The following is a 141,086-nucleotide window of genomic DNA, read 5'->3' as shown; positions in this document are numbered from 1 at the left end:
TCCATGCTGATATCCTTTCAGTATTATTTCCCCTGCTGAGCTTCTACAAATGTGATCCTTAATGATTTTTTCCAGAGTTTTCCAGAGTATTAGCGCCAAGAATATTGCAGTCAAATCCCTATCACCTCTGTGAACATCTTAAGACATAAGATGTGTGGGCTGTTGTACCACTAAACTTCTCTTTGTCCACATGCATTGAGTATTAATTTGCTTAAGAAGTTTATTTGTATGTGCCAAAGTGGAGGTTAACATAATAAAATCACAAAGAAGTAAAGCTGGAAGGGACATTTGGAAGTCATCTAGTCCCTGCTTGAGGCAGGGTCATCCCTATCCAAACCATCCCATACAAATCCTTGCCTGAAACTACACAGTTAATATTATCACACAACCACAAGGCACAGCACCCTAACCTGCCACAGGTAAAACAGGGAGACAATGGCAGCCAGCATCCTGCTGCTGCAAGTGTTGTTAGAACACATACAAGAGATCCAAGGAAGAGGGCCATGCCCCCCAGTACAGGGGAAGGTGAAAATCCCCACAGTCCATACCAATCTGACCATAATTTGTTTTGGCATTTTGCACTTTCAGGGTCTGAACTCTCATGCCCTTATTTTAACAGCCCAGGAAAATGTTCTGACTATTTATAGGGGGAAGAACATGTTCTCTTAAGCTACTGTACCTAAGACATTTCTGAGTCAGGGGTACTGGTTTTTCCCACACAGGGTCTCTCTAGCAGTAGACTGTTCTTTCTTTACCTTATTTCTGTGCTCACAGGGCTGGAATATTTTTTCCCCTCTTTATCTGAACTTCCCTCTTTCAGGACAACATTCGAGACATCACTGACTCACTGATTGAAGAGGCAAAAAAAGCAGAAGCAAATGTCAACATTCAACTCCCTAAGGGAAAGATTGTCAACCTTGTCAATGACATTTTTGGGGCTGGTAAGATAATTCTCATTCAGATTTCAATGCCAAAGCCAGAGCTGACTCTGTTTTTGGATTACAGTTTTTAGTGCCCTGGCCACATCCCACCTTGCATCAGATGCCAGATTGTCCCATTAGAACATAAGAAACACCATATTGGCTCAGACCATCTAACCCTGTATCCTGTCTGTGACACTGGCAGTAGTGCATGCTTTAGAGGGAGACCACATGAACAGGGTATATCTAGAGGGATCTAGCTCCTATCATACTTTTCCTAGCCTCCACCATCATTGGTTGAGATCCCTGGATTACATCCTTTCTGCTTGATCAAAGCAGCTTGCAGACACTAGCTATAAATTTGACCATTCTAATGCTTTTCATAGTGTCATGGTTGGTAGGGTCGGAAGGGACCTAAGTAGATCATCAAGTCCGACCCCCTGTCATGGGCAGGAAAGAATGCTGGGGTCAATTAGACCCCTGTCTAATTTACATCAGTGTTCAAAACCAATGTGAATTCCATTAATTTAAATGTAGTATGCATCCAGGCTCACATGGACTAATCACCAGGTTCTCTGAATGAGAGTGGAGTAGCTCTGAACAACTATAACAAGGAGTTTCTTATTATAGCTTTCTGCGTGTGCAAGGTGAAATCTAACATGATCCAGGGAAATCTGATAAAATTCAGAGATAGGGATACCATTGACCTATGTTCACATATCTGTTTTTCCTCCATGCCTGCCTAGGGTTTGACACTGTGACAACTGCTTTGTCTTGGAGTCTTATGTATCTTGTGAGTTATCCCGACATTCAGAAAAGGATTCAAGAAGAACTAGGTGAGCTCATGTCTTTAATCAGAGTTGAAATGCCTCTCTTCAGATGGCCACATTCCAACCTCTTTTTCCTCTTCTTTACAACTTTAGACCAGAACATTGGCAGAGAGAGAAGACCCAGGCTTGCAGATAGATCCATGCTTCCATACACGGAAGCTTTTATTTTAGAGATGTTCAGACATTCCTCCTTCCTGCCCTTCACAATCCCACACTGGTATGTAACTAGGAATACAATTAATTTGGGGGGAACAGCTCTCATGGAGCAGATCCTTGGCCTGCAAATAGTTCCATTGACTTGCTTCATTACTTTGTGAGGGACACAAAATCAGGATTTAGAAAGTACAGCTCTCACTAGAATGGTTCCTCATGGGCCATATCCTGACTTATATGTGCCAGGAGCTCATTTAGGATCTTAGGAAAGTAGGGTTGGAAGAGATCTCATGAGGTCAGCTAGTCCAGCCCGCTGCTCAAGGCAGGATCATCCCTGACTAAACCATCCCAGCCAAGTGCCCATCCAACCTGCTCTTGAAAATGTCCAGGGATGGAGATTCCATAATTTCTCCGGTGCTTGACCATCCTCACAGTCAGAAAATTTCTCCTACTCTCCAACTTAAATTTCCTCTGCTGAAGCTTGAAGCCATTGCTCCTAGTTCTGTTCCCTACAGCCACAGAGAAAAGTCCATCTCCATCTTCTTTGTAATAGCTCTTCAGGTATTTGAAGACTGTTATCAAATCCCCCTTCAGTCTTCTCTTCTCCAGACTAAATAACCCTAGTTCATCCAGCCTTTCCTCAAAAGTCATACTTCCCAGGTCTTTAATAATTTTTGTTACCCTGAGCTGGACCCTTTCCAGTCTGTCCACATGCTTTTTGAAGTGTGGGGCCCAAAACCGAACACAATACTTTAATTGAGGCCTCACCAGTGCTGGATAGAGTGGAAGAATCATTTCCCTTGATTTGCAAGTGACACTTCTGTTAATACAATCCAGTATGCTGTTGGCCTTTATTGCAACAAGAGCACACTGTTGGCTTATATTCAGCTTATGCTCTACTGTAACCCCCAGGTCTTTGTCTGCAATACTGAAGCCTTGAGAATGAAGAGGAGCCTTGTAGCTTTCCAGATTTAACCTTACTCTCTTCTCACAGCACAACCAGAGACACCATATTGAATGGGTACTACATCCCAAAGGATTTATGTGTGTTTATCAACCAATGGCAAGTCAATCATGATGAGTAAGTGCATTCAGAGTCTCTGTTATGTCGCAGTGTGCGACCTACCCCAATCAACGCAGAGGCTCCTTGTTTTTCAGATAGAACATATCGTTTCCACAGACTTTCAGTAGGACTGGTTGGTACTTGATTGTGAGGGTGCTGTGTTTGTGATAACTTCTCTGTGTTATGCTAGGTTCTTTTGAAACCAAACGGAAATAACAGTTTCTGCCCTAATGAGCTTAATTTGTTTCTGGAGACTAGCCTAGATGAGGTAGCTCTGGCTGTATGGGACCTGCATTTTCCCTGCTTCCCCCATTCTCTAATGGTCTGTGGGAACTCATTGAAGGGGAGGACATAGAGATGGACAGTCAGGGAGGGAGTGAGCCTATAAACTATTGGGACTGGGCTGGCAGGGAGTATCAGGTGGGATGGGCTGCTGGGGGATAGAGTCCATGCAGAGGTCTTGGTTTCTATCAAACCTCCTCCAAGACCTACTAGGTTGCAGGGAGCAAATCTCACTGCAGTTGAAATGATCAGGGGGGTATTTTTGTGAGATAGGAAAAGAACCTGGGTCCTACTGCAGGCAGCTCCATGGAGATCTCTCCTCAGTTTGTGCTCAGCAGGGGTTCAAGAGGAAAGTGGACTGCTAGGCTGCCTATTAAATACATCTGCAGCTTGTGTTAGATGCAATGGAGAACAGGGTGGGGGTTGAGAGGGAGCCAATGAAGGGATATAGAGGAATGGATGATATGAGGAAGGTTGTTTTTCCAGCACCCTCTTGAATAGGTATGAATGTGACAAGATTACATTTATCAAGGCTACATACAAGGATGCGGATAGATCAACCACTGACATCGTTAGAGTTTAATTGGGCGTTGTGGCTTCCGATATATTATTTTAAGTTGAAAAAGCATCCCTGAGTAAAGGCACATGGGTGTTGCGTCTAAAGGCAAGGCTTCCCAGTTTCAGCTCTCAGCCTACCCCCTAATGTTCATCCAAATTCATCTGACTGTTCCCCAGCCTCCTCTCTCCAGCCAGTGATAGATGTTCTGCTCTTTCCATTCCAGGAAGATTTGGAAAGACCCATCTACCTTCAACCCAGAACGTTTCCTCAATGCTGAAGGGACTGAAGTAAACAAGACAAATGGTGAGAAGGTGCTGGTCTTTGGTTTGGGAAAGAGGAAGTGCATTGGTGAGTCCATTGCCAGATGGGAGATCTTCCTCTTCTTGACCACCCTGCTGCAGCAGTTGGAGTTCAACGTATGTGATGGAAAGAAGGTGGATATGACCCCTCATTATGGACTGACAATGAAGCATACGAGATGTGAGCACTTCCAGGTCAAGCAGCGCTTCCCAATGAAGAGCTCCCAGTGACCTACAGGAACATTAATCTTTAGGAGATTGAATAGGAGAAACTCAGTCCATTTGATTTTTGGCTCATGAGGTCTATATCCTAACTGAGCCCCAGAAAGCCTTTGAATTGATTTATTGGCCCCCTACCAACTGTCCATTATCTAATTTCAGTTCACTGGCCTAGAGACTCACAACAGGCTTTCCAGGACAATCCTAGATCATCCATGGCTATTAGAGAGTGGGTGTGATGGGTGGGATTGTCCACTGGCTTTCTTCTTGAATGCTACTAGGGTATATTCTTTTCATGTGTCCTCAGGAGAGACAGAAGAAGGCTGAAAGTTTGAAGCTATTGGAGCTACCCATATAATTAGAAATCAATCATGTACTTAAAATCTGTATTGACTTGATGCCCAAGTCAGTCGCATTGTTAGAGCTTACGGCTGAGATGGGGGGCAGGAGGGGTGTGTGGAGAGGGGAGGTCAAAATCATTGTTCCAATATATTCTTTTGTTTGTTTATGCCTTTATCCCTGTCTGTATCTCAACATGTGGTTACTGGTTCTTATGATTCCTCTTGTTTTTATAATAAATCTTTTTGTCATTACTTATAATTTATTATCAGTGGGACGAGCAGTGTCAGAGCATTTGGCCAAACAAGTAGGCCTATTCTGTAGACAAGGGGATCTGTAATTTTTGAGTGTGGGACAGAACAAAGAATATGATTCTTCTGGCAGTCAAAACCTCTGCTAAGAGCTGGCAAGACCTGGGCGAGACAGGTACAGCTGAGGCACCATAGGCCAAGGAGTTGGCCCCTAGCACATCTCACTTTGTTCTCAGTGGTCAAGCAGTAGGCAGCAGAAAAAGGTTGGGGGATTAAGGCTAGCTGGGCCCTGATGGCGAGAGAACACCTGGGAATGTGTCTCAAAGGCACAGCTGAATAAATCCAGGTCAGAGCATGTCACGGTAAGCTGTTGCCTATGAAAGCATATGCACTGCTGAATAAGAGAGTCTATGATGTGCATAGGCCACCCTGCCTTCTATATTGCAGATGAAGGTTGGGATTTTCAAGGGAGTGTATTTTCAAGTTGGGCACACCACTCCCACCTGAAAAGAGATAATAGATTTTTTGTTGTTGTTTTTTAAAATGGTTAAGTTCCTTAGCGCTTTGACTGCAGTCACACAGCAGTTAGCTTGCCTGGAGAAAAACACAAATCTTAAAGAGCCCTAACAACTGTGGCTGTCTTAATAATGAATCATGGGCCATAAAACTGGCCAGAAACACAACACCATAGTTTGAGCTTCCATCCAAGAGAAGAATCGTAAGGGATGTAAGAAAATAGAGAGGAAGTGAGAATTTGGTACGATCACACTAATGATTAAGCAAGGCAATGCAGAAGAGCCCCAAGGGGAGAAGATTAACTGGAGTGATTAACACTTCCAGCTGGGACGGAACACAACAGACAGGGTAACTAGATGCAGCTTTGGATGTTTGCAAGTGAGTGTTGTCCACAGCCATCTCTCACAAATGTTAAAAGGGTTACATGATCACACATCCTACCCTGCTTTCCCTCCCCCAAACCCTTTCTCCCATGTGAATTTAAAGAGGGCTTTGAAAGAAAAGATGAATCAATGCTGTCCATCTGGAAAAAGGAAGTCAGTAAGCATCCATCTGATCCTGGAAGGTTACACACAGGCTGGTATGCTTAAGGAAAAGCAGTTTCCAGAGTCAAGAGCACAGTAGGAAGCAATGTGTCTAGCACTCACACCCAGCTGGCTCTGACTGCCCAGCCCAAGCAACCACTTACAGCTGGGCTTATCACATTTGATCCAAGTCCAGTGCAAGGCTCCAACAAATGCCTGTGGATCTGTAGCAAGATGCTGTCAAGCTCCGTCTGCACCCTACAAACAAGAAAATAAAGTGACACCTAGCTCCCAGGTAAAGCATTTGGTCACCCATTGATCTACAAGCACTTCACAAAGGAAGTAACCATTGTTATTCCCATTTCACAGGTGGGAGAACTGAGGCCCAAAGAGACAAAGTGACTTATCCAAGGTCAATTGGGGCTCTGTAGCAGAGCTGGGAATACAATGCAGGTTACCAAGTCCTAATCAAGTGTCCAACTCAACAGACCCCATTGTTCAAGTGGATGTTACAGAAGAGACCAAAGTATGGGTTTGCCTTCTTTCTAGCTACTGTCAATGGGATGCTCCTTAGCATGGACAGCATCCTTGCAGAGTGTCTCCTAGACACTTCTTTTAATCCCAGCCATATGTACTAGCCTTCCCCTAGCCCCTTTCACTCCTGCAGTTAAAGGAGCTGGCCCCAACTCCATCTTTCCCTCCCATATGCCCTGTCTTGTAACCTGTAGCATTTCTTCATACTTACAGTAAGAAAGCAACAAGTTTTAGGTTAGTTGGAGTTAACAAAATACACATTCAGTTCTTTGTTCTGCCAGGACATTCATATACGCTAGAATCTTCTTCATGGATCATGTTTTTCTCCCAGACTTCATTCCTGAGCCAGGTCTGATTTCACTTACACCAATCTACATGAAGTAACACCAGTCAGCTGTGCTGTGGGAAGGGGAAATTGGGTCTTTTACTTGTTTGTGTTATAGCAGCAGGGTTTTCCAGATGTATGTATGTGTAAAATGGGACATACCCATCTTAGGTATCAGTCTAAACTTTTAGCATCTTGGTGTGAAACTCAACTAATTTCTCAAGTTCCTCTCCTCTCTAATTACTAGGGAGCTGCATTATTTCCCTGCAAGTACCTGACTTGGCTTTCCTCTATGTAATTACACTATCCTGAACACCTGTAGGAAAGGCAAAACAGGAGTGAACTCTGAAGGCTGATAGTTTCAGCGGTGTATTACAGTAGGATCCAGAACTATTCCATTGTCATCTGTCTGGCCTAGGTGCTGTACAAGCCCACAACAAAAAAGATGGCCAGCTTTTTACAGTTATTTAAGTGCCTGGGATTTTTAAAGAGCACTGCTGTGCCTAATACACATTGTAAACTTCTGGGTCCTTTGTTAATGTTTGACTGAGCACCTACTGTAAGGAGCAGGTTGTAGGCAGTCTTTCTTAATGATTAGGCCACTGTGGGGAGAGCAGGGTGGAGTCTGAATCACAGGCCAACCCAGGGGTCAGGCAACAGGGACCAAGTTACCAGATCCAAGGGGGAAATCCAGAGGCAGAGTCCAAAATACAGGTCAAGTTCAGATTGTGAAGTCAGAAACCCAATTCCCAAAGCCAAGTAGAGCATTCAAAAGCCGAAGTCCAGAGGCAGAGCTGAGCAAGGTTAAATGCCAGAAAACCAGAGACCAAAGGCTTCAGGGAGGCTTACTGCAGTCATGTTGCTACTTCTATAGCCTAACGATGAGTCTTGGGTTATTAGATAATAGTGCTCCTTCCATTTCTGCTCTACGTATCCATAGCCCTTTACATTATGATGAGTATCATTATCCACTGACCATCTCTGGGCTGGATTTTCATGTGCTTTGGGTTTTCCAGCAAAACTGTTGGATGACTTGCAATCTGCTGCCACTTAAATGGAGAGGCTGCTCTCCCCAGAAGCCAGTCAGGATGCCCTTAAATGTAGCCAGCAGCAAGTTCATTAGCTGGGGGAGAGCTGCCACTTAGTTTCTGGCAGGTTTGGCCTGCTGGGCATTTAGTCCCATCTGGGCTGTCTGTTAGGGTCTCTGACACCTACCTTCATTCTGAGGTGCCAAAATACCTTCAGAGATGTGGCCCAGAGACCATGAATCATGGGCCATAAAACTGGCCATAAAACTGGCCCATGATTCATTGCCCATGATTCAGAGACTATGTCCTAGAGAGGCCCCAGTCTAACTAGACAAACTGGGACGTGAAAGTGGCCCAGAAAAGGAAAGAAACTTGTCCAAGCCAGTCAGAGGTCTGTGGCAGAGCTAAGAGTGAAATGCAAGTCTCCTGAGACCTAGCCTGGTGCCTCATGCTCTCTCCCATGCCACATTCTCTTGCTAGCTTCGTATTTCTATTCCTAGAGACAAATCTTTGAGGGCAAGCATTTTATTCCTGGATGACATTTATCATAGCCATTTGATATTAGCTTAAGTTGCCAGAAAACTGCCACGTAGCTTTGTTTTTGCAACACAAGGCACTCTGCTGTATAGCAGGTCTTTTCTTCTCCAACCTTGATAGCTTATCCCTATACAATATTTTTGATTGGCTACCTCTGTTCTATTTAGGAAATAAAAATAATCAGAAGGCAGTCATTTATTTTTCACAGCACATGGAAGACAAAATGATTTCAAGACTGTCACAGAATGCTTTCCAGGAAAATTATCCCTATGCTGGTTAAACCTGTCAGAGCCCATTAACTGAATGCCTATGGCACAGTGGAAAATTCCGCCACAGTGAAAATCCCACCAAGTCCAACGGCTGCATCGTTCAAACGAGTGCCACCCATTGGCCAGTTACAAATTATTCCCACTTGGCAACTAGCAATTGGCTTGCTATCCATATAAAAGTAAAAGCAGTTTCCGCCCAAGTTGGAGAACTCCACACGCATCCAGGAGTAAACTTGGCGGACTGATCACCCACCAACAACTCCCCGTCACTGACCTTCCCAATGTATCCCCTCCCTGTGCACTTGATAAGCCGTTTAAGGAATGTCTCATCTCGTCTCAGAGAATTCTCGCTATGTTTGTAACCACAACTTAAGTCAACTTTCTTCCTGCGCTGCACACATCGGCAGCGTAAGTAAACGATCTATTTGTTACCAATACGCATCCGTGCCTAATTCCACTCCACTCGTCAAAGTACCCACCTGACGTTCCAGGTTCCCGGCCAGAGCCCGGCAGCCGGTCGACCACCACATGGCGTCACGAACAGGATTTGAGGAAGACGCGATGGATTTGGAACTAGTTAAAAACTGCCCATGGCGCAGTGGGGAGTGCCTGACATCCGACTCGGATGATCTATGGGCACACATTGCCTATCATCAGGCAGGCGGGAAGAGTTCAAATTTGATCGCCGGTTACTTCTCCCTCAGAGGAGAAGAGGGAGTCGGAAAGGAGTGGGCCCCAACTTTTTTGGGTGTGTTATGAGCAGAAAAGGGGTCGTGTACAGACCACGGGACGAGGTAGAAACACTGTCCCTGGCGCAGGTAAAAGCGAAGGGCGCGGATAACCCGACCCCCGCCCAAGAGTTTGCCTGCTGCATTCGACATGTACAAGAGGGCGGGGAAGGGACACCCCCCGACAAGTTCAGCTCTCCGTCCCTGACACCCCAGTAGCGCAGCCATGAACTGCTCACCCAGCTCCGTGAAAATTTAGAGACGAAGGGCCGCACCGCAACTAGGTGGGCAGGCCCCAAATGGGACAAGGGAAAAATGATTAATGTACTGTTCCGCACAGTTTCGCTCCTGTTACGCGAGAATGCGAACCTAGAAACCCAGCTAACCACAGTCAGCAAAGCTGCCGAGGAAATGGCGGCACAGCAAAATCCTATACCACCGCCATCGCCCGAAAATGGCGCCGAGAAAAAGGGGACGTGCCCGGAGAGTCCGGAAAAGAAGGCGGAAGAGGGCGGCGCTGCGCATGAGCAGGTGAGAATCCACCCAGCGACCCCGCCCCCTGAGGTGGCGCTGCCCCCAACGGCCCCACCTCCCTATTACGGGGAGGAGGCAACAAACGGAAAGTTATACCCAGCCCTCCCACCAGGTACACCAACACCCCTGACAGCCACTCACCCCATAGCAATAGTTAAACAAGTAACCAACCCACAGGGTGCAACCACCACCACCACCACCTATCGCACCCGCACTCGGACTGAGCTGCAAGAGCTGTGCAAGGAATCGAAAGTAAAACCCGCCGAGACATTAGTCATCTGGCTGGGTCGCCTTGTAGTAGAGTACGGATCGGAGCTGTTAGACTCGGAGGAGGCCAGCTTCTTAACTCGTCAGGCCTTGTGGAGTGGAGGACATGCTACCAACCTAGAACTGGTAGTAGGTAACAACATCTGGAACATCCCCCTCCCATCCCTTGTTGCGGGACAAATTAAGAATAAGTCTCATGCGTGGCACGACGGAAGGCCGAGAAGGGCCACTGCGGAGCAACTCCTACTGGCCATAATAGGAGTGTCCTACTGTTCCTGGAATCCACAGGTACATCAGTTGGGGTTAACGCAAGCCCAGCAAAGAGGGAACTGGCCCCACCGGTTCCTACGAAATCCCGGAACAGTCCCAGCTACCCTTGACGCCATAGAAGCCTGCATAGAGGTTTATGGAGGGGAGAACGTTATCACCCTTCGGTTCCTCCTCAACCCACTAACCACTCAGCCAGCTGGGAATATCTTAAGCCAACTCCCATGGCTGCAAGCCCTCATGAAGTCAGCAACCGCAAACCCAGCCGGCGCCCCGAGCCACCTTACTGCATACTCGGTCAAGTACCAAGGGCCAAGGCACCACCAACCCAACCACCCTCGACCGGAGTCAAGGCTGCCACCTCAAAGGATGCCGGAAGAGAGAGCCATGTTTGGATTTCTCCTGAACCACTCAAAGCTTACCAAACAACAGCTATGCATCCTAGGGGATGCAGGACAACGATGGCTGGCACACGAACTGGGTTTTAGGTATACTGAGAAGCAAAAAAACGAGTAGTTGCCGCCGGACAGGCCGGCGGCAGTGCCCTTAACCCTGGCCCCACAGACCCTCGCCCCTACACCAGACTCATCATTTACGCCCCCACCGATCCAACAACGCAACGCGAAGTTTCCTTCCTCCTCGATACAGGGGCCCAACTTAATGTTATAACCCCATCAACACCTCATATGAAAACCACAAAAACCATCATAGTACAAGGGCTAAATTCCATGGCGACTACTGCAAAGATAAAGTTCTGGGTGGTCGGCCATTGTAAAGCGCTCAGAGCAGTGATAGGGGGCATCAACATCCTGGGAATTCCCGGCATCAAGACGCTTCAACTGAAGGAACAAATATTGCAAGCCCTCCCACTATCCATAACCGAACCCAACCGCCACTGACCTACGCTCCTGCAACACATCCTCATGGCGCTACAAACCAATCCCGACCAAGGATCCCCTGAAGGGGGCATTAACGGATCTCCTCCGACGACTCGAACAACAGGGGTGCATCCAACCAGTTACAGCCAGCACTCGCCTTTTGCCAGGATAGGGAATAGCAAAACCAGGAAAGCCCAACGAAGTCCGACTGGTAGTAGACTATCGCGAGGCCAACAAGCGATGCCAACCACTCATGCAACCTAATCCCTCTACGTTACCTCAGTGCCTATATGAAATGGCACAATTTCAAAAGGAATCATGGGTTGGAACAACCCTGGATCTTAAGGACATGTTTTTCTCTCCATCCCAATCAATGATGTCGAAGGGATACTAAACATGTGTGTCAATGGCACCATGTACAAATGGACAGTCTGCCCACAGGGGTACCGCAATGTACCCGCGCTAGCTACAGGTGCCATGAATGACACGCTAATCAAGTTTTGCACTTCCCATATTCTACCCAGCCAAAGCGAACTGAAAGTTTGGAGCTACATCGACGATCTCACCATCATGGGATGCAACCAACAAGTGGTAACCCAAGTCACTAACAACCTGATCTCCCACCTTAGCAGAAAGGGGTGGACGGTCAGTCTAAAAAAGTCTAAACTACAGCCCACAGCTGATATCACATTTCTGGGTACCAAATTCGTCAGGGAAACGAGGTTCGGCATGACCCATGGGAGCCCAGAACCCAGCCCATTAGAGGGACCATTACCAACAGACAAAAAACGGCTCCAACAATTGCTCGGATATCTAAACTGGTACCGACATCATATTACCCCAACCCACTTGCCAGTACTCGCAAAGCTTCAATGCCAAATCCGCAATAAGTCCCGAAGATTCATGCCATGGACTGAAAGGGACGGAAGAGACCTTCACAAGCTTCTCACGGCTATTAAGACGACGCCACTCCACGCATTTGACTTTACTGACTCGATGATAGTAACTCTAGGATACACGACCAGCCACGTATGGGCCACAGCCCATAATTCTCGAGATGAGCTAACTTATATCTCCTACCGAACCCTCCAAGCAGCCCAGCACCGATATGGAAACATCGGAAAAATTCTAATGGCAGGACAACTAGTAGAGTTGTTATCTCACGGACACGGGATACTCTGGGCGCTCAGCGCCACCCTCCTGCCCTTGCTGAGCGCTGAAAGGCCAGACCCGCAGTTCCAAGGAGAACCATCCACCTGGAACACGTTAGTGCTCAACCATCACTACCATTGGCATTGCTGGAAACGTGAAGACCTGCCACCCAGCCCTGACGCCGCAGGAAATGCCTCCCCTGTCCGCTATGGAATGACAGCCCCAGCCTGGATGGCATCTGATGGCAAAACCCGAGGCGAGGGAGGCTACGGATTCTACTGTAAACCCTGCCATGACGCAAAACTTTATGTGGGACACAGCTCGGCTCAAAAGAACGAACTATTAGGGTTCAAAGAAATAATACAACATTGCCTCCAGCACCACGATGGAACGCTTCCCACTCCTGTAATTGCAATTGATTCCCAATACATTTACAAAATTGTTACTGGTACGGGAGCGCCAACGCAAAACTTAGACATCTGGCAAGACATCTTTGATATGTTGTCCACCTTCACTATTCTCCCTCTAATTAAACACACTAAATCGCATAAGCCCGAAACCGACCCAGTACACGAAGTTGTCGACAAACTCTTAGAAGACCCCCTTCGCACAGACGTTGTCTTAGCGGTCAAAGAAGTTAACCAAGAGGCCAAGGTAGATCCGTTTCTGGCCTGGCTACACGACCATTGGGGGCACCCGGGGCCAAGAGCTTGTCACACCCGCTGGTGATCAACCCTGAGCAGCCGTACTCCCTACGGGTCGAGAACTGACTGGGAATGAGTAGCCCATGCATGCGAGCCCTGCGCTAAAGAAAAGTGCCACCAAACGAAATACCATATTGGAGCATTAGACCCACTTCAATTTGCGCCAGGAAAAGTCTGGCAAGTGGACTTGCCGGGACCCCTGCCTGGAGCGAAACCCCCAAATAAAGGACTCGTTATTATTGACCTCGGTACTCGACAACTCCAAGTCATCCCGCTACGGAAAAGCCATGCCACAGCTGTCATATCGGTACTAACTGCAGCATTTGCCAGTTGGCAACCCCCCAACATAATTCAATCAGACGGAGGCCCACCGTTCAATTCTATAGCGCTCGACAAATTTGCTCACCTCCATAATGTCACCTGGCACCTCCACCTCCCATACCATCCCCAATCCAATGGGGTGGTAGAAAGACACATCGGCCTTTATAAAGAGCGATTGCGCTTGAAGGGAGGCGGGACCTACAAGAACTGGACGAAACTAAACCACGACGTCCTCATCTTGCTCAATGCCGACAAGACCCTATGGGATAAGTCTACCCCCCGACACCCAGAACCGTGGAAACAGAAGTTTGCACCGGACGAACTTGTCTGGATCACCATCCCACACCCACACCAATCGCATCCACGAGTATACAAAGGAAGAATCATCCATCCAGAACCGTATCCGAACACCTATACCGTGTGCTTTGAGGAAGACGGAAAGCTGCAACAAATCCTTGCCCACCATAACTGGCTATCCCGCCGCTCACACCTCCACACAGACACTGTAACATAAGCAAATTTTCTGCTCAAAAATTTTTCTTCACAGGTCCGAGACCCAAGACACGACGGCAACAGACCCAGAGAGAGAGAGAAAGCGCCACTGCAGACACCGAAGCCCGACGTGTGACGTCACCATGACACCTGGCAACACCTTGATACATGGACTTTTTGTAACTAACCTGATCCCATTAGCTCTTCTGTTAGATGTAGGAGACCCCTCACACCCTAACACTGTTTTGACTCTCTTGTCGTATTGGGCCGACGCTATAGGCGACCACACAAGTCGGAACGGCCTTACTGCTTGCTTACGCCCTCCCCTCTCTGCCACTGATCCCATTCTAACCCCTTACTTTACCCCCTTAAACATCACCGCCTGGTTCGAAACTAGATCCAGAGAGCCGTGCACCTTTATCAATATAACTTCGCCCTTGCAACAGGGAGGTTCATACATCCTCAAATATGGTTGGCCGGAAAATTTCACCTTCTCTCACCTTAAGACAACTGAAGGGAACTGCACGGGAGGCCAAAGCCCTCATCCATGCTCAGCTATCCCATGGGGAATCGACCCCCAGGGCATAGATTGGTCCAGACCAGATAGCTCTCTAACCTGGAACCTGCGGACCGTAAAACCCTCAAGGCACCTCGCACTCCCACCTTGCACCGATTGTAAGCCATCCAACCTCTCCAAACTCACCAAGAACTTTACCCTTTCCCCCCTTATTGAACCCACACCTCTAACCACCTGGAACACATCCCTGGCTGTTAACGTATCCAACAACCAATCTTGGTATTCGTTCTATTACCCCATTTTGCGTGCAGCTATAATAAGTAGTGCCTGCTATGGTGTTAATTTTGTAGTACGACAATCTGGTCCGCCCCCGCGAGCTGCACAAGCCTTTCAATTTTCAGGTGATTGCACACAATTATATACCCCCGCTCCCTTAGGAATGTTATGGGCTTGTTCAGACGGCCGTTTATATACGACCCTCCCAGCCACGCTTTCGGGAGTACAATGCTTTCTAGCCACCGTGTCCCTTTGTCCCCCTTTATATGCTAAAACCTCTAGGCCTCCTAGTCCAACATTGCTCCGCCATCACAAGTGGGAGCCGATCTGGAGTTCCCTCCCTTCGGAGGAAAGAGTTAACCAATTCTTTAAATGGGGACTAGAAGGCTCCTTTTCCTGGGGAATATTATCGATAGGCAAAGCCCGAGTAGCTATCGCACAACTCGCAGAACAAGTAGAATTACTTGCCAACCATACCTCTGAAAGCTTAAATTTACTCGATCAGCAGCTACAAGCGATGGCTCGTATGACGATGCAAAATCACCTTGCCTTAGACGCAATGCTCCTCCAGCAGGGAGGCCTATGCCAGTATCTCAACCTATCCCGCGATTTCTGTTGTATTGGTATTCCAAATGTCTCAATCCCCTTAAATAACCAAATCGAGGTAATTCGAAAGATCACCACCGATACGAGCAAAATCTCAGGTATCGGAGAAGGGTGGCTATCTGGCCTCTTCAATTGGTTTGGTTGGGACACATCCTCATGGCTTGTATACCTCTTAACGCCCCTTATTACCTTGTTACTCCCCCTTGTTAGTATTTGCATTTGCGTTTGTGTTGGTTGTTGTTTTATGCAATTTATTAAGAACAAACATTTCGCTATCTGCTTTTGTATATACCCGCTTACCATATGAACCCCCCGAACGAGACGACGACGACCTAAACAGCCTGCAAGTGCTCTAGTTCCAACTGTGCCATCGGCAAGGGGGCATGTCAGAGCCCATTAACTGAATGCCTATGGCACAGTGGAAAATTCTGCCACAGTGAAAATCCCACCAAGTCCAACGGCTGCATCGTTCAAACGAGCACCACCCATTGGCCGGTTACAAATTATTCCCACTTGGCAACTAACAATTGGCTTGCTATCCATATAAAAGTAAAAGCAGTTTCTGCCCAAGTTGGAGAACTCCACACGCATCCAGGAGTAAACTTGGCGGACTGATCACCCACCAACAACTCCCCGTCACCGACCTTCCCAACGTATCCCCTCCCTGTGCACTTGATAAGCCGTTTAAGGAACGTCTCATCTCATCTCAGAGAATTCTCGCTACGTTTGTAACTGCAACTTAAGTCAACTTTCTTCCTGCGCTGCACACATTGGCAGTGTAAGTACATGATCTATTTGTTACCAATACGCATCCGTGCCTAATTCCACTCCACTCGTCAAAGTACCCACCTGATGTTCTGGGTTCCTGGCCAGAGCCCGGCAGCCGGTCAGCCACCACAAAACCCTGTGTTTTCAGGCCTAGTGCCAGGAATCTGAGCTATCAAACAATTGAGAACAGTGATTCTCAACATTTTAGACTCAAGGCACCCTTGTTAGGCTCAAGGCACTCCTTGTTAGACTGAAGGCACCCCTCAGAAAATGCCAACACTTAGTTTTCACTCATTTTTTGACTACAGAAAAACAATACAGCCATTTTTCTATTGCAATGAACTCAGAAAGTCCACAACAAGGCAGCTTTTTTTTAATACTATGTATTCTTATTTGAAATCATAATTGGGTTTATCTTGTCAATCATGTTTACACAGGGCTAATGTTGTGTGGAAGTATGTGACACACTGAAGGGATCCTGGTTGAGAACCATTGATTTAGAAAAAAAGAAACATACCCTGTGGGAATTGTCATTTGACCACTAGAGGGAGCCAACGTGGTCTCATGAATTTATTGAGACAGTGAGAAATGTACAATTTATTGAGAATGTACAAAGATTAACTATTACAGACCATGTTGTGCATTTCCAGGGTTGAGCTGGGTTTAGATGCATGGTCAATGCCAGGAAGGTTAATATCTTAAACCAAAACATCCTGAAGAAGAAAACTCATCTTCCTGATACTGTCCTTCTTCATTAAGGCCCAGTTCAGCAAAGCATTAAATCACATTGCATTCAGTAAGCCTCCACATTAAGGTTTTCCTGGTATCTATCCTTGGAAGGTGGGGGTGCCGTTTAGATAGTTGTTGTGTCTGTCTGCTTTGTCTGATCATATGCGTAAGATGAGAAGAGAACAAAGTTGTGTGAACAGGGCATTCCTAGACTTGATCCTACTATGGCCAGTTCTTATTGAGCAAGTTTTATTCAAGAGACACTTCTGTACCTATCCTTTCAGCCTTAATACTGGTTCTGTTCCCTGAGAGGGGAAACAGAGAGGTTAAGACCTAGATTCACCAAGTTATTTAGATGCCTTGCTCCTATTCAGGTATCTAACTCCCCTAGACTCCAATGGAGTTAGATGCCTAAATCCCTCTGTGGTAGTGACTTTACGTGACTTGCCTAAGGTCATGCAGGAAGTTGGTTTCAGAGCAGGGTTTAAAATCGAATCTCTCAAGTCATAAGAATCATAAGAATGATCTGTTTGGGATTTTTTTCCCTCCAGGTCTCAGCTTCACCAGCAGATTGTACAGTGACCAGCAAACTTGAGAATTTATGAGATCATGAGTGAGGAGAGCAACAGAGGTGAACAGCAGAGAAGCAAAGAGATATTCATAACAGTATTTAAAATTACCCACAGCAGATCCTCAGCCGGGGTTGATTTTTGTAGCTCATTTGACTTCCATTAAGTGGCCACAATACACACACAACATCCAGTCTTTTGCTTGCTATTTCTAGCCACAGTGGAGCTGGCTGATGGTTCAGGTTTAGACATCTCAACTATAGTGTTGATCAAAATTCTCAATCTCAACCCAAAAAAAAGCAGGGGGAAAGCAAAAGGAAGGTTTGCAGATGTGGCTGCCAGCCAGCTCTAGTGTATCTCTAATTCAGACTTTTGAGTCATGAGACCGACTAGGAAAAATAATTCTCTTCCCTTCTACTGCCATGCCAAAATCCCTTCAAGGCCACTAAGAGCAACATCCGCCATGGCAGTAATAATTACCCTATTTGTATAATATCAGGTTGTACCCATATAAATACCCTTTTTGTACAAATGAAGGCAAAAGGACATTTAACAAAGGCTGTATGTGATATGTGGAGGAGACAGTCTGCACTAACAGACCTATACCTAACTGCCTATATGTGATCTTGATGTCTCCCATCCATCCCCAGCTTCCCAGTATCAGCTTGAGAGGGTATGCATGGGGCTGCACAGCAGCTACTGCTTGTTCAGAAACCAGGCTCATGGTCCAGCCCAACAGCTTATGTTTCTACTCTTGCAAAGATTGTTTCAGGTCCCATTGCTTCCTCAATGTGTTGTCCACGGACAATAACACCTTTGGTTCCTCACTCAGTGCATTGTGCAAAGTACAGCAGACAGATTTCATCAGCACCACATGAGTCAGTGAGCTGTCACTGCAGAGGACTAGGTATCTGTATTCTGCTCTCAGCCTTCCAGGTGCTCATGCTACCTCCAGCCAGCATTTCCCAGGTCTATAGCTGACTTGTTTGCCTCCAGGCATAAAACTACCATTACCTAAATGTCCACACTGGGTCACCTAGAGTAGCAGTAGCCTCTGTAGTGGGTACTGAGCACATGGAAATCCCATCATTATCCCATCAGTGGATAATGATGCTCCTTATAATATAAAGTCATAGGATATGTAAAGCAGGAGGGGAGGGAGCCACACACCCATGCCCCCATAGCAAACTACTGAGTACTTCTAGTCTAAATGGACACCAAACATATTGGGAGCATTGACAAACCTGCTGGTAACTGCACTGAGATAAGCTCTATGTAGTTAGATGGGTCCTAGATGCAGTAATGGTTCAAGATAGAGCTAAAGAGGGTGATGCAGCATTTGCTGGGATGAGCTGGCTGGGATGTCTCACTTGGGAGGAAAATGAAGGGCTTAGGAGTGAGAGCCTAAAAAAGAGTCTTCCCAAGAGGAGAGGAGATGAGGGAAGGGTAGGTAGACAATGGGCTAAGCTAAGAATCCTTGGAGGAGTGGACATTTTGCTGGATCAGGACCCCATTTAGCTTTGATCATAATATTATTTGTGGTGGCCTTGAAGTACCAGTCATGGGACCACTTCTCTGCTGTCCATTGTATTAGTATGCTGAGTGCTCAGATACTTAGTAACGCACATGGATGAGTCTGCTCCCACCATAACAGGTGAACTGTCCATTCCCCACTGTTTGATGCCAACTCTGTAGCAGAGCTGTGGTCAGGGTCAGTCACCAATCACACCACTCCTGGCATCAGAGCCTGCCTCCTGTCTGAAAGGTGTTGCTAGGGGGTGCCAACTGAGGACAGGGTGGCCCAAGCAGTGAGCTACAGAGGGAGCAGCTAGAGCTGTCAACTGCGCTCATGGATGGAGAGGTGGATTTATGCTGGCTCCCATGCAATCTGTGCCCTTGGAGACTGACATCTTGTCTCTGGGTCACTGTCTGGTCTCCTTGTCCCAGTGAGGCATATTGTTCCCTTGCACATCAACGCAGTTCAACCAACTCCACCAGTGGGCAGAGAACAATACCTGAATGAGTAGAACCAGGATGCGTGAACTGTGGTTTACTGCAACACACACTGTAGCAGAGACTAACTGCCCATGACTCATTTCCACAGCCATAACTGCGTGCCTTTGCAAATGGAGCTACCCAGGGCTGCTAACACACCCTACCTAAAATCGCTCAACAAGTATTACATGGGACACTCCTGTGAACAAAGAGAAGCAGCAGGACAGGGGGAGGAGTGTGGGAGCTGACTGTTGAGAAACTTAGGGAGATTCCATTCTCAGATGGAAGAATTTGCTCCCACCAGTGTCAGGTAAAGCTGGCCTGAATCAATAGAAGGAACTTCACTGGGATCTGCAAAATCAAAGCTCAAACATCCCTTGCATTGCTTTGTCTACGGTAACCTAGGGTAGATGGCAGCCAGGTGGTTAAGGTGCCTTGTGCAGCTCTGCACGAGAGTCCCAGCCATTTCTTCCTTCAGCGGAGCTGCTCCAATGACAGAACCATGCTGGGGTGGCTTTAACAAGGATGCTTATATACATGCTTCCAAAGGGAAGAACCAAAAAAACCAAAAAGAAGAGCTTGGGTTCTTTTTAGCTGGTGCCACCAGGTTCAATGTCACCATAGAATAGCACCAGATCACAGCTGAGCCTGCAAGAGTTTGGGTTCAGAGCAGGGGTCTATGTGGCTTCACTCAGGCCAGTTGGAACCTGGTTTTGAGCATTCATTGGTGCAACCTCACCCATCACATAGAAAACAAAATGCCAAAGCCCGGATCACTAAAGGCAATTTTCCACCTAGCTCAGGGAAGTGAGCAGCTATGGACCAATAAGGATCTGTGCATAAGGAACAAAGGAGAAGGCCCCCTCAGAAGGAGAATTTCCTCTAGCTGCAGTTCTCAGTGGGTGCGTCTACACGAGACACTTAATGTGCAGTAGCCTAATAACACTGCACAGTAGCGTGCCAGGCAAAAACTGTGCTAATACACTACTGCACAGTAGTATTAGGCTACTGCGCAGTAAGTATCACTAAAAATCCATGCGCTGGCATTATCTCGCAGTAAATGTAGTTACTGCACATTTAGTTAGTACTTCATTAAGCAAGTACTGAACTAGACATGCAGTAACTACTGTGCATTAATGAACATGTAGATGCACCCAGTGAGATTTTTGAATGAGCTGCAATGCAGAAGCCTTTATTGGCCTAGGGCAAAAAAGACGGAGAGGTGTTGGGCATTGTTCACCAGAGCCCTTGCGTGACTTGGTCTACCTACCTTGAATAAGATGCCTCCACTGAACCCGGTGGCTGTTTGCTGATAAGAGAGACTGAGCCGCTCTCTCTCATGCCTCTGGCTCATGATAAGATAAAGCAGCAGCTGTGCTCTGTGGTGGGAAGGAGCATTTTATTGCTGCAGGCGAGATAAGCAACATGTGCTAATAGTACGGCTCCTGCTTGACATTGTCCTTCGTTAAGGGGCATGCTCTTTGGGATGCATGCTTCTCTGATACTGGTGTGAGTCCTCCAGGAGATCCAAACAGCTGTTTCTCATGCCCAGCGCACATGTGGCAGGGGCCAGAAAGATGACTCAAGAAGGCTCTGGGCAGAGGAAACCTAAGATGAAGGTTTAGTGCTAGGAGAATCAAGGGGCAGAGGGTAAAGGGTCCAAAAATGGGTTCCAGGCAGCTTTAAGGAGCTTCCTACCCATAATTTCCCCCTCAAAATGTACCTGGTACCCAATAGCAGGCTTGGGAGGGTAACACCCAGTTTTAAAGGGACACATCCCCCACTTGTTTAAATTACAGTGGCTCCATTGACTTCAATAGACATGCATCTATGACTGACAGGCACTTAACTTCTTCTTGCATAGTCCCCTGAGGCTCACACTGGTCCTTTCCTAGACATGGCTCTGAAGGAATTAGTCCAGCTGAGAATCTGGCTCCTTCTTCTTTAAGGGGCCACATTCCCTGCTGGAAGAAAAGTATAAGAGATATGCACAGGGAGGCTGAAACCTCCGGAGGAACAGACAAGCCAAAGAGGAGAGAGATCAGAGGAAGTAATGAAAGCAGAAGCTGTGATGATGAAAAAGACAAGGGCCCAGGAGAGAGAAGGAAAAGGCAGGTGGATGAAAAGACGTAAAAGGGGGAATAGGACGTGGAAGACAGAAGGAGACAGATGTGAGCAGCAGGATGTTTGCCAGGCTAATCCCCATATGGTCCAAGGTGGGGATGTGGTCTCAACTCGGAGGGATTCAATGACTGGCAGTCTCAGATCGGGCAAGAACCCACATGCCTATTCTGTGCCAGGGGAACAGGAAGGGAAATTACTTTATGGTGATCACACAGTGAGGGCCCTGGATGGGCACACAGGGCAACCAGGCAAAGTGCTTGACGGCATAACTACCACAAGCCCTGGCCTCTTAAACAGTCGGTATAACGAGCTCTCGGTGTTTATGAAATTGATAGGAGCTAGAGATCTAAAGGCCCTGTAAAGATTTGGGCTGTGTGTAGGTGCCTGAATAGGAACTGAGCAGACTTGAAAGGCTGGTCGTCACATTGGGTATAAATTTCCTTCAGCGTCTTGTCCTCTGACAGCACAGTGATTTATAACAGTACAAAGGAAAGTGCTTCCAACCGTATATAACACACCCAGATTTCTGGGGGGGGGGGGGGGGTAGGAAAGTGCAAGGCTCCCGGTAAGAAATCAAGCATTACCTTTAATCATGCCTTGCCCTAGCAATGAGTAGCATTAACTTCCTTGAACTTCATTTCTTTACAGTTGACTGCCATTGTGAATCTTCTTTAAAAACTCCTTGCCACGTGGGCACAGAAACCCGTGGCTTCCAGATCTGGGCTCATCCCCTGGGCTCCTCCTGCCTCTTAGAAGGTGCATGTAAAAAAGGGATGGTCTGGAGAGCAGGAAGGACTGCAAGAGTCGTCATGATGGGAGCAAAGCTTGGACAGGAATTAATTAAGGAGGGGGTAGCAGGTGGACAATGTTTGACCTATGTTTGTTTGGTCCCAAGGTGAATCAATCCATCTTACTTCAATCCCTTTCTCCCTTCTCCTTCAGACACTTCCATTGACACCCCTTTACCCAGGCCCCTCTGAGAGCTGTGACTTGTGCTTGGCTCTTTTGACCTGAGTTAAACCTGGTTCTTCCAAACCGCTCCCACCCTGCTGATCCATTTCATCCACCTGTCACATCCTGTCAGACATGTATATTGTGAACTAAGCAGAAGGATCTGTTTCCTGTGCTCTTTGTCTGTACTGTACCTAACAAACCATGTCCCTGAAACCGGATTGGATTTCCTGGGTGCTACTTTAATTAATTCTGGGACACTCAAGCCTGCTGGGGGTGGAGGGGACACACAGGATAGCTTTGATGACTCAATAAACGGAGTTAGAATGCGAATATCCCCTCCCTGCCCCCTTGTCTGTCGTTGCTCTGATGTTGCATCTTAGCCCTTTGCCTTCTCCAGCATGGGGACCTGGAAAAAACAAACCCATTAATTATTCTCAGGAAAGCCTTAGTCGCTGTTACTAGATAAGCAATGCCCTCCCCCTTTCTTTTTCTTTTGCTAACTATCTTCCTTAATTAAAGCCTTCAGTCCACAATCCCCATGTAGACTGCCAGCTCTATGATGTCCTTACTGGAGCTGGCATTATGATAAACAAAGAGGGGCTTTATCTTCTCAAGGCTTATTAGCTTTATTGCTGGCTGATAATAAGCCATCATCATTCAGTTCAAAAGAAATCTTTTTAGGTTCTCCTAACAGGGCAACAATGCTCATTGGTTCCTGAGTCCACAGTGTTTATGTCCCAGAAGCTCCCCTACCCCACTTCCTATCCCATGTAATAGCATTATGCTTTCCATTTGACACAATGTGCAGTTAATTTGTAGAGCTCACAAGCCCAGACATTTCTTCAGTTAATACAAACACCCTGAGTGACACTAGGTAGGAAAAAATGAAGTGAATGATTTAAAAGGGATCTGAAGGCATCATACTTCAGTGAATGAGACAACTGTTATATGGCAGAGGTCAGGAAGGAACATCCCCTGTAGGCAGGTTTCTGGCAGTGTTTCGGGCCTCTAACAGGTCTGGTTGTTTCCTATAAGGACTCCAGGGAGGAGGATGAAACTTCTGAGTGAGTATAATGAAGATCTAGCCAGGCACAGGACAGGGGGTGGTCTGATGGGCTATGGCAATTCCTGTGTTGACAGGTTCTGTTGATGGGAACCTTGGCACAGAGAGGTCATGCAACTTACCCAACATCACCCAGTACAAATATATTTACAAATGGTTCCTTGCAATGCATAGATGGTGAAGAGTCCTGGACTCACAGCCTTGGAGGACAAAGGACCGTTATCCAAGGTACTTCAGAGGCTTGAAACCCCACCTGGGTAGCTTGAGAAGTTGGACTCCATTGTTTTAGGGATTGTGCATCTCTCTGGTAACAGACAGCTGCTGCCCCAACCACCTTACCACCTGAGTAGACAAGACAGACTAAGAAGGAGGAAGCAACCTTGATGTGCATTTTCCAAAGGGGCAGAAGGCACAGAGAAACTAGGATCCAAATCCTCAATCATAGGTGTTTATGTCCCTTTGACATTACTGAGAATGATCCTTAATGCCTTTGAAGAACTGGGCCTGAATGGCAGTCTTCAGCTTATCCAGGAGACCTATGGAAGAGATGGGAACTGAACCTAGATTTCCTGGGGTTGCTTCTCTATTGCCCTACACCTCCAGCAGGGATTTAAACCAAAGCAAGGAGAATCAGACTGGTGCCATTTGGAAGCTCCCAGGGGCTGGACCATATTATTATTCCTTGTTCATATTATAGCTCCTGGCACAGCAGGGTCCCAGCCCATGACAGGGGTCAGTGCCAGATTATGACATGCAGAGGTCCTAAACTATGTCCCATTTACGAGGCCCCATACGATAAAGATAATCCACAAAATCCATGAAAATGGATTTTCATGAAATTTTAAGATGAATTATTGTTATTTCTGCATAAATTTATTAACTCAATATGAATAATAACTGTGGAGCCATATATATGTATATTTTTGTCATATTAGAACAAAAATGTCCAGTTTTTTTTCTTCTTTAGAGGCCTCTCATACTGTGAGGCCCTAAGCTGTAGTTTAGGTAGCTTAAGCCTAAATCCAGCACTGACAGGTGTAAATGCACTACCTGCAAAGCAGTGGAGAGCCCATCCCAGGGGATCCTAGTCCAGTACTGTTAGCAGATGCACAACACCGCCCCTGACAGCGCTGGTTGTAAGAGGCCGGTGCTGTGCAGAGGCTCTGGGGTAGGCTGAAAGGCCATGCTTTCCTCAGGTCTTGTCCTCCCACGTGGCTTGGGACTGTGCCTCGGAAACGTGTGATTGCTGCTGTTTATTCACCCCTCCTACCTGCAGAGAGCTGTGCGTGGCAAAACGATCCTCCCAGGGCGTTGCAGGGAGATCAGCTTTCTTAATTGCTCCCCACCCTTTTTTCCCTGCTTTGATTTCTAGCCAGCACCTGGAGAGGAAGTGCTGAGCCAGGCGGCTGGAGGGGAGCACTGGGCACGACACCTTTGTCTCCCAGGCACGCAATGTCATTCACATGCTGCTGCTTTACGTGCTGGAATGGATCCCTCCTCCACTGAGCGGTGGAAACAACACCTGGCCTGACTGCTCTCCTGGCTCTAGGGAGGGGGTGTGTGTGCATGAGTGAGAGCCAGAGAAGCTTCACTAATTCTTGCAGGTTCCTATCCACTTTGCTCCTACAGCAGTGGTACCCGAATAAGGAGTCACGGTCCCAAGCAGGGTCATAGCACTTACAGGTGGGGCTGTGCCTTGAATGTAAGGTCCAAAAGCCAACTAGGAGTGGGGCCACAAGGCCAGGAGTGGGGTCACATAATGGAAGCTGCTGTTCTACGGGCTCCTGTCTACCAGCCTGGAAGGGAAGTGGAAGGAACGGAGCAGAGATTGAAAGGCTTTTGGAGCAGAGTTTTTGCTGTAGGTTTGTAACAGATCCTAACACAGTGGGATGCAGGTCAGAAAATGGTGACTCTAGGCACTATCAGGGTACAAACCATACCATGTGAGCTGTCTCATACCCCTACCCGCTGCAGTCATGCTGAGGCAGTGGGTAGAGACCTCAGAGATGTGGGCTTCCTCATTGTCCCTTGTATGACTTTGGGCAAAACACATCCCCTCTCTGTGTGTCTGTTGCCCCACCTCTAAAATGGGGATAATGCTGCTTTCTCTGTGTGGACTATTTAGATTCTAAACTCTTTGGGGCTGGGACTGTCATTTGCAATGGGAATGTAAAGCACCTAGCACAATGAGGCCTGATCTCAGATGGGGTCTCTGGGCATGAGTGTACTACTGCTGTAAGGAGAGGGTGTCCAAAGCCCACATCCAGCCTGTGGGATGCCACAGAGATGACAGATCTCAAGCACCCACACTGCAGTGTAGGTGCCCATGACTCTGTCCTCAGAATCCTTCTTTACCTGTGCAAAATCCCTGCATGCCAACTGGCACCTGGCAGTACCATGAGGGAAAGCTCCTCCCTGATTCCTTCAGTTGATTGAGGCCATCTGAATGGAGAGAGTCTTTGTAGATGGAACTCAGGATCATGTAACCACAGCAGTAGTATAACTCAGTTGGGGCTGGAGCCGCAGCCCCAGGTGCCACCTTTATGGTGGAGGGGAGGGGTGCAAAAACAGCCATTGCTGCAGCGGTGACTGATCCCACTGCTGTCATCAGCAGGGCAGGAGCTGGAGCTGCTCCAGACACCATGCAGCTGCCCCGACACAGACCTGCACTGCTGTGCCTCTGACCACAGGGCCTGTTCTCTGACCCATCTAACTGTTGAGCATCTTTCAGATCTTCCCCAGTTCTTTGCCTCGATAATATCCTACAGCAGGGAGTTCCACAAATCAATTTCAATAGCTCCACTGCCTTTACCGGGCCCATTAAAAATGGGGTTTTTAACCAAGAATCAAAATGAAGTACTGCTCATCACCCTTCTGGTAACTACCTTGGCAAAGGTGTATTGGGTGTTTTCCTGCATAGATTCTCCAGGCATTTTCCTGCATAGATTCTCCAGTGGGAGTTTGAGATCTGTTGGCTCTGTGACATCCCACAGGCTGGCTGTGGACTTTGGACACCTTCTCTTGTTAGCAGTATTACAGTCGTGCCCAGAGACCCCATCTGAGATCAGGCCTTATCATGCTAGGTGCTTTACATTCCCAGTTGGAATAGCTAGGGGCATCTTCAGATCTTGGTCAATTGAGAATCTAGAATTTGAATGCAGAAGGATATGAAGATCATGTGTAGCAAGTGGTCTAAAGATCCTTGGTGGTGTCCTCAAAGAGCTGTCAGAGATGGACAAATGGACCAGCCGGCACCCAGAACATTGGTCTGAAGCTGCACACAAACCAAGGGCTTCTTGGTGCTTCTTATGAATTGTGTTACCTCCTTCATGCTCACAGAGCACATTCAGCTGTTGGCGGACTAGAAATGGAGATAGGTAAGAAAACTGTAAGAAAAGTCTGGGCTGAGCTGGGAAGTAGGTGTCAGAACTTCTGAGACACTCATCTTACTGCTCCCACTGATGGGCTGTGACCTTGGTTCAGTTACAGAGGTCCAGATCTTTGAAGGTTTTGGGGCTGGTTTGCAGAAGTAAGGGGTAGCCCAAATTCCGGTTGAATTCCTTGGTGACTGTGTGTGATTAGGCCTTCTGACCCCTCACTTCTGTGACTGTCTGCTTCCCTCTCCCTGATGATTATAATGCTGATCTAGTGCTCAAAGCAGCTGAGGGAGCTTAGAGTCTTAGGCTCATAGGCTGAAATGTGAGGAGGGCCCATGAGACCATCCAGCCAGACCAGGCAACCTCCCCCAGCCACTCCTGCATTCAGCCCATTGCTTCAGTTTCACCTGGAGCATCCTTTCAGACAGGCATCAAGTCTTGAAAGATTTGAAGTGATGGGGTCATAATATCTCTAAGGGCAGTCATACTCATGATTAAATGATCTTTGGTGTTAAAAAAACATGGTCTTTCTAATCTCAGCCTCAGCTCTTAATGATTGGATTTTATTTTGTTTTTTCCTGCTAAAATCAGGAGCCATCTCCTGTCAGGAGTAATTTCCCCATGGAGATCCATGGAGATGACCTCATTATAGCTTGTAAAGCTTCCTGAAGATGAAAGCTAGTGCTAAGTAGGAAGAGAGGGACAAACCTGATCGATTTTTTAAGGAAGTATTGGAGATGGAGTCCAAATCACAATGGGGATCTGAACCCTTCTGAGATATGCCCACCCCTAAGCAGTCGCTCCTTTTGGGCAGGTGAGGGGGAATCCAGCTGACCCCTCTTATCCCTGGCAATCCAGTGTGACTCAGCATCTCATACTTCAGATCTTCTTCCCAACCCAAAATGCTTGGCGTGAGAACATGAAAGCCCGTGATAGCTCCATCTCTGTGTAACAAGCAGGGGTGAGCTGCCAGCATTTAACTCCTTCCAAAGCTCTCTTCAGCTTTCCTGTCCCTTGAGGCTTTTCAGTCTCCACTAATTAAACATATTGTCTTGCCACTTCCATTTGCCTAGTACACGTGTGTATGGAGGAAGGTCTCTAGGCAGTGAACTCAAATAGCAGAGCAAGCCTAGTCAAATAAAGCACAGTGCATGGCATTTGTTCTTCTCCGAAGAGATTTCATTGAGATAGACCCAAACCAAACCCTGTGAGTGCCTGAGGTCAGGAGCTAGATTCAAATGCCCCTAAATGTAAGAAGAGACTGAACTGGCTAGCACAAGCCCATTTCTAATTTCCTGGCCAGGTGGGATACCTCCGGCCGCTGCAGAGTTGTACTTTATAGGGACTGTCCACATTTCCAAGAATGATGGGATCCCCTGACTATGGTATATCTCCTTCTCTGAGCAAACCATGCCTGCCTTTGGTTTCTACTGCCTTTATAGTTACTGTATGAGAAGCAGGGATTTTTAGTCATATCTTCTGTTGGACCAAAGGTATAGTTGGGACAGCCATTGGACAAGCTTGTGGGCTTCGTGTTCCCCTTCTTAGGTCTAAGAAAGAGGCAGAGGCAGGCTCAACTAAATACCAGAGGAAAGCCAAATACTAGAGGAGGCCACACAAACACCAACAAACTCTCCCTATGCCTGAAGAAGGGCGTTTGCGCCCGTAAGCTTGCAAAGAACAAGTTTTCCAACTATTCAGTTGGTCTAATAAAAGATATCACATCTACCCCAAGAACCTTGTCTGCCTATGTCCTTAGATCAACAGGGCTACAATCAACAACCCTCCAGAAAAGCCTCAATGCCAATACAAACAGTCTGCTTGGAGGGACAGGGGAGGGCAGTGAACTAGGGGCGAAGAGGTGTTACAGGGAGCAGTTGTGAAACAAAAGAAATACAGGAGAATAGGCAAGATAGTTAGTGGCAGAGTGCAGCCACTCAAGGGATTGTTCTCAGGCCTGTTTTCTGCAGGTGTTTTGTAAATCTCCTCTGAGAGCCAGGACTGTGAGTTCAGAGTGTGAACCGCTGTTTTGTGAAAACATGCACCTACTAGTGGTCATGTCTCTGTCCTTTATAATTTTCCCATTCAAATTCATTCTGGTGCATAGTTTTTGTCTAGTTTCACCCACACAGTTCCCATGAGGGCATCTGGCATGCTGCATGAGATATACCACATGTCAATAAAGAGATCACATGGAAAGGAGCTGAGGGATCCTCTTCAGTACTCCCAAGCCTGATACATGAATGTTACCATTGTGGTGAGGACGAGCTATGTGCCAATTAATTGTCCTTTATCTAATGAGCGGGTGTTTGGTTCCATTCAGAATCAGAACTACAGGTTTGAGATTCTCCGTGAAAGGATATGGAGCCCCCAGCTCAGGAACAGTCAACCTGATGGGCTCCCAAACAGCTTTGGGCTGTGGAGGTCTGGGAGCTCCTGTCTCCAAGATACTCAGTGTGGTAACTCTCTAATGCTGTCTCAAAGCAGACAATCTGGGAATGCCTCCAAGGAACTGGATTTCCTACATTCAGGCCCTCAAGTCTGTCCTTGGGCCATGAAGCAAGCTACCACAGAGCTGGGGGAGTGAGCTGGAAGGAAATCAGGCCTGCCTGGGCCCATGAACTCATCATTAAAGTTGAGTTGTCTTTGGCTATACATAGAAAGAATGGTTGTATCACAGTCGGATGATGACACAGGTATAAGCTGTTATAACTGCTTATACCAGTGTAACTGTTAACCTCACCATGATCCTGTGTTTTAACTCAACAGTTTTTTGACCAGCTCTTGTTTTCAACTTGATCTCAACATCAAAGCGATCCGGGTTGGTGTGGCTAGGAAGCTGATCTTTTAGAGGGTCATCCAACCTGTAGCTTCCCAGCCCATCAAGGGCCATCTGCCACAACTTACCACCCATGCTAGACTCAGGCTACTTAGAGCAGCCCAACTTCCCACCAACTGGAGATGACTTCCCCAGGACCATCTGCTTGCTAGTATTGGTTACTAAGATTCATAGATTCATAAATGTTAGGGTCGGAAGGGACCTCAATAGATCATTGAGTCCGACCCCCTGCATAGGCAGGAAAGTGCTGGGTCTAGATGACCGCAGCTAGATGGTTATCTAACCTCCTCTTGAAGACCCCCAGGGTAGGGGAGAGCACCACCTCCCTTGGGAGCCCATTCCAGACCTTGGCCACTCGAACTGTGAAGAAGTTCTTCCTAATGTCCAATCTAAATCTGCTCTCTGCTGGCTTGTGGCCATTATTTCTTGTAACCCCCGGGGGTGCCTTGGTGAATAAAAACTCACCAATTCCCTTCTGTGCCCCCATGATGAACTTATAGGCAGCCACAAGGTCGCCTCTCAACCTTCTCTTGCAGAGGCTGAAAAGGTCCAGTTTCTCTAGTCTCTCCTCGTAGGGCTTGGTCTGCAGGCCCTTAACCATATGAGTGGCCCTTCTCTGGACCCTCTCCAGGTTATCCGCATCCCTCTTGAAGTGTGGCGCCCAGAATTGCACGCAGTACTCCAACTGTGGTCTGACCAGTGCCCGATAGAGGGGAAGTATCACCTCCTTGGACCTATTTGTCATGCATCTGCTGATGCACGATAAAGTGCCATTGGCTTTTCTGATGGCTTCGTCACACTGCCGACTCATGTTCATCTTGGAGTCCACTAGGACTCCAAGATCCCTTTCCACTTCCGTGCCACCCAGCAGTCATTCCCTAGGCTGTAGGTGTGCTGGACATTTTTCCTCCCTAGGTGCAGCACTTTGCATTTCTCCTTGTTGAACTGCATCCTGTTGTTTTCTGCCCACTTGTCCAACCTGTCCAGATCTGCTTGCAGCTGTTCCCTGCCCTCCGGCATGTCCACTTCTCCCCATAGCTTTGTGTCATCTGCAAACTTGGACAGAGTACACTTCACTCCCTTGTCCAAGTCGCTGATGAAGTCATTAAAGAGTATCGGTCCAAGGACCGAGCCCTGCGGGACCCCACTGCCCACACCCTTCCAGGTCGAAGCCGACCCATCCACCACGACTCTCTGGGTGTGACCCTCCAGCCAATTCACCACCCACCAGACTGTGTAGTCATCCAAGTCACAGCCTCTTAACTTGTTCACCAGTATGGGGTGGGATACCATATCGAAGGCCTTCCTGAAGTCTAAGTATACGACATCCACCCCTACTTCTGTGTCCAGGCTTTTCATAACCTGGTCATAAAAAGAGACTAGATTGGCCAGGCACGATCTGCCTGCTACGAATCCATGCTGGTTTCCGCTCAGCATAATTTGTCCCGCTGGGCTCTCGCAAATGTGAGCCTTGATAATTTTTTCAAAGACTTTGCCAAGGATGGAGGTGAGACTGACTGGCCTATAGTTACCCGGATCCTCCTTCCTCCCCTGTAAGGAACAGAAGGAAGTGATCATTGGTTACCTTAACCATATGAGTGTCTGAAGAGTCATGGGAGAGGCAAAAATTCTTGTGGGTAATATCTTTTATTGGACTAGCTGCAAGGTTGGAATAGACATAGGCAAGCTTTCAGGTATCACAGTACCTGAAAGCCTGTGGGAGAGAAACCAGAAAAGTGATGATGAGTGATGGAGAATTTCTCCTATGACAGTACCTCATCTTCTTTCAGGAGGAAGATTCCTAATGTGTTTGAGTTCAGTGCTCTCTTACCTTCCTTTTCTAACAAAAGGGAGCGCTTGTATTTCCAGAGTGCTGGAAACATCTGAGTCTTTCTGAGATGCTTGAAGTGAAGATGTTTTTCAGAGATGGGCTTGAATCATAAACCTCCATCAGCACTGAGCTGCATCCTTAGCTGGAGTGAAGGGGTTAAGGCTGTACTTAATTACAACAGCTGAGGAATTGGCTGGTGGAGGGTGTGTGGAGAGCTGCCAGGGGGGGGACTGGAATTTACACCCATTTCCATATCCAACCATTGGCCTTGATTGTTATTTAGGTTTATTTATAAGTTAGACCAGGACCCTGAAACTGTTGCCTGAACTTCAAGGGGTTGGGCATCTGGATATGGATCCAAACCTGGTTTCTCGCACAGACACTTTCTCCTGGTTGGGATCAGCGGCTGCCAGCCTGTCTAGATGAAGCATTGCTAATGGGGTCTGAGGTGCCATCGGCGGACACCCGCCTTATTCCCCTTGTTTGCCTCTAATTGCTGCCTTGTGTCTCCCCTTAATGGCCCTTTCTTACTGGTCCAAGGCCACCCCCCACCACCCAGGTCTTGCCTTCTCTCCCTTCTCTATCTGGAGAGGAGGCAGTGCTTTGCTTGGCTGCACCAAGTAATCAGAGGTACAATTAAGTACCATGTTAATTAGAGAGGGAAGGAAAGCGTGCGAGGACGGAGTCTGTCCTGAGGTGGAGAAGGGAAGATAGAGAGATAAAAGAGCTTTCTGCACGCAAAGCTCTGGCTGTAAAGAGCTCCCGGCTCAATGAGCTGCTTCAAACCAGTCTTTCCTCCTGCTTGCTCTGCAGGGCTGGCCCTTTTTCTCCCTCTGTACATGGTATCAATTGCCCTGGAGGAGTGGATAGCAGGGGCCCCCTCGCTGCAGAGCTGGGTGCACTTCTCCAAGGCCTGCAAGCTCCCCATAAGGGAGGGAGGAGATGCTTAGGGGGGTTCTACACAGCAAAGCAGGGGGTGATTGTAGCAGAGGCAAGTCTTCCTGTGCCACTTGATTTTGCTTGCCTGGCAATGAAGACTGGGTGCAGAGACCATTTCCTGGAGGAAGGGGCAAAATCTTTTGGGGGGGCCCACCTACAGTGCACACAGGGAGGGTACCTGGCTCCTGGGCATTTGCTAGGGGCATGGCCTGTGGGGGGAGAGGTAGGAAAAGTCTTGTGGTGGCCTCCCCTATTGCTGGGGCTCCCTTTTGGGTGGTGCCCTGCACTAGGGGACTGTGCTAAAAGAAGGGGTGCCTTGCCAATGGTGGGGGGGGGCGGGTTGCCCTGTGGGTGTGGGCACCCTGCCATGAGGGACATGCTTGGCTGGTTCATTGGGGCAAGGGTGCTGCCTGTTGTGGGGGCAGACTATGTCATAAGGGGAGTGTAATAGGGGATGGCACCCTGCTACATGGGGGTGCCCCACTGTGGGGAGATGTCTCCCTGGGGGTCCGCTTACTGTGGGGTAGGCAGTGCCCTGTGGGGGTCCAGGCCATTAGAAACCCTAGAGAAGTGACCATCCACAGCAACTGCCCCCTCTTGCCCTTCCTTCATCTCTTCCCCTGAGTGAGGACAAAAGGGCATTGGTTAGCAGCCAGCGTATGCACCCAGGGTCCCTGGAGCATCTGTGCTGTTCTGCACTTTGGGATTAAGCTGGTTCAGGTTTGCTAGCCCCATGGTAGCACCCTCCCTTAGCTGCAGTCAAGGTGCAGGGTACAGCCTGGGGGACACGAGGGTGAGAGATGGAAGGGAGAGGAGCAAGACCAAGAAGCTGATGGGGTCCAGTGACAGTGGGGTAAGGCACCTTATGACTTCCTGCACAGGCCACTGACCCCCATTTGCTTGCAAGGAAAGGGCAGAGCTCGCTTGGATGCTGGCAGCACAGCTGTTTGCAACTGTCTGGGTAGGGCCATGCCAATGCCAAAGGGAGGCTGGAGCCAGATGGAGGGATCAGGCGCCCTCTCCTGGCTCAGCTGCCAATAGCATGCCACTTCCTTGCCTAGTGGTCAGGAAGGAATCTAGGAAGGGCTTTGGGAAGCCCCTTCCTTCTCTGGACTCCTACCTCCCTCTGCTTACAAGTCAGTCTGGGTTTAGGGGCCTCATCCAGCGCTTTGCGGAAGCTGAGTACTCCAGTGGACTGAAGAGAGGCTTGGGAACCAGGAACTGCAGTCTCACCTCTGCTCTGTTACTGATTTACCGTGTGCTCTTGAGTACATCACTTGGCCACTCTGTGCCTTGATTTTTCCCCTCTGTAAAATGGGGGCAATGATAGTGCTGTGTTGCTCACCTGGGTGTTGGGGGGGCTCAGTCAATGAATGGAGCCATGCTGAAATTCTCAGATGACAGGCAGCCTGCCTACTGCTATACAGTGCACTAGTCCAGCCTCGGCACTGCTCCCCCAGCAAAATAGTGCCGTTCCAGTACAGTAAACCCACATCTCACCTGCAAAATCAGCTCTATGTGTAAGGCACAGTGTACCTGTTACAACTGTCTACAACAGAGACTTCTGCATGTCCAGCTGGGTCAGTTCAGGATCACGCCGCTTCCTCTCCCCCCCAACAAACATAGCTAGGCCAGCAGAAGCCAGAGGGTAGATGTAGCCTGTGTGTTTCTACAGTGCCTGACACAATAAAGTATTCTGCTTATTTGGAGGAATTAGATACTACTGGGTCCATCTACATGAGACTCTAACTGTGCAGTAGCCTAATAACACTGCACAGTAGCATGATGGGCAAAACCCATGCTTATACACTACTGCACAGTAGTATTAGGTAACTGTGCAGTTAGTGTCACTAAAAAGCCATGCGCTGGTGCTACTGTGCAGTAGTACCAGTTACTGCACGTTGATTTGGTACTTGGTTACAGTAACTACAGCACATTAATGAACGTGTAGATGCACCCACTGAGAATAACAGTGAGAGCTGGGCTTTTGCAATGAATGGCTCACCACGCTCCTTGGTCTCTACAGGAATATTCACTGACGATGATCAACCAGCCTGGTACTGGCAACAGAGCCTTAGCAGAGCATCTCCAAGACACCCTCTAGCACTCTGAATGCTGCAGGGTTTTTGTATAGCAGCAAAATGAAGGCACTAGGGGTTTCCTCTTTGTTTCACGGGAGCCCGCTCAAGAGTTCAGTTCCCATACAAACTACAGCTGTTCACGTCTTCAAAGCCTCCATGCTAATAATCTAGGGTTGGTTTCAAACCAGCAGGTACCCCCTGCTGGGGATCTGGGTGTCTGGAAGGCCAGAATTCCCCCTCCTAACACGTAGCACAGCGGTAGGTTTAGCAACACTCAGATGGTGATCAATGAGCTGGAGGTTATTCGAGCCGAGCGTGCAATGGAATCGCTGCTGTGCTCATATTCCAGTGACATTTTCCTCAGGTCTGGCCACATGAACAAACTATACCAAGTTAAAAAGTGGGGAATTGGACTAACTGTATATCAGCAACTTTGTGGTAACTTTCAGTCCCATTATGAAGTTAATGAAAGCTGAAGTGGGGCTGCTTTCTCCAGAATGAAACAAGGATAAATTGCCACAGTTTAGCTATCATTTGCCATGGGATAGGAGTGGGTATGCAGACAACTATTGTGGAGAAACTAATGTCTGGTATATTCCCCACCTCACATAAAAAACTCTTTAGTCCATATACTTTGTCTACCTGGCTAACCCTCGAGAAAATGAGCCTGTTAATTTTCCTGTGTTCATACCTTCTCTACTGGTATGGGGAGCCCGAGGACCAAATTCAGAAGTGAGTACAAGGAAATGCAAACCCAGATTCATATTCATGAGACTGGTAAGGATTTTGGGGGGGCAATATCTTTTGTTGGACCAACTGCATAGCTGGGGTCAAGTCAGACAAGCTTTCAAATGCCAAGCATTCATCTTCAGGTCTGAGGAGGAAAACAAGCACCACTGCAGACCTGAAGAAGAATGCCTTGCATTCAAAAACTGGTCTAGCTTTAGTCCAACTATTCAGTTGGTCCAATAAAAGGTATCACCCCAAAAATCCTTGCCTCTCTCATCATTCCTGGACTATCATGGCTACAACATCACTCTAAGACTACCAACCTACATTCATGTCATTGACAAGAAGAAGGGTCTAGATTCATGCAATCTACAAGTTGAAGACTCCACAACAAGCTTTGGGTGACGTCAGCTAAGATACCCACCTGCATTTGGCTTCTAGATGACTATCCTCAGGCGTGTGCTTGGCAAGATCTCCTCTTGTGATTCTGAGTGCGGCATGGGTGGTGATCTTCCCCTGACTGCTCGCTGTACCCTGTCTGCCTAAGGGAAGGCTAAACCATGGTTTTGGGTGGGTCATTGGCTAGAGGGGGGATCACGCTTCAGCTCTGTGGATCAAAACCTATGTGCTCCCAATGACCCAGCTCTGTTTGCCATGATGGTAGTGGCCTCCCATGCCACTAGGAGTGGGTATGTGGAACACAGTCAGCTTTGAAGTCACTGAGGTAATTTTCCTTTGGATGGGCCCAGCCTACTGCACACACTGAAATCACCACTGATCCTGGCCTGTGACGGATGGAAGGGAGAGGACTGTCTTGCCTCTCTGGGCTTTACTCCTTCCTTCCCGCTTATCTGTTAGCACTCGATGGGTGGATTACAACAACCAATTTCCCCTCATAATGTGAACCCTAGGCACCTGCCTCCCTTTCCCCACTTCCAGTTCTTCTGGGAAGTCTGGGCAGACTGAAGAAGCCAATGGCCAAATTAAATTAAATACTTTACTTCCAGTTGAATTCCAATGGGGGAAGGTCTGGGAACATGCTTCTTCTATTCACCCGAAGGCAGCCTGCCAGCGTGATCTGGGCTGCTGATGAGAAGCCCAGCCAGGGTTTCCATGGATCTGGACATTATCCTGCTGGTCCCACTTACTCTTAGGGAGGTAGAAACATCCTTATAAAAATGCAGCCTCTCCCATCATCCTGCTTGTAAAAAATTAACATCCGACTGTTGTAATAAATAGACTCTGGAAGGCAACTGTAAGGGCAGATCAGAGCAGTTTCCTCAGGCCAGACATCTGCCGTGTCCAGCATCCATGGAGTGTCATGGTCCTCTGAAGTATGAGTGTGGTTGCAGGGCAGCAAATGCTGGCACGGAGGTCATGTGGTTGAGCGTGCAGATCTAGGTCCCAGCGACTCCTCCTGCCCAGACCCCAAATCACGCACATCTGGGTCTTTGCTCCTGGCCGGCGGCAGCTCAAACTCCATCCTCCGCCGCTGGCTGAAAACCTTCTCCTGCAGCTCAATGATGTCATTCCGGATGTCAGCCATCATGAGGAGGAGGAAGTCAAAGGAGCCGGGAGGGCCCTGTGGGCAGACAAGGAACATAGGTATTTTGTGTGACTAGGTCTCTATTGTCCTACTGTTTTGGGATGATGGAGCCAGGCTAGGTTGGGCTCCAGTGCTGGCCAAACATAAAGGCCAGATCTCAATTCACCAAGCTGTGAATGGTGGTGGGTCACAGGAGCTCAGTGCTAGTGTGGCAGAGTGGGTGTTCAGGGCTGGGGAGAGTGTGGCAGAAAGGGACCATGCTTGCATGGAGGAGCGGCTGACATCTTCCACCACTGCAGGGAGGACCAGGGAGGCAGGACTCTGCTTATCTGATGGCTGCCACATACGGGTTCCTCCCTCCACACAGCTGGGAGGGTTTTGTTCAGAAAGGATTGTGTGGGGAGCACTGCACCACTGTCTTTATGCACATGGATGGATGCAAACTGGTCAGACTCTAGTGGTGGGTCCTTGATAATTGTGAGAACAACAGTCTTCCATCTAAGAGGACTTTATTTCAGACACTGAATTCAATAGAGCTTCACTGACTGACACACCAGGGAGTCTGGCTATGAGTATGACAATTATTCCTTCCACTGGGCTTCCCAGTGTGTCCCCTCTTCTACTTCCTGCCTATTCGACTAAAAGGAATCAGGGCATAAACCTGATGGACATAACTCCATGGCATGCGTGACAACAGCCCACCCAGCCAGCTTCACACTGACCTACTCAGCAGCAGACCCACAGGGATGGACGCTGCATTGCCTTGCATCTTGTAACATTTCATCAAAGAGAGCTAAAGGGTGACCCAGTCAGACCAGTAGAGTTTCCCACTCACTTGGCCTAAGGAGCAAGGCATGGACCCACCTGACCTTACACTGACTAAGACACAGCACTGCAAGTGAGTTTTCCATCCAGCTTGCTCTTACCGGTGGCCCTTGGGGACCAGGGTATCCTCGTTCACCCTGAAAGAGAAATCATACGTCAGAGCCTGGAGAAGTAGTGATGTGTTTCCTGTTGCACAGCAGCTCACATGACTTGAATCACTGTAGAAACCTCCTGTCTGATAGCAGTGCTGGGGGTTGGGGCTTGGAGGGGGAGGTGTCACACAATATAGGATCCTAGGAAAGTAAGGCTGGAAGGGACCATGCAGTGTCATCTAGTCCAGCCCTCTGCTCAAGGCAGGATCACCTCTGACTAAACCATCCCAGCCAAGTGCCCATCCAACCTGCTCTTGAAAATTTTCAGGGATGGATATTCTGTAACTTCTCTAGGCAGTCTGTTCCCATGCTCAACCACTCTCACAGTCAGAAAGTTCCTCTTAATCTCCAACTTAAATTTCCTCTGCTGCAGCTTGAGGCCATTGCTCCTAGTCCTGTCCCCTACAGCCACAGAGAAAAACCCATCTCCACCCTCTTTGTAATAGACCTTCAGGTATTTGAAGACTGTTATCAAATCCCCCCTCAGTCTTCTCGTCTCCGTACTCAATTACCCTAATTCATCCAGCCTTTCCTCATAAGCCAGGCTTCCCAGACCTCTACTAATTCTTGTTGCTCTGAACTGGACTCTTTCCAATTTTACACATCCTTCTTGAAGTGTGGGGCCCAAAACGGGACATGGTACTTCAGGTGAGGTCTCCCTAGTGCTGAACAAAGTGGAAGAATCAGACCCTTTAATTTGTAAGTCATGCTCCTGTTCATAAAACCCAGAACACTGTTGGTTCATGCTGTTAGATGACTTCTCTTCTCCAGATGAGGAAGTTAACTTTCTCCTGGATTGTGCTGCAGGGCAAGAATCCACCCCTGAAGCTAGCTCACGAGGACAACAGCTTTGTACTCATTGTATACCATTTCCCATTCAGAGCTATCTTAGCAATGGTGGATGTCACCCAGATGCAGACTCTCACAGCAAAGGGCTTTAACAAACTTGGCCAGTTCAGAGATGGCTCATGCAGCACTGATATGCAGCTGCTTCTGGGGTGGGATGCATCAGTCACTGGGTAGTGCACTTGCTCTTGTGGAGAGTTTTACTGCTGAAGAGGTGGCTGTGGCTAGGAAGAGAGTCTGTATTAGCTATTCATGAGCCATGGCTGCTACCATCCACATTAACACTGGATGTACCTGTTGGCTCCTACCCATGAGTCACCCCAGCAGAGAATTAATTTTTCTAGTGCAGACAGATTGGAATGGGTCTATGCTGGTGATGAGCCATGACCAAAGAGGAAAGGCACTGGACAATCATGTTTGCTTTCACCATTTAAGGAAATGAGTCACTCGCACAGGAGCTCAGACTTGGCATTAGGCATCAGAGCCTTACGAAAGGCTGGGTTCCCAGCTGGCAGTACCACAGCAGGAAGCAGCTTTTTAATTTGAGCATGTACAGTGGCTAGCACAATGGACCCCACTGGTGTCTTCTAGGGCATTACAAACACAAATAGCTCTGTGAAGCACTGTACCTTCAGGCCATTCCTTCCAGGTGCCCCAGGAGCGCCCTAGGAGAAACAACATCAAGGAACTTAGCAGAGGCATGAACACCATCATCCCCACTCTGCAGCAAGTATGTGCTGGAGTTCATCATGTCTGGGACAGGCCTGTTCACTATGGACCTGGTGGCTTGGCTAGGAAGAAGCCCACTGAGTGGATCTGGGTGACACAGTGGAAAATGGTGGTGGCAATGGATCTGTGCTGGAGAGGAGCTAGCCCCTGAACCTGACTAGGCAGGAGAGCAGCAGAATGGTGCCAGGGTGCCTGTCAACCAGGTCCCAGTGGGTGAATGAGTGAGGGCAGAGGTCATGTGGAAGTGGAGGAGAGTCCATCAGCCATAGTTAAGCAGGGGTCACATGGAGGTTGGGGTCCGCCAGCCATGTTTGGGAGAGTATGGGAGTCAGGGGCCCACAAGCCAGATCTTGGCAGAGGCTGGGTTTACAGAGTAGTGGTGGGAGGGTCTGGCAGGATTCCTGTGTGGAGAGGGAGCTACTGTCTGGGGCCAAGCTGGATGGGGATGGTGGACTGAACTCCTGAGCCATGGAGATAGGCCCAGGACACATGATGCAGTAAATGGTGACAGAGTTTAGCTACTCACCACTGGTCCCCTGCGTCCAATTTTGATATGGGCAAAGTCAGGATATGGTCCCATCGGCCCAAGGTCTCCTCTGGGCCCCTGCACTCCCGGAGGCCCCGGGGGGCCCACTGGGCCTGGACTCCCTCTCTCCCCTGCTGTGCCCGGCTCACCTGACCACAGAGAAGGGCCGTTTGATTTAGGGGAGGGAGCGGGATGCAATTATTCCTTTGGTGGTGGGGGGGCATACATTTCTACCTAAGATTTGCTTTGCATGGGTCTCCACTCTCCTTCACAGGGCACCATCCATTCTGCCCTAGGCCCTAATAAGTGTCCCAGGGGGTTCCCTGCCCTGAGCAGAACAAAAACCCAAGCAGAGAATTCAGTCAGAGACAGGACTTCTAGTAACTGCCCTGCGTATCCACGACTCTTCCCCTAGACAGTTACTGCATTGCTCGTACCCAGCTCCACTATTTCCCTCTGGTAACTAGGATCTTCACTAGGTCTGGACAGTGGGAGAATGGTACCGCCTCATAAGAGCCCAGTGCAGGTTCAGATCCACGCCAATACACAAGGGCAAACCAGCAGCTGTCTTATCCTGCATCTCATAGCCTACATCAAACCCCTGAGATGTACCTGGGGGTCCAGGTGGGCCCGGCAGCCCTGGGGCGGGAGGGCAGTGCAAGGGGGCTGCTGGTTTCCGGTTACCCCGCACTGAGGGCTTCCCGCTGCTGTGATCCAGGCCAGCAACTAGCAGCTGGAGGAATTAGGGATGGTAGGGAGGAAAAGAAACACAGATAAAAAGGGTTGGTTAAGCCACTTCTGCAGGCTCGGGGGCCCCTGGGATCAATGTCAATGGTGTGACTTCAACCAGTGGTTAGGAGTGAGATGGAACCAGCTGCCAGGGGCACACAGATGTGGCTATTAATTTTGAGAAGGAAGACACAGCACATGAATGAGGTGGTAGCAGCTACCCCTCTCCTTTGGGAGGTCTCTGGGGTAAAAGATCTGCTCCCAGTCTACTAGGACTGGCTGGGGAGGTGGCCCCTTCCCCTGCATGCTCCATCTCTAATGGGATTGGCTAGGAGATGGCCCTGCCTTCTGCATGCACTTCCTTTGATGGCACCTACCCAACACTGGTGCAAATGGTTGCAACAACATCAACTCTGCATGGGCCTGAACCCGGCCCTTGGATGAGTTTCCTCCCAGCTGTCACTCTGCCCATATGGGCCGTACGACCTGTGGACCCCCTTTTCTGGAGCACCTGTTCCTTTTGATCTAGGACATCAAGGAAGCCATATCACAGGTCTCCTAGGGCTGGACCCACATACCCCTACAAGGCATGCACTGCTCTGCCTGTCTGAGCCCAGCTTGGAAGGAGAAGCCCAGATGCCCATCATTGTCCCACCTTCTGTTTCAGCTGGGAGACTGCCTGTTTCATGCTGCTGAATTCCTCGCAGGTTATGGAGCATGACCTGGCACCCATCAAGATCTCTGATTGGGCTGCTGGAGTCACTGGAAGAGCACAACACATGGGCAGTGGCAGCAGTGGGGAGAGACATGGTGCTGGGTTCAGGATGGGGCTAAGCGAAGGGAGCTCCAGCAGGGTAGATGAAGCTTTGTCTGCCCAAGCCAGGGCTGGGCTTGGGCAGCGGATGCCACACAACACCTCCAAAGGACTCACCATTCCCAGATTTCAAGCAGGTTCTCCCATTGGATGCGAGGTGATAGCCCCGCTGGCAATGGCAGCGATAGCTCCCCGGCATGTTGGTGCAGAGCTGGTCGCACATGGCCCTGGTGTCCTCTGAGCACTCGTCGATGTCTGGGGTTGACAGAGAGACATCAGCCTCAGCACAGACATGGGAATACACATGGTGGGGAGGCCTCTGGGGCAGCAGCCTTACCAGGAGTCAGGGATATTCATAGTCTCCTACAGGCCAGGACATGAGGGAGACATGCACAGTGATCCCCCTGGGAACGGTGGCTCTCTAGGAGGCTCTAGATTGCCATGGGGGTGGCTCTCCTGCAAAGATCACCCAAGTGTCACCCAAAGTCCCCAGGGCTTTGCAAGAGGCAGAACACTGTCCTAGAGAGGGGCCTGTCCGATCCAGGCCTGCACCAGGGGAGTCACTCACCCAGGCAGTACGGGTGGAGGTGGTTCTTGTGGCGCTCCCTGTCAAACCGGTAGCCAGGAAAGCAGGTGCACAGGATGCGGCCAAAGTTATCCGTGCACTGCTGCTCACAAGGGAACTCTGCACACACGTCCACACCTGAGAAGAGGCAGATGGAGTCTCACACTGTTGTGCTGGCCTTTCCCAGACCTTCAGGCTTTGGGTCCAGTAAGGTGGAGAAAGCCATGGCCAGTGCAGCCCACAGGTGATTGGGCTGGTCTCCTCTTCCCATCCCAACAGCTGGTCTACATCTGGGATCCTACACGCGCCCCCCCACTACGAGCCAGGTCCTCATCTAGCATTAATCCACATGACTGCTGACCTCATTGGATATCAGATCAGCTACCAATCTGGTTCCTTCTGTCCAACGATGGTTAGGCATGTGCATGAAAGGGAGACTGATGAGTAGGTACCTCCATGTAACTCAGATCCTTACTTCAATCATCCCTTCTACCCAACTCCCCCAACCCAGCTCCTTCTTCCAGGCCTTTCCCAGTAGTCCCAAGTGACCCAGCCCCTGCACACATCTCAGTGACCCCCACCCCTATTCTGCCTGCCCCAGAACTGCCTCAGTAATGGAACCACCAGTTTGGTAGCAGCTCCCAAGGTTCATAAATAAAAAGCAGTTTCCAAAGCTACCCTTGCTGGAGTAGGGTGAGAAGCAGAAGAGTTGCCCACCTTTAGGTTAGTCTGGAGCAGCACCCCAGATCTACCTGTCCCTGAACTCTGGGGAAGACCCAGGTCAGGACTCTATAGCTTAAACCCATCTCCAAATCAAATGCGATAGGCAGTTGCCCATCCAGCACAGACTGTGGTAGAGTGAGCCAAAGTCATGCCTGTTGAGACACAGGCTGGCAGGCCCAGAAGTCAAGATGTGTCCAACTCTCATTGCATAGTATGAGCCCCTCTGTTGTGAGCCAACATCCCAAGGCTCTGGCAGGAGGAGTGGACAAGCTTGTTGACATCCAACCCATGTGGCACTATCTGCCAAACTCACAGCACAGGTATATGGTGTTACACCAGGCCGGGTCTGACTGAGTAATCCCCTCAGCTGGGTAGCAAAATCAGTGACATGAGTGGCTTCAGGGGGCAAGTGGGGACACAGCAAGTAACATGTCCCAGAGCCTTCCTTTTCATACTTACTTTCATGGATGCACTGGCCCATCACAAACCTGTAGCCCTTGCAGCACTGCCTCCTGGGGTGAGAAAAAGCCATGTCAGCAACCACCTTCTCCCATGCAATTAGCTCCTGCCACAAATAATCAAGGGACAATACAGGGTCTGACTCCCCAGGGCATCACTCCAGTGCTAGTGGAGGGATGCTGGCCCACCCAATAGTGATGGTACCTGCTTGCCCAAGTCCTGAAGGCCTATCCAATCAGAACACCCAGCAGACCACACTCTGCAAGGCTCTGAGCACTGATCACTGGGGAGTTTGGCCTAGAAGGATTTAAGGACTTAAGACTCATCCTGATCTTATAATTTCCCTGTGCAAAGCAAAACTCTTGGGTGCTTTCTTTGGACTGTCCATTATTGATCCCATAGTGGCTGAGATCCAGGATGCACTGTGCCGGGCATTGGCAGAGACATCCCCGGCCCTGAGGAGTTTGGATGCTAAATAGGCAAGACTGGAGAAGAGGAGACAGAGGCACATGGACTTGTCCAAGGTGGTACAGCAAGGCAGAAGCAGAGCTGGCGATAGAACCCATGTCTCATTCTAGATCAATGGTCTTTACAAGGGGTAGGTAACCTATGTGCCACAATGTGGTACGTGAAGGCATTTTGCTTGATACGTACGCCTCAGGGTGGATAGCAGGGAAGGGGTCAAGGCTATGCTGCCCTACCAAAGATTGGGCCCCTCATGGCTCCCCCACTGTCTGCCCCTGGCATACCAACATCATACAACTCAAGGTTGCAGGTGTTTTTGGCACTGTGCCCAAAAACATTGCCAACCCCTGGTCTATACACCTGGCAATGCTGTCTCTGCAACAGCTCCAGTCATGGATCACTTTGTCAATTGTGCCTCTACCTCTCCTCAGTCTCAGGCTCCAGGGCCAACCAGCCAAGTAGCTCTGATGAAGCCTGTGGTGCATATGTGCCTTCTTCTCAAGCACCCACTTTGCCCACTCCCCTCTCTCTTCCAGCCCAGCAGAGCTGGAAGCCCCTTCTTGTGCCCAGAGAAGACTGTGATGGCAAATTCTGCCACCAGAGAGCAGCACCACCACTGTTTCTCCTCTGCCTGCTCCAGCTGTTGGAAGCTGCTTGAAAAGAAACCCAGGGTGGGGTTTGCAGTCAGAGGCAGGGGGTGGAACATGCTGGAGGAGGCCCTGGGGAGGGGAGGCAAACAGGTGCTCATGCCCTTTCATGTGAGTGACCCACATAACCCCTGGCAATTGTGCTACAAACAGGAAATTGAGGCAGCTGGAAGCTGCCTCTCAGCAACCCTCTCTGGGCAGAGGCTCACTGAGCTATCCTAAATAAAAGCAGGGGGTGGGAGGATCTCCCCACTCTGCTTCTTAGCCCTGCTCCAAAACGGACTCCACTGCCCCTTATTTTTTGCACCTCTTGGCCAGTCCATTGTTCATCCCAGGCTCTTGCTGCCCTGAGGGTCTGATCCTCTGAGCCAAGCCCCCAGGCCCAGAGCAGTGAAGTAATCCCATGCAGGAATCCAGTAGCTGGGCAGTGGATAAAAACCCAGGAGTCCTGGCTCTCCTATGCATGCACTCATGGTCAATCACTGCACTTATTGCTGCCCATTCAAAAACAGGGCTCACTGTGATCACTTACACACTTGCCATGTAGGAAGATCCCTTCACCTGCAGACTAATCCCCACACACCTGTAGCCTGACTGATTAGTCTGTCTCTGATTCTCTTTGGCCCAAACCACACAGGACTTGGGCCAAAGATCTTGATCTTTTTATGGGAAAATGATCTTTTTAAAGGAAACAGCAGCAGCCTGCTCAACACCACCAGTGACTGGTACTTTGCAGTCTGTCCCTCCTGTGATAAGCAATCAGCCTTACCACCATAAGCCAGCCACAGATCTTGTTCTCCCGATACCTGTCCTGCATGGTAAGTCTCAGAGGTGATAGGCTGTTGTAGCACAGCAGCACTTAGTGTGGCAGGGTGTCTGAGTGGAGCAGGGCATTGCAGGGGACTGAAATGGGGCATCTTCTGGCCTGCCCTCTCCCAGTAGCACTTGGCAAGGAGCATCAGCTACGGCCTGGGGACTGGCTGGCTAAGCAGCAGCTCTTCAGAAAAGGACCCAGGATACAGCATACAATAAGATGGATGTGAGTCAGCAGGGTGCCCTTACTGCCAAGAAGGCTAACGGCATATTGGGCTGCATTAGTAAGAGCACTGACAAAAGATCGAGGGCAGTAACTATTCCACTCTATTCTGCACTGGTGAGGCCACATCTGGAGTACTGTATCCAGTCCCCACCTCTCCCCCCATACAAAGGATGTGTACAATTTGGAGAGAGTCCAGCAGAGAGCAATGAAAATGGTTCAGGGGTTGGAGCCCATGACTTCTGTGGAGAACAGGGCTTATTTAGTCTGCAGAAGAAGAGACTGAGGGGAGATTTGATAGCAGCCTTTAACTTCCTAAAAGGGTGGGGGGGTTCCAAAGAGGATGGAGCTGGACTGTTCTCAGTGGTGGCAGATGACAGAACAAGGAGCAGCGGGCTCAAGTTGCAGCAAGGGAGGTTTATCATAGAATCATAGAAGTAGGGTCGGAAGGGACCTTGTAGATCTTCAAGTCCGACCCCCTGCCTGGGCAGGAGGAAAACTAGGCTCAAGTGACCCCAGCCAGGTAGGTATCGAGCCGCTTCTTAAAGACCCCCAGGGAAGGAGCCAGCACCACTTCCCTTGGAAGTTGGTTCCAGATCCTAGCCACCCTAACTGTGAAGTAGTTCCTATGGATGTCTAATCTGAACCTACTCTCCAACAACTTGTGGCCATTATTCCTTGTTATCCTGGGGGGCGCTAGGGGAAACAAGGTCTCCCCCAAACCCTTCTGGTCCCCCCTAGTGAGTTTATAGACAGTCACAAGGTCCCCCCTCAGCCTTCTCTTGTGAAGGCTGAGCAGGTTCAGGTCCTGTAGCCTCTTATTGTAGGGTGTGCCCTGCTGTCCCCGGATCATACGGGTGGCCCTCCTCTGGACCCTCTCAATGTTGTCCACATCCCTCTTGAAGTGGGGTGCCCAGAACTAGACACAATACTCCAGCTGTGGCCTGACCAGTGTTGCGTAGAGGGGAAGGATCACCTCTTTGGCCCTACTTGAGATGCACCTGTGGATACACAATAGGGTCCGGTTAGCCCTGCCGACCGTGACCTCGCATTGTCAGCCCATGTTCATTTTGGAGTCAATGACGACTCCACTTTTTTTGACACTTTTTTTACCTCCCTTCCTGTCTTAATCCTGTGAGACTTCTGCAGGGTCTCCATCCACTGCTCTTTTGGGGCTCAGTTGCTGGTTGACTTGTTCCCTTGTGCAACCATTTGGACTAGTGCAAAATGGATGCACAAAGTGTGAGGTGTGGGATGATCTAAAACTGGGCCCTTATTCTCTACTGCCTTATGGTGTCACTGTCCCAGGGCACAAAGTGCTCCCTGTATGGTAGGGGGAGAGGGGAAGGGTGCCTGTGGAGAACTCCATGGCAGAGCTCAGCCCACAGGACACAAGAGAGCTGGGACTCCTTTCTTAGGCCCCTCTGATTTCAGCTGTTCCAATCTCTCTCCGCTCAGCCCACAGCATCCTCCGTTCTCCTCCCACTGAAGGCCTTTCCTGTGGCTCTCTTCCAGCCTTGGTGCTCCCCCATCTCAACTGAACAGGCATCTGGCAGGTTACATGATGCCTCCTGCTTCTTATATGCAGAGCAGCCCCATGAGGTGCCCATTTGGAGACCCTCTATCAGACAGAGTATGGCCTGCTGCCCCCTAGGGAAGGGCTCCCAATCCCCAACCCCACAAGTCTAATCCTGCTTGCCCTTGCTCCCCTGGTCCCACTGTCTCCCTGGCATGGGGAACTCAATGGGGTGAGTTTCTGATTCACGTGTCTGCCCTGTGGTTCAGGCCCTTCCTGAGTCGCTCAGCACAGTCCAGATGGTTACAGCTGCTGGTAACTCCCCCTTCTGCCCTGGGAGCCGGGTGGGTGGAGGGCAGTGCAAAACAGAGCTGATGGTGCAAAGAGGAAGTACCAAATGCATGCAGCTCAGGGTGAGAGGGAGGAGGGAAGAAATCTGGATTTCCTACTGGTTACCAATGGAGCAGGGAAGAGAGAGGAATGAGCCATGATCTCTTGAGAGCTGTGAGATGTCAACAGCAAACCCCTTGCCTGAATCCAGGATTGGCTCAGTACTTTCCTCAGGCAGTCAGGATTGCTGCAGCTCTTTGGGTGTGTAATTCCCTGATCACCTTCCTTCCCAGCTTGCTATACTGAACCCCTCCACCCCCTACCCAGTCCTTATGTATCGCTTATCGAGGGATACCTGTTTTGTGTATCTCTGGCTGGGTAACAATATGTCAGGACTCTGGGGCTCTTCATTTGAAGGTGTAACCGTGGGGTCCTTCAGGAGGGCCGTGATCTCCTTGTGGCCCCCTTTTACCGTGCCAAGTCGGCCCAAGGCTTCCTCGATTCTCACCCGCCATGTCTTTGCTGTTTAGTATAAAGCTGGGAGGCTACCTACGACTCCCTGGGCACGGTTAGCTGGGACCTCTGTCCCCGTGTAGTCCGGGACCCCCTGGGGTCTCCTGGGATGATGGGTGCTCCCCAGACACCCTAGCCTTATGGGCTATGCGTGGCTCCTACCAACCCCTAATATCACGCCCCAAGCCTCGCAGATGTACCAGACGTTGGACTGTCAACATAAACGCCTGCCCGCTCTCTCGGGCCTTCTCTGTATACTTGCCCGCTCTCTCTCAGGCCTTCCCTAACATCGCCCCTCTCGGGGCTCCTGGTGTACCCCTTTCTGGGCTCTCTCTCTCTAGTCTACTTCCTTTGGGGCTCTCAATATGCCCCCTCCGGGCTTTCCCTAAAATACGTCCCTCCTCGGGACTCTTGTCCACTCTAGGACTTCTTCTCGGGTCACCGGTCTTTTAGGCCCACCGCACTGCTTCCCCTTTCCTAGACGCTGTGCCGTGATCCCCTTTTTCCCCGGGGTCACCGCAGCACCACCCTTCTTCTGGGTTCTCCTGCAGTGCAGGCCTGTCACCGGGTCTGCCACGCCCGTCCTAGGCTTCTCAATCCTGCCCCGCTCCAGGGCCTCTCACATATGGCCCCCTTTGGGCCTCGCAATGGTCCCCTCTCTGGGACCTTCTGGGCCCCGTTGGGCTCCTTAATAATACTGCCCCCTTTTGGGGCTCTCAGTGCCCACACTGGGCTCTTAAAAGTGCCCCACCCTGGGGCTGGGGTCTATGCACCCCGCAAGTGACGCCCTTACTGGCATCAGGGTCCTCACACTCTGACATGAGGCCCCTTTAAGGCTACTGCGCCCTTCCCAGGCGCTAGCGTCCCCCACTCCTATGGGGTCCCTCTGAGGACACTGCTCCCTCCTCAGGCACTTGGGCCCCACCCCTCTGGGGTCCCTATGAGGCCTCCTCCAACCCCTAATAGCCTCTCCCAAACCACTGGTGTAATACACAACACCAAAGCAAAACAAGCCCCCTAGGTTATAAACTTAACATAAGCCACCCGGCTATAACTTAGCATCATGGCTCAAGCCTCCAGAGCTCTCGTGAGCTATACTTGCAATTAGGCTTCTACCCATAACTTGACTGAGAGAGCTCCTGCCTCTCCAGCTGCTGGCAGGGAACTGCCAGCCTGGCTTCAGCCCTGGGTTTTATAAGGGCCAGGCCCTGCCTCCCACAGGCAGCTGGCTCCCCTGCGTTACTCTGGCCACCCGCAGCTGCGCTCGTTACCCTGACCACCCTCCGCTGGGCTCCTTCTGTTCTGCCAGGGCTCTCTCTCCCTGGCAGTCTCTACTCCCTAGGAGCAGGCACTGAGGTGCCCTGCGATAGGGAGACTATTTACAGAGGCTGGATAAAGACAGCTTGGCTTTGGGCTTCCAGCCCCATGCTCTCTTGAGGGCTGGTCTACATAGGGATGCTGAGGAATGTTAATCTGGATTAACCAACCTTGTGAATTGAAGTGGGCTGGCTCAAGTGCCTCAGACCTGTATGGGTCCCTCTAGTTGTTCAGTACAGCCCAGATAGTTACAGCTGCCAGTAACTCCCTGCAAGGGTGAATCTGGGAGGGGAGGGGAGAGGGGGTGCAGTGGTGCAGTCACACCCCACCTTTGGTTCCTGGTTTACCCAAAGTTTAAGACCAAGTGTCCGGCAATGGCAGCAGCATTTCTCTTCAAGCAGCAGTGAGGGAGTTGATTGATATTGTGGCTCAGTTTAATCTACTTGATTCCTTCTGAACTCTTCATTCCACAGGCCTATTTGTCATCCTTCAGGGGCATGGGCCCAGGCCCACCATGTAACCTTTTAGCCTCTCTCAGACGGGGAGGCTACAGAAATGGATAACAATTATTGGGGACAAATAATGAAAAAAACAGGGACAGGAGTGGAAGTCAAAGGTTTCTTCGTTCTACACGTGTTAATGACTTTCTCTCCTTTCTGAATGGTTTTGATGTTCCACTTATCAAGCTATTCTTTCTTCTGCAATTCTGCTGCCTGTTAGCTGCTCCTGGTAAAGTAGCTCCTGTTTCACAGGCCCTGCAGACTGTTTTTTAACTCATTTCAATAAAGTTGTGATTGAAGCAAAAACAATCTTAAACTGAATAATGCAGCCATTGGCCCTTAGCACATTAATAAAGCTTCTAGCTTCTTTTTACCTGGAGAAAAATGTGTGCTGTGTTATATATGGTGATGGACCTCACTGCATGCATCCCACTCTTCAAAATCCTAGATCTGCTCATGACTCCTTCTCCTGCCCTGGGAGCTGGGTGAGCACAGGGCAGTGTGAAGTGGAGCTGGTAATGTGAAGGGAAGGTTTGGAAAGCAGGCAGCTCAGGGTACAAGGGAGGCCCTTTTGGAAGTTTGGGAAGCTACATGGAATCACGTCCACTTTTATTCTGAATGGGAGTATCTGTGTGGGGCTCCAGGGCCTGCTTTAAAGGTTCATTTGGACCAGCTTTCCTGAGTGCTGGGGATGCAAGCCAACTCTGACCATGGTGGCTAAGTACAGACAGTCAAAAATCCCAAGGCTGAATTGATTCAATCTTCGCAAGTCAGTCTAAGCTGCGTAGATTGAACTGATAAGCAAGTGATCAGACTTTCACTTTTGATTCCAGAAATGCAGCCACATGCTTGCAGTGGCCCAGGCCAGAAGCTGGGGGGTGCTAGAGCATGTCTTCCTGCTCAGCCTTCCTGCCCACCCACCTTGCAAAGGGGCTGAGGGGGGTGGTATTGTGGGGGAGATGCAAAGCACCCTGGGATGCTGGGGGACTGTGAATTAACTTGAATCTGGAGGGGATCTATGACAGTTTAAATCTGATACTACATCCATCTGGGTTTATTTTAAACCAGTTTTGGCCATTTTGAATGCGGTTTATGTGCACTGAACTTCTGTTGTGTTACAGATTCGAACCAGTTTCTGATCACTTATACTGGTTCACATGTAACTTCAGTCCCTAGCCAGTGTGTGCAGGGTGCTCTCTCTTGGGTTGTTGGAGAGTTCAGTCCTGTCATTTCTCCCTCCTCAGGCTGGGGTTGCAATTGTGTCCCTGATTGGCTGGTTTCCCCATGGGCGTCAGCCCTGCGTGCTGCCTCTAGGTCATCTGTGCCATGTTTGGTAAAGTCAGAGCAGCTCCTGTCCCCTCCCAGTACCACTGGGGCGGAGCTAGGGAAGGAAGCTGGGCTGGAGCGGAGACACGGAGGAAGCACAGTAGACACTGATGGGGCTGGGCGCAGCATATAGAACGGAGGTGGCTGCATCTGACACCAGCATGGCCCAAACCTGCACAAGCCTCAGCATCGGGGCCTCTGGGCTTCCATGTGGTGGGCTCTGCCACTGATTCACTGATAGACCTGGGTACCTCCCGGTGCCTCGGTTTCCCCAGCTGACCAGTCATCTCAGCAAAGCACTGGGAGATCTCTGGCATACAGACCTGGCCGTGGGGAGGGGAGGGAGTGGGGCTGAGCTCTAAAGAAAGCAGCAGTTTCTCACATGCACGGCAAACCACAGGAAAAGCCTGCTGTCTGAGCCAGCATTGGTTCCTGCTGCATGCTTGGGTGACCTGCCCCAGAGCTGGGGAGTGCAGAACAGCAGCTGTGTCTCTGTTGGCCCTGCTGGAGTAGGCATGGGGGTGGGAGCAATGGAAAGTCCCCCTCTCCAGCCCTTCACTGATGGCTCTGGAGAGTGGCCTCTTTCCAGCTGGTTATTTAATACTGAGTTGAAATTTCCAGCCACTCTGCCTACGGAGGAAACCTTTGTGCATGTGACCCCCCACAGCACTGGCTGTCGAAGCAGAGAGAGGTCAGACTCTGCCCTAGCTTGGAGGGATGTGAAGTGTCTCTAGTAAACCCAATAGCATCACACACTGGCAAGATAGAACAAACTCTAGCTCAATGACCCCAAAAAGGCGTAGGCTGCCCCCTAGCATGTTAACTCTGAAGGCTAGTGACAACTGCCCTATTTGATTATACTGCTGCTTCTCATTTTAACAGAGGTTTCTGGTTATCATGCTTGTCCCCCAGTGGGACAGTACCCTGCACCTTCATTCCTCTCCCCACAACAGTCTCATGGATTAGCTCTTCTCTGTACTATGCAGCCTAGGAGGGAAATGTTTGGATCTGGAAATGTTTGGATCTTAGTGACATAGTCAGTACCTAGTGCAAATAAAAGGTCTGTTCATGCTGCTGCTGTTACAGATAGGCAATTAGCATTGCCCTAAACTGTAAGGCTTAGCATTGGTGGTATAGTGGTAAGCATAGCTGCTTTCCAAGCAGTTGACCCAGGTTCAATTCTTGGCCAATGCAACTCTTTTTCTATAGACCAGTCAGCCTTACCTCTATCCCTGGGAAAATCCTAGAAAAAATGATCAAGGAACACATCTGTGGGAAGCCGCTAGCTAATGTGACGTGGAGGGGTAACCATTATAGCAGTCAGGTCCTGCCTGACTAACCTAGTTTCTTTTTACGACAAGGCCACCAAATGTTTAGAGGCAGGAGTCAAGGTGGATGTTATCTATCTGGACGTCAAGAAGGCATTTGACATGGTATCCCATACCATCCTTATAAAGAAACTGAGAAGATTTGCCTTGGATGATTACACAGTAGACTGGGTAGCAAACTGGCTCAAGGGTCGCACTCAGAGAGTGGTGATGGATGGGTCGGTGTCAACCTAGAAAGATGTGTGCAGTGGAGTCCCTCAGGGCTCAGTTCTGGGGCCGGTGCTGTTCAACATCTTCATCAGTGATCTGGATGAGGGGGTGAGAAGTACCCCGTCCAAATTCGCAGATGACGCTAAAATATGGGGTGAAGCTAACACCCTGGCAAGGAGGAACCAGATCCAGGCTGACCTAGACAGGCTGGGGAAGTGGGCAGGGAGCAACAGAATGCAATTCAATAAGGACAAGTGCAAGGTGCTGCATCTAGGGAGAAAGAACTGCCATGATACCTACAGGCTGGGGGGCGACCTCCTCAGTTCCACCGAGGCAGAAAGAGATCTTGGAGTCACTGTTGACTCCAGGATGAACATGAGTTGTCAATGTGATGAAGTAGTCGGCAGAGCCAATCACACCTTGTCGTGCATCCGTAGGTGCTTCACAAACAGGTCCAGGGAGGTGATTCTCTCTCTCTATGCAGCACTGGTCAGACCGCAGCCGGAGTACTGTGTCCAGTTCTGGACGCCGCAATTCAAGCGGGATATGGACAACCTGGAGAGGGTCCAAAGAAAGGTCACGCGTCTGATTGGAGGCCTGCAAGGAAGGCCCTATGAGGAAAGGCTAAGGACCTTAACCTCTTCAGCCTCTCCAAGAGAAGGCTGAGAGGGGACCTTGTGGCAGCGTGCAAATTCATAAGGAGAGAGCAACACGAAGTAGGCAACGATCTGTTTGCCAGGGCACCCCCTGGAATAACAAGGAACAATGGCCGTAAGCTACTGGAGAGAAGGTTTAGACTGGACATTAGAAAAAGGTTCTTCATGATCAGGGTTGCCAGGATCTGCAATGGGCTTCCGGGAGGTGGTGCTCGCCCCATCCCTGGGAGTCTTCAAGAGGAGACTGGACAGGCACCTGGCTGGGTTCACATGACCCCAGGTTTGGTGACCCTTTTCTTGCCTGCCAGGGGCAGGGGGTCAGACTAGATGGCCCACTGGGGTCCCTTCTGACCCTAGAATCTATGAATCTATAAAAAAGCACTTCTCCTGAGTTCTACCATATTTTTTATTAACAATATGTATCTTTTTCTCCAAAAAAACGCAAAACAAAACAGCTACTGGAAATAGGGCTTGTAAGTGAGGAAACACAGCAACAGCGGTTTCTGCCACTTAAGTTTCTGCCAGGTGAAAGCAAAAGTAACTGTGCACATGATCCACAGACAACAGAACAACAAGCAAGTTCTGCTCCCTGCTGCTCTCCAGTTACTTGCTATAAAGAAAGATTTCTCTCTTTTTTTTTTTTTTTCATTCTGCCTCTCAAAAACAAGGAGTGTTTCTTATTTTGGGGCGTAGTGTACACAAAAAATAGGGCTTTTCAAGGCAGCTGGGTGGAAGGGAATGGGAAATCAGTGAGGCAGCTTATGGGCACCTCTAACAAAAGCTCAAAGGACCTTCCAGCATTTCATGCCTGCTGGAACCAGGGCAGTGGCAATCCCATGGGAAGAGACTGGCAGGAAGGCTGGACATGACATGGAGTAATCCTCTCGTCTCCTGGCGCATGAGGGAGATGAAAGAGAATTGCAGCCAAAGTCAGCCTGCTGTGTCAGGCACGAAGGGCCGAGGAGCGTCCCCGAGAACAGGGCAAATGCTGGAGGGGGCAGGTTAATAGAGCAGAGTCTGGCTTTTCAGGACTCTGGGTCAAGAGGAGAGAGAATCCAGGCTGGGAGGGGAGTTCAGCCCACTGCCAGACTGAGGAGCAGAGGGGCTAGCTTCAGCCTCCCCCACCCCCTTTTTGGGCTCCTACTTATTAAAGCAACTGCCCTGGTGACATGTGCCAGTTTCTCCATCCCTTGCTGGGGGGCAACAGTGGTTCCCAGACTCTGCTGCCTAGCATTTCCTAAGGTCTCTTCCCAGTCAGACTGGGAGGAGTTGGCATTCCTTTCCTTCCCTGTTAGTACTTCTAGCCCAGCCTGAAGGAGCTGCCCACAGGCTCTACCCAGCTGCCAATCTAAATATCAGTGCACCCCAAGAGATTTTAGACCATGGCCCACCCAAGAACCCACTCACCCCTTAGTGGAAGCCCAGCTCCTAGGCTACTCTCCCATGAAGCCCGCTCACCTGACCTCACCACCCAAGCCCACACCCTTCAACTGGGGCCAGGAGCCAAGTGCAACCAGTCCCACATCCCTTCAAGTGTCAGCCAAGTCATAGCTAGGGCTATTAATCCAGCTGGCCTGCTTCCTCCAAAGAACATTCCTGACATGGGGGTATCCTAACAGAGTGAGTCCATCTTGTGCCCTCTCCCAGTACATGTTGGAGGAGGGGTGACAGGCTGTGATCAGAGGTTCCTATACCTGGCTTTTCCCAACCAGAGAGACCAGACCTTAGTTAGGAAGGCCCAGAGGCTGATCGCACCTGGCCAAGGTGATCCCTGGCATCCCTTTTCTAGGCCTTTGAACTGAGCTCATCTCCAGCACTAGGACAGACGCGGCCCCTCTATGCCTACATTCCATGGGAATGGATGCTTTCAAAAAAGCGTATGAGAGAAAGCAGGGACCATCCCCACTTACCTGCACCAGCACCAGTTAGAGTGGCAGGGTGACCAGTTACATGGCTGCATGGGGAGCTGGTGAACACTGGACCCCGTGATGCCACTTACAGAGCCTGTAAACTGCAGAATCTGCTACCTGAGGGCACAGGCCTGAGAGATACCCACAGCCCCTGCAGTCACCACATGGACTTACCTCCCACCCCTGCCCCTAGGGAAGGTGGGACAGTGGGCTGGTTACTCTCGGTCCCCAGGGCACAGGGAAGCTGGCCAGCCTGCAGACCCGGGGAGCTGCAGCAAGGGGAGGTGAGCGAGAGGGGGCTGGAAGCTCCATGCTGTCCATCCAGGCTGTGGAGCACTGCAGGAAAGGTAAAGGGGACTGTGCTGACTTCTGCTCTAATCTGCAAGGTGTGAGCGGTTTCAGATGTTGCTGGCATCTGCCTGTGCTGGGCTCAGCTTGGAAAGGGATGGGACAGAGAGGGCAAGGGAGGGGAGGAAAGGGGAGGGGAGAGGAGTGGCAGGACATTGGAGGCAGCTGGGAGTGCTGGAAAAAACTAAGGGGAAGGTCACTGCAAAAGGGAGGCTTTGTGGGACATGATTCCCACTCCTGCAGGAGCTGTACTGAGGCAGGCGAGGTGCTGCCACTGCTCGTATTGCAGCAGCAGCCTCTGCTGGGAGCTCCACTGTGCTAGGTGCTGTGCGTTCAGGCAAGGCCTGGCAACATGGGCAGCAAGAGGGAGAAACCAGAGGCAGATAGTGAGTTTCCAAAGTCACTGCACAGCTCAGGGGCAGAGCCAGGGGTGGAACTGAAGTCTTTCAGTGCAGTGTGCAGTGTCCTAACCACTTGCCCACACCACTTTCTAAAAGTGCTGCCTGAAGCATTTTTAAGGTGCTTGTCCCCAGCGGCGCTAAGGGATGAATTATTACAGGTCAGATTTGTTGCTGTGCTCTGTTGTCCAAGGAGTGTAGCTCAGAGAGTGACTGTCTGGGCTAGTGGGCACTGCTCGGAGGTCATCTGGCTGCTCTCTACTGCATCCTAATGGCATACTGGGCTGCACTGGTAGGAATGCTAATGGCATACTGGGCTGCATTACTAGGAGCGTTTCCAGCAGATCAAGGGAAGTGATTATTCCTCTCTATTCAGCACTGGTGAGGCCAGATCTGGAGTACTGTGTCCAGTTTTGGGCCCTCCACTACCGGAAGCATGTGGAAGAATTGGAGCGAGTCCACTGGATGGCAATGAAAATGATTAGTGGACTGGGGAACATGACTTATGAGGAGGGCTGAGGGAACTGGGCTTATTTAGTCTGGAGAAGACAAGGACTGATGGGACATTTAATGACAGTCTTGAACTACCTTCCAAAGAGGATGGATCTAGACTGTTCTCAATAGTGGCAGGTGACAGAACAAGAAGCAATGGTCTCAAGTTGCAGCAAGGGAAGCTTAGGTTGGATATTAGGAAAACTCTCTCACTAGGAGGGTAGTAAAGCACTAGAACAGGTTACCCAGAGAGGTTGTGGAATCTCCATCCTTGGAGGTTTTTTAGACCTGGCTAGACTAACCTTGTATGGGATGACCTAGTTGGGGGTGGTCCTGCTTTGAGCAGGGGGTTAGACTAGATGACCTCCTCCCCACTTTCTATGATTCTATGATTCCTGCAGAGCCAGAGGTTGGCTTGTTTGCTGGACAGGATCCTTTGGCCCTACAACTGTGGGGTCCAACCTTTTGGGTAGTGCTACAAATTAGCCCCATACCCTCTCCAAGTGCTGCTCAGATCCCCTTCACCTGCCCAGTCCACTATTCTACTTTCTATCCCTTTCCCTGCGCACCCTGCAAATCCACTGCTCTGCTTCATGCTTCATTCTCTATGCGGTTTGCCTGACCTGCTGCTCTGTTTTCTGCTCCCTGCCTTATCTCCCTTACCTATGAACCCTGATAAGCTCTAGTGGTGCAATAGGTTAGCATGTGGTACTTATAAAGCAATACTGAGGAAGTGATACTAAGGCTATGAGTTCAAGCCTCACCTGGTGCATTTGACTTTTGGAGGGCCATGTGTATGATTAGAGCCCAGGTCTTACAAAGAGGGGCTGAAAGACTTGGGGCTGTTAAGCCTGGAGAAGAGAAACACTTCTTTACAAGTTGCTTACCAAGGGTTTGGAACAGGCTCCCCACAGAGGTGGTACAGTCACCCACCCTGGCAATCTTCAAAAAGTATCTTGATGCCGACTTTGCTGGGGTCATCTGATCCCAGCAGTCTTTCTTCCCCAAGTGCAGGGGGGGCTGGACTTGATGATCTGTAAGGACCCTTTCAGCCCCTACAACTATGAAACTATCTGCCACTGCGCTGTCTGTTCCTTTCCTGATCTGCCACATGCCACATAGAGAGGCTGCCTGTGCCATTTGTGGCACATGTGCTGCAGGGTAGCCTCCCCTGCCCAAAACAGACAAGGGAGCAAGGGTGAGGGGCTTTGCTCCTGGCCCCTTGGGGCATCTGCTTGAGGGAACCCGGTCCTTCCAGGGTAATGGAGCAAGTTAATGCAGCTCAGTGAGCAGAAGTTTAGTCCTGTGGCTGGTGGACTAAAGGCAAAGGACTTCACAAAGCAGGTCTGAGCTCTGCAGGCACTGGAGATACCATCTCCAGGCAGGTGCTTAGCAAACCTGGAGGAGGTTCAGTCTGAGCTGTGCATGAAAAGGGGCCTGGCTGATGAAACATCCCATATTCTCCCAGGGGAATCGATGTGATTTGAGTGCCTTTGCACCAGGGTCTCCCACCCCCAGCACTTTAATAAAGCATGGAAGGAGTGATAGTCCTCAAAGGAGCCTGAGGAGAACATGGGGAGGAGATGGTCTTGCCCATGTCTGGAGAGGCAGGAACCCAGTGCTATGTCTGGAGAGGCAGGAACCCCAGCTGCAGCCTCTCATTCAGGATGGGGAGAGCCGTGGCGATGCTGGTGGCAGCCGATGGGATTCAGTGGAACCCATTAAAAGAACAAAGGGATCTAAGCCCAGCATTGTCTTCATAGACAGGCCACCAAGCAGCTCCTGCATGAGGCCACTAGCAGCCCAGGCTGGGCTACAGCCAGCGCCCCATAGGCAACATGACATAAAGTGCGTTATGGCTCCCCTGAGCCACCCAATCCCTCTTCCATGCCATCCTATCTGCCCCCAGCCGTGCCAGGTTCTTGCCATGGCCTATCTCTCCTGGACCTGTCTGTCTGTGTCTGTCTATGCTGTAATTCAATTAAAAGCCAAGCCAGGTTCCCACAGAGGCCAAGGCAGGGCTGAGCCTGTGGTTTGTTGTCTCATATCCTCTGCTGAGGTATTTTAATTACAATGACCTTCCTGCTTCCTCCACCCCTCTCACTCGCACAAGACACCTTGAAGTCTGGTACTAGTTCTTTCCCGTGGCTTCTTTAAATCTTGGGTCTCCACTGTGGGAACAGGGAGAAAAATCACTCTGTGAGCATCCCCCCTCCTCATCTGATCTCCCCACCAGTACTGCTCCGCTCTGCCTGCCTGTAGCTGCAGCGTCCCTGAGAATAGTCTGAGAGGGATGTGTTGCCCAGAGCATATCTACTAACACCCCCTGGCCTTTTTTAGCCCTCCAAGCATCTTCCTCTCATAAAAGGATGGCCTCCTAGTTCAGCCTCCTTTGCTTAGATTGCTCCTGTCTGGCCCCCAGATCCATTTGTAACGCATGATGCCACAGCACTGAAGTCTCCAGGGAGCCCTTCAATTCAAGGAGATCCGCTTTACAGATGGGGAAAACCAAGGCATGGAGAAGCCACATGACTTAGCCAAAGTTATTCAGGGAGTCTGTGGCACAGCAGGGTCTTGAACCCACCTCTTCTCAGGCCAAAGCTAGTGTCTTAATTCCAGGATGTCCCTTCTGCAGTGCTTCTAGGAGAAAGGCTGCTTCTCCTGCAGTCCCACAGAAGTCACCAGCAAGACCCTCTGGTCACTCCCTTGAGTATCCCAAATGCACACCCAGAGCAGAGCTCTGGAGAGGGAGCTCTGGATCAGGGGAAAGGCTGTGTTTTGCACTACTAACATCCCAGCCTGTTCTCTGCCATGGGGGACAGTTATTAACAACAGGCAGCAGGAATCTCTTGGAGAAGCACTCACTCTTTGTGAAGCTCATCTCATCCTCCACCTGCCACCTAGATGCTTTCTTTAGAGGTTTGGTGAGAAGGACCAGGGCCCAGCAGCCCCCCTGGTTAGACCCTGCCTGTCCACCCTGTGCCACCGCATTCATGGGACTCTCATCTTGCCATATGGCTGCAGTCACTCGCTCTTTCTACACCAGAGACTCACAGCACTCTCTCCCATCTCCTGACCTACCTCCATTCCCTCTTCTCAGACACTCCCTCCATTTGCCCTTCCTGGAAGCTGCTTTGTATCTAGTGTCACACGTTCTCAAAGCTGATGGAAGCCGTTAGGATAAAACAGGCAGACCAGCATAAACAGATTATGCAATTTAGCTTTGTGATTCTTACTCATAACCAATGACCTGAGGTTGACCAAAGTGCGGGGGCAGAATTTTAAACTGCTTAAAGGATTTAGGAGCCTCCTTTCCATTTTTGTGAGGGGCTTGAGGCCAGATTTACAAAGAAGCCTAAAAGCAGAGATTGATTTTTCAAAAGGACATAAGAAGATTAGTCTCTAACTCCCTTTGATCACGTCAGATTCTTTTGCAAATCCCATCTCTTTAGATGCCTTGGAAAAACTGACCTCTGGGTATTTAGATCTAGCTCTTCAAGGAACAGTGAGGGGCCCAGCACCTTGAGGATCTAGGCTTTAGGAATCAAATGCATCTTTGGCTGTAAATAGATCTTGCACTTCTGGGAAAAAGGATCCTATAGAAGTCCATATCTACCATCCTGCTTCAAGCCTTTCTGAAGTATGCAGGATAACATGTTTTCTCCCAGGATGTGGCTGTGTGTGCCTGCAGGTTTACTGCACTTTTTCCCAGGACAAGCTAGCCAAGCTGTGTGATCCTCTCTGGTGGAAAAGCAGCAAAGCAGTTTGGAAGGGCAACATGTGAATGACTGTGCTACATCTGTTCTGATTTGGGTCAAACCCCAGGGCAATTAGGCCTATGTCAAATGAGACATCTATTTACAGCCTTGGAGGATGTTTACACTGCAATCAGGTGTTGGGACTGTAGCATGGGTGGGAACATCTGAGTTTGCTTTCAGATAGCTCGCTGAGGTGCTCAATAGCACACTTCCGTTGCATCTCAAGCAGAGGCTCCTAAGTCACTTTTCAGAACAGGGCAGAGGCCACAATATCTGCCAGAAAGAAGATTGTGATGTTGAAGGCAAGACATTTTTCAACACATACCTTTTTTCACAAATCAGCTGCTAGAAAGTTAGAGTTCATATTATGTGCGAGAAACACAGTAAGCGCAATTTCTGTTGCTTACCGGGCCAAAACGAAAGTAAAATGTGCAGCAATCCACAGGGAGCAGAATAGTGGATGGGTCTGGCTTTCAACTTTTTTAGGCTTGAAGCACCCCTCAGAAAATGCCAGCTCTTAGATTTCACTTGTTTTTGGCTATAGAAAATTACAGCAATCCTGTTACAAAGAACTCAGAAAGACCACAGCTGGGCAGAAAGCTTTTGGCACTATGGATCCCTATTTGAAATCTCTGGGTTTATATTGTGAATCGTGTTTGCGTACCTAACAGTGCTAACATTGCCTAGCCCTCTGCATCATCCTTGAAAGGCTCTCAAGTCACCCTGGTTGAGAATCACTGCCCTAGCTGCTGCTACTTACTTACTTGCTTACTACAAGGAAGGATCTTTTTCTCTCCTTCATTCTGCCTTTCAAAAACAAGGAGCATATTATATTCCATGGTGTGTTATATTAAGAAAAGATGATACTTCTTTTTTGTTTCTTACAGGGATGGCAAATGACCACCAGAACAGTGAGTCGAGCAAATTCCCCTTCACTTGGGAACCTTTAAATGAAGATCCTAGAAGTTATAGGGTAAAATCTCAAAACACCTAAATGCTCTTAGAGTTGAAGTTTACATGGGCACATCTGAGGGAAAGATCCTTCCAAACAAAGGGACTTTGGTTTCTAAGTGACTTGGGAAAGTGGGACACTGCCAATTGCCAAAAATGTAATGCAGGGGCATTTTGGTGGCCCTTACAAATGAAATTTAGGCTCTTACATTATTCTAAAGGTTTTACCTTTTATCTTTTTAGGCCCTTGATTTAAGGTTTTCTAAGAGACAGAGGCTTTCTGCCACCATTGTTCTGATAATTAATCATAGCTGCTGTTTAACATTCCCATCGGGATCGCAGCCCAGTGATTAGAGCCATTTGGAGGTGCCTCACTTTGTAGATGACCCACATGAGAGCAGGATCACAGTGGATCAAAGGGAGACCCATGGATTCAGAGCTACCAGCGTGGGATAGTGCATTCCTCTGGCCAAGAGCCCTCCCCTTTACCTGTGCCAATCTATTTCTACCTCTTGAAAAGCCTCAAGCCTTCCGTTTGGTGATGCATAAAAACATGCTGGAGTAGCTGTATTAAAAAATGCCTTTGCAATGACTGGAGCCTGCCAGGCACTGCTCTCCTCAACCTGCATTATACTGAATAGAAAGCCTGTCAGAAGAAAGCCAGCCACATCTGGCATTCAGCTGGGCAGCCTCAGGAAGACACGTGGTTTGGGTTGTGACACTTCAGACCTCCTGGTTCTAATACAGGAGCAGGGATCTCCGTGGGGTGATTTATTGCAGAAGGCCAGTCAATGAACACAAAGTGCTGAAATCTCAGGCGAGGAGAGAGTTACATCCTAATTGTTTTAACAGGAGAAGCTCTGGCTGATAATAATCTAGGACGTGCTTATGGTGCCTTTTATCTGTGCATCTCCAAGCATGCCACAAGCATTAACTCATTAAGCTCCAGAACACCTTTGGGCTAGGTCCTGCATTCCTCCCATGTGCAGACCCTCCACTGGGCCAACTCTCCAGCAGACGTAACATCAGCAGAGTTCCACTGGAGTGAATGCAGCTTTGATGATTTGTGCCAGCTGCGGAGCCATCTGGGAGTTGACATGTGGGATCAGCCCCTGATTCTCCAATGGGGAAATCAAGGCACATAAAAAATGAAGCGACTTGCTTATGGGGAGTGGAAGAACCAGAAACAAGGCCCAGGAGTCCTCACACCCCCATTGCTCTAGTTCTGATCATTGGATCATATGAAGCTATGCCGAGAGTTGTTTCCTCATTATGCCTCCTCAACATGGAGAAGAGCAGAGCCCTTGATACCTCTCTAGTCTCAACACACAGTGAGCCTTCCCTACACCCACTCTCCCCAAAGCTTGCACATGTCTTACCGTAAACAGGTGGCTGGGCTTCCACCTGAGCCTGTGCAGGAATACTTCACGGTCAAGATTTTATTCTCAGGACAAGATTCACTGCTGAAAAGGAGGAGGAGGAATGTAAGTCTTGTTTGTTCTTGGAAGATCAAACTACCAGCCACCCTGTCCCATCCCACGTCAGCCCCAACCACCTGGGACAGCCACCTGGGACTGTTCTGTGGTTCTATGGCTTGAAGGACCCTGATCTTGAAGTACACAAGGGACTTAAGATGGTGTATAGATGTGCCTCCAACCACCCCCCACTTCCACTTGCCTGTTCCTGGATCTGCTACTGGCTAAGTCATCTACAGGACCATCATACTTCCTGATCTAGCTACATGCCTGTCTTTGGTGGTAACCTAGGGCTAAGCTAATGTCATGCCTGCTGGGGTAAGTGAAAGCAAGCCATAGCACTATTAAGTAATAGTGTTACGCTGATTGACAATCGAACACCGAGGCTTCCAAGTGGCTCACTGGGAACAGCTTGTCACTGGGCCAAAAGGCTTCTGCTGTGGAGGAGAGAGTGTGGGATGCTGTGGGGACTGGGTAAGAGGTGGCACGTGATCCTCCCGATATCTTGTTGTTAGTTTTCACATTAAAAAAGCCTAACCCCAGGAGGAGCCTTGGTTCTGCCAGCATATGGACTGCGTCCAAAAACTGGCTGGGAGAGGCACCTGCCTTGCAAGCGTGTGTTTTAGTGCAGCTTTGCGTGAGTGATGGTTGCACAGTCTGTGTGTGTGTGTGTGTGTGTGTGTGTACATACGATTGTGTGCATCTGTCTGCCCTTCACACTAGTGAACCGGCTGGCAGTGCTCCAAGCTACGTATGTTCAAGGATCAGGAGTCAGAAATTTGTGAGTTTGCCCTCAATACTGTGAGCTTTTTAGGAAAACAAGCAAGTCAGGGATCTTTCCATTTGCCTCCTAGTTTTTGAGCTTGCTGGGAATGGGGGTGGGGGCAGTGAGGGTCACGTTTCCAGTCTTTTCTCTGCAAACACTAGTGTTAGAAACTTTCTCTTTTTGTTAAAATGAAAGCAACGCTTCTTATGTAATCTTGGAGTGGAGACTTTACAAAAAAGCATCAAATAGGACTGGAGCTGTGATAAAACCTGCAACAGTTGGCAACAGTGCCTATGGCCAAATTTATCCCTAGTGTATCTCCATCAAAGGTGCATTCCCACCAGGGCTCCCAGAAACCTCCTGGAAACATCCTCTGATGCCCATCCCACTGATCTTGTCCTTTAAATATGATCCACATTAAATTCCCCCTCCCAAGCAATTGTGCAACCCTTTGCCTGGACTCTGCACTCAGATCCAAGCCAGCCCCAGTGATCTCAGCCCTATAAGTGGTCTAGGGTGGGCCTGGAAAAGGTTGCCAGGCCTTGGGCCATGGAGAGGTTTGCAAGGGGTCGCATGGCTCGGGGTGGAGAGGAGGCTGTCACGTGGCTGTGAGTGGGCGTAAGGCCTGCGGGAGCACCAACAGGCAGAGTTAAAGCATTTTTCTGGTCGCTCCAAGCAAATTGGTTTTGACAGGCATCGGGAACTGTGTCATTTGTTCCAGCGATTCCATTGCGCAACACCAAGGAAAACAGTCGCCTCTGAGGCTCAAGGAAATGGATGGGAGAGGATTTCGGGTCAAAACTCGGCTGGTTTAAGATCCATCGCAAGATCCACATCCAGTTACACCCCCTGGGTCTCTGGCCCCTAGCAAATATTTCTGTTTCTTGCCCTAGCTCTACACAACTTTCCAAAGACAGGCTGCCTGCCTCTGAGATGTCCAGGAACCTCGGGCTTTTTCTTGTTCAGATTCAGGATTCAAATCCAGCACCCCATCCTCCTCTCCCAACCCTGGTTGAACAGCGATGTGACCCCCAGTGACTTCCTCCCTGCTGAGAATCAGGGAGTTCTTCCTGATTTACATCTGCCTTGTGAAGGGAGGGCCAGATGCATACCCTGAAATTCTCCCTTCTGCCAAATTCCCACTGTGCCAAATTCAGCTCTGGTGCAATGCTGCTGAAGTCAATGGAGTTATGTCTCCTTAGACCTTGGTCACCTTGACCTCATCAGAAGTTTTGGGAGCTCAGGTTTTGGCCCATACATTTTGTATCCCTAATGATTGCTCTGAAGGGACAAATGAAGGATATGCCTCTTTCCCCTGCTCCTTTAGGGGGACAAGAACCTGGCTGTGTGGTTTTTCCATTGCATGGTAGCACCTGGTAATGCCTCTGTGGGCAAAGGCAGCTGGGAGTCTAGGTGCTGGCATCTACGGTAGCTTTAGATTGGAGGGCTGTTGAGTCTGGGATGCATTTTGGTAAGTGTAGCCCATAGTGGAGCCCCACTGGTCACATCCACTGTGTCTCCAGACCATGCTAGGGGGTGCTGCCATGATGCACAATGTGCTCATTCATGCTTGGCCATGCTTAGTGGCACGGACGCTGTTGGCCCCATGACTTCCATTTTGGGGTGTAGCATGCATGGACCATGCAAGCTGGGCTTCACAGTGGTGCCCTCTAGCATGGTTGTTGGATGCCCATGGGTTCAGATTCATTGTAGGGCCTGCTTGGTGCCATGGGCCACACCCTACCTCCCATTATTGACACTGTCATAGATCTGCGAGGCCTGGACAAGAAGAGGAAGCTGTAGGTCAAGAATGAGCTACAAAGGGCTTTGGGGAATCAGTAATAGGAGACTGACTTTCAGTCACTAGCCACCTAGGTTGGATCCAAATGCATAATCTAGCAGGGAAAGAGTCTCTTTCCTCTGAGTGCTGCTAAGCAGTTGGTGGAAACTAAGCCCGGTTCCTACAGGGCCATTGCCAAATGCAATTAACACTCATTGGCACCCCCTTGTTGGCAGTCTCAGCTATGAGATTGGGTCTGAGTGCCCCACAGTGGGAGGAATCCTTTCTCCTGACTGAAGCAATGTTTCACTGTCCACTCTGCCTGGCCTGCAGCCAATGTCTGAGAGGCTATGGTCAGGCCAGCGCAAAATCCACTTTTAACCCAGGAAGGACTGACATGCATTGAAAGAGGCTCTACTGGAAGAGCTGGAGGGGTGCAAGCCACGTTGAATGGGCATTCACAGAGCTGTGTGGAGAGACCATAGGGGTGGACAACCAGGGGAGCTCTAGCTCAAGGCTGAGTGGCCCTGCTGGGACTGATGGAGAGAAGATCATGGACCTTTATTTTTGGGAGGTCTAATTTCACCCTTGCCTCTACAGAAGACAACTACTGGCAGTTGGCAGACAGGTAAATATCCTTCATAGAAATAGTGACAGTCCCTGTAGTTCAGGGGCTCTTTGGACACCTGGCGGAGTGCCAAGCATCAGAGCCTCTGAGTGCCCTGGGGGCCTCTCTAATCATCCTAATTATGCTCCTGAAAGCAAGGTGATATCAGTTTCTATGGAGCTGGGGGAGGAGGGGGACTAGCTGAGAGGCAGCACCTCACCCCATCCGGCTTGCTATGGGAAGGAGCCTGCATTTGGGCACCTCGTGGCATGTGCTGGAAGGGGGTGGGGGAGAATTTTTCTGCTGTGCCAAAGCACAAACTCCAAGGGGGATTTGCCAGGGTAGAGGGTGAGGTGGGGATGACTGCTTTTGGGGGTCCTGTGGCTCCCACCCAGCACCCCCCATCACAACCCAGGCCCAAACCAAACAGCTCTCTTCCTTTTCCCCATGGAGATGAGCAGTGTCCCCACTGAGCAGCTCTCCCTTATTGGGATCCTAGTCCTTGCCTTCCTGCTAATCTCCTCCCAGCTGGCCCCATTCCCTTGCCTCACAGCTCCAGTGGAGAAGACCCCCAGCACCCAGCAGTACTGGTGTAGAGACCAATACTTAGCACCCACCAGTGCAGGGAGCTGGGGGCCAGGGCTCTCGGAGGAAGGTGCTGCAGGGGGGCCATGCACTACCTTACCTTGTCTGCTCGGCGGAGAATCGCCCGAAGGGCCCAGAGAGTGACTCCAGCGTGGAGATCAGGGAAGCCAAGAGCAGCTCGGCTTCCAGCAGGCGCAGCAGCAGCAGCATTGCCACTGGAGTGGACTCCTGCGCTGATCCTGGCTGCTACTTGGTCCAGACCTCCCTGGTCACACTGGGTCCATGCAAGAACCAGGCACCGTCTGGCTGTGGTGGCTTCAGGGTCTTTACCCACCAGTGCCTCCCCTCCTGCCCAGCTCCCCCCTGGCTTGCCTGCCTCTTTCCCAATCAGCACAAGTGCCTTCCAGAGACGCAGCCTCTACTCCTTCCTTTCTCTTGGATTCCCAGAGCTCACTTGCCCTCCAGGCCGTGGCACAGTTTCTCACATGCCTCCCAAGCCCTGCTCCCTGGTGCCTTGTTTGGGAAAAGCCACTTCCAGATGCTCCTCTTAGTGGTTAGGGTAAAAGCAGTGCCTCTTGCTCTCTCCTCTCTCTGCCCTGTGGGCTCTGCTGTGTTTTAATAAGCATCCTGGCTCCCTGCCCCACTGACAGAGTTCAACTCCTCCTAGATCCTACCCCCAGCAGCAGCCAGCTGCTGCTGCACTTTTCCTCTCTCTCCCTCCCTCACTCTCTCCTTTCATATCCTGATGCTGGTTCCCACTGGCTGAAGAGCCCCCTCTCCTGGTACCAAAGGAATGAGAACTTCCCTAACAGTTTCCTTCCCACAGTCGGAAGAAGACCGAAAACCTTCCTACCTTCAACAGCTTCTTTCCCCTTATTGTCAAGACTCCTGCCAGCCACAGAGCCTAGCTCCTTCCCTGGGTCCCTGCGAACCATTATGAGCTTTCCTGCAATTTCTTAGTTGGTCTAATAAAAGCTATCATCTCTGAACCAAGAGTTCTAGAGTTGTGCATTTCTTTATGAGCTTTCATTTGAATAAATGCTAGAGTGGCACCTGGACCCTCATCCAGTGCCCAGCATGTGATGGGCACGCAAAGGAATAATGAACCAGGGAGAGATTATGGGCCTCATTTTTATGTCTATGCAGATCCATTCATGCCAACTGGACAATGCACATGAGCCTTAAAGAGAGTGTTTAAATACAGATACAGTGTGAATAGATGATACTGCTTCCTAATCACCCAGGGCTGTTGCAAGGATAAATACATGGAAAATTATGAAATGCTAAAGTAATACACTGTATACCTCAAATAAAGGAGGAAGGAAGAGAGGGAAGGAAAGAAAGGAAGAAAAGAGGAAAGCATATTTTCCTTCCTTGGCAGAGTGGAGTGAAGTGGTTTCAGCCTAAGTGAGAATCAGGCACCATTTATTTGCATTCCCCCATCCTTGTGTCTGACACTATAGAGATAAATGAAACCCAGGGGCCTTAACACACGCCTCACACTGGTATAACTCAGAATAAACCCCACTGGAGTGGGTGGAGTTACAACCTGGGCCAGTGGGAGTAAGGGGGAACTAATTATTTTGTATTTCTTGGCTTATTTGCATTTAGAATAAATACAGCGCTTTAACACTCAGGCTCCCAATCTGTCATTATGAGCTCAGGGTGCAACACATTGTAAACAGCAGCCCACAATCGAACACTAGCACCTCCATGCATCCAGGCAGTGTTGCAACCCCTTTACCTTTCTTCTACCCCCAGATGAATCACGTGGATCCTGCAGCTGCCTAGTTTAGATTTCTTTGTCCTGGAGATGGGAGGGCATTTCAGAACCTGTGAAGCCCTTATGGAAAGGCCCAGCCAGCTGCTTACCTCAAGGTGAAGCTAAACAAGTCTTCCAAAGTAATTTATGGACACTCCAGCACATGAGGCATTTGAAATCAGTCCTCACAGAACGGTATAGAGAACAGCCCTGTACTGGGAAAGGGATCTGCTGAACAATCTTCTAGCCATGGGCCAGGTTGTCAATGAGTTGAATACCACAATGCTGATTTACACCAGTTGACGATCCAGGATTATAATGTGAATGGGCCCAATGCTAATTTCCATTTCCTCAAGGTCTCTTCCATCAGAGTCTGGCCCAGTATTTTCCTCTACCCTATAGCCCCTTTCCTCAGTCTGTCTGTGGAGTTGCTACTTGACACCATATCAGGGTAATCCTAAAATATTACACCTGGCAAAGGAGAAACTCCTTGTGTTTGAGCTTCTGCCAACCTCTTCACCACCACAGTTAAGGCTGAGTTTGGGAACTTTCTCCCTCTGCAGTCTGAAGCCGCTGATCATGAAAGGGTGTTTCAATTTAAAACAACAAACAGACTTATCTTGTTAGCAAAGGAGAAATCTCTGCTATGCGCCAAGGACAGGGGACACCCCCTTCCCCCCCCCGGGCTACCCAGAACGTAAGAGTGAGGCCACGGGGGCTGTGCTGTTTGTTGCCTTTGTACAGTTTCTCTTTCCCTAACCCTTGGTGCCTTTTTCTCACAGTCTCCCCCATATTTGCATTTCACTCTGCCCACTCTCCGTTCTGTTTGCTCACCCTCAGCCCCCTGTGGTGTTTTTCCTCTCTCCTCCTTTTCTGTCTCGTCTGAACAGAACATGAGCCCAATCATGTTCATGTTTGACTCAAACCTTCACACCCACAGTGTCTGCGTGGGCTTGAAATGAGGCAGAACAAGCTAAGCCTTAATCGCAAGAGACTTGATGCCTCCCCAAGGAGGGTGCAGGGTTGTAGATATGGAGTATACAAGGAGTATTAGGACACAGTACTGACCCAGGCAATACAGTTGCCGATTAGGGGTTAAGCTTAGATACCTGCAGAGGTTAAAAGGAGACAAGTTCCTTGCCTGGCTGAGTTGGGCTGCAGAAGGAAGAGCCCAGGGTCTTTTGTCCTTCATAATTCATAATCCATAAAGCAGCAGCAACAGGAAGCCATAGACTGAGACAGATGAAACTCATCTCCTGAATGAAAAAGGAAAACCAGGGGGCGCCTATACACATGCAGAGAGCCTGCTTGAATGTGTTGTAATTGCAACATATCAGAATGGATTTGATTAATTGAGTCTCCTGGAGCATGGTAATTACCATGCTCCAGCAGGCTCCAGTGTCACCTGTATCAGTGTCTCCACACTGAAAAATGGCAGCAGGGGCACTTCGACTAAAACTTACTTGACGAGCTTTAGTTAAAGTGCCTCTGCCACCATTTTCCAACACAGGGATGCTGATACACGTGATGCTCCAGGCATTTTAATTAGAGCAGCTCTCAGAACCACTCTAATTAAAGTGCCCTCCCTCCCCTTCCCCCTTTTCCTCCCTCCTGGAGCACGTCTATAAACACCCCAGGAGTCTGTGGCTACTCTCCCGAAGAAAAGAGACTTGGACATGGTATAATGAAATGCCTAATTAGAGAAGCTTATGAATCAGTGCCTCTCAACCTCTTCTGTGTCACAAGCCTGCACGGCAACAGAAGCAGAAGTTAGAAGAAGCTCTTCCCATGAATTCCCTTACCCCATCGACTCCTAAAACAAGGAGCAGTGGGGAGAGAGCAGTGGCCATGGGCACCAGGTGCCTTTCATAGATTCATAGATTCATAGATGTTAGGGTCGGAAGGGACCTCAATAGATCATCGAGTCCGACCCCCTGCATATGCACGAAAGAGTGCTCGGTCTAGATGACCCCAGCTAGATACTCATCTAGCCTCCTCTTGAAGACCCCCAGGGTAGGGGAGAGCACCACCTCCCTCGGGAGCCCGTTCCAGACCCTGACCACTCGAACTGTGAAGAAGTTCTTCCTAATGTCTAGTCTAAATCTGCTCTCTGCTAGCTTGTGGCCATTATTTCTTATAACCCCCGGGGGCGCCTTGGTGAATAAATACTCACCAATTCCCTTCTGTGCCCCCGTGATGAACTTATAGGCAGCCACAAGGTCGCCTCTCAACCTTCTCTTGCGGGGGCTGAAAAGGTCCAGTTTCTCTAGTCTCTCCTCGTAGGGCTTGGTCTGCAGGCCCTTAACCATACGAGTGGCCCTTCTCTGGACCCTCTCCAGGTTATCCACATCCCTCTTGAATTGCGGCGCCCAGAATTGCACGCAGTACTCCAACTGCAGTCTGACCAGCACCTGATAGAGGGGAAGTATCACCTCCTTGGATCTATTCGTCATGCATCTGCTGATGCACGATAAAGTGCCATTGGCTTTTTTGATGGCTTCGTCACACTGCCGGCTCATGTTCATCTTGGAGTCCACTAGGACTCCAAGATCCCTTTCCACTTCCGTGCCACCCAGCAGGTCATTCCCTAGGCTGTAGGTGTGCTGGACATTTTTCTTCCAGAGGTGCAGCATTTTGCATTTCTCCTTGTTGAACTGCATCCTGTTGTTTTCTGCCCACTTGTCCAACCTGTCCAGATCTGCTTGCAGCTGTTCCCTGCCCTCCGGCGTGTCCACATCTCCCCATAGCTTTGTGTCATCCGCAAACTTGGACAGAGTACATTTCACTCCCTCGTCCAAGTCACTGATGAAGACATTAAAGAGTATCGGTCCAAGGACCGAGCCCTGCGGGACCCCACTGCCCACACCCTTCCAGGTCGAAACCGACCCATCTACCACGACTCTCTGGGTGCGACCCTCCAGCCAATTCGCCACCCACCGGACCGTGTAGTCATCCAAGTCACAGCCTCTTAACTTGTTCACCAGTATGGGGTGGGATACCGTATCGAAGGCCTTCCTGAAGTCTAAGTATACGACATCCACCCCTCCTCCTGTGTCCAGGCGTTTCGTAACCTGGTCATAAAAAGAGACTAGATTGGTCAGGCACGATCTGCCTGCCACGAACCCGTGCTGATTTCCCCTCAGCATAATTTGTCCTGTCAGGCTCTCACAAATGTGAGCCTTGATAATTTTTTCAAAGACTTTGCCAAGGATGGAGGTGAGACTGACAGGTCTATAGCTGCCCGGGTCCTCCTTCCTCCCCTTTTTGAAAATGGGGACCACATTGGCCCTTTTCCAGTCCTCCGGGACTTGGCCCTTGCGCCATGAGCTTTCAAATATTCCCGCCAGTGGCTCTGCAGTGATGTCGGCCAGTGCCTTCAGCACCCTCGGATGGAGCTCATCTGGGCCTGCTGACTTAAAGGCATCCAGTTCTTCCAAATGACTCTGCACCACCTCAAGGTCTACGCATGGAAGTCTGGCGCCTTGCTGCTGCCTCGCTACAACCCCAGTGAGAGACTTGTCGTGCCCCTTGCTTAGGAACACTGAGGCAAAGAACTCATTGAGGAGTTCAGCCTTGTCCCCCCTGTCTGTCACCAATTGATTCTGCCCATTTAGTAGGGGTCCTATTCCTCCCTGGGCCTTCCTTTTACTCCCTTTATATCTAAAAAACAATTTCTTGTTGTCTTTTACTTGGGTTGCCATCCTCAGCTCCATGGTAGCTTTGGCCCGTCTAACTGCCTCCCTACAAGCACGAGCAGAGGAGGTATATTCATCTTTGGTGATCTCTCCCTGTTTCCACTTTTTATGTGCTCCCCTTTTGTCCCTTAGGCTGCTCTGGATTTCTCTGGTCAGCCAGGGAAGCCTCCTGGCCCCTTTCCCTCTTTTACCTCACTCGGGGATCGTCTTGCTTTGTGCCCGAAGGATCGTTTCCTTAAGGCACAGCCACCCTTCTTGGGCTCCCATCACTTCAAAACTCCTACTCTGCAGTGCGTCCTTGACTAATCGCCTGAGTTCATTGAAATCAGCTTTCCTAAAGTCTAGCACTTTCACCCTACTAGTTACCTTACCCACTCGCCGTCTTATGGTGAATTCTATTATTAGGTGATCACTGTCCCCCAGATGGCTATCGATCTGGAGGTCCGCTATCATGTCATCTCCCATTGCCAATACCAGATCCAGTATGGCATTCCCCCTTTGGACTTGAATGTCTCTGTGGTATTAAATGAATCTCAAAGTTTCCAGATGAGAGGATGAGGAAGGCCTGCTTAGGGCAGGGGCATTGAAGCGAGGATGTGGGCAGAGAGCAGAGCAGCTTGTTTTGCTGTTCAGTCGTACGGCTGAATCCAGAGCAGGTGGCAAGTTCTGGGTATTCAGTAGCCCCCTCAGGTCAGACCCTCAACTGGTGTAAACTGGCAGAGCTCCTGCCAAACCCTGCATGCACCGTCTGCTACTGCTGGGTCTCATGCCAAGCCTTTTAAACTCTGGGTAGACAAGCTAGGCCTGTGTTGTTTGAATCATGGTGGGGGTGGCGGGTGGGACGGCTCCTTCCCTAAGCCAGGAGAAGTGTACGTGAGCCTCCCACCAGCATCTTCCCAGGGATTTGTGAGTATCTGAAGCCCCAGGCTGAAAAATCTGGGGTGCAGGATACTTGCCGGTTGTAGGCTACATATGGTGTTTGAACGATTGAATTTTGCTCGGCTGAGCGGATTCAGAACTGATTTGGCTAATTTGACCTGGAATATGAAAAAATGTAAAAAAAATAAAAATAAAATATCTCCCCAGGGAAGCCTGAAAGCCCATAACTTTGTTTTCTAAGCTAACATCTACCACCAAGTGGGATTTTCAAAAGCACTAAGCAACAGTGCAAGTGGCACCCAGTGAAGCCAGCGGTGAAGTCCCCAGAGAGAGCTGTTGGTTAGGCCAACACTACATGCTTTGGACCCCACTCCCTTCCCTGTGATTGGGGTTTCCAGCTTTTCTCCCCCTCTTCCTTCTGCAGGAATAGGCAGCAAATAAGAAGCAGTAATGAGAAGTAAACAAGAGTTGCTCTGCTCCTCACCAGCAAACAGGCCCTTTTGAGATTTGGAGCTGATGCACATCAACACAGAAGCAGAGCCTGGGACTCCAATGTGCCTCCTGCCCCCAGCCCCTCTCCTTGGGTTTGAGGGTCTGGTTTTCATCTCCTCTAGGGCAGAGATACAGTGCTAAAAGAGGAAAGCGGTTAGCGTGAAACCTGATCTGTGCTGTCAGCAAGGCTCAGGCAGGCTCATTGCATCCTACTTTTCAACTCCCAACTGAATTCTCTCACTAATGTTTTCTCACCCTCAGCCCTGCTTATTCAAGAGAATTGCCTCACAAAGAGCTACCAGTCTGGCCTGAAGCAGAAGAAAAGCTGTTATTCTGCCACTGTCTCTTCTAGCTGGGACACAGTACAGCATGGAGGCACCATAGATCAAAACGACTTGTCCAAGATGCTTCACAGCAAGTGTGCAGTTCTCACTCGAACTTTTGAGGATGATGCTACCCTGTTTCTCTTCATGGGAAGAGCTATTTTTTAAACACAGAGGCCTACTGGGAGGTCCTCCTCTGTCATGCAGTGACCAGTTGGATGTCCAAGGCCTGTGGAGATGCCATGGAAACTCCCAGCCTGTCACCGGTCATGTTACGGATGGTACATGTGAGTGGTGGGTTGATAATCCTAAAGTGAACCAGACTGTTTCCCCACCCCCACGCTCTATGCTACTAAAGAAGTTGAGTAGTGCAGGAATTAGGGGTAGGAAATATAGCTGGGATTGCATTTTGGTCCATGGTCCAAAACCAAATGCTCAGAAAAGTGCAAAAAAGAATATTTGCAATGAGTTGGTAAAAAAGTTCCTGGGATTGTGAAATATTAGACCTTGCAATGAGACTTTTCTCTAATTCTTTTTAACATTGTAGCTTTTTTTAATGTCCAGAGGATTTCCTAAGATAATACACAGCCAGTCAAAGGACTCTATGCTGTTCTGCCATGTGAGGGTATTCTGGGGTGATGCCCAAGGGAGATGCAAGGTATTTCCTGGTCGGGTTGGAGGTTCAGAACAGCAACAACATGGACTACTGATGGCCTCTCAGATCTTGTCTTCATTATAGACCTGCGCTGTTGCTAACTGCATGTGTGATTGACCAAGCACAAGCTGCAAAGATGCAGTGCTTCCATGCCCACCCATCACATTTCAGGTGCACCATGAACTATTGCTTCAAGCTGCCTGCAGACTCAGGCAGACACTGCTGCATCTAACTGATGTCAAACTTCCAAGCTTTCCCTCCAAACCAGAAGGGCCCAAAACTGTGTTTTGAATCCCACAATCCCAGGCCTGTGGTGCACATATCCACCCCAAGCTTCTATCAGGCCAGTCTGGTGTCTAACACAGCACTTCTACAAAGCTAAAAGTGGTGTGATTTTTTTTGTTTCTTCACTGCCTGAACACCTCTGCTTTACTGCAGTGTCCATCATGTGTAAGCATCTTCTCTGTTGGTTTAGATGCAGGGTAGAGGGTGGCATTTGGAGAGAACAGAAACTTCCTGAGAGCGTTAGAAAGTTGAGAGTTCTCAGAGGTTCCACAGTGTGACAGTGGAGTGGAGTATCTTTGCCCATTTTCTTTTGTTGAGAGAGTAAACACCTGCCAGAGAGGAAGCCGATGGTTACCGAATGAGAACCACAGGCCCAGAGTGCTCATTTCCGCTGGAACTTTTTCAGCATCTCTGTTTTAGGACTGACAAGAGCTTGATTGGTTTATCTATCAGCCAACAATAGACTCATAATTTCATCTGTGTGTGTATGCACGTGTGTGTATCTTTGTATAAGTAAATATACCGCCTTGTGCACTAGTTTCACTTCCTCTTTCTTCTGATGTGTTTTGCTGGTGGCAGGAGAAGGAGCAACAATGAGGGCTGAGATACCACTGGCATTTCTATTGCCTTGTTCTGCTCCATAACAATGTACCTGAGAAAACAGAGTCACCAGACTGGTTCCTAGAAGAGCCTTTATTATGCCACAGTCAGGAATGTTTGCTTTATCAACAAGGCCTGATCATATTCTCATTGAAGTCATGGGATGTCTCTCCATTGCCTTATCTTAGTCTGGATCATTAGTGACTCATCAATATGCCTTGTCCTCTTATCTTAATAACAACAAACCTGTGATGCCTCCAGTCAAACACTTTTAGGAGGAATTTAGGTGCTTATGGGAGTTAAACGTTTTAATGCTCATGTGGATCTGGGGTACAAGTTGTAGCTGTGTTGGTCTAAGGACATAGGCAGACAAGGTTTGTTTGGTAAATCTAGTATCTTCAACTCAAATAGTTGGAAAAATTCTTCTTTGCAAGCTTTCGGGTACAAATACCCTTCGTCAGGCCTCTGAGGAAGCATCTGCAGTTGGTTTGTGTGTGGATCTGGGCCTTCCAGATTGTGGAGACCTTTTGTCAGTCTAATGAATGCTTACTCTTGTGAGTAATTCTGTGGACTTCAATGAGCTGTGAGTGAGCAACTGCTCTTCCAGGCTCCTAGTATATGCCACTGTGTGTTCCTATAGCCTGTCTCTGTCTGTGTTGTCCGTCCACTCCTTGGGGTGTGGGCTGCCTTATGGCATGTTAGTACATCACTCACCATGATCCCAGCTGGGGTCTCTGTGCTCTGCTGTAAAACAAATGCATAAAATACACCAGTTAGATAATCATAACACTAACTAGAGAACACTAGCTGCAAACAACAGGATTTTGCAGGGAGAGAGACCTCCACATCTGAGATTAACAGGAATTCCCACCAATTTTTCTGTCAGCTATCATCTATCACAGGGGATCCCAAATGGTGGCATGCATACCTCTGGGGGTACGCAAGACAACTCTGGGGGTATGCGGGAGAAATTTTGTCATGGCAGATTTTTTTATTATAATTGGCATTTAAGGGGTTAAACTATAAAACATATGCAGATAGGGGTACATGGGCAGCTGGTAAATCTGGAAGGGGGCATGCAATAAGAAGAAATTTGGGAACCTCTGATTTATCGTAACCTCCATCCTTCCAGATGTGACTGACTGGGAAGAATTTCCTTTGAAGCCCAGCACTGCTATCCCTTATCTGGCCAGAGGAGGTCATTATTGAGCGAGGCTTCCCCTTATCAGCCATGTGTACTGGCCTTGCAGCGCCCTAACCTCTGCTTGTCCCAGCAGCCAGGATAATGAGCCCAGCTTCAGTCATCTTAAAGCTACTCCTGGTAGTTATTCTAGGCAATGTCTGAGTGGATGCAAAGGTCTCATGGGCAATTCACTTCTAGACAGCCGTATTATATTATTCAGAGGCCAGAAGGAGCTGCTAGGGTAACCTAACCTGATCATCACACAGGCTAGAGAACCTCACCTAGTGCTTTCTGCATCAAACAAAAAGAAGAAACTTAGAAAAAAGACTGTTTCATAGTGTGAACCACAACTGAACACTTCCCTTCCCACTCACCACATTGACCATACCCAGACATTTGGACCACCTTCCCTCCTAATATGCACTGTACAACGCCCTTTCCTTTCTACTCTTGACCATGTAACGCCCTTGTGGACATTACTGTTGTCATTTTTCAGGTACAAAAATTAATAGTAAGGAAGTATTTAATGTAAAGTCACTTCTTCAATGCAATGTGGCATTGGGTGGGGAGGAGGTGGGTGGGGAAGAGGAAGAAGCCACAGAATCAGCCAGCTACTCACGAATTGGTTAGCACAATCTCCATGGACCGCATTTTGGGAACAGAAGCATTAGGTGGTGGCTCAGAGATCTGAATTCTTGATTGTTTCCCTGCGACAAACCTGTCTCACTCCCCTTGAAGTCAGCAGGATGAGGAAGAAGAGGAAGAGGAGGAGGATGGGATGTGTGTGAGCGTGTGTGCATGTGCCTGAGCCCAAGATTCACATGTCATTTACTTCCATTTTACAGCCATTTCACAGCAGTGAATTCCATATGTAGTAGCCCAGAGGAGCCAGTCATAGATCTGGACTCTGTTGTGCTAGGTACAGAGTAGACACAAAAGACAGAAGGAATGTAAATGACATCTAGCTGCCTTTTAAAAAAATCTAAGGCCAGATCTACACTACAAAGTTTAGCTGGCTTAACTACATTGGCTATGTGTAGCAGAAAGATCTCACCCCAATGCCAATGTAGCAATGTTGGCAAAACCCCTGGGGCAGATACAGCTCTGCTGACAGAAGAGGGCTCCTGTCAGCTAATGTCATTCAGGGGTCATTTTGGTGGCATGATTTAAGATCCTTTTCTGCTACCATTCCCGTGTCTCCATCACAGAGCTCTGGCAAGAGAGCTGTGCCTATGTAGCTATAGCAGGAGAGGCACCATAGAGCAGTCAAGTCCATCTGAAATCCCTTGTCAGACCCACTGTGTGTTTGTTTCTGATCCTATCAATAAAACAACATTGTGCAGAATGAAACCAATTCTCCATGCATATCATACTTTCCCTTAAAGCAGATCCCAAAACAACTTAAAAATTCAGATGCAAATGAAGCACACATCCTATTTCCTGTTTCCCTGTGCACAGCAATAGTACATTGCAATACAGGACAGGAAGTGACAAACACCTTTTCTTACCAAATTAACAGGGGTCATTTAGCCTGTCACACAGTAATTACCTGAGGTGCTACTTGGCCAGGATGATGGGGTTAACCCACCTAGGTTTATGAAGGACTCTATATGACTTTACTTATTAAGAGTGATCTGAAGATCTGTTTTAAATTTCAGCAGATGATGACACCCTCAGTGCTTACAAAGCTGATTTGCTGTAGGCTATGGCATTATGTCAGCATCAGTCCCACAGAAAGAGGTGTTCCTGAGTGACTCACCCACCACACCACTTCCTAGAGCACTCTGAGTTTTCTTTTTCCTGGGCGGTTTCACATCCCCAAAACTAACCTGGCTTGATCCTGTATAGCCCACACAGCACATGCAATGGGTCCCAGCTCTGCTCCTTTATGAATCAAACCGCTCTGTGAAACACCGAATGAAACATTTTGTAATCTGTATCCATCTTGCTGGGTGTTGCAGGGTGTCTTTGAAACTCAGAGCCAGGGTCGCCCATTGAACAGATTGACATGATTGTAAGATGTTACTCCTGACATCTTATTCCCTGCAAGTTGGGGTCCTGGAATATACAGTGATGCTACATTGTGGCCTATTACACAGTGACATCCCACAGTGATATCAGGTGTCAATATTGGTGTTGCTGTTTGGAAAAATAGGTGAAGAAAGGTCACAGAGCATGAACATTACTCTGCAGTTTCCAGAGTGTGGCCCTGAGAGCTGCCTAAACCCCCTTCTCTGCCATGCACCTTCTCATCTTATTCATTAGAAGACAAGGGAGAGCATCAGATGCAAAAGACTCTTCTGTTAACAATGCACAAATGATCTCTATCCTAATACCACATGCTTCAGGTGTGGCCAGTGCCTGCATCAGACAAGTATTTGGATATAAAGCAGAACTGGCTGAGGGTTGGTGTAGGGAAAACAGAAATGAGGTTAGAAGTTTTCTGAGGAAATGGTAGTAGCGCTGGTTTCTTGTGTGTCCTGATGCCCAAAGTGATACGTAGTCTTGATATCTTACCTACTATTAGTCCACAGTCAGTTTCAGTTGTGAAAATACATAGTGTATATATAGTATAGCTTGCTAATTGCCATAATATCTAGGTGCTGCCAGACCAGACTCATCAGATGTTTTGATTGTATGTTGGATCCCTTCCTACCCCCTGCTTTGCTTTTAGGGCATGGATTGTAACATGGTTGCAAGGAGCCCAGCACATTGGGTTTATAGATTGGGTTAAACTGTGTTGAAGGCAATGGGTATTCTCAGACCCATAACCTTTGTGTAACCAGGCAGCTGAAACCACAGAAACACCCCCACCCCAGAAAATATGCATGGGATAAAACTGGACTCAAAGGTGAACTGTATGGCCCAAGAAGTTTCCTTAGGGGTAGATACAGCAAATGCAGGCACTGGTGTGTCTGGGTATTTCTGAGAGAAGCAGCAGCATAGACTGAGAAGCTGTAAGAGAAGGAAGTGCCAGCCACAGCTACAGGCCTAGTTGATATATAAGGTTAACATCCGTGGAGCAATGGTTAGTCTCTCCCTTGTTATTAGACAGGGCTACTGGGTATATGTCAATTGATTGACAACTAAAAAGAAAATGGGGACAGGAGCAAGGTCACAGGCTAGGAGCCAATGGACTCTGCCCTGTGAAGCTCTGCCCAGAGACGTGAAAGGACCAGGGACAGGACGACCATCCTGCAGTCCACAGAAGTCCCCAGGGGCCAGAGCCTCCTTCCTGGTCAGGTAGATTGCTAGCATGGCTAGGCCTAGTTACAGGTAGTTTGACCCTAAAAAAGAGGCATAAGAGCGAGATCCTTTGGGGCATGAGAGAGAGATCCTGTCTGCCAGAGGTACAGAGCTATGAGCAAAGAAACTGCCTCCTGTTACTTGAGTCTCTGGTGGTTGAGGGAAACACTGTTCTGTGCAGTCGTTGTAAACAACCAAGACTGCACACGATTCCTGATTCCATCCTCACTTTCTCCAGCTAACTGGAGAGACTTTGGAGGCCCAAAAGTTGGCTGAAAGCAGAGCCCATGATGCTTGATGGCCACTTGCCCAAATCTCCACTTTTCTACCTCCCAGCCAGCTCCGAGCCTTTGCTTCTTCCTTTCAGAGGCAGACCCGTGTCTTTGGCACCTCCAACCTCAACCAGAAGCAAGAGCTGGATGCTGAGGGTGTCTCACCACTGCCCTCCAACTCTCTCATCCACTCCCAAGTTTCTAGATCAGGGCTTTAAGTTTTGAAAGCCCCGGTAGAGGGGTAGGAGGGCCTGCTTCGGATCCCCTAGCACAGCTGCTGCCACTGAAGGGGTCCGGAAAGTAGGCTGCACCCCCGCCTAAGAGGCTGAGCCCCGAGGTGCTGCGCCCTTTAGCCCAGCGGAGCGCCCTCCCGCCACCGCGGTGCCCCGGGAAGCCCAGCAGGTGGCGCGATCTCTCTGCCCACGCCTCGGCCAGGGATGGGGTCGAGCCCAGGCGGCGCAGGCGCGCTGCTCCGGGCGGACGGATCCGGGCTCCGCTTCCTTCCACCAGGCCCTGCGAGCTCCCCGCTGAGCCCGGTAGGGAGCGGGCGGCCGCGGGCACAGAGCGAGCGCCAGCCCCGCGCCCGTCGCCCCGCCTCGCCTCGCCCCCGTGAGGAGCAGGCAGAGCCCCCCCTTTCCCCCGGGCCTCCCCTGCCCAGGCCGGCAGGGGCCCGAGCAGGCGCGGCTGGAACGCGGCGAGCCCGAACGTTCGGAGATCGAAAGCTCTGGGTGTTCCGCAGCGTTCGAATTTGGAACCCTCGCTGTGGGCGCTGCTACATTGTTTCCTCTTCCTCCTCCTCCTCCCCGATCCCTCCCTTCCCCGATCCCTCCCGCCCTGGGCCCCGCTACCCCCCAGCCCTGCTTCTACCCCACCCCTTTGTACCTCTCGCTTCCACCCCCGGCCCAGCAGTGCCCAGGCCCCCTTGTCCCACCCCGCCGCATGGAATACCCGGCAAGTGGCCGAGCCCCACGCTGAGCAGCCGGCTCCCCGGCGTGGAAGCCAAGCCAAAGACAGATCGGAGCCTGGAGAGAGGTGAGTGCTCCCGCCTGCCCCCCTCTGACCCCTCAGTACTCGCACACTTCGGGGAGGGAAGGGAGTGGTTACTACAGGGGCCCAGGCTGCGTCCTGCCCTCCCCCTTCCACAGCTTTTCAGTGTGATCTGGGCTTGGGCAGACTCCAGGATCCCAGCTCTCCCTCCTTGCCATCTTCCTGGTGGGTGGGTGCCACCCTTGGGTGTCCCTTAGGCACCCTCTGCTCGCAGAGTAAGGGAGGGAAGGGTCTGACTCCAGCTCAGCCTGGGGAGAGCCATCGGGCACTTTGCGGGAACCTTGCAGGGGATGCATACGGGCACTTCCTGCTCCCCAGTCCCAGGGGACCGTCTGCTGGGGGCAGGCTCAGTGCTGGTATCGATGAACCAGCACAGCCTTGTCCCTGTGACCAAGTGGGGAAGCAGAGAGAGAAAAGACTTCTTACATGGTGTGTGGGTTTCCAGAGCACGTCCATCGCTCTCCTACTTGGCCTAGGCCTGTGAGCTCTCCCTCCCCCACGCCCACCCCCACCCCAGAATCTCATTTCCTTGTGTGATCAGACTGGGGTGTGCTGAGAAAGTGGACTCTGAATGAGCGAGCTTCCCTCTCTGCCTTGCCCTGGATATAGCATGAGGCCTGGGGTGGATTTGAGTTACCAGTTTCCTGTTTTATACCTCCCCCAAATAAGCCAAGAGGTGCCCAGCTGGAGGGTTGGGAGAAGGGAGAGGAGCTGGCTTGCACACAGGCTCTGGACTAGGTCCCTCCCGCCTTGTTCCTCCTTGGCAGACAGGCATGTTCCTGAAGGATGGCTCTCAGAGCTGTGGCAGCCCAGGGTGAGATGACAGCAGCTGAAACAATGGGGACTCCATCATCCCTGCCCAGACCATTGCTGCCTCTCCTTCTGCAAGGAGCTGACAGGTTCATAGAGCACAGCCCGTCCTCCTCTGAGATTTGTGTGCTCAGGGCTCTGGCTGACGGTCCACAGCCCAGGGATCAAGCGTGCAGGAACTCATGGCTGTAGTGTAATACGTATTGGCTTAGTCTGGATGATACACTGCTGCTGTCACCTCCCATGCATTTCATTGTAGGCAGACAGCCGGGCTACAGCCAGTATTAGCCTTTCAGCTCCGCATTGTGGAAAACAACCAAGCTATTGAATGCTGAGAGTTTGGATTTTTGCCCCTCCACCTCCCTCCCCTCTTGACAATAAGTGAGTCATATTGCTGTGAGCTGGCTGGGGGACAAGCAGAAGGTCTGGGTTACGGCCTTTGGTTTGAGATCAGGGCAGCCACCACAAAGGAGCCATTACCGGACGTTGCCCGGATGGGTGAGTGTGGTGGTGCTGCCATTTTTGAAGCTGCGGTTATGGGTTTGGTGGGATCTGTGAGACTATTTACTTTTTTTATTTATTTTTTTTAAACATCCAGTGGTTCTTTAGTGCGTAGCGGAGGTGAGCAGGAGGGGTGACTTGACAAGGTGTTTAAACGTCCGGTGAAAACTTAGGAACATTGACTTTCGCTCTGTTACTTTATGTCTACAGACTTCTGCTCTCTTACATTGAGAATAAAAGGAGCTGTGTCCTCCCGCAGCGTTTTGCTGGCCCGTGGAATTCCAGGCTGTTTGGCAGGAAATCAAATAGCCAAATGGTGCGGTTGGAATGAAATGGGCCGGATAACTGTGTGACCTTGGTGGTTTGGGGTGGCTCAGGCAGAGGAAGAATTGACCCTCGGGCTTCAGGGCATAGGCAGGGGTCAGGAAGGAATTTTTCCATGTTCCACCCCTACGGTACATGTGCTGGTGTGGAGAATTGGTGTGGAGCCTTGGCTATGCTGGCGGACAGGTACCAGGGGTACCATGCTCCATGGAACCAGCAGTTGCCTCCAGCCTATTTCTCTTTTCAGGTTTCCCATTGTTCACTCCAGCAAAGGTTTACACCTTTGCTGATTGGGCTGGTGCTTCAAAGCATGGAATTCACCCTCATCCCCATGCAAGCTTGTTCATTTTAATTCAGGCCTTTTATTTCATTCTCTTTTGTTTGCTTTCTTCTAGTGCTGGGTCCCTTTGGAGTTGCCAGGGCCTCCAGGTAGATGCAAGGGACTGCCGGTCTATGACCCTTTTAATACAGAGGGAACTCTGGAAAAATGTTGAGTGTGCAGTGGGACACAACACTCGCCCCAGGATGGTTTATTCAGGGTTGATCCTGCCTTGAGCAGGGGGCTGGAGTAGATGGCCTGGTGAGGTCCCTTCCCTGCTTTTGTGTGACTCTTTCTCGGAGGTGTTCTTGGCTCTGGAGTTGAAAAGAGAGAAAAATCCCATCCACCTTTAAAATTCAATGGGGTGTGAGGAAATCTGAGGGAACAAGTGGTCTTAGTTCAGGAGAATAGCTACTGACCCCTTGGCTGGTGATTGGTAAGGCCAAAGGTGGCCTGGCCCCCTCCGTCTGATCCCTGATGACTGTGGGTTGCAGGGGGCAACTTTCCCAGCTGTTGCCTATTTTTCCTCCACCTGATGACTTTGGTGGAGCTGCCCCTGCCTGCCCCATGGCTGTATTTTGTTCTGTGTGTGTGTGGTTCTGTGTATGTGTTTAAGGTTTTCAAATCTAGCTGCTCTGGGGGGTTCCCCCAGACAATCAGCACAGGGTGCAGGGCTGAGTCTGTGGCTGGCCTCTTTTCCCCTCTGTAACAATTTCCCATCAGTGCTACTACTCGTTCAGCACCACTGCCCTGTAGCGAAGGGGGTAGGAAGACTAGAATAGTAATGGTTGCAGCTGGCAATAACTGTCTAACCCAGTGGTTCTCAACTTTGGTAGACTCAAAACACCCTTCAATCAGACTTGAGGACCCCCTCAGAAAATGGCAGCTCTTGGCTTTCACTCATTTCTTGAATGTGGAAAAATGCTTCCTCAGCCTGATGAAGGGTGTCTTGCTAAGAAGAATTTTTTCCAACTATTTGAGTTGGTCTAATAAAAGATATTGGATTTACCCAAAGAACCTTGTCTGAAAAATACCAGAGCAGTTCTTCTGTTGCAAGGGACTCGGAAAGCCCACGGCAGGGAGGAACGGCTTTGACACCCTGGATCCCTGTTTGAAACCTCTGGGTTTATCTTGTGAATCTTGTGTAGGTGTTCACACACCTAAGGGTGCTAATATGGCACAGCATCCCACAGCACCCTTGAAAAGATCTCATGGCACCCCAGAGTACTGCAGCACCGTGGCTGAGAATCGCTGATCTAACCCATTTGGGGCAGATCCATATGGCTAAAACTCAAGCTGTGATACTGCTTTTGTAGTTGCTGTCATTCATACAGTTCTGGAGATGGCAGGGGTGGGGGGGGGGAGTGTTTGGGGGGCGGAAAAGCATAGGGTAAACAGTAAAGGAAGTGAATCTTTCTTATCTGTGTAAACTGTCAACCTTCACTGCTTCCCTCTATGGTGAAACTCGCTGTCCCAGCACGTGTGAAGCTCAGTTACTGTTCTCTCGCATGGTAAAGCTGGGGATAAAAGAAAATAAGATGACCCAAGCTGTTTGGAACCCGATGGGGCTGGCTTATCCCACGAAACAAAGAGACCGTCTTGTCTGTCTGCCCCCGTTGTATTGCAGATCACGTCAGAGCCCGAGTTCTGTTGTGCGCGGCAGTCCCCTGTCGGTGCTGGCTGAGTCGAAGGCACAGTTTCAGTTCAGTTTGCTCAGCTCTCTTTGGCTGGGTTGCAAAGCTTTTAAACCTCAGAGGTAGCCTGCCTGCAGTTTGGGCCTCCGTTTGACTGAATTGCAAAGCTGAAGCGAAACCAGTGGAAGATACTTTTGGCCTGATTTACAAGAACGGGGCATTTGCGAGATTTCATTCAAGTAATTTCCCAGGCAGTGCCCTTCAACTGGTCCTCGCACTGCACACGGACTAGACTTACGGAGTTGGACGCATGGTGCTAGCCTACATTTGGGGGGAAGGAAGGATAGATGTTGACACTGGTTATACTGGTGTGATCCTTTAGTGGAGAAATAGCAACCCTGTGCCAATCATGGCTTGGGATGTTGTGATTTTGGGGTTGGTTGGTTAGAACCTGCCTGAACCCCAGGCCTGAGCTGAGGTGCATAGATTAGCTAAAAATATACCAGAGGAAAAAAAAATCAGGTGTAGGTGGGCTGAGTTTAAAGCACCTGTCCCAGAATAGTTCCTGTTATTATAGGCATCCAATAACATCAGCTTTCTGCCAAATTTTCTTTCTCCTTGCGGAAAAAGTCCTTTCCACGAGACCAAGACCCTGACTAGAAAAGAGAGGGGCATCAAAACCCACTGTATATTTCCCGCGCTGTGAAACTCGCACAGCCCAACCGATCAAGCAAAAACATTCTTCTTTTGTTTTTTCTTTTTTTCTTTCAGTTATGGTAATTGTGGGCATTGCGTGTTATGGCAGCAGATACAATCTTTTGCTGTGCGTTGAGGCTTTTTTTTCTAAGTTCAGTTTCATTTCATTCAGGAAGGGGAAATATAAGTTGAGCATTAGGAAATGTCTGATATTGGGATCTGGTCACTTAGGGTTAGATCACCCCAGGTGTTAAGTAGGGTGGGTTATCAGGAATATTCATAGGGTCCAGGTCTTGACTGCTAAGCTTTTTGTCTAGAATGGGGTGGGGGGGGTCGTCTAACAACTGGCCTGCAGGGTTTCTGGAGGGGCAGGGAATAGGGCTGGGGGATGAGTGAGGGTAGGGCCCGTTGCTGAGTTCTGGGGTACGGAGCCCAATTGGGGATGTGTGAGAGTGGCTGTGGGGTGAATGATGGCTGCATTAACCCTTGCTCTGCTTCTGGGGGTGGGTCCAGATCTGGCCTGTCATCCTGATCCTCCCCGGGGAAGGGGGCAGGCAACCTTGGCAGCCCTGGTTTACAAGGAAGGCTTCTGTCTTCTGGGAAGGACCTGTCATATCTGAGTGCTGCCTCCTTGCCTCTGAGGGCAGAGACCACTCCGGTGCAGCTGCAGCTCCCAACCTGGCCCAGCAGCAGAATGAAACCCAGGAGACTTTGATCAGTTTTAGTCCTCCTTGTAGAGGCAGGAAAGGTGTGAAACCCAGTAGACTTTCCCTTGTGGGAGGGTGACCTTTAAGCAGCAGCAGAAACCAGTCCTAGGCCTGCTTGCTGCATGGGAGGATTTGAACAGTGGAGTGGGGATGGCAGGTGGGCAGAAGATGTGGGCACTTTCATTAGAGCTGCCAAGGTACGGGGGCAGGTCAGCATGTACCCAGCCATCAAGAGAGTGAGGAGGCCTGGAGCCACAAGGATAGTCGCTCCTTCCAGCCAACAGCTGCGGACAAGCCGAGTGGGGGATACAAAGGATGAGGCCCTGTATAATTGAGGCATCAGCTAGCAGGGTGAAGAGCGACAGACATCAGTGCTTTCTCCCTGGCTTGGGTGAGGGGTCACCTCTGATCACTCCATTTCCCACTTCAGTCTGCTTCGAGCAGGGGCCAGGGACAGCCTCTGCATAGGAATTCCCACGCATCCCCTCTCCCCAGCTGCTGGGAGTGGGAGCAGGATTTCTCTCTTGTTGGTAGGACTTCTTTCCCAACCCACGGCTAGCAGGTCAGATCTGCTGGCTAGTTGATGGTTGCTGAGTTTTTTTCAGGCCTGGCTGTATCTTGTGGAATGGGCTGTGGTTGGGAGTGGGTGACGCGGCCATCGGAGAAGTAGAATCTACGGTCGTAGCCACTGCCGGACAGTTGTGAATCAGCCGAGGGGCGGACTAGGGATAATCCAGTGGGATTTGTCCGGTGGCTTTAAAAAAACAAAACCAAACTGGCAGAAACAGTGCTACATTCACCCACTGTCAAAGCATCTTGTGCTCTGCCTGCCTCCCCTCCCTCCTATAGAGGGAGATCAGCTCCAGGGGAGGTCCCTACAGACCCGGGAGCTAGGCTGCCTAGGGAGCCTACGCTATGATTTCCTTATTGTGTGCAGCAAAGTTGTGAACTGGGTTTGAAATGAAAATGCACTGTTTCCCATGCGCACGCCCCCCCACCCTCCCTGCCGCTCCTCCGCACTCCCTGCCCTTGCGGTGGGGTTAGGAATCGATAGCATCTGGCCGCCAAGCGCACAGGCGGATGGACCGGAGCGACTGTGCTCTCAGCTCCCGGTGATTGCAACCTCAGCTCTTGGTGCAGGATTTTCCTTTTGCATCAGGCACTGTGGGGGTTTTTTCCCCCCTTCTTCCCCCCTCCGTCCCCCTCTCTGACTGGAGGAACTGCAGGAGATGAAAGAGAAGCGGGGATCTCTCAGTGGAGCCCGGCAGCCACCGTCTCACTGATTCCTTTGCTTCTCTGCTCTCCTGTTATGTAACCAAAGATGCTTCTCAGCTTCTGCTCTGGTCTTGTAAGTTTTTCTTTCCCTCTCTTTCTTCCTCCCCACTGTATCCCCCCCATACCACCTCCCCCCTGGCCCTGACCCACCTTGGAAAGGCATAAATAACTAAGACTGGCTGAAAGGCTGCTGGCTGGGCCCCGTGCTGCAGAGGCTCAGCACTGCATGGTTAGGATCTGCTCCAGTCCTCTGCCTGGTGCGATGGCGTTTGGCCCAGGCAGCCTTCATGCCACCGTAGATCCCAGCAGCCTCCACCATTGTAGAGAAAGGCTCTGTTATAGCCTGTGGCTTCAATGGCTGTGCAGGTCAGTCGGTGGTGGTGGTTGCGGGGGTGGATCCCTGGTCTCTCTGCTGCAGGCAGTGATGAGGAGGAGTGTAGGGGAGAGTGTGTGTGTGTGCTGGGGGCAGGGGTGGCCAGTTTTGAGGGGGATGGAGGGTTGGGCTTGTCACTTGGGTTACCCCCCACCCCACCCGCCAGCAATCACAGGGTTCACATCTGCTGTGCTGTGGGATGAAGAAGCAGGTGCAGGGTGACGAGGGAGATCGGACCAGCTGTGGGATGGGATCTGTGGGGGTGACTATGATTCCTCCTGGTTCTGATGTGTGGGGGAACATGCTGAGCAGGGCATCTGGCTGAGCAGCTGGCTAAGCCTTGGGTTTGAAACTCCTGTCGCCCGAGTCTCCTTTGCATTAAGGCTGAGGCTCCTGCCCAAGCCTCGCGGCTTCTGCTCGCTCGGACCCTCCCTCTTTGTTTCCAGAGTCAGGTCGATGAGAATTGAGTCCAGAGACCCCCCCTCCATTGACTGGCAGTCAGGAATTGCAGCCGGTTGCGCTCGTCCACTTTCCCCTCGGTTGGATATGCAAGTTCCGTGAGGCTCGGCTCTGTGGTCAGTCTTGGCGGCTGTGGTCCAGTCTGTGCTGCAGTGATGGGAGAAATCCTCCTGGCATGATGGAAACATCAGGCTGGCTTGATTGTGCTTGGCTGCCTTTCCTTCCTTCCTCCCCTAGGCCAGCTGGGCTTAGACTGGCGGTTGCCTTCCTCCCCAGAAATGGCTGCACTTGAGTGGTATTGCATGTGTACAGGTTGCAAGCATGGTTTCAAGTTCCCCTCTGTAGGCACCATCTTTGGAAATACAGTGGAAAGGGGCTGCACCTTCCCCCTTGATCCACAGAAGGTTTTCGCCAGTTAGTGAGGGGGATGTTTTAAATAACCTTCCTCACCTGCCACCTAGCCCTAAACTCTACCTCCCCACCTCCCCCCCACTCTACAAGCCTTGGCAAGGAAGCCTTCCAGCATGCCACTAATTCAGGCTCCAGTAGAGCAAGTGAGGAGCAAGCCCCAGGGTTGAGGTTTCTCCTAGAGTGTCCCAGCTTTGTCAGATAGCAGTCAGCAGCTGGGAGAGAGCTGTGATTTCATAGGGAACCAGGTCCTGAAGCGTAAAGCTTTGCATTGGTGCCTTGAGTTTATGGGAAAGTAGGGCTGGAAGGGACCTTGTGAGGTCACCTCGTCCAGCCCCCTGCTCGAGACAGGATCATCTTTGAGTTTCACCTGGATGTGTGTCGGCAGGTGGGGGCATCTCTCGGAGCAGGGCAGTGGTGTGCTCCTGACGTGTGGCTCCCCCCGGGAATCCCCCTGCGGCACTGTGTGCTAATCTCAGCATGCAGCAGCGCTGGGAGCTTCCGTTGCTGCCAGGTGACAGAGGCATAGGTGACTGTGGCAAGGTCCTTACAGTGGAGAGGAGAGGCTGCCCCCTTCCTCCAGGCACCCGTAGGAATCACACTCTTGACCTAAGGGCACCCCAGCCTGGTACAGGACAGCCCCTGCGACCCTGGAGATAGTAACAGCAATTGTAGAAATAAGCAGCTTTTATATGTCGACTGTGGCTCTTCAGGCTGTGAACTCTGAGCCTCCAAAATAAGCAGGCCATTGTTTTTGAAAGCTTGCACATCTCTGATTTAGTTAGCTTATTGCAGGGGCGGCCAACCTGTGACACAGGCAGTGTTTGTGGATTTGCCCCTCACAAAAGCAAGGCATCTGTGCGGGGGGTATCTTGCTGCAGTACAATTTCATTGTATTGAGTTCAGCAGAGCCGTTGGGGAATCGCTTGTGATCTGGTGTTCTTGGCTGCATCCAAAAGCCCAGCGAAGCCAGCGGGCATCTTTCTGCTGACATCCCTGGGTGTTGGACCAGTTGCCCTGGAGCAAGTAATGGAATAAATCAGGTAGGGACCTAGCCCAATGATTGCAGGCTTCAGACCCACTGGAGAAGCTGGTAGGATGCTGGAGAATCAAAGTCCTATTCCTGGACCGTTTGCATCCATAGTGATGACCTGTGGCTGCTTAGCAGGGGAGGTGGGAGGAACCACGGAAGCTGCCTGTGTTCATGGACAGCACAGACCCCTCCCCCTTTCCTAGGCCATCTGCCCATGTTAAGGCTGAAGTCAGCTTCCCACGTTAAGCCTATTCCCACCCACATGCAAGAGAATCTGCTCCCATCTCTCTCTCAAGGCCGGCAGCAGCGTCCATGTCAGAAATGCCACTCTCTGGCCTCCTCCCTGGCCCTCTCTGCAGGCCGGACCTCCAGACATGTGGGCAGAGGGGAGGACTCCACACTACGCCTTTTCTGTGTTGCCTTTGCCCTACAGGCAGTTAACCTTTCAGGATCCACTAGCTTGGAGGGGGGAAGGGGAGGGGATCAGCTGCCTCTGGTATTGATTCGGTCTCGGCTCTGACACGAGGGTCAGTAGATTTGTGCCAGGGCCGTTATCTGCGGGTTCTAACCGCTCATCGTCTCCCAGGATGGGCGAGGAACCACAGCTGGCAAAGAGCCTCTGGCCCAGCCCGGTTGATCACTTCTTCCCCACTCCCCTTCCCCCACCCTTGTCTGTATTTCCTCCTGAAACAGCTCGTGGCTGGAGCTTGCCTCCTCTCCAGCCAAAGCAGGCACATTTTGAGGGGGAGGAGCCTATGACATGAACTGTGGGCTCCCAGAGGGACCCATCCAAAAATAGCAGGGCTTGATCCCTTTTCCCCTACTTCCCTGGCCTCAGAGAGGGCATTTCATCCAGAGATGTTTGCTGAGCTGCATCAGAGCGCCTGTGACTTCTCCGTGAGCCTGGCTTGCTGATGGGGAAGTGGCACTCGGCGGCATCACAGCAGAAGAGATATGACCTCTTAGTGCAATGGATGGGTATGGTCAGGGTGTCGGAGGAGGCAATGGGCAACTGGGGTCTGGCCCAGCAAAGGAATTTGGGTGCCACTTCCTGACCCCCGGCTGAGGAGAGCCAGGACTGGCTTCCTTCCTCTCCTTTCCCATGTGAGTTTGGTCTGTGCTGGAGATAAACTTGGATTTTATTAGTGGAGGGCAGGACCAGGTGGCTGGTGATGGGTGGCCCCTTCTGTTCCTGTCCTCTGGACCCTTTCCTTATTGTCACAGTCATCATCACAGTCCACTGATGTGTGCTCCCCTGACCCCACTCCTTTCTCCCCCTGTAATTCGGAGCCACTGGTATGAACTACAAATTGCTGAGTAACAATTGAAAGTCAAACTACAACTTAAAAATAACCCTCAGGGAGGAAGAGCCCATCTAAAAAATATGGAAGAGGAGGAAAGGGGGATTTCCAGAGCATTGGCCACGGCTGTGTCTAGCTGCAGCTGTGTCAGTTGGGTTGCAGTCCTATCAGCACCCATGAGTTAAGGAGAATCGGTTGGGAGACCGTCAGGGAAAGTGCAGGTACATCAGGTGGTCTTTTACTGAGGCAGTTCCTTAGCAGGTTCATAAGGGGCACTGTACCACAAGAGACGCTGTCTGCTGGCCAGAAACTAGGTTTTGACTTGCTAAGATTCCTTTGGATTCTGTTGGAAGCCTGGGAGTACGACACTTCGCCTTCCTGAATTTATCCCTCCTGTTAGAGATGGTTTTACTCCTTCCTTCTCCTATCTCGTTAACAGGGGCACAGGAGCAGAAAGTAAAGGACAACACGTATTTCACCCCAGAGTGGGCCACATTTCAGCATGGCCAAAGCCATCCCTGTATCTTTGCCACCGGCAAAGCACATTACGAGTCTGCAGGGCAAGAGAGCATTTGATGAGGGTTGCAAGCTGTTAATGTCACTCGTCCCCAGCAAGTGATGCATAAAGAAGAGTTTATTCAATACATTTCTCCATCTCATCTGTTCACAGCATGTCAGCAGACAGATCCCAATTGTTCTTGCATTTAGCTAGAAGTGAATCCATGGGCATAATAGAGTCGATCTATTCCCTGGCTGGCTGTTTGAACTGATCATTCAGTAGCCACATGCATAGCTGGGTTTCCTGGTTGGATATATCCTGTGTGTGTTTGCCTGGCTTCGGGTTTGCTTTTTGCAAGCGTTTATGCTCATGCACTTCAATCGCTGCTGTGATGAGGGAAAGGGAATACAAAAGATGTGCGAATGCGGCTGGAGGCAATTCATTAAAAAAAGAAATATATGGCTGTGATGACCTTGATTGTAACGCTCCTCAGTTATATGCAAACACCATGGATATTAGTGGGGAGAAGCTCTGAGATGCATTAGCCCTTATTGCAGGGGTAGTACACCTGCAGCATGTGTGCCACAAGTGGCATGGGCAGCCTCCGTGTGTGGCATATGGCAGATCAGGGAGGACAGGGACCAGAAAGCAGAGCAGCAGATCAGGCCTGCAAAGGGGATCAGTGTGGCTGTTGGGCAGGGTGTGGAGCTTAATTTGTGGCACATCAAATAAGTTGGCTCCCTGCTGCCTTATTGCTTGATCTGAAGGAGTAAGTCTTTGTTCCTTGCTCACAGCAGGTATGGTGACTCTGAAAGGGGGATTCTCCTGTATACACCAATGTGGCTGTATCATTAAGTAGGGTGGATGCATCTCATTAGTTCAGTCTGGGCTGTTTTATTGAGATGTTCATTGAGATTTGGTTTTAAATCAGGGATGTTAACATATCCAGCCTCATGGGCTGAATGGGGGGTATGGGTCTGGTCTGTACTGGGGCCTGCACACTGGTCCAGCATAGACACCTCATGCAGTGCATGCCCTAGACAAGCCCTGGCCCTGTGGTGCATGTGCAGAGCTGGCACGGGGCGGGCACCACATGAGGAGCCCGTGCTGGACTGGCCCTGAGCGTAGGCTCCAGTGCCTAGGGATGATGTGTAGGCCCAATCTAGTCTGGCTTCAGAGCGGGCTTTCAAGGCTGGTCTGGCACAGGTGCTATATACAGTGCATGCCCCAAACTGTCATGGACACCACCCATGGTGCTGGTTCTAGTCCCATGCATGGTTTGCAGCCTGTGCCACCCTAGCCTCATGAGCCATATCTTTGACACCCTTAGTTTTAATGAATTTTAATTGCTTATTGCTGAGTCTTTGCTGTGCATGTCTTGTGTTAGACTGTCTGGTTTCCTAATGGTGAGCAAATTGTCAGCATTCATACTGAGAATGGTTTCTTTTACTGCTTTGTCACATCCTCTGTTTAGCTGAATGCCTTTGGGAAGCATGGCTGGAAAGCCATTGGGATCGCTGAATTCTTTGGGATGAGGGAGACAGATACAAGTAACTGCGTCAAACCTCAAGGTAGAGGCACACTGTTGGCTTAAATCAGGGGTGTCAAAGATGTGTTCAGGGGTCCAGAAGAGGCTGGGAATTCAGAGGCAGGGCCCAACACCAAATTCCAGGACATGGAGCCCCATTTGCAACATGCTTCAGTGACAGCATGGCAAGCAATGGCAGCGTCTCTGTCACAGTGGCTTAGACACCTGTGGCAGTTCACATCCCTGCTGCTCACCCCTGGGTCTGGATACGGCCTACAAGGAGTCCTGCAGTCTGCACCCCTAACCCCCTACCCATGCAAGTAATACCTGTGGCTTAATTTAAAGCTTGCAAGAGAGCAGCATGTAATACCAGTGGTCTCTGACTGCAGAGTAGGGATACGCTGATGCATTAACTAAAGTCTTGGAGGAGAATGGTTTTCTGCAGAAAACCGACACTTCCAAGGGTGTACAGATAAGCTGCCATTCAGATCTCATGTTGTTCACCTAACCGAGACTTGGCCAAATGAAGATGTACCACAAAAAGCTTCTGCGCGCTGTTGTGCTCATCTGTGCTAGAGAAGCCAAGTTCTGGGTGCCCTCCATCCCCTTGCTATGAAAAAACAGCAGAGTGGAAGGCAGTGCTGATAAGCAACTAGCTGGAGCTCTGTTTGCAGCAATGGCACAGCTGATGCGTCAGACTTCCACACCACCAGGAAGTAACCTGCTGTAGATAGGCTGACTTAGGGTTTGCAGCTGGAGGGTGATCAGACTCTCAGCTTTTGGAAACTTTTGAAGACCCTGTCCTCTAGGTCGGGGGTTCGCAACCTTTTACCTGAATTAATGCAGCTCAGTGCTAAGGCGGGTCATTGCTAATGACCCAGTCACCACCACTGCCATCGATTCGCCTTTCCCCACCTTTGTAGCCCATTAAAACCTCTTTGCAGACCAAATCTGGCCTGTGGGTCAGAGGTTGCAGCCCCTGCTCTAGATCAGTGGTTCTCGACCTCTTTTGTACCAGGACCCATTTGCAAACATTGATGGCTGGTCCCAAACCAGTGCCCCTCACTCCCAACCTGTTGCCCCCTGCCCCCAGGCCTCAGCCCAACAGTGTATGAGGCAGAGGGTAGGTGTGTAGGGCAGGGTGGGGGTGTGTGTAGGGTATGGGTGGCTCCAAGCAGCTGCTTGCAGGCTGTAACTCTGCCAACCTGCAAGAGAAAAAGCCAGTTCCCCACATTTTTCTCCTTCAAAGGAAAATCCTATTTTAAAGTTTGTTCGTGACCCTTTCATATATATATTCTTGTGACCCATGGATTGAGAAATGCTGCTCTAGATGACTAAATAAGGGTTTAAGACAGTGATTCTCAACCTGGGTGCCACAAGATCCTTCAACAAGTGCCATGGGGTGCCATGCAATAATAGCACTGTGTGGTGTGCAAACAGCTAAATGCGATTTGCAAGATAAATCCAGAGATTTCAAATCGGAAACTCGGGTTATAAAAAACAGTCTGCCCTATTGGGTGTCTCCGAGTCCTTTGCAATAGAAGAATTGCTCTAGCATTTTTTCTGTAGTCAAAAAGTGAGTGAAAGCTCAGAATTGGCATTTTGCAAGGGGATACCTTGAGTCTAACAAGGGTGCCTTGAGTTTAATAATGTTGAGAACCGTTGGTTTAAGAGCTTAAAGATAGGTTTCTCATGTGGAAAAGTGTGTGCTTGGGGGTCTGTGTGAGGATATATAAGATGATAACCTTCTGCTTTTGGAAATTTAAAGACCCGAATTTTGTCTTGCAAATGTCAAAGATTTTATGGCCCTATTTAATTAAGCCTCCTGTTATTATCCCTCTGCTGCTGTCAGCAGAAATTCCCAGGCTTGTTCGTTGGCACTCATGTTTCCAGTGGAGGGGCAGAGGGGCAGCTCACATGAGGAAATGATTTGCAGGCTCAGGCTGTCTTTATTGACAGTGGAGACCCAGGTTCAGTCCTCAACTCTGTCCCAGACTGTGCGTGACTCACAGGGCCTGTCTGCATCGCTCCCGTGCTGGGTCTGGGCCTGCTGCCAAGGGGCACACCCTGCCTCACCCACTTGATCCCGAGCAGCATGTGCCAAGTTCTGGGAGTGGAGCCGCGGAGTTGCCCAGGAGCAGCCCTGTGCTCCCGCCTGCTATTCCCAGGCTGTCACAGGCATCTTTATGGGTACACGTTGAAGGCCACTTTAAGCGGGGTTACGATGCTGAGCTGGGGGGACTGGGTGAGGCATGCTGTCCAGCGTGGGGCCAGGCCTGGCACTGTGTAGACAAGCCCATAGATGCACAAAGTCTGCCCCCAGAAGGAACCATTTGATTGTTGAGCCTGAGCTGAGCATCACAGACCCAGCTGCTTTCTGCCAAGTTAATCTCTGGGGGTCCCTACAGGGCCAGGCCCCTCATCTTGATCTGAAGATACCGAGAGACTTGGTCACTTCTCCAGATTGCCTGTATGAATGATTTATTACTATCGCTGTTAGAAATCGGTGCTTTAGTCCTTTAGTCAGCTTGTGCCTCAGTTTTCCTATCTATAAAATGGGGATGTTCTGTCCCCCTCTCACCTCATAGCAAGGGGTGTGAGATGCTCAAATCCTGCAGATGTGGGAGCCGCATCCACTCAACAGGTTATGACCTGCTCCCTGTAAGCGATGCTGCAAACAGTGGCATTACCAGAAACCCTTCATGTATAACTGAAACTTTACTTCTTTACGGTAAGGGTTGCTAAAATCTGGAATGGGCTTCCAAGGGAGGTGGTGCTCTTCCCTACCCTGGGGGTCTTTAAAAGGAGGCTAGACGTGCACCTGGCTCGGGTCGTCTGAGCCCAGCGCTCTTTCCTGACCAGGGCAGGGGGTCGGACTCGATGATCTGCAGAGGTCCCTTCTGACCCAAACATCTGTGAAATCTGTGAAACCGAGTTCACTACACATTTTAATTTAATATTGCTTTGAAGGAAACTTTCACGTTGGTTTTATGCCCAGCTGATGCCTTATATCTCAGTTATTTAAAGGAGTGATTTAAATTGTTTCCCCTTGTTAGTTGTTATGCTGATGAGCATATGTCTGAAATCCAAGCTCCTAGTGATGCAGCTCCTAATACCTCAGGGAATTTGCAGTCTAAATAGATGAGATGGGCAAGAGATGGGAGTATTAATATTCCCATTGTGCTGATAGGATATGGAGATGGGGAGTTGAAGTGACTTGCTTTTAGCACATGCAGGGCGGCTGTGGCAGAGTCAGGAAATGAAGCAGATCTCCCAAGACCTACCAAGAGCCTTTGCTTGCAAGACGGTCGTGATGAGACAGACCACCAGTGTCGGTGTTTTAACTGCGTTTGAGCCAGTCGTGCCAGATCCTGGCTCTCTCTTATGGAGCCTGAGTTGAGAAAGCAGAGACCTGGTCATTGCACCCTTGTCACTCAAACTGCCCATGCCTTGTACTGATGGGGGCAGCTCTTCCTAGGGTTGCTTTCCCACATCTGTGGCAAAAAAAAAAGGAAGTGGGATCATCCGGTTGCCTTCTCCCCCTCCCTGTCCCCCAGCATGCACTTAGAAGCGGGGTGGGGGGCCGAGAAATCTGCTGGGAATCGATCTGATTGGATAAGAAGATGACTCATTTTCTTTCTGTAATGCCTTTCATCCAGGGGGGCCTTCCCAATCACTCCGCTTCATCCATCTTCCAAAGGGCAGCTGCAATTTTTTGCGTTAGCAAAGCTATATAGCCTGGGGTTTTGCCTAGAGATTTTTTTTATTTTATTTTGTTTTTACCTCCTATATATGAGGAGTTTGGGGCCAGTGGGATGCAATCTCTTAGTCACTGAGGCCAATTCGTCACCTGCACAAGAATCACCCTGGGGTGTTAACAATTATGGAGGGACCTCAGGTTTGTTTCCTATTTGGAAATGTTACCTCCAGCCCTACCATGCCTCTGAGCCGTTCACCAAAGCATCTCCTGCAAGCCAAGGAGGTGTTTTGTCCTGCCACTCAACCCAGGCTCCATTTCTGCTTGGCTTGCAACTTATTAAAAGGACTGCGGGGTTGCTTGCCTTCTTGTTAAGCCGGCTGGGAACAGAGCTTCTTGCAGCCATTGTGCCCTCTCTACCCCCGCCGAAATAAACAGCATCCTGCATGGATTCCCCCCCCCCAAACAGTAGCTAGAAGCAGCTGCTGCCATGCGGATCACAGCGAGTGGGATGAGAAAAGAGACTGCTTTTGCTGGGGGAAGGGATGTCAGAAGCTAGTAAATTAGATTAGATCTAGTAGTTGAAAGCACTCTGAATCTCTGGGGATCTGGGGAGATCACGTTACTTCCAGCTCTCCTGGCTGCTTGTCAGAGTGCTCATATTCTGCAGCCTTTAAAAAGATGGGAGTAGGGGTGTGGGGGAGGGGGGTGGAAATTGCAGCCTTGTGGCTCTTCTGCTAAGAGGATCTTGAAAATGGTACGTGCAGGGAAATGAAATGCAAAAATCTTTGTTAAAGCAGCGTTCACCTTCCAGACTGATGTGCGAGCACGCAAACGAGGGCTCCTGCAGCAGGCGTGTGCTGGGTCCTTGCACACATGAGGTCCCTTTGAGGGTTAGACTGGATAGGGGAAGGCAAACTGGGCTTTTGGAGGCTTCACCTTTGAATCCACAAGGATTAGTAGCTTCTGGAGCTACACAAGCCATGTGTGTTACTCAGAGAGTCCCAGCAGCCTACCTGCATGCCCTTAGCTGAATTGTGGCAAACCCACTGCCGTGCAAAAGAAAGTGCTGCGGTACGTGATTAATGCTAGCACAGGTTGAAAATGGAAGAGAATTGATAGCTGGTAAATGCATGATGCGGTATGTGCAATCATGGGAAAGACCAACCCCAATGCATTAAAGTAAAACTCCTGTGGATACTATTTTTGGTGAGGAGCTGCAGGCGATTAGTTGAAGTCACATCTTGGGAGATGTGTTCCGAGTATCACTGAGTTAGGCCAGATCTAGCTTAAATATATAGTTTGGATGTGTTTAGGAGTCCAGGTTTTCCAACCGATGGCTTTTTGTCTTAAGAGGCTTCAAAGGGGATCTGATGGTCCTCGAATTGTCAGGCCAGCTGGGCCCATGATGTCAGCTGATCTGACCCTTCCCCCATTCCCCTCCATAACTCCAGCCAGAGATTTTTCCCTTGGCTACGCCTGCGTGGAGCCCAGCAACCTTTGTTTGCCTCAAGCTGCGCCGTCCAGAAAGACGATGTACAGAGATCAAGAGCTGGTGCAGGCGCCCCTGCCTCGGTCTCTCCCTTCCGATGATGCATGAGCAACAAGGGCCTCATTTCTCATTTGAATCTCACAGAGCAGCTGCCTGGCGCTTCCTGAGAATTGGGACTTTTGAAGGTGTCTCAAACCGAGCACCCAAAAATCTCTTGAAAACCCCAGCTTGGAGTTCCACTCCAGATCATCAGAGAAAATCCCCAAAAGTGTGTGCTGGAGGGGTGGTGGTGGTGGGGGTGGTAGAATCTCCTTCCCATCAAAAAACCAGGAGTGTGTTTTTTAACAAATACCCAACATCCATCTTCCTTCAGTATGTTGGGGGCTGGTTGTGGAGTCTAATGGGACCTGTGGTGGAACGAGGGAGCATTATCCAGTACCATGAAACCTAAGAAATGGTGAGCATGCGGCACTCATTGTGTTCCTGTAGTCCAGGAGTCGGCCACCCTTTTAGCAACAGCAGGATGAACTGAATCCCAGTCAGTCCTAATGTGGGACACAGCTTGCCACTGCTTCCTCTGCCACCAGTAGCCACTGCTGCCCTGGCTCGGTGAACTGGGTAGGACCTCTTCGCGAGCTGTAGGTCGCTGACCCCTGCTATTTTGAGCTCTAAGTGGCGATCCACTGGCAAGGATCTGGTCTTCAGAGAAGCTGATTGGGCCCCTCGGGAAGAAACAGAATTTGTTAAAAACTGCACATGAAAAAAAGCTTTTTATAACTCAGAAAGGAGCCATAATTAGGTGCAAAATCAGGGAAAAACCCTCCCAAACAGGAAACCCTGCATCGATATAAATAGAGGCCGCGCTGTGTGGCTGAGGTTAGCGCTGCCATGGGGACCTTTGCTTCATGTTTCCTGGTGCTCGTGCACTCGGATTCGTAATCTCAGGTCAAGTCTTTGCATTCACAGAGCAGGTCTGCCTCTCAGCAGCAGGCAAGGGTTGGGAGGGTGGGTCGGTGCTTCCGTGTTGATTGGCATCGCAGAGACACAGATCAGACTCTCTCAGTTCGAGATCTCAGGCTGAGTTTGCATGACTGGCAGTGCGTCAAACCAAGCCCTGGAGTGGTTTGTTTGTTTTTATCTTGCAAATTCATGCTCAGATCTTTCCAGCCTGTGCGTTGTTCCAGGTTAGCAAGATGCTGCAGGCATGAGCTAGTCAACCTTTGCGTCTCCTGTAGAATCTGACCCCCGTTCCTGTAGCTAACAGCTGTTCAGCCTGGCTGTGGGTGCTCGCAGCCCGCAATACCTGCAGGGAGCAGACCTGCTTAGGAAGCAGGCTCTGGTGGTGTCACATAGGACCCTTTCCACCCAAGAGCACACATGGTGCCCCAAGAAGAAACAGTGACAGCTTCCTTCTGCCAACACCTGGCTGTTATTGCTGATGCTAGTAGAGCAAGGGCTCACGGGAGCTGGATGACAGCCGCAGAGCTACAAAGACCTGAAAACTGCACAACTGCTCAAACGAATCATAGAAAATGAGGGTTGAAAGGGACCTCAGGAGATCATCTAGTCCAACCCCCTGCTCAAAGCAGGACTATTCCCAACTACATCATCCCAGCCGGGGCTTTGTCTGGCTGGGTTTTGAAAACCTCCAAGGATGGAGCTTCCACCGCCTCTCTGGGTAACCTGCTCCAGTGTTTTACTACCTTCCTGGTGAGAAAATTCTTCCTAATATCTAACCTAAACTTCCCTTGCTGCAACTTGAGACTCTTGCTCCTTGTTCTGTCATTGTGAATAGTGACATAGTGAATGATGTAGTGACATAGTGAATAATGTAGTGACCCCCCCCCCCCTTCCTCTCTGTATGGCTAGGTGCAGCTGGTTATAGAGCTCAACTGATGGAGGGGGAAATAATTCAGATGTCTGAATTTTGCATCGCTGTTTTCTTCCCCTGCTTCCTACCAAATTGACTTCCCCCCGAAGCAACCCCCCTGAATATTTCTGGATCTGCTCATCAAAGAGCTGGTCTCCCCTAACACTGCCCATTGTCCTTGTTGCTTAGTGTGATGGCTTCCTAGAAACACAAGTGGCTATGTCAACATTAGCAAGGAGAGGTGTGTGGGTCTGCTACCCCAGCAGAGCATGCTCAAGTCAGCTCTACACTGCAGACTTCTGACCTGGGCTGCGTGGTCAGCAGGGATCCTGTTTTTCTCTGATTTAAAAAAAAATTTAAAAAAAATCCTCAGTTTTCAGGTTAAAAAAAGTTACCCAAAATCCACATCCACATTTTTCCATTATCAAAATGAAACACCATTATAGATAGATATCTTTGTATCCTTATATCTCTGTATCTGTGTGTTAGTGGTATTTCATTTCAATCGCGGAAAAATGTGGATTTTGGGTTACTTTTTTTAACCTGAAAATTGGGAATTTTTTTAAATTGGAGAAAACCAGGATCCCGGGTGGTCAGGGACGTGATCCCTGTAGCTGTTAATAGAAGCACAGTTGTACCAGTAAAACCAGGCTTTTGCTAGTATTGCCTGTTCCCCATGGCTCTTCCCATTTAACATTGTTGACACGAAGCCTCTGTCTGTGGGAATGCATTATACAGGCCAAATAGTTTCTGGTCTCAGATGAAGCACTAGCACTAGTGTACCAAAATGTTTTGGTATGTGTAGACCAGAGGCTGTCAACCTTGGTAGACTCACGGGTCCAAAGGCCAGCTCGCCTTTCATTCATTTCTTGACCCGAGATAAATACTGGAGCAGTTCTTCTGTTGCATAGCACTTGGAGAGCCCACATCAGGACAGAACGGTTGTGATGCTCTGGATTCCTGTTTGAAATCTCTGGGTTTATCTTAATATCTTTTATTAAACCAATTCAAGTAGTTGGAAAAATTATTTGCGAGCTTTCAGGTACAAATACCCTTCATCAGGCCGAGGAAGCAAAGAACCTTGTCTGCCTGTGTCCTTAGACCAACATGGCTACAACCTATGCCCCGGGTTTATCTTGTGAGTCGTGCAGAGACGTTTGCACATCTAACACTGCTAATGTGGTGCAGCACCCTGTAGCAGCCTTAAAAGGATCTCATGTCACTCCAGGGTGCCCCAGCACCCTGGTCGAGAATCGTGGATGGCAGTATGTGTACACTGTCTGTAACATTGTTTTGAATTACACTGTAAGTCTGGTTTATAATTTTGCTGTGTCAAATGAGGTTTGTGTTAGTATGGTAAAACTGCACCTCTGTGAGCGAAACCTGGTGGAAGTGTAACATTGACATTCTGCCTGTCTCTAGTTCTGCTGGCAGGGATGTGTTGATCGAGTGGGTGAAAACATGATCCTAGTCATACAGGCAGACAGCTGTGATGTCCATGCAGCCCTAGCATCAAGGTCAGAGGTCTGCCCAGGTCGGTCACCGTGGCTCGTTGGGTTAGAGCAGTTAAGGCACGCTGCCTTCTGTAGCCGTGAGCACACACAAGGGAGTAATGTGACCAGCAAGGTGCCAGTGATGGTCCAGCCAGAAGGACCAGGCAGTGCAGTCCCAGGTGGGTGACCAGGCAGAGGTGGGTGGTTTTTGGCACCAGTCCAGAGCAAGTCTTGAACTTGTATTTCTGGATCTCGAGTGAGATCTTAACTGCTCGCCACTGCATCTCATGCAGACGCGGCTCAGTCAGCAGATAGGCGCCTTTGCCGATGCAGCATTTATCGGTTTGGCAAGCAGAATAGGGCCTGGCAGAGAGAGGTGCTTCCATGTGGTAGAGCTGCCGTTACTTTAGCACTGAGCAGTCAAAAAAATTAATTGCACTCTTCGCTAGGCTTCCCTTGCTAGTAAAAACCCTCCAAAGTAGATCAGGCCTTGGTATCTCCAGCTTTGGTTGGGGCCGTTCTTTCCTTCGCTTTGCTTTTTGCTGCTGCTGTTTCACTTCCTGCTTCTCATGCCCCAACTAAAGGTTGCAGTGGTTGGGTTGTCGGGGTGGAAGAGAGAGGTTTTAAAAGGAGAAACTCCAGTGACTTTTATTTAGGCATTCTGTAAGTTAAACTTTCCTCCCCCCCACCCTTAAATTCCTCAAATAGCAGTTTTATTTGGAGAACTGCCGGCTGCAATCTGAGTATTTCTGGCTAGGGGCGAATCTGATTTTGCTGCAGTTTCGGGACAGCCAGCTTCCTTCATGCTCCGTTCAGGGCCTGGAGAACAAAGCCTAAATACCTCTAGCTGTGGGAAAGTTATAGTTAAAGGTGCCCTTGCTTAATTAAAGGTCTCGCTTTTTAAACCCCTCGCAGGAACTTATTTTTTTTTCCATTTGATTTAAACCCATCCTCATACTGATTTTTTTTTTTTTTTTTTTTTTTAAGTGCCAGTTGATTCCTTCTGAATGTGATAAAAGTCCAGTGTGAATGGAGTATTAGCAGAGGGTTTTGCATGTGTTAATCAAATCCTTTTTTGAAGGCAGCTCAGCGGTGACATGGGCGGTGCAGATAAACTTTAGCAAGGCATCAGAAAGAATAATGCCCAACTAAGGGATTGGGCTCAGCTGAACTGGAAAGGGAGAATTTCACTCTGGTCTGGTTCCCCAGGTTTCCAGCCTCCTGATGCAAGCTAATGTCCTGATAGAGAGCAATCGTTTATTGCTAATTGGCTAATCATGCCCTAAGGGCAGGACACTTCAGTGAGCGTCACATGCACCGTTGGTCTATCAGTGCCCGGTTTTTCTACAGAAAGGAGATCGTTTGTGATACCCGCTTAGAGCCCTGCAAAGTTATGAACCTGCAGCCATTTCCTCAGACTGCTGAACTGTGTCCTTCCACCAACTACATTAGAGCGGGGAGAACCTGGTGTCTGCAAACTACGCTGTTTTTATGGGGCTGTGCTTTCCTATGCAAGGGGCAAGAAGAAAGAGTTTAGTCCTGTACATACAGAAGACGACCACTTCTGCCTCTGCCCATGAAGGTGCCTTTTGCCTTTGCATGCAATGGGTTCTTCCCAGACTAGCAGCTTCCAGGTTATTCAGGTTTTTACTGGGCTGAACTACAGCTCAGCTGGTCTGCATCAGGGTTTTGACCCACCTCAACCCAGCCCATCTCTTCTCTAGTGTGAAACCTCCTGTGGGCAGGTTCTAAGTCATCTTGTTCAGCTGGGGACACAAGCCTGGAGTGAGATGCATAGGGGGAATGGGCTGAGCAACATGCTACTGAATATGTCTAAACGGCATGGACCCAACTGCTGGATTAGGGCCTTGGATTATCAAGCTGTTCAGACAGGGCCAGCTTTTTCCTGTCTATCTCTGTACAGCTCTAGATGCAATAGGGACTGGATCTGGGTGAAGCGAGGTGGCGTTCATGCAAGATGAAGAATTGTTTTTCACCCAGTTGGACTCTGTTGTAGAGCCTGTACAGGGATGCCTGTGTTCTTGCCAATGGAGATGTTTCGGCTTTGGTTTCTGAGCTTATGGGAAGTGCTATAAAACTATGGCTTTTTTTCTAAGTATGTTAAATTGAGGGGGTTTGGTCTTTAATCTCCCTACTGGTGGGAACGCTGGCAGGTTTAGGGACCAGCTGATAGGCTGCAGTGCTAGAATTGGCCTGATGGATCGCTGCTCACTGGCCACTCTCCCATGAGGCAGGCCTGATGCCCCCATCTTTGTGGGACCATACCCCCTGGGTGGAGAGGTGGGGCTTGCTGCAGGCACCTGGTCTGCCAGGAGGTTGGGCATTTGTTATGGGAGAAGTGGGAGGACAGGAAGAGCCACTGGGAGCTGAAGAGGTGTAGAGCTGAGATGACTCATTTCTAGTCATTCAGCAAGGAGCCCTGGTGCCGGGTGATGATTTTCTTGGGGCACTAACGGTTGATGATGAGTTATCTTCAGGCGGAGCTTGACTTCCTAAAGGTACTCGGCACATGGCTAGTGTATCTGTACCCTTGGTACATCTAGACTCTGTGCCTCCCTCTCTCCAGCCCGTTGATCCACCTGGTAGAGGGCTGAGACCTGCCTCATCATCTTCCAGTAACCATTGTCCTGTCACCTGCATTTGCCACTATATGCAGCACGAGCTGGCAGGTGAGACGAGCTCCTTTATCCCCACCTGGAAGCAGGTGGCACTGGGGGGCCTCATCCTGCCTTGCAGACTTGGCAGAAAGCTTTGCCCCTGCCACCTCCTTGGAGCTGGTCAGTAGGGGGCTCACAGTGGGGCTCTGGGGGCTGAGCTGTGCCCCTGCTGAGGGGCTGGGAGGAGTTGGAGGCAAAGGCAGCATGAGCAATTCTTGACCAGTCTGGCCTCACATGCTGGAGGGGCAGCAGTGATACCAGGCCCTGGGAGGGGCCCAATTGCTGGTGCCTTTTGTGTTGGAAAGAGCGTGAGGCCAGCCAGCCTGTGCCAGGGTCCAGCCCAAAGCAGCAGGGCTTCCACGCAGTGCCGTAGACTCTTCCGCAGGCAGCTTCTCTTTCCATTACTGCTGCCCCCTGGCACCTTGGCGTATACCTGTGTGGCACCTTGTCCCCTCTTCAGGGCATACCCCAGGGCTAGCCGCACATCGGGGACCTCCCGCTCCCCCTGTCAGTCCCCATGGAGCTGTAGTGTTGCCTTGATGGGCTCTCCCCTGAGTTTTTGAGGTGTACATGTGTGGGTGGCAGGGGTGGTGTTGCCCTCTCTCAGCTCATGGCACGAGGGAACCTTCCAGGTGAGCAGGTGACTGGATGGGGACCCAGGCAGGCAGCTGCTGCCCCTCAGTGTGGTACCTCTCCCTGTCCTACCCCGCCAGGCTGCTCACGTGCCACCTCTCTTCCTCGTCCTGTCTGGTGCTGTCAGTGCCTCTTAGCTGCGAGCTGCAGTTCCTTCTTCCTCGCCTGTTTGGCCAAGGCCTGTGCAGCTTAGCATCTAGTCCAGACCCTCCTGCCTCCACCCCACCCTCCCTGTAGTTTCTGGAGGGTACCTGCTCCACTATCCCTTCCCTGCTTTTCCTTGCCCCCATCTTTGTGTATGGATCCCTTCTGAAACTGCCCAGCTCCTTCCTCTCAGTTGTGCCCTGGTCCTTGTGTGGGGAGGAGGGAGAGATATGCCAGCCTGGGGGGTAACGTCACAGCATCTTGCTGCATTATCCTCGCTTTTCCCCACTCCGGCTTCGGCTGCTGGAACTGTGTTGCCTGCATGGACACCTGCCCTCTTTCTGGGCTACCCCCCACCCCCAGCCTGCTGCCACCTGGGGATTTTCTCATCCGTGGGGAGGGAGGAGAGAGCCAAGCCTTCCCCAACCTGTGACCAGGCAGATGAGTGGAAAGGAGGTATACACCAGCCTCCCATTCCCTGCTTGGAAAACATCCAGCCCTCAGGGAAGCAAAGTCAGCCCAGGTGAATGCCTGAGGCAGTCCCAGATGAGCCACTTTTGGGGGGAGGATAAGGACAAGGATTATCATCAGCTGCTGGGTTGAGTCACCATGCCTTCGGCTTCAGCTCCTTTCAGAGCCGAGACAGATGTTGGGGCTGTCAATGGGAGCCTGTGTGTGGAGCTGCCTTCTGGCTCCTTCCCTCTGTCCCAAAGGTGGGCTTGGTGTGAGCAGCAGGGCCGAGCATAGGGTTGATGGGGGGTGTATAGATCTCCCTCATTTGGCAGGGGTGACATCATGTGCTGGGCAGCAGTGCCATCCTGGTGAAACCAGTGTGATTGTCGCAGGATCCATCCAAGCCCTGACATGAATGGGCACTTGATAGCACAGCCGTCTAGCTCCTGGGGTCTTGACGGTGCTTGGCACCATGCTGGGCATACGTGGTGTCCAGATACTAAGGTGATGGGTACCATTAGAAGTACCTGAGATTTGCAGCACCTGGGTTGTATTCCCAACACTGGTACTGACTTGGAAAAAGCCATACCCACCCTTCCTCAGTTTCTCCCTTCTGGGGGTAGGCCCCTTTGCCTTCCCTCCAAGGAGCACTGTGAGTTTGCCTTTACTTCCTGTAGAAGGCCTGAGGGTTGTGGCTGCAAGTGGCAGGGCCTGGGGCAAGGCAAGTAAGGGGCTGTTTCTAGGGATCGGGTGAATGTCCCCACGATCTGGCATCTGCCAGGGGGTTTCCAGCCCTCCTTGGGCAGCCCTGTGAAGCCTTCCCAGGGCCGGATGTGTCGCCCTGCCCCCCCTGAGCTGGCTCTGTGACTGAATCTGCAGGCAGCGTTCGAGCAGCCACTGGAATGGGGAGAGGTCATTTCACGTGACCCGTGTTGGATGGGATAGGCTGGCTGGGAAAAGGGGGGTTGGGAAACAAGTGAGGGCTGACAGGGCAGGGGAGCAGGGAGTCCTGTTCCCTCCTGTCCCTCCATGTGTTGCTCAGAGGAACGAGCACAGCACCCCAGATGAGCCTCCAGCCCCCTGACCCTGGCACCCTGTGCCACTCTGCAGTGAGATGGGTTGGTGCCCCCACACTTAACGCAGGGCACAGAAAAGGCATGGGGGGCACCTGGCCCCCCCATGCAGCAGCCACAGAGATGGCACTGCCACTACCTGGGCATCAAATGGGCTATAGGATAAAGCTGTGGCAGGGCAACGGGCTCTCCAGGCTGTGCCGTGGAGCTGTGCCTGGTGCTGTGAGGTGATGTAACAAGGTTATGTCTTGGGTTGGATGCCTTCCTCCTCGTGGTTCTGCCCTCTGCCTCCCCTTGCGACCCTCCTCTCAGTTCCCCTTTCCCTGGTATTTTTAGCTGCCCAGAGCAGCTGTCAGCAGGGCTGGGAGGAGCTGCCATGCCCCAAATCAATGCTATAAATTAATAAATGCTTTTTTTTTTTTTCCTGTTTCCGCATCACCGCTACCCTTTGTTCCACGCCTCGCTGGCTGCCCCAGCCAGGGACGCCCACGGCAGGCGGTGCAGGGAAGCATGCCCTGTAGCTTCTCGCGTGCTTGTTGCTGTGGCTGGCCTGTCATCCTGTGAGGCGCCGTGTGCCCTGAGCTCTGACCCCTGGCTCTCAGCAGCACCCGGGAAGAAGGGGATGAGCTTGTATCTAACATCGGTGCCATTCCTCGCCCCAAACCCTGCCCAGCGCTGTAATCCTCCACCTTTCTGCTCTCCGTGTCCATCGCTGTGTGTGTGTCAAGCTCTGCATACGTGTGATGCTCATGTAGCATGGTGTGAGCTCTGAATCTGGCTTTGTCCACCCTTTTCTAGATTGCTTCCTATTTGGGAGATGGGGAAAGCCCAGTAAAGTCTGTTTAACTGTGTGGAAATCCAGAACACACCTGGTTTGGGTTAAGGAGAGAGAGGCACCTCACCTTGTGACCTCCACACTCCTGGGTCCCACGTGCAGTATTGCCAGTGACTCGCTGCTTGACCTTCCATTTCCCTTTTTGTAAAACCAGCGAGGTGTTTCCTCATGTCTCAGGCCTGCTGATGAAGCTGCCTGTCCTCACTATGGCAGAGTAGATAGCCTGGGATTGCTCCGTGTGGATCCTGGGCTGAGACAGCTGTGACTTCATTTCAGAATAGTTTTGCAGGTAGACAAGTCCGGTGTACATGCAGCTGCGAAAGGGGATGGGAGGTGGGGTATTACAAAGACATTTTCTTGCCATTTCCCCCTGGACACAGAGCCCACATTCACAATGCACCAAGTTGGTTGTATATAGGGAAGGGTAGGGAGATTTTTTTTCTACATGGCGCGGGGGGCCGGTTGGTGGCATGGCAAAAAATAATGATTCGAATGTCGAATGGGACTGTGGGGTCGCTGCTTGTGACCAGGCTGCTTCTCCCCTTCAAGGTGCACAGGCCACCTGCAGCCACCTTCACCGTGCACTGAAGCTTCCTATCCTCAACAGTGTAGGGAGAAGGGGGCAGTTGGGCGACTTGAAATGGGGTGGTGCCGCATGGGTAATGGATGGCATGGTGAAAAGGGGGAATTGCTCCAGGGTGAACTTTGCTGCTGTTTTCCCCCATGCCACTGTAGGCTGGATCCAACCACTTCGTAGGCGGAGTTCAGCCTGTGAGTTGCCAACCCCTATAAGAGGGGACTCAGTGGTAGGTGGTTTGGAGAGCATTGCTATCAGGCTCATGTGTCACCTATTTTACAGATGAGAAATTACTTCATTGAGGCTACACGCCAGCAATGCTGTTGCTGCTTTGTCTGCCCCGTGGTTTCACAGAAGACTCTTCTCCACCTCTGATAGGCACACTGGCATGTCTAGCTCTTAACAGTCAGCTTGGCTGCATCCCCTCAGCGCTGTGGTTCCCTCTCTGGCCAGGTTGACCTGCCCCCAGAGATGCTTCCCCCTTACCACCTGTCTCCAGACAGGGGCCTGTTCCTTGCCAGGAGTTGGCATTATGCAGAGGTGCTGTGCCACGGTGGGTCCCACGTGGCAGTTGCTGACTGTGCTCTGTCTATATTCGCAGGGTGAAAGCAGGGTTCAGCAGACTGGTACTTACTGCAAGCGAGCTTGAGCCTAGTGGTTGTCTAGGCACATGGGTTTCTCTCCAGGAGTCCGGAGGTGCTGGTTTAATCCTTACTCCAGACTTCTGCTAAAAGCCCTCAACCTAACTGTAAGTGGCCGCTTGGGTTGAAGAGTCAGAGGCATCTGGACCTGACACTGGCCACACTGCTGCCTTGCATGCCGATGGCTACAGAACATGGTGGGCTCTAGCCATGCAGATTGACCTCCACCCCTTTGACCCATCACCCTGAGCGCTTCAGAAGCCAGCAAAGCTGGGCCTGTAGTGTACCCACCTCACTGTGCCTAGAAGCAGTTTTAAATGCCTGTCATTGCATGTTCTTTTCTTCTGCACCTTCATGATGTTTCTTCTGTATCCTAATGGCACCAGGGGCCCCCAGCTGAGACCCAGGCCCTGCCATAACTTAGTGCCAGGTCTTGGCTCACAGAGCTTAGACTCAGAGGAGACATGCCAGAAGAAAGGTTACAGAGGATGTGGGGCAGGGTGGCCCATTGAGGACAGAGTTAGGGATAGAAACTGCATATTCTGGTCTCTCACTCTGTGCCTTAGTCATTGGCCCATGTGGCCTCTTCCTCCTCCCCTGCCTGCCCTGCTGGCTGCCATCCCTTGTAGCAGCCGGAAGGGTGCTCCAGCAGCAGGTCTCCCACGCGGTTCCATGCCGCTCTCCAGGAGGATGCAAACTCGAGCAAGTGCCGTGTGGTCTCATTTGCTTACAGTGCCTTCTGTTTCATGCACTTGCAAATCAGGCTGGGCCCTCGGGTTCCCGGCAAGCTGCCAGCCTGCCCCTCTTTGTGGCAGCATGCCTGGCATGGCGGCAGCCAGCTGCAGAGCCTGGCGTGAATCCTGGAGTCTGGCATTTCAAAGCCGCTGCCTGAAAGTGCTGTAAGAGCTGGGGACAGAGAGGGGCTGTGTTGGCCGTCTGCTCACTGTGTCTGTCTCAAAGCAGGAGCACAGCTACAATGGAGATTTGAGAGTGGGGCTTACTTCTTCCTCACCTCTGGGCCTGGCTCTGTGCAAAGTCTATACATCTGCCATCCGGCACCCACGCCTCGCCCTCCCTGATGCTATGGGCTGGACCAAGAAAGGCTCGTTTGATGCTTTGGCCAATGACCTCATCCATTCCCAGGGGTCAGGCCGACAAGAAGAAAGCGGGGATTGTTTGCGGCCCCACGCAGAAAGGGGCCCCTCTGAGCTGGGAGTAGCTGCACGGAGATGGGAGCCTCTGAGGTGCTGCCTGCTGTTTCCAAATATTTGGCTCTGGGTTGGGGGAGAGCCCATGTGATAGAGCGCCCCTTTTCACTGCATGATGGGAAGTGTAAAAGTGTACCCTTAAAAGGAGGCACACCAGTGTCCAGTCCTGAAGGACCTGGTGAACACAAGCCTGAACAGAACTGGTGTAGCATCAGTGGGTATCTCTGATTTAATTAGTCTATAAGATGCAAATCTGCCCTGCCTGCTGGCCCATCTGTTGCCACCAATGGAATTGCTAACTCGTCCTCCTGGCCCCAAGCCCATTTCCATGTTTCTCCCAGAACTTAGCACCGTAGTTTTTGCCAAGCTCACTAGCTTCATGCTCTGGAGATGTCCATTGCTCTGGCTTTTGATCGGCAGGAGCAGCTACACCTCTTGGCCTGAGAGTGGTGCTCCTGCCCCAGAGCATGGCTCTCCTCACAGCTGTTGAGGAGACAAGGCATTTATTTATAGCAGGTTTGACTCCCGCTGAGCCCTTGCTGAGTGGAGATGGTAAATATAGACTTTGGGGGCAGAGGGTTTGGTATGGGATCAGAAGAAGCAGCTGGGAAGCTCTGATGTTGTGGCCAATGGTAGGGTGAACCTCTGGGTTAGCCTAGCTGGCATCAGAGGAGCACGGGCAGGGCAGGGGATGGTCTGCCAGCCCAAGCCCCAGCAGCTGGTGGGAGTTAAAGGTGATACCAAATGCCTGTGGCTCATTGCTGCAGCTGTGAGATGGGGATCCATGGTGTGGGGAACAGGGAGTGACACCATCCAAAAGGAAGAGGGGTTCAGAGTGGACAGATGCCTCCCTCTCTAGAGGCTGAAACCTAAGAGGCACAACCCTCCCTACTGTGCCCTTGCTGCTTTTCACATGATGGTTGGTCAAGTCACTTGGCCTCTATGTGCCTCAGTTTTCCTTCTAGGAGCAGGTGGGGGGGACTAAGGGTAAGGATTCCTTTTTTGGTGTGTTGAGCCATAGTGGTGGCAACTTGCTAAAGGACCTGATGATCTTCCAGAAGGGCGCCCAGGTACTACAGGGTAGGAGGCTGGTCTGCTTGGGGTCATGGTCAGATTTTTGCTGTAGGTTTGGTTGAGTTATGGATTTCCACCCATCCCAAATTGAGGATCTTCTGGGTCTGCCTGTGGGCAGGGGATGGGTAGTGAGCTGCTGGCTTAGCGCACCATGTTCCTGCAGCTGTTTCTCCTTCCCTTGGCAGGTCTTGGGCTCATCTGACCAGATCCTGTGTGATGTCACCTTCCCCAGCCAGGCTGCAGGGTGCTTTTCCAGTTTGCTTCCAAGGACCTGAAACTTGGATGGAAGCAAACCTTGGGGCATCTCCTCTAGGGACAGATCTGAGGGTGCGGGAGGGGAGGGGAGCTCTGGACACCTTTTGCTTCAAGCTGGTTTCAGCCCCTTACAAAGGTGGTGCCCAGTGAGCCAGGGCCTAAGAATCCCTTTGTCTCCTGGGCTTTGTGGAAAAAGAGTCCGTGAGGGTGTTGACCAGGCGAAAGGTTATGGGACTTCCCTGGGAGTTAGAGCATGTGGTTGGAAGAAGGAGGCCTCCATAGGAACTGGCTGGCTCATGTGGCCGCTGCCACCCCTGCCAAGCCTCCCAGGACTCTTCTGCTGAAGGAGGTATGAGCAGAGAGACCCCTCAGCCACCTCATCCATATGTAGACGGACCCTGGGTTGCACCTCTCCAAACACCTGCCCCATTATGATCTCCACCCTCTGCTGCTGTTTCTAATGTCGGAGCAGTCATCCCTGGGTGAACCTTGGGCTGAGGCTGTTCCATCCTCGCTCTGGAAGCTACCAGAGGGCTCCTCTCTTTATCTGGCTTGTAATTCTCAGGTCTCAATGACCTTGAATGTGTGTGCATGCCATGCTATGCAACTGGGGAGGCAGTGGGTGGGGAAGACACGCTTACCTAGAGTCATCAGTAGAGGCCCATGGAGCACAAGGCTGATATAGATGGTCAGTAATGCTGTGGTTTGGGGGGCTGCCTTGAAACTGCCTCTCCCAGTGGTCAGGCTGGGTTGGGACAGGGTGGTTTCTGATTCTGGGTGTTTCTTGGGCTGCCTCATTGCAGAGTGTGGATAAGAGACAGTCAGCTCCTCTCCTTATTGTGTGGCATGGAAAATGGTGGGATCAAGCTGGGAGAAGGAAGATGTGATGCCTTTTGCTACCAGTGAGAGGTGGTCTCTGGCATTATTGGTGGCAGCTCCAGCTGGGATTCCTCAGGCTCTGGTTCATCAAGGACGTGTGCCTCTGTGGCCTGCATAGTTGTGTGCCCTCAGGTTGGACAAACCCTGTTGAGTCCACATGGACTTGGGGCTGGATAAATGACTTGATTTCCAGGGCAGGGCTTTCCCCTTCTCAGTGCCACACAATGGCCACCATGTCCATGATGAAGAGCTGCGGTGGGATGGGAGAGGGGGCATTAACATGGCTGATATGGGGGGGGTCTGTCCTTGCTCTCCTTTCTTGCAGAACCTGCTGCCTCTGTCCTCCCCTGCTGGGGAAAGCAGCCTGTTTACAAACAGCAAACAGGGCAATGGGAAATCCAGATGCTTGATCCCTGGCATCAGCTCCAGCCGGTGCCCTGGAATGGGATCTGGAGCGTGTTCCATCTTCTTCCTGCCGTGTCACCCCTTCCTCTGCCTTGGAGGCTGCTCTGGTGCCTGGCTGAATGCTGTGCCCTTCCTCGGGGAGGAGGGGAGCCGAGCCAGCACCTCCCTTTGTTCTCGTGGCCCATATGTTGCCGTCATTAATGATTCCACCCCTTGGCCCCTCCCGCACGGCAGTGCTAACTGCCGTGCCCTGGGGAGCGCTTTCCAATTACACTAAAATCCTGCTCTGGGCTTTTGCCACAGCAGAGCCTTGACGTGCTTCAGGTTAAGTAATTTGAAGGAGGGAGGAAGCTTGGCTCAGACGTGATGGACGGGCATCCGCTGTAGGTCCGGGGAGGGGAGCAGCCGCTTAAGCTGTATGCCCAGGGATGTTGTTAAGAGTTGTTGTCCTTTTTAAACTTTGTTATCCACATTATAGTGTTTTCTGGCTGTCAACCAGGCCTCCATTGAGCTAGGTGCTGTACAAACGCAGGATGGGGAGGCAGGGCCTGCTCTGGAATCCGGGGCCCCCTCGGACATGGCAGGGGTCAAGCGAGGACCCACAGTAAATGCTAGGTGCTGTGTAGATACCTAATAAGAGATAGCTTTGGCTTTGTAGTCATCTAAGAGGGGATGGAGAATGGGGGAAAAGAGGGCCATGTCCCAGTCTTGCAGACACCAGGAGAAGTAAGCAAGCTCCTTCCTCTTTTATTTATTTTTAACCACAGCAGCATTTCCACTCAGGCCTTTTTGCAGTGCTCCTGAGGATGTTATCTTGGGAAGTGCCTATCCCTTGAGTTACTGGATGTCAGACTGGAAAGGGTAGGGGAAACATGGTGGGAGTTGCAGTGCCATGATCTGCCAGGTGAAATAGTCTCCCCTCTCCCCTCCCATTTCTTTCTGCTTCCCAGACCTGCTCCTTTGTGAATTCAGAGTCCCTTTGGTGGGCATTGCAACAAAGATGACTCCCATTCCCCTCTCAGTGGTAGGAGAGAGAACTCAATTTGGTTGTGACTTAGTCACTGAATACCGGTTGATGCCAACGAGCCAGGAAGCTCCCAGCCTGAGCCAGAGCTCCTTGGCTGAGTGTACGGGGCTGGCAGTTGGCAGACACCTTTGTAATTGCAAGCTAGGCTCACGCCATCTGTGGTTCGAGAGAGCCAGCAGCCCCAGAATCCCATGCATCCTTCTTGATGCTCACCATGACACAACCATGCTGGGGCGGTACCCGCACTGGAGGTGTAGCGTCCCTACCTTACTCTGCCTCCATTTCTCCTCTGTGCTATGGAGAGATCGTTCCTTTTCTTTTGCTCTTTGCCTTTTCATCCGTGTTTGGATCTTTGGGACAGAGGATGCTCCTTATGAGAGATTTGGACAGCACATGGCATAGCGAATCTCTGCCAGGGCTCTGAAGGTGGTAGCATGGGCCCGCATTCAACTGTGATCTGTCAGGGCTGCAAATACTCCTTGTCTAAACCAATAGAAGTAGTTTGAGGACCAGTGCATTTTTCCAGTTGTTGGTAGTGAATCTCTGTTGGGTTTAAATTCCTTTCCCCTCCCCACCAGGTACTGTCTTTAATACCTTTCATATATTAAAGATTCATCAGCTGAATTTGGGGCATGATTTGCTTCAAGATCCCTCTAGTATGGAAAGTGGCCTGCCCTGTTCTGGCTTGGGAATCACACCTGTGAAACCTGCCTTCTTTGGATGGAGAACAGGCCTGGGGGTGTTTCAGCCTGAATGGCGCCTTCTTACAGAAGTCTTTGTAGTTGTGTGGTTATCCATCCCCGTAATACTCCTTTGGGCTTTTCATGTCTTTATCCCCATGGTATCTAGGTGGGGGAGGGTGGTGTGTCACTCCTCTCTGTACAGAAGTAGAAGCCAAGTCATGGTTGGCCAACCCTGGCTGAGGCACATGTGGCCAACCTGTGGCATGAGAGCCACGAGTGGCATAGCCAGGCAGTGGGTGTGGTGTGTGGCAGATCAGGGAGGGGACAGGCAGTGTAGCAGCAGATAGGGTATGGGGCAGAAGGCAGAGCCAGAGATCAGGCGGGGGCACAGGGCAAGGAGCAGAAAGCAGAGCAGATGGGGAACAAAGAGTAGGGAGCAAAAAGCTGAGCAGCAGATCCTGGGCAAGGGGCTGGGAGTGGCACTTGGGGTGTGCGGGGCTGATCTGTGTCATGCCTGCCAAAAAGGTTGGCCCCCACTGGGTGGGGATTTGCCCACGGTCAGGCAGGAAGTCAGTGGTAGGACTTGAGCCTGCACCTCCTTGGTGGTGTCCTCCCCAGCAGAGCATCCTTCCTCCTTTCTTTCCACTCCGCATCAGAGCAGATGGGGAACAATAGGCACGTTGTGGCTTGGCTGAAGCCCTCTTTCAGGTCTCCTATTCTTTTTCCGTCTTTCCTTCTCCCCCCGCCATGTCTGGGTGCAAACAGACTCCTTCAGAGACGTTGCTATGCAAGCATTGTGGAATCACAAGCCCTGGCCACGGGCATAAGTACTTACAATCTTCCTTTCAGGGGCTTTCACTGGGATCAATAATGCTGTTAGCAGAGCCCGGTGGTTCCCAGTGTGGCTCATCTATCAAGCCAGAATAACGTTTCAGCCACCGGGAGTCCCAGTGGTCGGCAGAGGGGGCCCAAGCTGCGGCTGCCTTTCCAAAGCAAACCTCTTGGGAATGAGTTTTTGTTGAGCCAGATTGCAGCACCCCACAGCCTGGCCTTCCAGCCTCATTGAGAAGGAGAAGGGGAGCTAAGGAGCTACAGAGCAGACCTGTTAGTGTAGTCCTGCATCCTGGGGACTAGTGGGGAGGGGAGACAGCCAGGACCCTTTGGGGAGGCAGTGTGGACTAGAGCAGGGCACTGACAGTCAGGACTTGTGGGTTCTCTGCTCCCTCCTTTGTCCGGGGAAGTGGGACCTAGTGTTAGAGGTGGCAGGATGGGGCTTGGGCTCCTGGGTTCCTTTCCTGTGCCTGACGTTTGGGCAGGTGGCTTCTCAGGGTCCCCTGACAAGCCTCAATTCACAGCTGCATAGAACCACACGCAAGACTGTGCATAAAAGCTCAGCAGAGGGTGTGCTGCATCTACCACAACCCACTGAAACCACCCAGGGGCGGTCAGGTGTTTTAATAAAAATGATGACCATGTAAAATCCCCACCTGGGCCTGATTTCCCCAGGAGGGGGGCTATGTGGAGAGTCTCAGCACTTGTACTGTTAAAGCTGTGTTGGTCTAAACCCACTGGAGAGTCCAGCTTTGCATTGATTTCGTGCCTGCAGTACAAATACCTGGAGTTGGGAAGGAAGTGGGGCTGAATCAGGGTCATTTGCATCTCTCTGGTGGCAAATGGAAGGAAGAGTTGCTTAAAACAGCATCTGCCCCACAAGTGCAAACAGCCGGGCTGCTAGCAACTCAGCGCTGTGGGCTGAAGTTGGGTTAAAAGCTTGTTAGATTGAAGCCAGTCCTCAACCTTGGTTGAGCCAGTTCTCAACCTTGTTAGACCCAAAAGGCCGCCCCTCAGAAAATGCCAGCTCTCAGCTTTCACTCTTTTCTTGACTACAGAAAAAGACTAGAGCAGTTCTTCTGTTGCCAAGACCTCAGAAAGACCATGGCAGAGCAGAACAGCTTTGTCACTGGATTCCTGTTTGAAACCTCTGGGTTTATCTTATGAATTGTGTGTAGGCGTTTGCACACCTCGCAGTGCTGGTATTGCACAGCACCTGTAAAAGGATCTCATGCACCCACAGGTGCTGCAGCAGTACCTTGATGGAGAATTGCTGGTTTAAGCCATCTGTGGTGCAGGTTGTTATAGGCTCATCAGTCCTGCCCTGGATGCTTTCAATCCCTGTGTGTGTGTGTTGTGGGGGGGGGGCCGCGGCGTGGCGCACGGAGGTGGAGCTAGTACAGTTAGTGCCCTGGACCAACATCTCTCTTTCACTCTGCTGCTTTGCCTCTGAGCTAATTCCCTGCGGTACTTGAGCCCCCACCCCTTGCCCTGCACTACAGCTGCCATCTCTTACCTTGGCTACTGATTCCTGTTACTGCTGCGAGCCCTGAATTCAGCAGTGGGAGCAGGGGGTGGAGGCATGGGACCATAACATGCAGAGGAGATGTGGGGCAGCTGCTCTTGGTTGGCATCAGTGCTTTGGTCGCCCACCCCTAGTTATGCTATTGGAGGGAATAATCCAGACTCAGTGCTCTAAAACTGGCTTTTGGATGGGCGCGGAATTGCAGCCAGTCACTCTTTCTGTCATCCCAAAGAGCAGGATAGCATCAAGGAGAGAAGGGAAAAGATCAGCCCCACCCCGTCGCGCACAGAGTAGCACCTGCAGTGGTCCATGTGTGGAGCGCAATGCCATCCAGTGTGATTTTAGGGGGCTGGGATCAGGCCTGATGTGAATGTGAGAGCCCAGGCTGCTGGGGACCTAGGTCCAGTTCCCTGCTCTGCCAACAGGCTTTCGGTGTGACCCTGGCAACTCCTTGCACAGGGGGCGTAACAGGGCCCGAAAGCTTGCCAAGAACTGTTTCCATCTACTTGGTTGGTCTGATAACACCCAAAGAACCTTGCCTGCCTATCTCCTTAGATCAACACGGCTACAATCAAAAACCCAGGGGGCATAACAACACTTCCTTGCTACAGGGGGACAATGCATCAAGGAAGGTGGGAGGTTTGGCCTGTGGAAGCCACAGATGTGCCTGAGCTGGAGAGAGGAGACGCTGCTTTGCCTTGTGACAGAGTTTGGAGATGACTGGTTTATTCAGTCCTGGTTTCTTTGATCATATCTGTAACAGTTCCCTCCAGCTGGAGAAATAAGCCCCATCCCCTTCAGCGCTGGGTGCACTGAAAACCAGCCATTGGGCAATGTAAACACTTCAGGAATGGGCCTGAGCCCATGTCCTCACCCCACCCACCACAGCTGCAGACTCAAGTCTGCTTGGGGCTGCCCCATAGCTATGGACACCGCCTACATTGCAGCCCCTGCCTCACCCCAGCACATGAGTGGATGGAGGTTATTTTGGGAGGGAAGCTGGAAGCATGGACCTGGCCTTTGCCAGCAAGGGCTGGTGACATGGGCACTTCTCCAGTGAGGAGAGAGCACGGCTTACTGGTTTCCTGTAGGCATGGGTGGTCAACCAGCCCTGAGGTCACAGCAGTGGCTACACCAGCAGTAACATGTCAGGAACTATCTCTGTCCGTTCCCCCCCCCCCCCCGGTTTTTGTGTTGCTCTTTGATAGGCAGTTGCAGGGCTCGGTGCTTGAGGGGCCGTATTTGCACCCAGCAATGCTGATTGCCATGGGCAGGGTGAGCTGGGTGGGATCTGAGGCCCTGCGGGGCTTGACCTTAAGGAGTGGGGCCAGGGGCTGGGAATTTGTGCTTTCTGACTGCAGCCCCATTGCTGGCTGGTCAGGCCCTTCTCCAGCTCTGTGCCTCAATTTCTCCATGTGCCAGGCATCCAGCTGTCCTTGGGATGGGGACTACATCACTACAGGGTCCCTGAGAGCTTTGTCCTCCAGTGTGAACAAGCACACATATGCACGCACACATGCATACATGCAGACACATGCATGATGCATAGATAGACACACATCCTTCCTGCAACTCCAGGCAGCATCCTGCTGAGATGTCAGGCAGGCTGATGAGCTGCACCAGAAGCAGCTTAACCAGGTTTGTGGTACCATGCCCAGGGTAGTGACCCTGCCTGCAATGTCCCCCTCTGTGCTATTTCCCAGTCCAGAGCTCCGGACTTGGCCTGGTGTCTATGGAGCATTTGGGAACACTCTAGATTTGGGGATCCTGAAGGCTGGTCTCCTTACCCAGGTGGACCACGGGGCCTGCTGCCCTTGCTTGGAGAGAGAGTGGCAAGGCATATGCTGATGCCTGAATGCACATGAAGGAATCATGATTGCTATCACAGCAGCCAGCGCTCAACCCGCCTACACCCTCCCAAGCCAGGCGAGCAGCCCGGAGGCTTATATGGAGGCATCCCAACCCCAGTCCTGCACTATCAGCACTGTGTGCTCCTGGCTATAATTAACAGGGACACCCCAAACCCTGGCTTTTCCCTGGAGAGGGAGCTTCTGAGGGATTCAGCCACCTCCTCCTCCCCCCCATCAGCCCCTAGGAAACAGCAGGTCCGATGCTGGTTCTTGCTCAGCGAACCAGTTGTCCCTTGTGATGTGCACTGGTCTCTAGGGAAGCCCAGGCATCTGTGCTGCTGCCTGGAAGAGAGCTAGGCCCACTGGTGTTTTTGCACCAGGGCCCGTGAAGCTCTAACGGCAGTTCACACATACTGTGCTTGTAACACCTGAGCCACTGCACAATGTACTGCCCAGACCGCATTGCTTAGGGGAGGCCTCACATGTGCTTTGTTAATACGAAGGGTGCAAATTGTGAGCACTGATTACAAACTGGGAGCGTTGATCGTGTCAGGGCTGGGGTGGATGGGTGGCCTGCACAGAAGCGGTGAAGCTGCAGGTTTGAGGCTGGCTGGGGCCTCCACAGGAGGGCCCAAAGGATGGATGAAACTGGCCTCGTCATCCCCTCTAGCGGTGGCTGGTGGTGGTGTCGTGGGGATCTGGCTTCCAGAGCTGCAGTTTTTGGATGTGCCCTGAGGCAGGAAGGGCAGTGGCAGAGTGATCCACAGGGTCTTGCTGCGGTTTCCAAGGCACAAGAAGTTCAATCCTTGCTCTGGACTCAGGCCAGAGGCTGCCCTCCAGCTGTGAGCGGGTACCAGGTCAGGCAGGCTGGGGACTCAGAGGCGGCTGAATGCGCTGTTGCCCACATTGCTCCCATGTGTGCTGCTGGCTGTAGAAGCCGGTGTGTCCTCGCTGGGATGGCACAGTGAGCTGCTGAGCTCAGGGCCCTGGATGCTGGGCCCTTTCTACTCGTTGGGGGCCTGTCCTCGCAGCTCTGCTCGGAAGTATGTTGTCTCAGTCTTATTTGAGGCAGGGAGGTGGCTGAGCCTGCTCAGGCTGGTTTGGCTGTGGGGAGCAGAGTCTCTTGGGCACTAGGGGACATTTTTTTGTTGAGTCCAGTGTAATGCACTCTGTCCCTGACCCCAGCCATCTTCTCCCCTCTCTTTCTTATTCCCTCCCCTCCACAATGGAGGACCCCAGCCCCATGTTCAGCATCCCTCACCTTCTTAATGTGCTCATCACTGCAATGTCCAGGCTCCAGACCAGGGGTCTGCTGGAGTTTCCCCTGGAAGGAGGAGGCATCTTGAGCAGATGGGGACAGGCCAGAAGGTTGAATGGGAGGGATCCGAGCTGAGAGCCCTATAGCAGGGGCTGGGCTTAGCAAGGCACTCACCCCTTCCCGCCCTTGCATGGAAGCAGAGGGAGCCTAAACCCTGTCTCAGCTACAGCCAGAGTCACCAGTGAAGAGCAGCTATAGCTGAGTTGGACTTCTGCATCTTCGTTTCCCAGAGCCCCTTGGGGTATTTGTGATCAGATGCCCTGAGCCACAGGCCAAGAAACATGCATGTGCATATGCACATGTCCACATACAGGGACATCCCAGGGCCTGGCCCCTGGTCCCCCCCAGGCAAGAACTAGATCTGATGGTAGCTAGTATGCATCCCCCCATGCATCTGCCCCACTTGCTTTCCCGCCAGGGAAGGAGTTGCCCCCTCCTCCCGGGGCTGGCTGCGTGCAGGGAGAAACCCCGGTCTGTTTTGCAGCACCAGGCCCCACCCCAGCCAGAGCGGCTGCTGGCTCCGAGGCAGACTGGGCCTCTGTTTTCGAAGGGCGCGCAGCAGCCCCAGCCGCCTACCCCGACCACTTCCTGTTTGCTCTGTCAAATCACACCAGCTTCTTCTGGGTCTGACGCTCTAAGGCAGGCTAAGGAGCGTGTGTGCATGCTTTGGTGGGAGGGTAGCGTTTCAGACCTAGCTCATGAGCCTCCAGCTTCTGCACGCACAGCGCCTGGCTCTCCAGCAAGAGAAGCTGCTGGGAAAACCCACTTGCCTAGTCTCCGGCAGGGAAGCAAGGTGCCTGCCTGGCACACAGGGGCTGGGGGAAAGGGGGAGAGAATGACTCGAGCTGCTGTTTAAAAGACATACAGCTGCTGAGCCCTTGAGAGGGATGCAGGGAGTCCTTGGGATGCAGAAAACTGGGCTCTGCAGCCCTGGGTGGCCCCATCCACCCCAGTGCCCTGATTGCAAGGCAGAGCTAAAAGCCCCTGCCCTGACGATGCGGCCGCTCTCCTGTCGGAGGCAGTTGGGGTGCAACCGACAGCCCCGGGCCGCTTCATTCTGTCCCCAGGGCTTGAAGGATGGGGTCCGTTCCCCTCTGCAGCTGCTGCCCTCCCTTCCCCCAAGCGGCCACAGGCCCTCGTCACTCAGGGGAAGGGGACACTGAATGGCAGCAGAGGAGCCATCCACATGTACCTGGAGCCGGCAGGAGGCCGAGTGTGGGTGCAGGGGGGTGATGGTGTGGGAAGCTCCTAGCAGTCGGGGGAGAGAGATGAACAGTAGTCGGGGAGTGGGTGGGGGGGTGCTACGAGGCCGCCAAGAAGGGAGAAGAGACCATGGTTCTTTCTTCCAGCAAGGCTGGTGTTGACCAGCTCCTGGGCTCGCTCATCAGGCACCAACTGCTTAGAGGTGGATTCAAAACGTGCAGTCGCCTCTGTCTGTGTGCACAGCCGGTGCCTTGGCAAGTGTCCCAGAGTCATCCCGGCAGCTGCCTTCCAGACTAATTTCCTTGAAGCCCCACCCTCGCTCACCCACACGAGGGATCCTGCCTCCTTTCGTAGACACCTGCAGCCAGCGGTGCCTGTGTCCCATGTGGTTAAGAACGTGATCCACACTGCAAGGGGAAGCAACCTCTGAAGGGCTGTGGGAGCAAGTGAGGCATGGACTGATTTGATCAGTTCAGCCCAGAGCTCTCATCACAGCCTGTGTCCTTCTCCTCACCAGGTCTCATGGTACCAAGTGACGTGTCCCTCTTGTGAGATTCGATCCCCAGAACCTCCTGAGAAGATGTCAGGAATGCAGGTAAGACCAGAGTTGTCTGCTAGGGGCCGGGCCTGTCTTGCCCAAAAAGACAACCTGATCCTTTCTGGTCGCTGCCATGCTGAACCCGGTGGGATCACCTGGGTACTGATGTCTTTTGCCTCCAAGTGCATCAGCCTGTTGCAGTCTGCATGTAGCCTCAGGTTTTCCTCCCAAACACCCTCCTCTTTGAATGCTCCAGCCCAGAGGGTGGCTCTGCCCTGGGGAAGCAGGAACAGCTGTCCCAAGGTCTGCAGAGCGCCCATGAAGTCCATGGCTTGCTCAACATCCTTGTCTGCTTGTGAAGCCCCCTAGCCCTCCAGCCAGTGGCTTTCAGGCCCGTGGAAGGAGTCAGACCAGGGGCATCTCATGATACCCATCCACTTGTGGTGCCCAGCAGCCACCTGCACATCAGATCTCTCCTGGCCCCAGCTGTCTCCTGGGGAAGCATCCAAGCTAGGCTTCCTTTGTCAGTCCCTGATGCCCCATGTCTGTCTGTCCCCCTGGCAGGCTGTCTGGCCGTCCGGTACGGAATGCATTGCGAAGTACAACTTTCACGGCACTGCCGAGCAGGACCTGCCATTCAGCAAGGGTGATGTCCTTACCATCATTGCCGTCACCAAGGTAACAGGATGGGATAGGGTTGGGGGGAGAGGGTCTCTGTGGGCTCCAGGCTCTGATCTTGCCCCCCACTCCTGGAGTGCCCCTGTGTGCACTAGGCTGCCCCTAGTGCTACCTGTGCAGATTGCACCCTCATGCCACCTCTCAGCCTGGCTTGCCCTGGATCTCACCCTGGTGTTGAGTCAGGCGCAGGGCAGCCGCATCCCCCTTGGGTACACACAGAGGGAGGAGCATGCCCTGTGAGTACAGGGGCTGTCTTGAGAGCACAGCAGTGGCAAATATAGGTTGAGGGGTAGTGCAAAACACTGGGAATCCCCCACTGCAGGCTTCAATCCACTCGGAGAGCTGGGTCCTGGAGCTGTGAGGCACAAGGCTCCCTGCCGGGCCCAGCTATCCCCAGCAGAGATGGCAGGACAGGAAGCAGGCCACCGGCTTAATTAGCAGGAGCATTATTTAAACGTCTCCGAAATGGAAGCGACTCGGGCACGTCCCGGGAGGCAGCCACCTGGATTTGGGGAGGGAAGCCGCCAGCAGTGACTCAGCCAGCACCAGACAATGCTGCCACCTGCCAAACACCACCCCCCTCCTTGGCTTGAAGCAGGGGCTGTACCCTGGGGCTGAGACCCCACCATGTGAAGGTAGCACAGGAGCTGTGCCAGGGTGCCCCTTGCGCACCCAGATGGGCAGTTGGCACTAGCCGGAGGACAGATCTGCCCAGCATCATCTTTCAGGGGGCTGTTAGTGAGTGTCTTTTGCCTCCTCGCTAGGCCCACTGCTTCCCCTGATGCTCTTTATCCCATGGGGATGCTGCTGAGATTGTCTCAGGGCTAGTGGGGGAGGCTGGAGCGAAGTCCAACCCATCATGGTGCAGACCATGCAGTCAGCAGCCTGCTTTGGCACCAGCACCTGCAATGGGTGCTTGGCTGTGGGCAGCCAGGCCTCTGCTGATCTCATCTCTTTAACTAAGCAGGGTCAGACTGGGTCAGTGTGTGGATGGGAGACCTCCAAGGAAAACTATGGTTTTTGTCTTCAGCTTCTGGGATCCTGCCAGTGCCTTTCAGATGTGGTGGGCCATTATTGTGGTCCGTCTCTTTTAGGAAGACCCGATGCTTCCTAGTTCGCCCCAGTCAGGTTCCAGCTCTGGGGCTTATGTTCTACAGACATCAGTGTTTTCCTTGTTAATTGGATGCAGCCTTTGGTTCCTGTCCTAGTGAGTGGTGGCCCTGAGTTGTTAAACAGGTTTCACCCTGGGGCTGGCTGCAGTGTCATCTGTAGCCTGTATATACGCAACATGCTCGAGATCTGCGAAGGTAAAAGGCTTCAGGGAGATCAGGGCTGTCCAACTGGTGGCCCTGGACTGCATGGAGCCTGTGAGGGGTTAATATGCAGCCCCCAGGCTCCTACCTGCTTATTGCTCTGGCTGCAGCAGCATCCAGGGTCTCAAGGCTCCCCTTCCCTCCTTGCATCTGGATCTCAAGGGGTGGGATGGAGCAGGGCAGCGTGGCACAGCCTGCAGTGCTGGGGGAGCTGGGACCTGAGGCAGCCATGTGGAATGGTGCAGCAGAGGAGCCTGCAATTGGGGAGTTGAGGGTGAAGCCAAGGCACCCAGGCCCACGGTGCAGCAGAGAAGCATCCATGCAGCATGTGGCCTGTGGCTTGTGCTGGTACAGGGCATTGCGGCCCCCAGCTCCTTAGAAATTGGACAGCCCTGAGGTGGACGAAAGTGGCTCTATGGTGATGTATTACTCAAAGAGGGGGGCGATTGCACCTGGCAGCAGGGCGACAATGACCTGGCAGTGGCGTTGATGTGCAGGGACTCCACTAACTTCTCCTTTCCCTTCCCAGGACCCCAACTGGTACAAAGCAAGAAACAAGGTGGGCCGCGAGGGTATCATCCCTTCCAACTATGTGCAGAAACGGGAAGGAGTGAAAGCTGGCATCAAACTCAGCCTGATGCCGTGAGTATCCATGGGAAGATGCAGAACCAGGAACAAAACCAGCCCTACCAAATTCCAGGTCCCCCCACTCCCTGTTCATTTGAGCACTGATCTAATATCTCAGATCAGGGAAGGGGGCAGTCCAAGTGCTGCACCTTTTTGAAGGATCAGCAGGCTACGGACCTCATCCCAGGCTTGTTTTACCCCATTGCTGCCCTTATACTAATGCAGAAGCTTCTTTTGGGGCATCCAGCAGCAAGCGTGAGCGTGACAGGCAGCTTGGTGCTGTAACCCTTCACCACTAGAGGGTGCTGGTCCCCAGGGAGCTGAGCCCTTCAAAGATCTGTTTCAGGGCTGGGGGTATCATAGACCAAAGCAGCTCCAGTCCTGTTGTGGTGAGGCAGGTTTACTGGGGCATCTGGAAGTGTCATGCTGAGATGGCATGGGGCACATCTGGGGTAGTGGTGGCTCAGATGGCATGCTCAGGGGCCACATCCAGGGCAGCGGTAAATCTTAAGGTGTGTGTTGAAGGGGGCGGAGGGGAGGAGCTCTCTGCGGTGTCTGTGTTGCTGCTGGTGATAGTCAGTGGGTGGTTGGGGTGATCTTAGTGCTTCCTCCTTCTTACAATGGTTGGGACTGCTGGCTGGAGAGATCTGCACGTGTGCATGTGTCCATGTGCGCGCCCGTGCATGTGTGTTTTTGCGTCTCTTCCACTCAGTGTTTCCTGGTTAACCAGCAGGGAAGTGCTGACTTGGTAAACCCCTGAGTCATCAGGGCTGGGGGTTGTGTGCGGGCAGGACCGCTGCCCTGTGGTTGCTCCCTTCTGACGTCTGGGTGGATGACAGGCAGAGGGGAGGGGGGAGAGCTTTGCTGGGACTGGGCTTCATGGGAAATGCAGGAACATGTGGATGTTGGATATTGTAGACACCCTGTCCCAACAAGTTGTCTCCCAGCAGGGATTTTTTGCCTCTTCCCCATTGCATCGGGGCTTTGTTGCACTCCTGGGTGACAAGCTGTTTTGCTGCCCTTCACAGAAGGACGTTCCTGCCAGTCTGGGGTGCACTAGGGTTTCAGACAGTACTAGGTGAGGGCAGATCAGGAAGCAGATGGGGGGGGGCAGGGAGGCAGGAAGGAGGCATGTCTCAATGATCTGCACTCACTTTTTGCTGTCTAACCTCCTCCCCACCCCTGCTTCTCCCCTATCTTCAGGATGCACCCCCCACTCTCTGGATGACCCCCTGCATCCATGTGCTCCTGCTGCTGGGACTCTGGGTGCTCTGACAGCCACCCACACTGCAGTGCACCCCAGCAGGAAGCCCTAGCTGAGCTGCCGGCTCCCATTCCCATGCTCGGAGGGGGGGTATTTCCTGTGTCTCATGCTCTGTGCTGAGCTGCCTGCCTCAGCACCTCGCCCCAGGCGCGGTCTCACTGGCGGAACTGGTTTGAGGCCCCAGCACCTGCCTCCGCCTAGAGGGAGGGAGCAGATTCCTGCAGCCAACGGGCTGAGGGGGAGGGGAACACATGGGCACAAGGGCAGGACCTGGGTGAGACCGTGGGGATCAGGCCACCTTCTCCAGTGCCCAGAGAACCAGGGTCTTGCCTTCCAGCATTACCTGTCAGCCCCAGCGTTACCCATCAGCCTCCATCCCATGGCTGAGTGATGCTGCTGGCAGTGCCTCCACCCCTCCAGGTGGGTTTGGGCCGAGCGTGGGCCAAGGGAGCCAGAGCATGGGTCTGCAAGAGCAGCGCTGGGCAAGACTGGGCAACATAGGCTGAGCTGCGATCCAGGCCCAGGGCTGGGATGATGAGGTGGCCTCTAGGACAGGCCTGGGCAGAGCTGTGCCTGGAGAACTGTTGCCTCATGACCTCAGCCCTGAGCAGCACTGGGAGACCAGTGCTGTCCCCTGCTGGCAGCGCTGTGACCCTGGGGCTCTCTCGCCTACAGCTGGTTCCATGGGAAGATCACGCGGGAGCAGGCAGAACGGCTGCTGTACCCGCCCGAGACAGGGCTCTTCCTTGTGCGGGAGAGCACCAACTACCCTGGCGACTATACGCTGTGCGTGAGCTGCGAGGGCAAGGTGGAGCACTACCGCATCATCTACTCGGCCAGCAAGCTCAGCATCGACGAGGAGGTCTACTTTGAGAACCTCATGCAGCTGGTGGAGGTGAGCACCCCCCCACCAGCCCTTCCTGCGGCAGCCATCCCAAGTAGTCCCTCCACCCTGCCCCTCTCCTCACACACGGTAGCCCCCCTGCCCCCTTCTATGGTGTGAGTGCACCTGTGATCTCTCTGGAGCTTCCTGTTCCCTGCGCGGGGTTGTCTGACCTTCCTTCTCCCCCTCGCACCCAGCCTGGCTTTGCATACAGATTTACATTGCAAACCTTGCCTGGTGCCTGCGTGTTTTTGTGGGGGGGGGAAGCAGGGGTGCCTGCCAGGCTGGCCAGGCCCTATAGGCTGTGGGTCTCTTCTGGGAGAGGAGTGGTGGAGACGGCTCCTACTGCCCTGTGCATATAGGCAGCGAGGCACAATGCTGCAGAGCCTGGCTGTCAGTCCCACAGGGGCTCAGCGTGAGCCAACTTCCCCCTGTGCTTCCCAGGCACTGGCCGGCTGCTGTTTAACAGTTCTGCTCCCCATGGTGCCCAGCCCCCTCCCCGGTGCTCATGGCGCTTGTGGTTAGCAAGGCTCAGCCTGACGATGCATGATAATGACTGACAAAACTCCCAAGTGTTTCCTGCCTCCTGTCCCCCTCCCCTCTCCTCAACTCATGTGGGGCAAGGAGGCTTTTTCCACTGCATGATGGATTCCCAAAGCATGGGACAGGGCCCTGGGAAGGTGGCACCGGGACAACATCATTGGACCCCGTGAGGATTGTGGCTCCCAGGACAACTGGGCAGTGCTGGGAGGTGGACAGGGCCCTGCCCCCCTCGTGCCCATGTGCAAGGGCAGGCTCCATGACTGCCAGCTCCAGGAGCTAAGACACCAGGAAGGGGTGAAAGGGTCCACGGGCTGGCAGAGTTCTGCCGGGCTTTGAGCCCTCTGGGCGCTGTGGGCATGAGCTGGGCCTGGGTTGTGACAGGCTAGTGGGATGTGCCAGAGCTGAGGCAGCTGCTGCTGGGGAAAGGGCAGGAAATGGTAGTTTCCGGCTGGGAGCAGGCCCCATGGATCTGCCCAGCCCAGGCCTTGCCCTTTCCCTGCCAGCAGCCCAGGCCCACAGGTGGCTGGGTTCTCTCCAGCTCCCATCTCAATGGGACTATGGCCGGGGGCCAGCGTGGTGCAGCTGGCTCTGGGGTGGGGATGCATCACAATCCAGCCTCCTTGGGGGCTGCCCTTCCTTGGCCTTGCCTCAGGCTTCCTGGAGCCATGCTCACAGGTTTTGCCTGCCCTGTGCTGGTCTGTCATCAGGCTTCAGCCTGCAGGACAGTGTGTCTGCCTTGGGACCAGCTTGTTGCAGCCTCGTGCTGCCCCATGGTGGGGCACAGCTGCTACTGCACCCTTTGATCCACCCTAACCACACTGGTCTTTGCTCTGGTGTTTTGTAGGCTCCTAGGAAGATAGGGCCGGGAGGGACTCTATGAGGTCATCTAGTCCAGCCCCCAGCTCAAGGCAGGATTGTCCCTGACCAAACCATCCCAGCCAAGTTAAGCACCTGCGCAGCCTACTCTTTAAAACTGCTAGAAACAGAGATCACACAGTATCTCTAGGTAGCCTGTTCCAGTGCTTGACCACCCTTGTAATGAGAAAGTTCTTCCTAATCTCCAACCTTGGTTCCTGTTTGAGGCAATAGCTCTTAGTCCTCTCCCCTGTGACCACAGAGAAAAGTCATTTCCATCCTTTTTATAATCTCCGTTCAGTTTTTGAAGACTATTATCAAATCCCTGCCCTCCCCCCCCCCCCCCCCGGGTCTTCTCTTCTCTGGACTAAATAGTCCTAGTGCTTTCAGCCTTTCCCTCTAAGACCTGTTTCCCAGCCTTGTAATAATTTTTCATAGAACCATAGAGAAGTCAGGCTGGAAGGGACTTCCATAGGTCATCTGGTCCACCCTCCTGACTGAAGCAAGATCATTCCTATCCAAATCATCCTATACAAATCCACTGTCTAACCCCTTAGCAAGGTTACCTGTAACCCTGACATGACAGAAGACATAATGCCCTAACCTGCCATAGGTAAAGCAGGGGGGACCATAGTGGTCACCATCCTGATGCTGTAAATGGTATTCAAAATACACTCAAGAAATCCCAGGAAGAAGAGGGCCATGCCCCTTGCCTCAGAAGAAGGCAAAACCCCCCACAGTCCATACCAATCTGAGTTCCTTCTTGACCTCAAATATGGCAGCTGGTTTAACTGTGAGCAGAGAGGCAAGACCATCTGGCTGGGAACTTTTGGGTTTAAGTTCCAGCACGAGCATTGGTACCTGCCAGTCAAAATCCCCAGCCTTGGCTGCAGCCAGCACTCAGTACCTCTAAGCAAGGCTTAAATCCTGACACGTAGCAGCAGGGTGGGGAGGGGGAATTACCTCCCAGTCCCATGCAGCAACCAGCAAAGCCCAAAAACATGTATAAATATACCCATAGTAGAACATAGGCATAGCTATACCTAAATCACCCGCAACCAGTGGATGTCCATCCAGCCTCTTCTTGAACACCTCCAGTGATGGAGAATCCACAGCTTCTCTGTGGTCTATGCTGCTGCCTCACTGTTCTAGCACTAAAGAAGTTTTTCCTGACATTCAATCCAAACCTTTGCTGCAACAAACCTTTGCTGCAACTTCAAGCTGTTGGTCCATGTCCTACCTGGTGAAGCAAAAAAGAAAAGGTGTTCTCCCTCTTTGTTATTGCATCCTTCCAAGTATTTGCAGACTGCTGTCTTGTCTCTTAAGTGCCTTTTCTACAAGCTGAACATGCCTAGTGCCTTCAACCTTTCCATATATGACTTGCCTTTCAAGCCCTTTATCATTTTTATTGCCCACCACTGGACCCCTCTAGCTTCTCCATGTCCTTTTTAAAATGTGGAGCCCAAAACTGCACACACTACTGTAGATGAGGCCTAACCAGTGCTGAGTAGAGAGGCACTATCACCTCCCATGACTTGCACCTAATGCTTCTATTGATGCATCCCAAAATTGCATTTGCACGCTGCAGAGTTATCGAATCTCTGATCAACTGAGACTCCCAGATCCTTCTCCATAGTGCTGCCTTCCAGCTTTTCTTGAGCTTGAGCAAGGGGAAGGGGTCCCTACTGGGCCTAGTGTTGGAGCCCCTCACTGTGCTTCCCACCCCGTGTGGCAGCTGTCTTGTGGTAAGGGGCCAGCCTGGTGCCTTTGGGAGTTCACAGTCCGGCTGGTCCATCTCATTGTTCTGTGGGGAGGGAGATGTTGAGGGGGCTTAGTCTGTGCCCATCTCCTGGTTTGGCATCTCCCCTGGAGCCCTAGATCTGCTCTCCAGTATTGGCTCCTGTGGGTGGGGGCTGGCGAGTTAGGACATCCCATTCATGGTGCATCAGATGGGGTAAAGGCATCAAGTGGAGGCAGCTCCAGCTGCTCCCATAGATGGGCAGACGGGTCAGTGTCTCATGCTGTCCTTCTTCCCTTGGCAGCATTACACTTCAGACGCCGATGGGCTCTGCACGCGCCTCATCAAGCCAAAGGTCATGGAGGGGACAGTGGCAGCTCAGGATGAGTTCTCCCGAAGTGAGTCCTTCCCCAAGGAGCCTTGGCAGTGTGGGCCTGGCCCTATGCACCCCTTCTCCTTCCCCTCATCTCCTTGTGTCTCGCCATCACTGTGCGTGCCTGCTCATCTCTCCTCTGTCTCTCTCCAGGTGGCTGGGCCCTCAACATGAAGGACCTGAAGCTGTTGCAGATCATTGGCAAAGGAGAATTTGGAGGTCAGCTGGGGGCATTGCTCGTTCTTCCCTCTTTGGTGCTGGGGAGGGGCTGGGGGAGTAGCTGGAGATGGGGCATGCTGAGTTGATCCCCTCTCCTGGATGAGGGAGACCTGAGGTCCCCCCTCTACATCTTCGCCCATGATGCCCCATCCTGAAGGGTGGGGGTGATCCTCTTCATAGGCAGTAGGAATCCAGCCTCTGTATTCCCTTTCCTCCAAATGCTCCCATGGATCCAAGGGGAGCTCTGATAACAACAACCCTTTTCCCATGTCTGGCACATTCAGCTGAGGGCAGCAGGGATCTTCACAGACTGGGAGGGAGCTGAGTACTTGGACTCACGAAAGCAGCAGGCCCAGGCCAGCTTGGCTCCCCGTAGCCCATTTGGCCTGCGGATCAAAGTCTGGTGGTGTCTCCAGGTCACGGTCAGGGCTCTAAAGTCAATGCTTTCTCTTCTGGCCACTTCTCCCATCCAGATGTGGGGCAAAGCAGGCAGAGCTGGGCTGGGTGGAGCTCCCTCTGCATGGAGGAGCTGATGTTCTTCAGATGCCTTCAGCCTTTGTCTTCTCCTTTCAGATGTGATGCTAGGGGATTACCGGGGAAACAAGGTTGCTGTAAAGTGCATTAAAAACGACGCCACCGCCCAGGCCTTTCTGGCAGAGGCCTCAGTGATGACGTGAGTGTCTGAGAAGGAAGGATGTGCAGATGGAAGTGAGGTCTCCTTTTGGGGGTGGAGAAAGCCAGCAGCCCCTGGACAGCAGAGCTGGGAAGCAGCAGCAGGACAGGGACAGTCCTCATCTGGTGTGGAAGGAGATGGAGGGATGGGAGGTGACTGAGGGGTTTGAGGCACAGTGGAGCAGGGTCTAGGGGGGGCGTGGGGAAGGGTCTGGATCATGAGGGTCATGATAGGTCTGTGTGCTGGGGCTGGGGCCTTGCTAGCAGTAGCATTGCCCCAGGGACACCCTGAGCAGTGCCCTGGAATGGGCATTGGCTGGACAGGCATTTGAGCCCTTCCCCCATCCCTTCACAGGCAGCTCCGGCACAGCAGCCTGGTGCAGCTGCTGGGAGTGATCGTGGAGGAGAAGAGTGGCCTCTACATTGTCACCGAGTTCATGGCAAAGGTGAGGCCCACACTGCAGGGAGCCAGCTGGGCCCCAGGAGCCCTGGAGATCAGCCTTTCCCTGCCATTAAGCCTGTGCTGGTCACAGAAGAACTTCCTGGCTGGGCACGTGCAGCTCAGGATTGCCATCCTGACCCTGTAGGCTTGTAGGGTCTAGCTTGGCCAGTAGAGCGCTCCCTGCCTGTGTCTGATTGTGTTACAGTCTGTAGGGAGGGGATATACCCCAGGGTAAGGTTGTGCTGCTGCTCTGCTGCTACTGTGGATAAGGGCGATTTAGTCCATAGCCAGCATGTTGTTTGTCAGTGCCCATTCGCTCAAACAGAAGCCCTGTTACCTGCTTCCTGAAGGGCCTCCCTGGTTGATCCAGCTGGATCCTGCTTATCTTCAGAAAGGGGTCACAGTGGCAGCACGTGTAGAGTGTGGTGGGGCGTCAGGGTTCTCCAGCTGGCCCTGATGGTCCTTTTCTCTCTTGTGTCTGGTTAGGGAAGCCTAGTAGATTACCTGAGATCCCGAGGGAGGTCTGTGCTCAGCGGAGACTGCCTGCTTAAGTTCTCTTTGTAAGTATGACATCATGAGGCGCCCCTGCGACCTCATAATGCAGCACCCCACAGACCCATGGGACGGCCAGGTCTCTGGGTCCAGTCATGCTCCGTGCTTCTCACACCATCCCTGCCAGTAGCTCCTAGCCTTGAGGGGCATGGCCACCTGACTCCCTACTCCTGTGGGGGTCAGCCATCCGGGTGGGCCTCCTGCCACTGAGCCCACCGGCTGCTCTTTCCCCACAGAGATGTCTGTGAAGCCATGGAGTATCTGGAAGCCAACAATTTTGTCCACCGGGATCTGGCAGCGAGAAACGTGCTGGTCTCGGAGGACAACATTGCCAAGGTCAGCGACTTTGGGCTGACCAAGGAGGCATCGTCCACTCAGGACACGGGGAAGTTGCCGGTGAAATGGACGGCACCAGAAGCACTTAGAGAAAAGGTGAGAGGAAGCAGAGTGAGACCCTGGTTATCTGAGAGGGCACGTGGCCACTATCATGTTTGTACCCAGACCAGGCTTGTACAAACCAACCGGACCTGTTCTTATCCAGCCTGAAGCACATGGGGAAATCAGGGCAGGTTTGGCCTCAGTAGAACCACTGGCCCCTAGTGGAGGGAATAATCAGCTCTTGTCATGGTGGCGGCTGCTGAGGGGCAGGGAAAAGGGATGTGATCCCCCTCCCCTGGGTGCAGGAGGCTCCAGGCTGTCTGGGGAGGAGGAGGTGGGGAAGAAGGGGCCTGACAGGGCATTGCAGCAGCTGCAGTTTAGGTGGCGTGGGGCAGGCTCCTGCAGCAGTCACAAAATTGCCCAGCATAGACAGCCATTCGGCCTTTGCCCTGAAATAACTGCCAAGGTGCTGCCTGCAGCATAGCAATCCAAAGCAAGCACAGAACTGTCCATGGGAACCTCAAGCATCTTATACTGGACCAATACAGCCTGTAATACAGAACAGAGCTCGTGTTGCCTTCTCCTCCCCAGCAAAGGCTGCTCTGTCCAGAGCTAGCCTGGGGTGCCCTGGGGCTGAATTAATGGGCTGTTTCAATCCTACTCCTACCCATATCCTGCAGCCCCTCTGGGGCCCTGTGGATGGAGGGCAGGGCTTGGATTGGGGCCCTTTTCCCTGCTTGGCTCTTCTCTGTCCCCAGCTGGTCACACTAACCCCTCCTCCCTGGGCTCTCTTCTCTACAGAAATTCTCCACCAAGTCTGACGTGTGGAGTTTCGGGATCCTTCTCTGGGAAATCTACTCCTTCGGGCGAGTGCCTTATCCGAGAATCGTAAGTGAGGGTGGTGCCCCGGCGGGGGGAGAAGGGGCCACGTACCTTCCAGCCAGAGTTCCTCTTCTTGGATCTTCCCCTGACTAGGCAGTGTGGCTCTGCGTTCCTTTGTTTGCCAGTTGTGGGGAGCAGCTCAGCCTCCATCCTGCTGAGCCTACTGAGCCTAGCACAGAGGGTCCCTTCAGGGGTCACCTACTGAGTGCACTGCCCCTGGGGCTGTCGGGCATTGGGTCGTCTGCTATTGGGCCCTGATCAGGCATAGTGAAGGAGGCGGGCCCTGTCCTCCAGAGCTTGTGATGCAGGCTGATATGCCAAAAGAATTCCTGGCAATGAGCCTCCAGGGGCTCCATCTCTTTGTGTCACTGATGCTCCACCTATGGCCCATGGGCTGGATCCAGTTTATGGTGCTGGGGATTGGCCACAAGCAGGGGATTAGTTGGATTGCAAGCACCCTGCCCACCTCTCTAAAAACTTTTGCAGCACTGGCTTAATTCATCAAAGAGAGAAAAGCAATAGATGGCAGGGGCAACAGATGGCTGTCTGGAATACCTATGCCCGGAGCAGGGATTTGATATCAGAGGGCACTTCAATCTAGTAGACAAGGGTCCAGCAAGATTCAGCAGCTGAGGTTGAAGCTGGTCAAGATCAGGCTATAATTAAGGGGCAGGATTTTAACAGCGAGCAGCTGCCCACCTTGCCAGGGGGTCATGCTGGACAATTCGACCCCAGCACTTTCATAGAATAGTGGCTGCGTCTTCCCAAGGGAAACAGGAGTTTGCCAGTATTGTCACCTGCGTCAGGCAGGTCAGAGAAGATGATCCTTTCTGGCCTTCTAACCTTGATCCATGAATAAAAGGAAGGTGAAGCCAATGACTACCAGGGTCCAGTCACTGGTCTGGGCTGGCAAAGGTCTGGGCTGGCACTTGGGACACCTGGGTTCTTTTCCCAGTTCTGCCATGATCTGCCAGGGACTGCAGGCAAGTCACTACAGTACTGTGTTCCTCCTGCCCTTTGCCCTGCCTCATGCGTGTGATGCACCCTTCCAGGCAGGGGCTGCCTCTCAGTTTGGTTACACGGAGGATTTCAGTGAGGTGTGGTCTAAGCATTGCCATGATGGGTGGGGAGGAGAGGGGCCAGGGAACCACAACAGAGGCAGGTTTGCTGATGCTCTAGCTCATCCCATGATCTACACCCCCACCCCCAGCTGTTAGGTGTGCCCTGCTGCCAACACACCTATGATCCATGGAGCCCCTAGCTGAACTGTGATGGGGTCTGGGGATGGAGCCAGTGGGGCAAGGACTGGGAGGGAAATGAAGCAGGTGGGGGTTTGTGAGCTCTTGGAGGAGGGGATTCATGCGTGCACTGGGAAGGGGCTGACCCAATGGGGGTGTCCCCAAGGTCTGTCTGCACCCTCACCAGGGCAGCAGCAAGAGAGCCGTCTCCTCAGCCTTGTTCTCCCCCTGCAGCCTCTGAAGGACGTCGTTCCCCGCGTGGAGAAGGGCTACAAGATGGACCCACCTGACGGCTGCCCCCCAATTGTCTACGAGGTGATGAAGAAGTGCTGGGAACTGGACCCCAACCATCGGCCTTCCTTCCACCAACTACGGGAACAGCTAGAGCACATCAAAGCCAACGAGCTCTACCTGTGAGGCAGGGGCAGGGCTCTTCCCCCGCCCTGCCCCTTTCCCCAGCGGGCCCTACCCCTCTTCACGCACACTGGTCAGAGGGAGGGCACAAGGACTCATGTGAGCCACTGGATCAGGAGTCGGACCTGCTCTGAGGCTTGGCCCACAGGACTGTCCTAGAGGAACCCATTGGACTTGTGTAAACGCACCCCATCCCCTTTGCCCACCCTGGCCACCCCTTCCCGGATCCTTTTGGCTGAGTTGTCCGGAGATGCATGAGTGAGAGTGACTTGAGTGAAGTTGTTCCCACCAGCCCTTTCTGCCCTGAAGGGATCAGCCTGGGAAGGGGAGGGCAAGCATCATGTTTTAGGAGCATGTGGTGCCCCCCTGAACACACATACACACAGTTTCCCTTTCCTTCCCCCCAACTGGATCTTTCTTTTGCTCCTCAATTTCTCCCTGGGGTCGTGTCTCTGCTTCTCTCTCACAGGATCACAACAGTGGGGGATGCGGGTAGGGACAGGCAATATGGCTTAAACACAGCACAGGGAGGGGGCGTTGAGATGCCGGGCCTTGTCCCACGTCTAGGAGGGGGGATTCCTGCTATTGCTCAAAAAAAAATAATACAAAACAGAAACCCCAACTTCTGGTTCAGTCTTTTTTTTTTTTAATATTATTATTTCACATGGAAACAAGGAACCAGCTATGTGCTGGGTTTTACTGAAGTACGACGCTTATTTTTTAATGTAATTAAAAAACAAACAAACAACCCCGATAAGCAACCCAACAGCCGCCCAAAAGAAAGCAGAGAGCAGGCTCCCAGACCCGCCAACCAGACGGGTGAGACCAGACCGAAGAAACCAAGGCCAGTTGTTGGATTGTTTCGCTTCAACTTGTTGCAGTGTTTGCATGCCGTCTCCAGAGGCCTTTTCCAGTCCTGTCCAGTGCTTTATTCTCATGTAATGCTGCCAACTGTGAGATTAAACTGTAATAAAAACCATTCCATACGGACACGGACTCGCCACGCCTCCCCAGGTGTCTTTCTCTGGGGAGAGGAGGGGGTGACTCTTAGGAGCTGGGGGAAGAGGGTGCATCCCAAAGAGAAATCAAAGGTGAGTCATGATGGGCTGTGGTCTGTGTCTGGCAATGAAGAGAGTGTCTTGCCAACAAGAGAACAGTGACTTGTATCCATCTTACCATCTACTTTGACTGCCACGTCCTTCTCTGCAGTACTGCAGCTGAGCCAGTCATTCCCCACTCTGTATTTGTGCATGCAATTATTCTGCCCCAAGTGCAGAACTTTGCACTTGTCCTTGTTGAATTTCATCTGGTTGATTGTGGACCATTTTTCAAGTCTATCCAAGTCATTCTGGATCCTTCCCTGCCCTCTAGTGCCTGCAGCTGCACCTAACTTAGTGTCTTCTGCAAATTAGTTACGTGTGCACTTGATTCCATCATTCAAATCATTAATGAAGATATTAAACAATACTTGATGCAGGACAGACCCCTGGGGAGCCCCACTAGACATCGAGCCATTGATAACTACTTGTTGATCATGATGATCCAACAAATTATGTATCTACCTTACAGTGCTTTTATCTATTCTGTATTTCCTTAGCTTGTTAATTAAAGTGTTGTGAGAGATGGTGTCAGAAGCCTTGCTAAAGTCAAGGGATATCACATCCACTGCTCTTCCCTCATCGATGAGAGCCTGTCACCTTGTCATAGAAGGAAATCAGGTTGGTCCGGCAGGACTTGCTCTATGTGAATCCATGCTGGCTGTTCCTGGTCACTTTGTTCTCTTCTAGATGCTTCACAGTACAGCCCTTGTGTAAACAGTATGTGGAGGGTGGGAGGGGGCTGAGCTTTCCACTTCCAGTCCATATCACCTTCAAGAACCAAATGGAGCCACCACCAAATTCAGGGCTTTGGATCCTCACTTGTCATATAAAACTGGGAGGGGAAGGGGACAAGTATAACATTTAAGTAGCATGTAGTTCCCCCTCTGCTTACACACAATCTCTCCTTCCTTCCCCTCCCCTACTCCCCCTGGTTCTGTGTCTAGGGAAAAGAAACCTGATTCTTGGGGACACCTCTCCCAGTAGCCACCTGCCCCCATGCTGCTCCACACAGCCAGTGGCTCAAGCTCCCCTGCCTCCATTCCAGCACCCCAGGGACAAACTCTACTAGATAAGCATCTGAGGGGGTGGTGATCAGAGCAGGACTTGGGGAAGGGATGGAGCTTTGCTTGTGGCACACTAGCCAAAAAGGCTGGCCCCCCACTGATGTCGGAGATGGCAGCCTTGGTCAGGCCTCACCATGACCTGGGTCTTGGTACAAAAGTAGCAGCTAGCTATAGTTACTTTACATGCTTCTTAGGACCTTTTCCTAAGAAGAGCAAGATGGGCAAAACTTTAGATCTGTCTGGCTCAGGGCCCACACGAGCCATCATGGGTAAGTGAAGGGACAGCCATATACTTCTGGGTGACTTGTGACAGGCAGGCAGCATGACAATGAGCATTGCTGGGGTGTATCACATGATCTGCTAGAGACATGGGGAATAAAAATCAACCAAGCTTGGCTTGTGCTCTGCAAAGAGCCACAGCAGTAGGCTGCAGCCAGGTATCACAGGACTTAGATTATCTCTCCAGTTCTGTGGCTGCTGCACTGTTCTGTATACACTGGTTTTCTCTATCTTGTAGGTGGGTAATGTCATCCTGTTAAACCATCTTAATAGGCTGGAGCTTGATCTTTGTAACCAAGTACAGATCTTCCTCCTAGTTGATTTGTTTAGGAGCTTTCTCCATTCCTGACATTGCGTATCACCCTGGTGTGAGGTTGGTCTCTAGTGGCATGGGCTGTACTAGATCTAGACTTCTCAGGGGTGGCAGATGACTGAATGAAGAACAATGGCCTAAAGTTGCTACAAGAGAAGCTTAGGTTGGATATTAGGTAAAACCTCACCAGAAAGGTGGTGAAGCATTGGAACGGGTTACCTAGAGAGGTGGTAGGATCTCCATCCTTGGAGGTTTTTAAGGCCCGGATCAGCAAAGCCTTGGCTGTGCTAGTTGGGAATGCCCCTGCTTTGAGCAGGGGATTGGACTAGATGACATCCTGAGGTCCCTTCCAACCCTCATTTTTTATGATTCTGTTTTGGCTATGAAGGGTAGGTTCAAAGCAAACCTGAGATGTGGGGAAGAATAAGGATGGACTTTTGTGCCTGCATGGTTGGTACTTTCCTGCCACAAGTCAGTGACAAGCTTCTGGGCTCTCATACGGGTACCACTTCTACCAACTCCATTCAGCAATGTCTCAGTACCATGGGGGCAGGAAGAAGTCTGACTTGATTTATTCACATACTGCACACCATTTTCCCCAAAACTAGCGATCAAAAATTGGGGTGTGTGTCTTAAACTAAGAAACAGGTTCAGAACAATTTGGTTAAAGAGGGAAATTTTTTTCCCTCCCTGCTTCATTCTGCCTGGCCAAACCAAGGTGCGTCTTATTTGGGACCATGTAGTATATGGAGAAATATGGTAGTACATACCTCCCTGCCCCTCTAGAGCTCAGCATGTGTTACTAAGAAGGCACTTTTCATATTGCAGACCAGAAAACAGACACTGAGCTTTGCCTGTGGTGCATTTTATAGTAAGACTGGGGGAGCTTGTGTTTAAGTACAAGTAACTGGAGCTCTGCCTGCTAGGTGGAGGCTAGCTGTGGCTGTCTAATAAGCAGCTGCTCTGTGCAAGGCCCATGACCACACAGCAAGGCAGTAGCAGAGCTGGGATGATAATCTTGGTCTCTGGGGTGCCAGGTCTGGGTCCCAAAGCCCATCTCTGAACCTTGCTGCTACTCTGCAATTAACTCCTTGTTTCTAGGTCAGCAACAAGACATTTGGATGGAGGCTGCATCTGAGTTGACTCTGCCATCAGCTGGTGCTTTGGTAATGGCGCTGAAAGCAGCTTGTTACTGACATCAGGTAAACAGAATCGAGGCCATTTTGCTGCTTTATGTCCTTGTTATGCCTAGATTATGTCCCGTAGCTGTTGGGTGACTGACCCCAAGATTGAAGTGGGTGTTTGAAGTTCCTCACAGCAGACCTACCTGTATGGGTCCAGCAATGCTGGGCAGCACAGGTGGAGTTAGTCTAAGCCCATTTTGTTCAATTCTCCTGTCAATGCTAAATCTTGTCAATCCAGCCTTGTGCTGTAGCTTCTCCTTTTCTTGAGTGGCCTGTGAATGGCTGGTGCCTGCTGTCCTGTGCTGGTAGATGGGTGGGACTGTAATTTCCCTGCCACCTAGCTAACATCACTGGGTGCTGGAAACACGTGTTCTTCCCCACCCAGTAAGTTTCCAAGACCTTTTCATTTTTCTCCTCTTAGTGGGGGTGGGAGGCCAAGCCTGGCAATTCTCTCAAAGGGTTAACTCCAAGAAGCCCCTGCCTTGGAGTTGGGCCAGTTGAAACCCCTGATTGGATTTCTGGCCTTTTTAGCGTAAATTAAGTGACATTTTGGAAGGCAGAGTGGTTTGACTTAACACTGAGAAGACAGTCTGCTTGAGCTGTACTGTTGGCTCCCCCTCGTGGACAATTGTCTGCTCTGCCCTGTTTGGAGATGGTGCTCCGCTTGCCGCCTGCCCACATTCAGAGAAGGCTGTCTCCAAACTGGGGTGCATCTTTCCTCGAGACACAGGGTGGATGGACACAAGTCTCAGGAGTGTGAGGTAAGCGTGATCATTGCTGTGAGCAGTTCTGTCCTGTGTGTCCCAGTAGACCTTTGGCTGTAACGTGGCAGTGACTGGTGGCAAAACCACACTGTTTGAGTCCTCCCCCTTGCAGATCCATGGTCACTCCCACCTTTCACATTCAGTAGATTTCAATGCTGGTCTAGCTAGTCTGCAACCTGTACTGTGATAACCCCCAGTAATGTCAAACGCCTCCCGTGATCTGGACCATGGGGCTTGTAGGCTGGATCTGGCACGGGGCATGGCATGGGGGTGTCAGGATCAGTGCGGACAGTGGCAGGACTGGCAGCAGCTGCGGTGGGACTAGCAGTGGTAGAGTAAGCCACAATGGGTCAATGGCCATGTCCACCAGGGCCTGTGGACCTCTGATTTCTCCAGTAGGCCACTGCACCTGGCCATGCCCACAACTGCCAGTAGCCCAACAAGCCAGATGCAAGCAAGTTGCATCTGGCCACATGTTTGACACCCATGCCCAAAGGAGTCCAGCCAGGGATCACCCCTCCCCTCCATAGTGTCAGGCACTGCACAAAGACCTGCCCGGAAGGTGGCAGCTGCCCAAAGGAGCATATTATCTCGGGAGAAGGGGGAATGTGAGCAGCCAGGCCATCCTGATCAGCTTGTCAGGCAGTGGTCTTGGTACAGCAGCCTCACCACTGTCAGGGATTGGCATAAGCAGGGCCTCACTGACACTTGTACCCTTCTCTCAATCCTGCCACTCGTGGGCCTAGCTTTGCTGGAAAATCACATCTCAGCCCCCAGAGTGGTTGGTGCTGTGTCAGTGGGGCTACCATACCAGCTTGTATGCTGGCACACCCTCTTCCCACTCTGCTGAGGCTGGCCGCACTGCTGTCACTAATGTGGTAAAGGTCGTGTGCCCTGCAGCCTTTGGGTGGCTCAATAGAGCAGTCACTTCTAGCAGCTTGAGAGAAAGGGAAGTGAAGGAAGAGGTTGTGACTGCCCACAAGAGAAGGAGCAGTCCCCAGAAAATAGGGGTTGGCTGCTGAGAAGCAGTAATGGCCTTGTTTCCTTTGCTTTTACCTGCAACCAGTTGTGGCAGGAGGCTTGGTTATTTCTGTAACATGCTTAGTGACTGGAGTATTGGGCAGGTGGTTGTCTCTGGATGCTGAGAACTGAGGTTGGTAGTTTGGGAGGCCTTCTTCCAGTCCTGTGATGCACCTGCAGGGCTTGGATTCAGAGCTCTTCCTTGGTGGCTGAGCCCAACTCTAACTGCCTGAGTGTGGAGAAGGAAGCACAAGGTCTCCCTGGGAGTGGTGTGTGTGTAGAGATGTGTGTGTTGGTGGTGGCAGGATGGTGTGTGTGGCAGGTGTAGGGCTGTGTGTGTTGGAGGCGGGGGGGTGTGTCTGGGGGGTGTTGGGCTGTGTTGGGTGCTTGTGTGTGTTGGGGGTGGTGTGTGTGTGTGTGTGTGTGTGTGTGTGTGTGTGTGTGTGTGTGTGTGTGTGTGTGTGTGTGTGTGTAGCCACTGGGTGGCTCTATAGCTCTATGCTTGGAAATTCAGCTGCTTCTCATGAGACTCCAGGATCCCCTTGCCCTCATAGCACAGTGACCCAGCACTTGGTTTTGGCCATATACTCCCTTTCCCCATCCTAATGCTGTCCCCCTCTCCAATCCCAATGTGCCAGCTGTGGTGTGTGTGTGGGGAGGATTATTAAGATGGGAATTGTAAATACAATAGAAAGTATCATCATGACCCTTTATAAGTCCATGGTGCACCCACAGTGTGAATACCATGTCCAGTTCTGGTCCCCACACCTCAAAAAGAATAGAAAAGGTCCAGAGAAGGGCAACAAGGATGATTAACGGTATGAAGGGGCTTCCATATGAGGAGAGACTAAAGAGGCTAGGTCTGCTCAGTTTAGAAAAGTGACCCTTGATGAGGGATACAGTAAGGCTTTACAAAAATACTAAACAGCAAAGAGATAGTAAATTGGGATTTGTTGTTTATTTCTCAAGCAAGATGAACTAGGGTTCACAAAAAGAAGCGAGTAGGTAATAAGTTTAAAACTGACAAAAGAAGTTCTTTTTCACACAACCTGTAATTGAAGTGTGGAAGTCATTGCCACCAGATGCTGTGGACTCTGATAGTTTAGCCAGATTAAAAAAGGGATGGGACACATTTTTGGAGAAAAGGTGCATCGTAGCTATTGATCACGGGTGTCAGGGGCACAACCTCTGAATCAGACCTTCCTAGACCTTAAATGCTGGAGGCTGCAAGTGAGAGAGGAGCAGTGGGAAAAACCCTGGTCATATCCAGTTCACTCTCCTTTTCAGCATCCACACTCTGCCTCTGTGTGGCACAGGAGACTGGGCAAGATGGACCTAGAGTCTGACCCAGTAAATGGCAGTTCTTATGTTAACCTTTTAATACATT

At 51.1% G+C, this 141,086-nt stretch overlaps 3 protein-coding genes and 1 non-coding gene across 6 annotated transcripts in view; 3 read left to right on the top strand and 1 right to left on the bottom strand.

Moving 5' to 3' along the window:
- Positions 1-4,364, top strand: part of LOC102566713 (cytochrome P450 1A5) — an 11,191-nt gene extending 6,827 nt beyond the window's left edge. The window contains exons 3-7 of the mRNA XM_006273144.4: positions 821-941; positions 1,667-1,756; positions 1,844-1,967; positions 2,898-2,984; positions 4,031-4,364. Of these exons, the coding sequence (XP_006273206.1) occupies positions 821-941; positions 1,667-1,756; positions 1,844-1,967; positions 2,898-2,984; positions 4,031-4,337 (729 nt within the window). The 3' untranslated portion in view covers positions 4,338-4,364. The remainder of the gene's footprint in view (positions 1-820; positions 942-1,666; positions 1,757-1,843; positions 1,968-2,897; positions 2,985-4,030) is intronic.
- A 32,007-nt stretch (positions 4,365-36,371) lies between these two features.
- On the bottom strand, positions 36,372-66,928 carry LOC102574304 (collagen and calcium-binding EGF domain-containing protein 1). 2 transcript variants are annotated; one of them, XM_019477872.2, is made up of 11 exons: positions 66,317-66,928; positions 62,383-62,466; positions 43,303-43,355; positions 42,124-42,258; positions 41,673-41,810; positions 41,397-41,503; positions 40,625-40,745; positions 40,013-40,161; positions 39,387-39,422; positions 37,861-37,896; positions 36,372-36,970 (listed from the first exon to the last, which is right to left on the bottom strand). In XM_019477872.2, the coding sequence occupies exons 1-11, from the start codon at positions 66,424-66,426 to the stop codon at positions 36,764-36,766; spliced, it is 1,176 nt and encodes a 391-aa protein (XP_019333417.1). In that variant the 5' UTR covers positions 66,427-66,928; the 3' UTR covers positions 36,372-36,763. The 2 variants fall into 2 exon arrangements, with proteins under 2 accessions (XP_019333417.1, XP_059570867.1); XM_059714884.1 differs by lacking the exon at positions 66,317-66,928 and adding an exon at positions 52,910-53,045 and having other exon boundaries at positions 62,383-62,468.
- Positions 52,075-52,146, top strand: TRNAG-UCC (transfer RNA glycine (anticodon UCC)). The gene has a single exon. It is a non-coding gene; the product is annotated as a tRNA-Gly (tRNA).
- Positions 66,929-80,079: 13,151 nt separating the features above from the next.
- On the top strand, positions 80,080-134,971 carry CSK (C-terminal Src kinase). 2 transcript variants are annotated; one of them, XM_006273143.4, is made up of 13 exons: positions 80,080-80,640; positions 120,884-120,961; positions 121,469-121,582; positions 123,425-123,537; positions 125,462-125,681; positions 129,110-129,203; positions 129,332-129,397; positions 129,971-130,070; positions 130,425-130,515; positions 130,998-131,071; positions 131,300-131,495; positions 132,243-132,329; positions 133,796-134,971. In XM_006273143.4, exons 2-13 carry the CDS (start codon positions 120,947-120,949, stop codon positions 133,976-133,978), a joined length of 1,353 nt encoding a protein of 450 aa, XP_006273205.1. In that variant the 5' UTR covers positions 80,080-80,640; positions 120,884-120,946; the 3' UTR covers positions 133,979-134,971. The 2 variants fall into 2 exon arrangements, with proteins under 2 accessions (XP_006273205.1, XP_019333401.1); XM_019477856.2 differs by lacking the exon at positions 80,080-80,640 and adding an exon at positions 86,953-86,994.
- Positions 134,972-141,086: the final 6,115 nt, after the last annotated feature.

This window comes from Alligator mississippiensis, chromosome 11 (genome assembly GCF_030867095.1).
Source record: "Alligator mississippiensis isolate rAllMis1 chromosome 11, rAllMis1, whole genome shotgun sequence".
In the NCBI taxonomy this organism is placed as follows: Eukaryota; Metazoa; Chordata; order Crocodylia; family Alligatoridae; genus Alligator; species Alligator mississippiensis.
This window is presented reverse-complemented; position numbering and strand designations above follow the sequence as displayed.

What these genes read in the sequence shown, in the direction of transcription:
- CSK (XM_019477856.2), top strand. Translation starts at nt 86,968, where the DNA reads ATGCTTCTCAGCTTCTGCTCTGGTCTT. An exon ending in ATCAAACTCAGCCTGATGCC is followed by an intron (nt 123,538 to 125,461) that starts GTGAGTATCCAT and finishes TCTCGCCTACAG; the next exon opens with CTGGTTCCATGGGAAGATCA. An exon ending in ACCTCATGCAGCTGGTGGAG is followed by an intron (nt 125,682 to 129,109) that starts GTGAGCACCCCC and finishes TTCCCTTGGCAG; the next exon opens with CATTACACTTCAGACGCCGA.
- LOC102574304 (XM_019477872.2), bottom strand. Translation starts at nt 66,426, where the DNA reads ATGCTGCTGCTGCTGCGCCTGCTGGAAGCCGAGCTGCTCTTGGCTTCC. An exon ending in AGCCCAGCCACCTGTTTACG is followed by an intron (nt 43,356 to 62,382) that starts GTAAGACATGTG and finishes TTCTCACCCCAG; the next exon opens with GAGGCAGTGCTGCAAGGGCT. An exon ending in CTGGTCCCCAAGGGCCACCG is followed by an intron (nt 36,971 to 37,860) that starts GTAAGAGCAAGC and finishes GTCTGCCCACAG; the next exon opens with GGCCCTCCCGGCTCCTTTGA.